This window comes from Tiliqua scincoides, chromosome 2 (genome assembly GCF_035046505.1).
Source record: "Tiliqua scincoides isolate rTilSci1 chromosome 2, rTilSci1.hap2, whole genome shotgun sequence".
NCBI classification, from domain to species: Eukaryota; Metazoa; Chordata; class Lepidosauria; order Squamata; family Scincidae; genus Tiliqua; species Tiliqua scincoides.
In genome coordinates, this window is record NC_089822.1 from 194557073 (window position 1) to 194701251 (window position 144179).

Consider the following 144179-nt stretch of genomic DNA (forward strand, 5'->3'; position numbering starts at 1 on the left):
CCTGACTTTCATATTACCTGTACATCCAAATACTGACCTTGCAGCTTCAGCCATTACTGCTGTACCTCAGCTATTGGAACCAGATGCCCAGAGTCCATATTGTATTTGGAACACATGAGACTGAGAGGATAGAAAATTTTACCAAGAACCTGGGAACAGATATTGAACAACTGGATCATTTTTGCTTCCACTAATATGGTAATGAAGATAAAATGTTCTTCAAGGATGACTGGTATTATCCAACCATCTTTTCATGCTTCCTCCTGTCCATCTCACAGAACTCCATCTTCTGTGACCTCTGTCCCACAATGATCCATGCTGTAAGTATCAGTTTGTTCCTGCAGTTCTCTACAGATGAGTGCCATGGCAATTTGAGGCTCCTTTTCAAACTGCAACTTCAACTCTGTCTTTAGTGCTTAGTGTTTCTGGACCTATGTAGACGGGAGAAAGAATTGGCTGGCATAAAGAAAAATAAGACTATCTTGACCTACTGACCTTCAGGTCAAGATAATACAGCTATGTTTGGTATTGCAGCAGCCACTTACCTTCAGAGTCTAATTGCAGTGCTTATCTAAACTACAGCAACTCAAACCTGGGTGTACCTGCTGACAGTGTTACCAGGTTACCCTAGGGAGTGAGCTGGATAGTTCTCACAGGAAGGTGCCTTATGAGTCAGACCATTGATTGACCAATCTAACGGTGTATTGTCTTGACTGGTGGTGGCTCTCCAGGATTTCATATGGGGCGAGGGGTATCTTCCACCTCTTCAACCTCTTCATAAATGCTCTTCACCCTCTTCATAAATGATCTGGAGACAGGGTTGAGCAGTGAGATGGCTAAGTTTGCAGATGACACCAAATTTTTCCGAGTGGTGAAGACCAGACGTGATTGTGAGGATCTCCAGAAAGATCTCTCCGGACTGGCTGAATGGGCAGCAAAATGGCAGATGCGTATCAATTTAAGTAAGTGTAAAGTCATACACTGGGGCAAAAAATCAAAACTTTAGATATAGGCTAATGGGTTCTGAGCAGTGTGTGACAGATCAGGAGAGAGATCTTGGGGTGGTGGTGGACAGGTCGATGAAAGTGTCGACTGCAGCGGCAGTAAAGAAGGCCATTTTTATGCTTGGGATCTGTAGAAAAGGTATTGAGAACAAAGCGGCTGATGTTATAATGCTGTTGTACAAATCGAAGGTAAGGCCACACCTTACCACACCGTATTGTGTCAAGTTCTGGTCACCACATCTCAAAAGGACATAGTGGAAATGGAAAAGGTGCAAAAGAGAGCGACTAAGATGATTACTGGGCTGGGGCACCTTCCTTATGAGGAAAGGCTATGGCGTTTGGGCCTCTTCAGCCTAGAAAAGAGACACCTGAGGGGGGAACCTGATTGAGACGTACAAAATTATGCATGGGAAGGATAAAGTGGATAGAGAGATGCTCTTTACACTCTCACATAACACCAGAACCAGGGGACATCCACTAAAATTGAGTGTTGGGAGACTTAGGACAGACAAAAGAAAATATTTATTTACTCAGCATGTGGTTGGTCTGGAACTCTTTGCCACAGGGTGTGGTGATGTCATCTGGCCTGGACACCTTTAAAAGGGGATTGGACAAGTTTCTGCAGGAAAAATCCATTATGGGTTGCAAGCCATAATGTGTATGTGCCAGCTCCTCATTTTAGAAATGGGCTATGTCAGAATGCCAATGCAAGGGAGGGCACCAGGATGAGGTCTCTTGTTATCTGGTGTGCTCCCTGGGGCATTTGGTGGGCTGCTGTGAGATACAGGAAGCTGGACTAGATGGGCCTATGGCCTGATCCAGTGGGGCTGTTCATATGTTCTTCCCCAAGCCCTACCTAGAGATGCTACAGACTGAATCAAAAACCTTCTGGATACAGCATGGGAGCTGTACTGTTCGACTTCAATCCCATTCTCAGCTGGGTTTTAAGTACTGCCTCCCCAGCGACAGTTCTCTTTGAAATTGAACAAAGCAACCACAGGCTCACATCAATTGTGAGGAATAAATTTTCAAGGGGGTGCAGAGAAAAGGAGAGATGGATAAAAATATTTGTTCCTCTTGTACTAAATGGAGCTGCTTCTGTGAAGGGAGAACAACTTAAAATACAACTCAGTCTTTCTGCATCACTGTACTTCCAGCTTTGGAATAAAGCCCAAAGACTCTTGGTATATGAACCAAAATTACCCTCTCAAATTGTAGATTAAGAGCACAATTGTTTACTCTTGTTCAAGCACTTGACACTAGATTCTGTGAAGGTAGCACACTCCTGGCCTGAAATCAACTCAGTACCAGCCAATAGGAGGAGTTAAAAGCTGAATGGAAAGTGGCTTTGAAATTCTAGATAGGCCAATCAACTTTGCATATATATCTTCAATTTTTCTGAGGGAAACCTTGCTCTATTTCTGGACACTTCATCACCTTGCCAAGAAGGAATTTGCTGTCTCGGATGGAAGCATGAAGTTTGGCCAAGGACAAGATACACACCTTGTACTATGTTGTGGGTCTAATCACCATGTCCATTTCTCTCCTTGGGCACCCCACCTTAGTGCACCTACATGAGGAAATGCTAGGACTGGGGATTTTCCCTCACTCTTCAGAGGGTTATTCAATTCTTTGTCTGCAGCAGTGGCCTGTATCTCACTTGTTGGGAGTTAACTGAAAGTGTAATTGGACTTCCTATGAATGTCTCATTCCTTTATGGTGCATGGCATGCCCCAAAAGATTCCTTTGTGTCTTGACAGAAATATCAAAATCTCACTTCTACTCTGAAGGGTTCAGGGATGTCTGACTTTCCAATGGAGTCTATCACTAGAGTTTCAACCAGAACATTAGCCACCTTATCCACCCAGCTCCTAAGAATGACATGAAACAGGTTCTGCACATCTTAAATATGAGTAGGGCCATAGTTTTGTGATGCTTTTTTGAAGAATAACAAAACTGCTTGTGATAAGCAGTTAACATGCTTGTTATGCTCCTCCAGGTAAGGGCAAAAGAATTTCTTGTAGGGTAAACTACCATACTTAGGTGGCTAAGCAGATTTTGGTTACTACTGTTAAACAATATTCTACCAGAGGTGTGACAATGGTCTCTGCTTTTCTTGGAATAGCTCATTCAGTGTTCTGCAAGTCAGTCACATGGATCACAACCTGCGTTCATCAAAAGTGCTTTGACTGAGAGAGCCCAAGTAGAGGAGCTAATCTGGAGTTGATTACATTGCCGCCTGCTCCCAGCTTTATCTTATGCTTGGAACTTTCATTATTATCCTAAAGGGGCTCACAGTCTAAGAGATGCAGAACACCACCAGAAAACAGCCACTAGAACAGATATTGCTGGGGTGAAAAGGGACAGTTACTATCTCTCTGCTGAATGTAAACCACTGAAAAAGTGCCTCTTTGCCTGGTTAGCAGAGTGTTAATATTTTTTTAATATCTAAAAATTTCAACATTTTGTGTTTTTAGGCAAAGTTTAATAGATTTTTGTGGGCCATAAGTTTCATTTTTTCTGATGCAAGAAATTTTTTCTTTGACCCTAAAAGTTCATTTTTCTTCTGATTTTTAACAGAAATGATAACGTTTTTGTGGGCCTCTAAGTATATTGTGGTCCAATGGCACTGTCAAATGGATGTCGGTCCTGAGTGTTGCCCACACACTATATGTTTGCAGTAACCAGAAGCCAGAAACTTTAAGAAGATGAAATATGCTCTCAGGATTTGGAGTCCTGTTTTCACACTTGTATGATCTGGTTTATGTACAGCCCTGACTATTCTGTTTGTGTACATGAATATTTGCTTTTAGTTACTGTTGGTTGGTTAGTTACTAAGCGATCTGTGCTTAATTTTTATACTGCAGCTGAACTTGTTAGCAAATGGTTCTTGTAAAACAGTACATGCTGTTGTACTTTGCTGATCTTTTCCCCCTGCTACTCCACCTACGTAGTCATATAGCTGCTGTCTCACAATGAAAATGGCAGTTCCAGCTCAATTTTTTTGCTATTTATTTGAAAGGTGACCCTCCTTGAGGAGCAATGTAGAATTCACTTTTAATTTTCCATTTGAATGTGTCTGGCTTCCTTCTTCTAGGATGACTGACTTGCTTTTAGGGTGAGCAGGTTACCAACGCATGGTGTGAGCAGCTCTATGGTGCATAAGTGAGAGCTATTCCCCCAAATAACATGGTATCCCATTATCACATAGTGGACAGTGCAGTAGCATTCCTCTCTCAGAAGCTGGTGGATGAAGCTGTGACGAGAAGCATATGCTTCCACCATGGGGGGGGGGAAACTAAAACAATTGCAAAATTGGGGCTGAGGAAATAGCAGAGGTTGTTTTCCAACTACTTCCTCGAACAAAACTCAAAAATGACTGGGAGGATGTAGAGAAGGGAACAGTTATGTTTAAGTTACAATACTGGCTCTGGTTTCCAGACTTTCAACTGACAGCTTCCGTGATGTGCTGGTCCATTGGCTGTGGCTCCTCATTAGGGCTGCAATCCTATACTGTATATTGTGTAGGGCCGTGGGTTTTTCACAAGGATACTGTGGCTGCCCAAGAAACCATGGCTCACACTTTGGGACTTACTGGGCTAGATAAGAACATAAGAACAGCCCCACTGGATCAGGCCATAGGCCCATCTAGTCCAGCTTCCTGTATCTCACAGTGGCCCACCAAATGCCCCAGGGAGCACACCACATAAGAGACCTGCATGCTGGTGCCCTCCCTTGCATTGGCATTCTGACATAGCCCATTTCTAAAATCAGGAGGTTGCACATACACATCATGGCTTGTAACCCGTAATGGATTTTTCCTGCAGAAACTTGTCCAATCCCCTTTTAAAGGCATCCAGGCCAGACGCCATCACCTCATCCTGTGGTAAGGAGTTCCACAGACCAACCACATGCTGAGTAAAGAAATATTTTCTTTTGTCCTAACTCTCCCAACACACTCAATTTTAGTGGATGTCACCTGGTTCTGGTGTTATGTGAGAGTGTAAAGAGCTTCTCTCTATCCACTTTATCCTTCCCATGCATAATTTTGTATGTCTCAATCATGTCCCCCCTCAGGTCTCTTTTCTAGGCTGAAGAGGCCCAAATGCCGTAGCCTTTCCTCATAAGGAAGGTGCCCCAGCCCAGTAATCATCTTAGTTGCTCTCTTTTGCACCTTTTCCATTTCCACTATGTCCTTTTTGAGATGTGGCGACCAGATCTGGACACAATACTCCAGGTGTGGCCTTACCATCGATTTGTACAATGGCATTATAATATTAGCTGTTTTGTTCTCAATACCTTTTCTAACAATCCCAAGCATAGAATTGGCCTTTTTTACTGCTGCCGCACATTGGGTCGACACTTTCATCAACCTGTCCACAACCACCCCAAGATCTCTCTCCTGTCACAGACAGCTCAGAACCCATTAGCCTAGATGTGAAGTTTTGATTTTTTTTGCCCCAATGTGCATGATTTTACACTTACTTACATTGAAACGCATCTGCCATTTTGCTGCCCATTCAGCCAGTCTGGAGAGATCCTTCTGGAGCTCCTCACAATCACATCTGGTCTTCTCCACTCGGAAAAGTTTGGTGTCATCTGCAAACTTAGCCACCTCACAGCTCAACCCTGTCTCCAGGTCATTTATGAAGAGGTTGAAAAGCACCGGTCCCAGGACAGATCCTTGGGGCACACCGCTTTTCACCTCTCTCCATTGTGAAAATTGCCCATTGACACCCACTCTCTGTTTCCTGGTCTTCAACCAGGTCTCAATCCAGGAGATAGGAATCTACTTCACTCTAGGGTTAAGATTTTCTGGTCATGGGTACCTGCATCCAATGTTGGGGAAACTTGGAGAATTGCTTTCAAGGAAGGGAAGACCTGTTAAATCACTAATGTCGCCTCCAGGGAACAAAGTAATATGCTCTGTTTAGAAGCCTCAAGTTGTGCATCCTTTCCAAGGGCTCAGGGTGCTTAGCAGAATGGTAAGAAATCTGCAATCTGTATTCAAATATTGCTTCTAGAAACTTTCTGGAAGATGTGAAGGGAGAGCATTCCACTACAAATAACTCTCCCTGTCCTTTCAAGATGCATTATGGGAATGACAGCATCCAAAGGACATTCTCATGAGCTTTTCTCTGTTCAAGGAAGCAACCTGGGCTTTTGTATGTAATTGTTTTTCTGCTGAAGGGGTGCTTTTCCACTGGTGTTTAACACTGCGTTGGCTGGTTTGTTTTGTAGGAGTTCTGCACAATTTGCATTCTGATACAGTGGTTGTGAGTTGCTAGAGACTGGGCACTTTAGTTATGACTATTAGAAATGTGGGTGATGGGGTGGGGTCGGGAGTAAGATTGCCAGTAGAATGGGGAGGAGTTAAATCTTGGCTAGTCTTTTCTTTTTGGACCAGTTGTGAGAAGCCCTTGTGGTAAAAGTAGCTGTCAGATGGGGGGTTGTCAGTATGCTATGAAATGAGAGAGGCTGGAAATCACTGCCTTAGGTGATTAGACAGCTTTTACGTAAAGCTCCAGCTATACTCAGAACCTACTAGACCAGTGGTTCTCAAACGTTTAGCGCCAGGGCCCAATTTAGAATGAGAATCTGTCAGGACCCACTGGAAGTGATGTCATGACAGGATGTGACATCAAGCAGGAACATTTTTAACAATCCTACCCACACTTACCCAGGAGTAAGCACCATTTACTATCATTGCTGAAAGCATATACATAGGAGCCTGTTAAAAGTACAGATGTGTAATATTTTCCCAGATGCAGTCACAGACCATGGTAACACCAAGTCTAATACATTAAAAATAAAATATTGACATGAATGGGGACCTACCTGAAATTTGCTCATGATCCAACTAGTGGGTCCCCACCCACAGTTTGAGAAACACTATATTGGACTGTAACTGTGCCCTGATCTCTGCCACCTGATTTAAAGGGCTCTATTCCAGCCCTTTCCCAAGTACTTCTTTCCTTCAAGTTGGTTGACCACCTCTACAGGGCAAGGATAGAGCAAGATGTAAGCCCTAGAAGCAAGATCAAGATGCATGAAATCGCTTTTTCTTTTTGAGTTTGTTTTGGAAAAGGTGGAGCAATTTGCATGTCTCTGAGCTCCTGAGCAAATGAAGGCCAAGCATGACCGGAGCCCATCATAGCTCAGGTTCACTCTTCATAGGAACCTACTTCACACTTTAGGGTTAACAGAATAGCCTTGCCAGACCTGCAGTTTGGATGGAGAGTCTGGAACACCTCTTCTTGAGTTGTGCCCCCAGTATTGTGGAAGACGCTTGTGGAGGAGATTTGCTTATATCCAAACCTGAAGAAGCAATACAAGTCAATCTGCTTAAGACAATGCTCAGTGTTTTTAAATAGAATGCTAATTTTTTTAAGTGATTATTTGGTTTTTATATACTGTAATATGGCCTTTTGGCTAAGATCAAGTGAAAGACCTCTATTAAATGCAATATGAACCATTTATTGATTTTACTATGTAAACCGCTTTGTGAACTCCTGTTGAGAAGAAGTATATAAATATTAAGACAATTTTGATTCTAATAGACTGAATTAATGTACTGTAAGCCACCATGGGTGATTTTTTTAAAAAATTAGGTTTCAGGTGTGTTCTGTCTGAAGCAGCCTGGAGATCCTAGGCCACTCATGAAGAACTGATTAGTACTGGCCTGATCATAGAAGTATTTTGCTCATGTTTCTCATACTAGATTCCTGCTTTGTCACTAGCTCACAGTGTAACTTGAGTGATGATGCCTGAATTTCTCTAGGTTCTCCTTGCTTGTATTCTACAGTGTGGAGTAGAAGGCTCTATGAAGGCTATTCTAAGAGTGGCTTAATCACTTCCTGCTCAAGTCTTTTAAAGCATTTGTATCTAATAAGCTTTCCAGTATAGCGCATGTAATCCAGGTCGACTGTTCTATATTTGGCTAGTTAATGGAAATATTTGGAGGCAGAAACCTTTCTTCTTGTGAAGATGCTCCACTCATGGCAAAGAGTAGTTATGATCATGGTTAATGGAAATGCCATCAACATTAGTGATAAGAAACATTTGAAATATTTCAGTGCTAATCCATTAACAAAAAAATATGCTGGAGTAACATGAAAAATCTATAAATCCCACAAATGGTGGGTTAGTATTTATGTCCCCAAATCTTTAGCCTGAAGAGGTGACTTTGTGTTTGAGATGGCTGAGTGTGAGCTTTCTACAAATGCTAAGTTCCTATTCCTCCTAATGTATGAGATAAAACTCACGAACATCATATTGGCTTTCCAATGGAGCCCTTGCGAAAAGTCAGATGACCTTCACATGCATCAAACAATTGTGATTGGGCATTGGTAAATTGCTTGGTAGTGGTTGTATTCAGAAGTTTTAGGAGACCAACCTTACAATAAGGAATTGTGTAACCAGAGTCCAGTGGAGCAGCATAGTAGCAAAATCTGTGCTATGCAGGGGCCTTGACAACAATAGGATCAAATTACATGTCTCAAGAAAATGCACATGCACATTATAGTGTCAAACTTTTATAATGATCCCAAGCATGGAATTAACCTTCATTGCTGCCGCATGCTGGGTCAACACTTACACTGAGCTGTCCACCAGCATCCCAAGATCTCTCTCCTGATCTGTCACAGTCAACTCAGAACCCATTAGCCTAATTGTAAAGTTCTTGTTTTTTGCCCCAATGTGCACTACTTTACACTTATGTTGAAACACATTGGCAGCAGTATGCTGCCAATTCTCCCAGTTAGGAGAGATCTTTCCCGAGCGCTTCACAATCCTTTCTAGTCTTTACTACTTGGAAAAGTTTAGTGTCAACTGCAAACTTGGGCACCTCACGGCTTAACCCTGTCTCCAAGTCATTTATAAACAGGTTGAAAAGCACCAGTTCCAGGCACACTGCTTTTCACCTCTCTCCACTGCGAAAATTGTCCATTGACACCCATTCTTGGTTTCCTGGTCTTCAACCAGTTCCTAATTCATGAGTGGACCTGCCACATATTCCCTAACTGTGAAGCTTTCTCCACAGAAAACTGCAGAATCTGCAAAACATTAAAACAATTTTCAAACAACCCTATCTATAATTTATACATGCTACATATGGTGTACACAGAAACAAGTGCTTGACTTGTTAATTGGACAAAGTGCTCAAAATGGACCCCATAAGCATCTATACACTGTTGATATCATTGACTAAGGGATCTGCACCAACATGTGTACTTCTGGAGTAGTTCCACACCTCTCTTCAGTTACTTTCCTTAGATGTTTGAGTGTTGCAGGTTTTCTACAATGAAGTGTGTGTGAATTAGAGTTCATTAAAATGTGTATGCATTTTAAAAATACAACCTGTGTATCACACTGGGTCCTAAGCATTGGTTGCGAGGCCTAGGATAGGAACAATTCTTGTAGCACAGAATTGGTCTTCCACAAGTCAGCCAGAGGAACTCACTTTTTCCAGTTCTGCTTGGAAAGTGGAACCAGTTCAGAACATTAGAAAGGCAGAGACACCCAGAGAACCTGACTTAGAGTAAGGTACAATCAAAGATATACACTCTCCAGTTGTTTACCAATATTCTTCATAACTACCTGCTACCTTTTAAGCAAATCACACAAATTTTATTCCTAGTCTGTGTGCAGAAAGTCAGGCATTAGTTATTGAATTTGAACACTGCTGCGGTATTAGAGGCCTTTAAACGTACGACATAACGGAGAACGGTTATAACAGCACCACGGTCCCCCCTCAGTAACACACGGAAAACCAAAAATGTCAGAAAATGTTTATTTTTGTTTTTAATTGTAATTGGCATGAATGTATGGTTGAATAAATATACTTTTTATATACACTTAACAGAAATTTACATTCCATCTGCTGAAATAGATTTTTTTTCTCTTAAAATTTATTTTTACAAGCCAAAAAAATAATCTGCCATTGACATCTGAATGTTCTTTTTTTGTGTGTTCTCATGCAAGCTGTACTTTGTATAAGTTACGGATTTATCATGATGTAAAAATGCTTACTCTTAAGGAAGCGGTTGCTTTGCACTCTGGGTTCGATGTAGCAAAACACATCCTTAATGGAGCATTAAGGCCATACCAAGGGGACACGTACCTACAAATTTCACAGAGAAAAGGCAGGGCAGTCCCTCTCTTCCTTGGAAAAATGATGAGCACCATCGTTGACTCAAATATTGTGTCTCCCTTTAGATTTGATTACATTTTTGGAAGATCCTTCAGTTGAGGAAATACCTCCTAAAGTGCATGTTTTTAATATTCACACAAGTTTAACTTGATTGAAAATATTGGCATTTTTAAAATACAAAAACATTTTTCCCTACTGCTTTTAGTCCCACCTGAGTCATATTTTTGGGTGTAATAGATTGATGGTCCAGTGTTGGATCACCATAAGCAGGGGTAGCGTATTGGAATTGTTGGTTCTGTTACTCTTTCATTAAGGGCCCCCTGTGTACAAACACACACACACAGAGTTTTGCACAGTGGCATGGAAGCAGATTCCTATGGTGCAATCTCATGTATCCATAGGAGTCATGTGAACACCACAGCCAAGTGGGTGAAAGCATTGCATGGGTCTTTTTGTTGCAGCCAGAAGAAAATGGGATGGCAACATTTGGGTGGGAAGGGACCACATGATTTGCCTGCCCCTTGCTTCATTTGGACACACTCCTATGGCCTAGGATTGCATCATAAGGTGAAATGGATTACTACCATGCTACTGTGTGAGAGTATGAAGGGGGCCCAATGAGATTGTTCAACCAGAGATTTGGACTTTGATATCGTAGCAGCTGGTTGCCTTTGTTCTTGACAATAAAGATATTTTGTAATACTTATCTGGCCTTTTGGATGCATACAGTGACGTAGCTGAGGCATGCATTTCTCTAACCTATTTTCTATGAATTACAAATGAAGTACTATGTATTCCTGTTGGCTAAATTGGATATATTCTCTTGTGGGCAGCATGGGTCAAGTATTATGGAAGCATCAGTATAGAAAAATGGCACTTCATTTGGGGAGAAAAAAACTTGCTGAAAGGAGATAGCTTCTAAGTTAAATTAGAAAGGTGGCTCTCCAGTCATTTTGAATATAATATGCTTAACAGATATCATTCCTCCCCTGTCCAAGTTACCTCTAAACACTTCCTCCCTAATAATACTGGCTCAGTTCTGAAGCATCTTGGCTTGACCTGACCTCAACTATTAGAAGCCGCTTGCACGGTATTGGTGTGAGTACCAGCTGATGAAACCAGTTTCCTTCCCTGCACTGGTGCAGTTCACCAAGGATACAAATAACACTTGGGAAGAGCCCTAATTGGGGTTCATGCACCTGTAAAATGCATAGTGTCTCTTGGCTAATTGGTATAATGGGATGTTTCAGGTGACTTCCATTTCAAGGTAACTGACCTGAGCATGCTGCTGCTGATAAAGTCAGAACTTGAAAAGTATGAGGTAGGGTTCGAAGGGCTTGCTTTTGTTTGTCATTTTCTGTTGTCTTTCATTAAAAGCAGCATATGAATAACATAATTAAAACCCAATTATGCTCTTGGTTCTTAAGTTCCAACCCATATTCCCTACCCTCATGTGGTGTATCAGCTTCTACACTTGCAACAAGGCAGGCATTTGACTTGTTAACCATGGAAAAGAGAACCAGCTCACGGCACATGCGAAACTTCTTGGATGGGATCTTCTTGCCATACAATTTTTTTTTAATATGGAGAAGCCTTCAAATATACCTGTAGTCAGATATAGGAGTCTCTAGTGAGCTCTCTTAAGCAGCTTCATATAAGGGCCACTGTTAGCCTGGCCAGACAGGGTGATGTTGAGAGAGCTGAATGGTACTTCTGTAGGCCTCTTTGGTGTCCTCCCATCCTGGCACCAATGCAGTCAACCCCTGCCAAGGCTCATCAGTGCTACATCATGAGATGCTTCAGAACTTCCACTGGGCCCTTTAAGTAGCCCCATTAAGCTAAATGAAGCTGGTCTGAGTATTGAAATAGAATTCTGATGTTGTGCATCAGATGAAGGTTGAGAACAGGAAGTTCTAAAAGGATGAAGTGAACCTGCAGAGTGAATAATTCTTTGCCCCTTTGTCCCTTTGACTGCCCACTTCTCTGCTATAATGAGAGCATTAGAACAGAGAAATACTATTAATTAGATGACCTGTTTACAAATATGAGGTAGGTAGAAGCCAGTGATCAGCTATAAATGAATGGGGGGAGAGGGGAAGAGAGCAAAAGGTTGGTCCCCTGCCCTGCCTTCCACAGAGATCCATGGGATACATATCCCAAGAAACATAGTTGAGAATTTAATCTGTTAATGATTAAATATAACAAAAGTCTTGGCAAACAAGCACATTTTGTTTTCACATTTTCTTGCGTACCTTTAAGCAGATTTCATACTACAGCTAGTAACTGGTCTGTTTTGGAGTGTTCATTTTACAGCTGCTGAAAACTAGCACTCTTGACAAAGTTCTTGGTCAGCTCTCTGGCCAGATATTCACATTCTTAAATCTACTCTTCAAAGTTTTGAAGCAGCATCTTCCAGTTTGATGTCCCAGCAGAGCTTATGACTTCTGAAAGAACTGCAACAGCCTTTCTATACCCAAACTATACCCCACCCCCTTTACCTGGATTTCAGTTTGGGGGGGGGGGGAGGCTACCCAAGGCCTACTGCTTTGACATGCTGCACCTGCAAAATGCCAGCATGCATGGTCAATGTATGCCTGGACTGCTCTTTGAACATATACCCAGTCTGACTTCCTCAGACACAAGCTTTATATTGAGCCCCTGATTTGGTTGGAAACTGACTTGTGAAGCCTTTATTGGATGAGAACAGCTGGTGATGGTGCCTGAAATGACGTGTGACACTCTTAAATAAAATACTGTATTTCTAAGACATTTATAATAAAGGACAGTGCTGTACCTTCCAGATTTGCAATTGGCACTACTTATTCCAGTCCTTTTAAGCAAGAGAAGGGTGCCTCTCAGCTTCTGTGTGATGCTCTGTCCCCTGCAAGGATTCATAGCACCATTGCATCACTGACTTTTTAGTTCACAACTGCCTGTGTCCAGATGACTTCCAGATAGATAGCAGTCTTCTAGTATGCAGTTTATTGTGAGCCAACTGCAACAAGGCATATACACCAATGGATTGTACTAAATGGTTATACAGTTTTCTTTAACCAAGATTACTTATACTTTTGTATAAGTACTTTTGACTTATACTTTTGCCAGACATGGTTTGGATTCTTATCTGGAACTGAAAATGAACCAGGTATTTCAGTAGTTGCAGAAATTAAATTCTTGGACTTAGGTGCAAAAAGCAGTAGTCCTACCACATGCACATCAACTTGAATGTGTAAATTGTTCTATGTGTATTTTCCTGTACATCCTGGGAGCAAAAAGTATAGCTCTGAATCTACAGGGCATTGGTCTGTTCTAAACAGGGCTCTGTCCATTATGAGGGAAATAGTGTGAATGTGAGCACACTGCACATCCCTTTCTAGAGCCTTCTTGCAGAAGTATTTGAATCGCCACTGACTGTGCCATCATGTGCAACTTCCTCTGCAATATACTGCTGCAATTCCTGCATGACCCCACTTGGGTGCGCGAAATAGGAGCAAAATGATTTTGAGATTGTTGTACTGAGGACTAATAAGAATGGGAGGGGGGGGGAACACATCAGCCTAATGCTCAGATCATCATGTTGGCAACCCTAATTATACTGCGTATGAAATGGGTGAACCAGTCAGTCTGTTGACCAGAAATGTGCTACATTGGGCTATCACGAGACTTCAGAATGCACCATGAGGCTGGAATGGTATGGCTTGTGATCCTTCACGAATGAAAGTGCATCTCTGGTCAGACCTGTCTTGCCTTAGCAAAAACATAGGCCTCACACAGGACATAGCCATACTTGCAGTATAGGCTGATGGGTTCTGAGCTGTCTGTGACAGATCAGGAGAGAGATCTTGGGGTGGTGGTGGACAGGTCGATGAAAGTGTCGACCCAATGTGCGGCGGCAGTGAAAAAGGCCAATTCTATGCTTGGGATCATTAGAAAAGGTATTGAGAACAAAACAGCTAATATTGTAATGCCGTTGTATGAATCGATGGTAAGGCCACACCTGGAGTAATGTGTCCAGTTCTGGTCACCACATCTCAAAAAGAACATAGTAGAAATGGAAGAGGTGCAAAAGAGAGTGACTAAGATGATTACTGGGCTGGGGCACCTTCCCTATGAGCAAAGGCTATGACGTTTGGGCCACTTCAGCCTAGAAAAGAGACGCCTGAGCGGGGACATGATTGAGACATACAAAATTATGCATGGGAAGGATAAAGTGGATAGAGAGATGCTCTTTACACTCTCACATAACACCAGAACCAGGGGACATCCACTAAAATTGAGTGTTGGGAGAGTTAGAACAGACAAAAGAAATTATTTCTTGACTCAGCGTGTGGTTGGTCTGTGGAACTCCTTGCCACAGGATGTGGTGAAGGTGTCTGGCCTGGACACCTTTAAAAGGGGATTGGACAAGTTTCTGGAGGAAAAATTCATTATGGGTTACATGAAGTGTATGTGCAAGCTCCTGAAATGGGCTATGACAGAATGCCAGATGCAAGGGAGGGCAACCAGGATGCAGGTCTCCTGTTATCTGGTGTGCTCCCTGGGGCATTTGGTGGGCCGCTGTGAGATACAAGAAGCTGGACTAGATTGGCCTGATCCAGTGGGGCTGTTATTCTTATTACTAACTATAACCAAGGTACTCTGGAACCCAGGTGAAGGGAACATTCAGTGAAGGGAATGGGAGCAGGGGTTTAATAACCAAATTCATAACACCTTAACGAAATGACAATTCTAATTTATCTTTGGAAGAATCTAGGACTATGAAAGCAGCACAATCTGTTGTGTTGTAAGGGTGGGATTGGCCATGATTAAAGGAATGGCTTGCCTACCATGCCTGTACCAATACAACACTTGGGCATGTGGTCGTGCTCCCTTTATTTTCACAATTACATCCAGCTAAATTATCAATATTCCTGACTCTAGAAGTTCTCTGTATGCTAGCATTTCTGAGTGCATGTGAATGTGCCACAAAAGGAGGAGATAGAAAATTGATACAGTGGAGCATTTACAGTTAAATAGAACCTGCAGCTTTTTGTCTCTACACAAACTGGGACAATGTGATAACAGGGGAGACTGAAGCCCTTGCACTGAGAACAGATGCAATGACACTCATCCCTATAGGCTTCTTTCCCCAGTTCATTTCCTCACAGCCTTTTGCACTTTATCTGAGCTATTTTTTTTTACTGTGAGAGGTAAAATTACTCTCCCTTTTAAATTCCTCAGGAGGTTGCCTAGAATCCTTGCTTTTGTTTAACAAAAGGCCAGAAAGGACTACAAAGGAGGAAAAAATCAATCCACTGATGTCAAGTGATTATTTTCAAATGGTTCTGAATCTGTGCTGGTGGCCACAGAGTCAGTGAACTGACAGTTTAGCTTGAGGGGGAAAATGCCTTGAGCAAAGGTGGATTCCAGTTGGAGTGCAGTCATACCTAATAGGCCAGGGCAATGGGGAGAACTTACCTAAATGAGGAGTGCTGGGCATTGCCAATTATCATGTAAATTTAAGCACAAAGTATAGCATTCTCATAAAAATGGATGTGTTTATGTTGCAGTGATTAGTTGTGACCTGCTGGGTTGTGCTCTGGATGCAGGTGCACCTGTGTGTTTGCAGCTTTTACTTAAGAAAGACTAGCTATGGAAATAAAGGATTTTGGCCTCATCCTTGAACTGTTCTTGCAGCTTGAATACTTGGAAGTGGTAATTAAAGTGAATTTATGGTCCTTTACACACACTCTCGCCCCTCCTTTCAAATTCTTACTGAAACTTTGCTCTGTGAAGTCTCTGGCTTTAACCTGTAAAATCCAAACTACATGATATAGGAAATGAGTCATTGTAACTCTGTCTAAAAAAAATAAAAATTCAACTCTTGCTGCAGAGAAGGTGGAAGACTCAAACCAGGACTGCAGTGCACTAGGAAGGGACTCACTCTTTGCCCCCCTCCCCAGGTTGTGATCCGGATTGACCCATATGCAGGTGCTGTTTGCCCATGAAGAAAATCCTGTCATTGGCACCTTCCTTTCTAGGGCAAATAACAGCCATTCAGAGCTTGACTTGGATCAGGATTGTGGTGGAGCCAAAAGCTAACCTTCCTGCTTGTCATGATCAGAATCAACTGCAGTCGGTATTTAAAACATAGAAAATAAAAGGTGAAACTACTCTACATGTAATACATGTGGTTTGGTCCTTACTCCTCACACTGTTGAAACAAAGTTTATGTGCCCTTCAGGGAGAAAGGCAGATTACAAATCCAATCAATCAATGTACATTTAACTGCATCTGTGCATATCCTTTCCTGTGTCATTCCTTTCCTCTCCTTGTTGCATCCTGTTGAACTTTAGATTATGAGCTCCTTGGGCACGGAGCTTCTCAACTCTGTAAATGACCATGGATATTGATTATGCTAAATAATCTGTTGATTTGGCTCTCTCCCTTCACTGAAAGTCACATGAACAATTCTAGAATCTTCAGATCTGAAACTGAGATCATAGCATTGCCTTAAACTCCAAAAATTAGCCCAGGCAGCATAGACTTTATTTCTGAATGGTAATCTACTTTGAAATTATGCTGGATGACTCTCTACCATTGCTTTGGATAAAGTGCAAGTAGAATTTGGAAAGTCTTTGCCAAAGTAAAATTTCCATGAAGGTCTGAAGAATCCTGAAGTCATCAGGATCATAGGAGAAGGTTATGAAACATGGTTACCTTCCCAAGTATTTTACAAATTATTCTTTCAGATTGTAATCGGATTGGCAGACTATACAATGCACTGTAGTTTCATGTATGACTTTGCCAATTTACTTTGTTAGAATTCCTGATAATGCTGTTGTACCAATTTCTTGCGTAGTCACTTCTTGGGTTACATGAGTAGTCTATAGCGCCAACTATGAATCCTGTGATGTATTTGCTAACCTGTAGGACTGACATAATGGGGTGGGGTGGGGTCATGTGACGTCAAATCATCATGTGAAATGTATATAATAGGATATATAGATGGATTCCCTTGTTAAATTCAAGGTGTGTCCATGTGGCTGATGCTCAGAAAGATCTATCAAAGTATGCCCATTTGTGCAGTTTATCTTATAACCAGCTAGGATGTTCTATTGGAACTACTTTGTACAAACTAGAAGTCGAGTTACTTTGCAAATGTTTGAAGTCAAGAAGGGATTGAATGGATGATTGATTTCTTGCCTTTAGTGTTGGCAGAAATCTCTTTGGTACATAGCAGTATGAGGTCTGGTTTTTCAGTTTCTATCTAGTTTTCCTCCTAAAATTAAGATTATTTATAAATATCTCCATTTTTAGTTAGGTATCATATCAATTGGTAATTCTGAGGGACTCCATAGATATACCTTGACAGAAATTGCTTGTGTTTTAATATGAGCTATGTATCTTAGGGCGCAATCCTAATATTGACTTGGGCAGTAAAAGCATATTTGTGCCTCCTGACAAGGAAGCTGCATCGGCGCATCTAGATGTGCTGACATGTGGAGGTTGACATAAGCCTCTGTGCCGGCTTCCAAGCAGCTGCTTGTGTCAGTGTGCCTGTGCCAACACAACCGGCAAAGGTAGGTGTGGGGGTGCGGCGAGGAGGAGGGAGAGGGGTGTTCCTGGGTGGGGGGAGTGAGAGCAAAGGGCGGCCCCAGGAGCGGGCGGGCAGGCGGGGAGCCATGGGCGGGGCTGTCCCCATCCCCGCATAGAATGGAGCGGCTACAAGCTGCTCCACACTCCTCGGACTTGCGCTACCTCTAGAGGTGGTGCAGGTCCGAGGCGACCCATTGGGACCAGCAGCCCTTACCCAGGGGTAAGGGGAAGAGTTTCCCCTTGCCTCTGGTTGAGCCGCTGCTGCCCACAAACCCACATTGGATGCAGTGCAAGCCTCCTTGGCATGCCTGCTCCAGCGCAGGTTTGGATTGCGCCCTTCGCGAAATATAAGAGCACATCTATTACATTGAAAATAAAACATCATGGTTTAGATTTTTTTTAAAAATATAACCTGTCATTAAATAAGACTGTTATGGTGGAAGCTTCCACCATGGGACCATTTTATAGTGAAAGCTGGCCTCAGATTCTGCTGTCGGTTTTTTTCCTGAATGTACTAGTTTCCAGATATGTGATAACTAAATACTGTAATTCATACAACAATCCTATAAGGTACGTTAGTGTATTTATGTTGCAGATGGAGAACGAAGGCTTCAAAGAAATGGGCTTGTCTCCGGTAACCGAGTGCATCTGTGACAGAGGCATGAACTAACTGGAGCTATTGGCTGATTTGTGGCTCAGTCTCTTTGCCACTATGCTACACATTAGCCCTGCATTAATATTATGTAGGCATATTAATTTGCTTTATCAAGGAAATCTTTGCTGAAGCATAGTTGCAGACTCTCTCATAATGTTACATGTTTACAGTCCTGTTCCCTTCCTTTAAGATACTGTGAGAATTTCTGCAATGAACAGATGGTTGGAATAAATGATTTTGGCAATACTGATACTATGTTGAGATGGAAGGTGTGCCTGGATTTGGTCTGTCCACTCAAACAGTCTCTCTCTCTCTCTCTCTTTCCCCCCTCCCCCCCCATGGGTTTCCTTGGCTGTGTATAGCACTCTTTTGTTCATGCAGAAGCCATCTAGCAAAGAGAACTGAATGTTAGAACTGGACCAAATGTTGGGGCTTGTAATGAATATCTACAGTCTCAAATATCCTTAAACTGTGAAATCAGTACTTCAAAAATATTTAGATGAAAAGGTAAAAAGTCAGTTTCCGGACTGCAAATCTTCTCTGCCTTCTGCAGCTTGTAAGGGCCTTAAGCAACATCCTGCCTCTTCAGTCGCAACCTCCAGTATCTTAGCTGTTACTGCTGCTGCTTTTCCTGTTTGGTTTTTTTAAATTGTGATCTGATAAGGAAAGGTGGGAAAAGAGCCCGGATCGTGTAGTGGTTCGGAAGTTGGACTCAGACTTGCAACATCCACATTCCAATCCCTGCTCAGCCAAGAAGCTTCCTGGATGATCTTGGGCTAGTCACTTTCTCTCAGCCTCACCTAACTCACGGGGTTGTTGTAAGGACAGGAAGAACTATGTAGTAAGGATGGGAAGAAATACGTATGCCACTCTTAGCTCCTTGGAGGAAGGGCAGTACAAAAGTGTGAAAAAAATATAGCAGTGAAGCACAAAGATTGACTAAAAACCATAATTTAAATTAATCAATTTTAATGGATGGGATATCCATCCATCATGCTGAAAGCCCAGCAACTTCATTTGTCTTAAGCCTATAATGCACAAAAGAGTCTCAGGCTCTCCTGCTTTTCAGTCTGTGGTCAGCACTGGGTCACATTTGGGTCCCTGCCTTAAACTCTCTCTGATAAAAGCACTGATCCTGCAGTGAATGCTGATCTCCCAAATTGTCTCACTCCACACCTGCCCATTCCCACTATCTGGTCAGACACAGGACTGGGCCAATTTCTGCTGTTTCAATATGTAAACATTCCTGATGGGCATGCCTTCTCACACAGGTTGTGTCTATTGTTTGAAATGGTTATTTATGGGGGTGTATTGAGGGAGGACTCCTCCTTACAGCTTTTAAACAGAAGTTGCAGACAGCAAGCCTATTGTTATGTCAGTGCTGTGATTAGCAGGCAGAAGCTACTTTCTTCCTGTCTGTTTGCCAACATTCTCCATTTGTATTATGGTCTTTTTATCTAATTGTTCCCTACAATTTCCAGATACAATAAAACAGTTTAGTGGGAAGAGGAAGGTCAATAAAAACTAATGCAAGGGGAAACACACACACACTCCCCCACCCCCTCCTTCAATATACTCTGCCTCTCTGTGTTCTCTGCAAGGCCTTTGGATCCTTGTTATTAGCTGCTGTATTTTGAAGCGGGTTCTGACATGAATATAACAGGGTTCCACCACTATCATTCCCAGCAAATGGGTGAGGGTGGGCCTTGGGCACTGACAAATTGCTAACTTTGGGGAACTGGTGGCATGGGGCAATGGTGTTTTTGTGGAAAGGGGAACGCATGGCACACTAGAACAAGGAGAGATGTATGATAACGGATAGATAAGCAAAGCAGCAAAGAATGTTTTGGATAGGATCTTGCAACAGCTTAGTTCCTAAAATGACTGAGCCTCAGAAAGGTAAACACCACTGATACGAGTATGAGCATAATGGGCCTAGCCTAGGCTTGCTTCCCAGGACAACTTCATGATTCTGAAATTGACTGCACAGCCATTTCTGTGCCTAATCATCATGGTCTGAAGGATGACAGATGGCTATAATCATCTTTCGAAACAATGAAGTGGCTTGATAAATACAGTGGGAATGTACGGGGAGACCTTGGTTCCACCCTCACCCCCTTTTAGCCAGGCACAGCTGTAAGGGCACAGTTGCCAAAATAAAGGCAATTTGGGCATCGAGGGACACTGAATCCTGCTGCTGTGGAACAAAGGATGACTGCTGCTTTTGGCTACAATGGCAAAGCAGCAGCATGCTGTCCAAAAGAAAAGAAAAAGGGGATTTCTAATGGCAAACAAGCTTCAGCATCCAAGGTAAGTGGAAATATTATCCGCCTAGAGATCCCACATAGGCATTCCTCAGGAGAGGCTAATCCTGCTTTAGCGTAGTTCTGCTATAGTAAAGCTACAATCCTATGCATGGGAGTGGAACCTGGGGGTAGGCTCCACTGAACACAATGGGACTGCCTTCTCTGAAAATGTGCATTGGATTGTGCTGATAGAGAAATTAGGAATGACAATATCTGGACCCTAAAACTGCCTTTAGCTGCCGAAGTGCAAATAGTGTGCCTGGCAGCTAAAGCCCCATCACCTCTGGCTTGGTGCTTGCTAGATGTATGGGGTACAAGCCATGATGTGTATGCGCAACCTCCTGATTTTAGAACTGGGTTATGTCAGAATGCCAGATGCAAGGGAGGGCACCAGGATGCAGGTCTCTTGTTATCTGCTGTACTCCCTGGGGCATTTGGTGGGCCGCTGTGAGATACAAGAAGCCGGACTAGATGGGCCTATGGCCTGATCCAGTGGGGCTGTTCTTATGTTCTTATGTAGTACACTTCAGTGCAATGCTGCATTGATAACTGGGCCAATAGATTCTTGGAAGTTGTGCATGGGTATATTGCAGTGATTCCTTCATGTTACCCCTGCCAGTATTGCTGCAAATACCCTTATCCAGCTCTACTGTATGTCTTCATAAGGGGTTGCAGCATGAAGGCAAGCATGGATTTTAGTCCGGAATGTTTCACTTGTGAAGGTTCTTCCTGCAGACTTGAAAGTAAATGGGAGCTGTTTTAAAAGACAGTGTACATCCTAATCAATGCAGTGATTGTATGCAAATAACAGATGCAGAAAATCCACCAACCAATTTGGGGGGACAAGGGAATTGAGTCACTACCCAGGATTCTGTAGCTGATGAGGATGGTAGAACACCCTGCCCCCAACCCTCTCCCAAACAAGCAGGCAGAGGAAAAAGCTCTACACTACAGAAACTGATGCCTGTTCAAAGAAGAGCATCCAGCCGTATGTTGACCTCCCCTCAACCTAGCTGAGTTACACCTGAGAAAACTTGGCTCAGTGAACGGAAACCCAGTCAGGCAAGTCTGAATTTAGAGAGGGCTGGCAGCCGTGTGAGCCATTACTTAATGCGTCTTGGTCTGTAGCATCTGTGCCAAGGTGAATCTCGATTCTGTTCCATGCAAGGGTAGAAAGGAGAGGCAGCCAGGGGTTTTCTCTGGGATTTTGGGGCAGGGAGAGGGAGACACCAAAGCTATACAGTCTGCTGCTCTTTTGTCAGGCAGGGCAGGTAAGGGAATTCCTCCATCTGCTCGCTAGCTTCAGACAAGAAGGAGACAGAGGAAGTGCTCACCAACTACACAGTTGGCACAACAGGCAATTTGTGCTGTAGCCCATCCAGCAGGCAAACTCAACCCAGTGGCAGCTGTGAGCTCCAGACAAGAGCCAGGGTGCCATCCTTGAATTATAACAGCCAGTCTGCTGTATTGCCTAAGATTTCTAAGAGGTGTGTACCCAGATGCCTTTTTTGGGGGGCGGGGGGGAAGAAAGACTTTCCAATGAATCAAAGGGGAAGAAAAGATCAGCTGTCTGCCAAGATTTAACTCATCTGATAGTGGGAAGTTAAATGAAATAGGAAAATCTCATAGTCCTGGATTTTCTTTATATCATACCTGCTCCCATGTAGTGCCAGCCTACATCGCCATTTCTGACCAGACAATTCAATGGCATTGTTTGCCAAGATTTTAGCAAGTACATTGGAGTCTCAAGAGCCAAACTACATTCTGTACCAAACTTTTACATTCTGTAAAAAGGTGATTTTGACTGGTGTGACTGACGAAAGCAGCTGCAATGGGGTGATCTGGATTGGGACGGCATTGAGCAGGGATGGAGATCAAATCATTTCCCCCCCCCAACAGTTTCCTGATTAAACTCACCCCCCAGACACTGCTAGTTGCCCTAAAAGCAAGGGATTGTCACTCCCGAATTGGCCTTTTCAGCCACACTAGACGCTGTTCCAGAACCACCATTCAGAGCGCGATACCAGAGTCTTTTGAGACTGAAGGTTGCCAACAAGCAAGCAGAGCAAGCGGGGGGAGGGTTGGTGGCGAAAATGCTATAAGGAAAAAAGGATTAAATCTACCCTTCCTGCGTGCCACCATCTCAATCTGGCTTCACCCCCCCCCCCATGTCTTCTTTGTTAATAAAGAGGCACAGGTAGAATTAAGCATGCTAATTAAAAACACTTCTAATGCAATCTATAATTTGGACCTCAGTTATCCATAGTTTCTGCTTATATATGGTATAAGCTCCATGATTTTGTGGTTCTTCAGAGTTGCATTCTGCTCCTCATTAAATGTGAAAAAGAAGACAGCAGCCTCTAGAATTTACAAAGTGTCACCCAATCTCTTTACACACTGTGGGATATTGGATTTTGGGAAAATCTGCCTGATCAGGATAACCCCATCTACAGCAGGGGTGGGCAAACGTTCAACTTTAGGGCTCCTGGACCTTTAACAATTGTGTAGGAGAGAATCCCCTGGGGGCTGGGGATAAGAATAGGCCCTCAGTTTGGCTGTACTTGTCCTAAGAGGCGACTAAACAGCCAATGGGTAGATGGGACTCGTTAGCCTAGGAAGGCAGCTCATCTGAGAGAAGGAAAACTCTGATCCCAAACCTCCACTGCCTTGTGGCTACATCCAGTTATGGAAAAGGCTTCAGGAGTCAACCTCGAGGCAAAATCCGGAGCCGGAGTCCCTGAGGCAGTTCATGGCTGAACACAGTCACGTTCTGGCAACTCCTGCAACGCCGCTGGAACCAACCATATTGGCCTCTGCCTTTCCATTGGACCATTTCAGCGACGTGGAGAGGGGGGATTTGCTGCATGGGTGCTGCATGGGCCTATCCTCCATACCTACTTTACCCAGGCTTCGCGCACTGGAGAGGACACTCTGTTCCAGAGCACTATTCAGAGCGCGTTACCATAGTCTTCCGAGACTGAAGGATGCCAACAACAGGAGAGAATTTCAGAAGGTGTAGCTTGTCGTCTGTGAGATGACAAGCTGTACCTGCTGAAATTCCAGCTTCTATACAATTGTTAAAGGTCCAGAATCCCTAAAGTTGAAAGTTTGCCTACCTCTGACCTACAATATTGAACTTCATTATTTGCAGTGGCAATGTTCAAAAACATGTGCGTTGTAATGTACTTCTCTGTGCTGGAGATCTAAGCCTGTTTGTAATGTAGTTCTGTTTTTCTCTTCCTTGATTTTATCTTGTTTTATCAGCCACAAGAATGGATGCAGTGCATTTATTTTGATTTGCTCTGTTTTATGATGGCCTATAGCTTTAAGCAAATTTGAAATGAAGAAAGTGCTTTTTCTAAATATTGCACAACAGCAGCCAACCTCAACACATCTGAGACTAGGGGAAGGAACTTCCAGGGAAAAGACAGCATTTCATATATTTAAGCAATCTGTACCTGAGGCTAGTGCAAATGGAAGATTATGGCCCATACTAACAAATAGGGACTGATGAGCACAATGGCAAGTTCCCCACCAATCTCCGAGCCTCAGCAATACTGGACTCTCTCATTGCTATCATTTCATGGCAACATTAGTCAGATTTAGATGCAATTGTTATGCCAAAACAGGGATTTTAAATGTGGTGTAATTAGACTTTAGAACAGGGGTGCCCAAACCCTGGCCTGGGGGCCACTTACGGCCTTCAGGGACTCCCAATCTGGCCCGCAGAGAGTCCCCAGTCTCCAATGAGTCTCTGGCCTGCTGGACACTTGCTGGAGCCTGTGCTGGCCCAATGCAACTGCTCTTAGCGTGAGGATGACTGTTCAACCTCTCACCTGCGCTGTGGGATGAGGGCTCCCTCCACTACTTGCTGTTTCACATCTGCGATGCAGTGGTGGCAGTGAAGAAAGGCTGACCTTGCTTTGTGCAAGGCCTTTTATAGGCCTTGAGCTATTGCAAGACCTTCATTCATTCATATAAGTTCCATTACTAATAAACTCATTTATGTAAATTTATTCAAATTTTAAATGTAAATTAATTCTTTTTTCCCCCAACACAGTGTCAGAGAGATGATGTGGCCCTCCTGCCGAAATGTTTGGACACCTCTGCTTTAGAAGGTTCAAGTCTCTAGCATTTCTCAGTGTTTCATTGCTCCTACCACAATAAGAAGCCATATCTTCAGACCAGGTATAAGGAGGGCCCCAGGTTTTGACCCAGTTTTTTTTTTCTTAATCCTACAGAAACAGCATTCTACTTTATCAAAATATTTGGTCATCTGAATACTTTGTACATTAGACAATTAGGGTAACTGTACTGCATTGTGCCTTTTAATGGGTAATGGAAATATTCTCTGGACCAAAATGTGTCGTTTTGTCTGAAATGCCACAGGCATTTTGGAGTCTATTCTAGTGAGTTCCCCAACAAATGGTCACACTTTCTGACTCACCCTCCATCCCACTTATTTTAATCCTGGCTCGGCAAACTCAGGATTAAATTCTCAGGTTTCCATTCTCTTGGATCTCCAGTGCCAACTTCAGATTTAGATGGCTGTATTGAAAGTTAAATTGAGGCTGTCACATCCTGCATAAGTGGACCACCTTATCCCAACTGGAGGTCCTACTATAAAAGATATGGAATCAATGTTGTAATTTTTGTGCCCTGAGCCCAGGGGACACCTAGCTAGGCAAGGAATTACGGAATCTAGATGTGAACCCATTTACTTTACATTGGTCACCAGACTCTGGTAAGAAAAGTTAATCCTTTCCCCACTGCCACATTCAGAATTTGAGATCAGCTTTGAACCCTTGTGCTGCACACTGGAGGGCAGCTCCACACACTAGAACTGCTGTGGAAAACACTGGCATTACATTGGTGTTTTCCATAGCAAAACATGTAAAGTGTGGGCATCATACATGCACATACATGTAACTGGGAATTTGGTTGCGTAAAGATGCTCATATATGAATGTATAATACCCATGCAAGTTTGCTGCTAGAAACACTGGTGCTGTTCACAGCTTTTGTAATGTATGGAATTGCCTTAACTTGAGGTGCAATGATTGCCAATCCAGTTATTATAGGTCAATGTTTCAGTGTGGACTGATTGTCTTTCTACTTGCTGAAACTCTTTTCATCTTGATTATCCAAAGTGCAAAAAAAAAGGAAAGTAATCCAAAAGCAGCAACTTCAGTGCTTGGGAGATTGCACCAAAGGACATTGTGAACAGTGGCACAAGTCCATATACATACATATCTATATATACTTACACACACACCCTTCCATCCTTCCTTCCTCTTCTCTCTCAGCCATCCCCACATCAAACACCAAGAATACTATTACCATAAAAGGATTCCCCCAATACAAGTTTTAATTTCCCCTGTGGAGCTGGTCAGATCCCCAGTCCATGTAAACCTTGACGACTGTTTTACTTCCTCCCCCTCCTATAATGTAGCATTTATCAAATCTATGTAGGGGAGAAGATAGCCACAAATGCCAAAGTGCGGAAGAGCTCAGAAAATCTCATTTGTGTCTTGCTAGACATGAAAGCTAAATGCAGCACCAAAGAGAATTACAAAAATATAGTTGGGCTAGCAGTCCCACTTGAATATTACTAATGCTATGAAATGTCAGAAAATAATGGTTATCTTTTCAGTATATATATATATCATCTTTTCCCATAACCCACCCATAATTTTACCAATTAAAATTAATTTTCTCTTCTATTTACACATACACAGACCTCTAATTTTGTGTTCTTTCCTTGAGAGTGGACTACTTGCTACACCGAATTGCACTTCTCATGGTAGCTATTTGCTTGTGTTCTTGTGACTCTTACAGAATATGGCATGTCATAAGAGCAATGACATTTTGCAAAACATTTCATCATGACTCTGTGTTCATACTGGGGGAATCCCAAAGAAGTTAATAGGTCTGAGTTGTGATTGAGCAGCATGGTTCAGAAGACACAACTCCTGGGAGTGAATAACCAAAGATATCTCAGTGGAATTGAAATGGGTGGAAAAATTGGCTGTCTGATGAAGGCCGCAGGTTGCACCCAATGTTGCAATTTTGGATTAATACTACAGAGACATTTTAGTATTCCCATTTGGAACACTCTCTGAAAAGGATGGAGAATTCTTATTGATTGATCTATTTATAGAGTATATAGGTTTTTTCTTTCTTTCTTGTATCATAAAATGATTGCTTTCTAAAATCCAAATTAGGTGCCCCTCAACTTTCTCCCTGCAGACCCTGACCCAGGGTCTCTTTTAAAATCCCCCCCAGCCCAGCCCATTCCATCTTCAAAACATATGCAAACATCTTGGGGCAGAATACAGTTAAGACTGTCTCTTCTGCTTGCATTTTTCTTTCTTTGCGTGCTTGCTTAGAAACTGGTATGGCCTTATAGAGCAAGAGTCTGGTTTAAGCATCCTTGCAATCCTCTTTCCACATGGAATTATGATTCATTCCATTGGCTTTAGAATCTAAGCTGTTAATAGGCTAAAAAGGATTTCTTTTTGCATTATAATTAAGCATGAATATATATTTAATATATTACACTGCTTGGACTGCTGCCACAGCAATCCTAAACTTCCCTATGCTGTAAAACAACTTGCCCCTCCCACAATCTTCCCAACTCAGGTTTTTTTTTTTTTTGAAAGCTTTCTTCCCATGGCCCACCCACCCCCATTATTCCTCAGTCTATATTTTTAAAAGTCACCCCACTTTTTAAAATAGATATTGCCACATTCTTAAATTCATGCATCACTGCATTGCTATTGCACATGGTGTGTATAGAGGAACCCTCGCTCTTGCCTTCTCAGTCATCCATCCTTTGAATTCTGCCCGCGAACTCCCTCAGGGCTTGTGCACATCTTCTCTTCGGACAATCTTGTAGATGATCCAGTAGAAAATGTTGAAGATGAGGAAAGCCATGGGGAAGCCGATCCGTGAGATCTTGTCGATCTTTTTGGCCCGCTGGATGAAAAGCTTGCGCATCTCTTCGGGAGACCTGGAAGGAGGCGACGCTGGGTTTGCTGTGTTGTTGTTGGTGGCTCCTTTGACTGAGATGCCATCCTTGGCTTGCAGGCAGGCAGGACCCATCCCATAGGCAGAAAAGTTGAACCTGCCTTCCCCAGTATCGTCCTCCTGAAATATATTGAACATAGGGCTCTACTTAAAAATAAGATATAGACAGTGCACCCTTGCTATAAGGCTCTCCTGTCATGGCTCCCATCGCCTCGGGGGACATGGATTTCCTGTGATGCCTTGCTCAAGAGGGAAAATGGTTTCTTGGGGAGATTAGCCTTATAGATGGGTGCCGCGTAACACACAGATGCAAAGCAGGGGATCTATTTACCACTGAAATGTGAATTTACCCTTGTTTCTTTCAGGAAGCCTTGTTTTCTTTTCTTTTACTTTAAGCAAATATCCCCTGTTTTGCTTCTGCCCCTCCTCCCCATCCATACCTTCTTATTCTTGGTTTGCCCAGAAGGAATGGGCTCCATGTAACTCTTATAGGAAAAGTCATTTCATGAGAGTCTCTATGGAGTTACATGGACTTTTACAATAAAGGATCATCCGTTAAAAGATACCTGCATGCATTGTGGCTTAGTGGTGAATGTCTTTTTTTTCCCCACTGGTCCTTTGGAATTTCTTTTGCCTCCTCCTTTTCTAGCAATCCTAAAGTTACTTGCTAGGGAGGAAATCCCCACTGAGATCAGTGGGACTATTTCCAAGTAAATTTCATTTCTGAAATAAGTCTATCAAACAGTGGATGCAGGTTTACACTACAGAGTTAAAAAACTGGTTTAAGAGCATCCCCACTTCTCAGGGAATTCTGGGAAAAGGTCTACATGTGTATTGTGGGTAATCGGGACTGCTTGGATCAAGCGGCACCCCAGGCAGCCCTCTCCATTTGTTCAACTCATTTGTTCAGTTTGTAATAACTTGTTTCTAATTTCATTTGGAGCCCCTTTCATGATTTTAACGCATAGTCTTTATGTATGATTTATCTCTATTATATTGGATGACAGATTCTGCCAGTAATGTGTAGTACTATAAATCTGTATTTACACCGTATAGAAAATGTTTCCTCTAATGTTGTGGAAATTCTTCATTCTTTTAATTGAAGCACCTGTCTCCCGCCACCCCCAGGAGGAGGAGGAGGAGGAGGTGGTGGTGATATGAATCTTTAACAAAATTTATGTTTAGCACCTTTGCCAAATGACGTCCCAGGATTCTTTAAGAGAAATGAATGGATGTTACTTTGTGTAAAGCTTTCATTCTTGTGTAGAACTTATACTTTAAATATGTCCCCCCAAATAGTATTGCCAAGTGCTTCACTTTGAATGCAGGCATGCCCTAAGATATGCAGCAGCTAGATGTAAATAATGGGGATTAAGGTTGTTCTTCTGCAACCTGAAAGAGGCTATGTGCAACTGAATTCTTCTGCCTTAACAGAAAAATAAAAAAGCAGATGGTTTTTTAGTTCAGAATTTAAACTAGTTGTTAAGATGCTCTAAATGCAAAGGGCCTTTAGCAATTCCACTGATCTCAGTCCTAGTTATAAGTATATAGACCTTTCCAAGTTAAGTGTTGGGGATCCGTTGGAGGAAAAAAGTGTTCCTAAAATTACAATGAGGGTCTCTATCAGTTAACCCTTCCTGATAGTTTTACTTAAAGACTGGTTACTTTAAGTAAATGCATTAAACATATTGTTGGGCTTTGTGTGTTTTAAAAGCTAAACAGCAGCCATTGTTTGGAGGGTGGGTGGGTGACAAATCAGAACCAAGGTGCATGCGGAGGGAGGCGTTAATTTTTTCCTCACAAACTGAAGCCCTGGCAAAAATTGTGCTCCCCAAAGCTGATCTTAAGTCCCAGGAGTGAAACTTCTATTGGTCGTTCTACCTCTGACACAACTTCAGTCTTTTTGGTAGAATATCTTTTAAGAATGACCCTGTTTTTCATACTGCGTGGTATGGATGAATTACACTGTCACAAGTTCACAGTCAGGAACTATGAATGGAGCTGAGAGCGCTTTGGTAAATCTGAGCAAAATCATACTGCATGAAGCTTTGGTTAATCTGGAATTTACTGCAAAGCATGTGACTTACCTACAAACCCCTTTCATTTTGGTAGTGGGAGAGGTTTGCAAACCCATACGCGTGGTCCTCACTGGTGGCAGCACCCTTCATAGTTGAAACCCCAATTATGAGGCCCCCTTTTTAAAAATCTGCTAATGATCGACTCCTCCATTAATCTTGTTCCCTTTTAAGCCCTGCACTAGCACAGTACAAGATGCTGGTTTCCAAATTTATGTTACACTTTCAGCAGCAAAAAATGGTTGGCAACCTTCAGTCTTGAAAGACTATGGTATAAGCCTACAGCACCCTGTATTCCCAAGCGGTCTCCCATCTAAGTATTAACCAGGTCTGACCCTGCTTAGCTTCCAAGATCAGATGAGCTTGGGCATGTGCAGGGTAACAATGGGATCTACAGACATGCTTTAAGTATGCTATAGGTCTTGAGTAGGATTTTTGACTTTTGTTCTTCGAACAGCAAACTCCCCCCCCCCACTCCACACCAAATCATAAACTACTTTGGAAAATCCCCTGGGTTTAAAAAGTGGGCTCTTATGTGGTATGAAGGGGGGGGGGCTGCTATTCCATAAACAGAAACCCAAAGCTCCATGGGTATCCAGCATGAGGCAGGTTGCAAAGAACTGGGTAAAAAATGGTTCCTTTCAGTCTTTGTCGTGGTTAACTGTGGTGCCTTGCAAAACTGGATAAAACTGGCAGGGTGGGGCTTCCGCATGTTTAGCCTGGCAATGATGCCATTGTCAGGCAGCAAGATTTTGTAAGATCTGGCCAGCAACGCAGCCAGATGTAAGCTTGCTAATTGGGGCAATGATGGAGGTCCAGGAGTCTCAAAAATGAAGGTGAATATCTATTGGGGGGGGGGGGAGAGGAGGAAGTCAAAACAGGAAAAGAAAAGATGGAGAGCAATCTGGAGGCTGGGATGGAGGATGGAAAACAGAGGTACAACCAGGGGAAAAGTGATGAAGAGAGCCTTGAGGCAACAAGAAGAAGGCTAGGAGAATGGGGGGGAAGGAAGAGGAGATTACGGAGAAGGTGGAACATGCTGGTTTAGTTCACAGGACTGAATACACCAGCTGGTGTGATATTTTGCGGGGGGGGGGGGAGGGGAGATAAAAAGAGCAAGTGGGGACAGGAAGGATCACAGCATAGCCCACTAAGAATGGCTGGTCTTGGTAATAGGTAATGTTCTCCACCTTGTGCAGTTGCAGGAGCTTTCAAGCTCTTGAATAAATCTGTATGCTATTTCCCCTGGGGGATTTCCATGCATGCATAATATTTGTCCTCAATTAGAACCAAGATAAAAGGAAGTCAGGAGTTCATAGAACTATTATTTCTATGAATTTGGCACTAAACTATAAAAAGATTCCAATTTTGTTTAACAGGCAGATTTAGATTATGGGGACAGGAGAAAATGTGGGTTATCAGGTTATTAAGTGGATTTCACTATTTTAATTTATGTGATAGATGAAGCATTGAAAATACCATCAAGTTAAAAGTGAAGTGGGTGAATTAAAAAGTGGGCCGGGAGATGACCTTTTTAACCTCAGGAGGACTTGGAGCTTTTGAGAAATCTACTATATTTTGCTTCTATCCAACACCTCAGAAACCCTGCTCAAGCCAGCAGGTGGCAGCAAAACAAAGCAAAAAGTATCTTGATGACTAGAAATCTGCATTCAAGCTGGATCTGCATGGCAGATGAGATGATTTATCAAACTCTATGAAACAGAAGCTTAGTTCTGGAGAGCTCAAAATTTATATGGAGAGTTTTTTGGATATTTTCATATTGGTGAAATTTATATAGGGGCATTAAAAGAAATGGCGCATTTCAGTCCTGTGAATTTGGGTGGTGGTTTTTAGACTTGCCTGGCTTCAATGGCCACTGGTTTGCCTACTGCAGGATTCTATGCAGAGAGGGAGAGCGAGGAGGAGGAGAAGTGGTGTGGGACAGCCACATTTTCATGGACAAAATCTGAAGAACTGGGCTAAGCAGAATGACAAAATATGAAGTTCTAAGGCTTGCTGACAAATTAAAAACTTATAGGAATCACCAGGTCTTAATAGCGCTCATCTGAGGGCTCTTAAAGAACCGAAATGTGACATGGCTGATCTAATAAATATACAACAGGTCCCCAAAAATGGCTTCTGTACCATAGAAGTGGAAAATAGTTAATGAAACACAGCTTTTTAAAAAGGGATCTGGGGTACCAAAGTAATTGCACGCTAGCTAGCTAAACATCTTTTTCTGGGAGAAATTGATGGAAGATAAAATAGAAGAATGAGTCTTGATGAAGAAAAATCTGTAAGGCTCTGCATAGGGATGTCTCTCGCCAAAGGCTCTTGAGTGAGCTTAGTAGTCATAGGTTAAGAGGATAGGTTCTCATATGGATCAGCAACTGGTAAAAGCAGGAAGTAGGAATAAATGGTCACTTCTCATAATTGAGGGAAGTAAGAGAAGTGGGATCCTCACAAGAATCTCTGTGGAGACCTATGCTTTTTAACTTATTCATTAATGATATGTTAGGTGTGAGCGGTGTCACAGCAAACTCAGAGGTGTTGCAGGATGTGCCTGGCAGCCTCTTCTTCTGGCTTGCTTGAGTGCCACCATCTTGGCTGGTCCATGGTTGTGTGAGGACACATGTGATTCTTGTGTGATTTTTGAGGGTGTGCTGGTTGCCAGTACTGCTGCGAATGGGTACCATGGAAGAAAGGTACTACGACCCCAGTAAGTTAGGGAACCAGTGCTGTAAGGCCTAAGAATAGCATTCTGGGTAACCAAACAGCATGCATTACCTGAGAACGGAGAGAACACCTTGTCCCCTTACCACTGACTAGCCTTATTGCCTTCTGCAGGTACAGGTGCGATGATACAGCATTGTTGCGTATTCCAACATCCTTTCTCAGCAATGTGATGTTGAGCTCATCTTGTCACAGAAAACCTGAATATGAACTCTGGATAATGGCTTGGTGAGCATTCCCACTTCCATGCCTTCTGTAGGACCACTGAGCAACTCAACAAGCCCTTCATTTTCTGCATCTCTCACGTAGTGATAACTTATGTGAATATGCTTGATGTGCTGGGTCCCTTTCTCTGACCGTGATAGCTTGATACAACTTTTGGTTGTCTTCCAAGACTTGGATGGGCTCTTCTTCCTTTATTCCCAAATCTTGCAGCAGTTGCTTGTGCCACTCAATTTCTCTGCAACTTTGTTCTGTTGCTACATATTCCGCTTCTATGGATGACTGGGTGAAACTAGAGACTGCTTGCAACCTGCTGAGCTGACAGCTCCACCTCCAAAAATAGCAAGTGTCCACTACGCTAGTAGACTTGTTATCTGTTTCATCACCTGCTGAATCTGCAACTGTGAAACCCACTAGTTTGGGATTCTTGATAATGAGTAGTTTTAACTTTAGATATGCAGTCTAGCTATCCTTTTCACTGCAACCCAGTCCCTTTTGATTGGTGAATTGGTCTTTCTGCACAGTATTCCTACTGCCTCACCTATACCTGGTCCAATTTCTTCGCTTTTTCTAGGCCTAAACTGTTGAACTTTTAAACCATCTTCTGCTTTTGGTTAAGAAGAAAATTGCTATATTCTCCTCTTTCTATTTGTATTCCAAGATAGTAACTAATGTTTCCCAATTGTGATTTCTGTCTCCTTGTTAAGATGACGCATGATCTCCTTGCTGCCATTTTCACTTTCATGCCAAAGAATCGGATCATCCACATAGGTCAGGATAAAAGTTCACCTGTTGTGTCAGTATCTTGTGTAGACACAGGGATGTGTTTTACCTTCTATAACCTTGTTTGAGAGGTAGTTGGTTCAGCTTCTTATTCCAGCTTGTGGCTGCTTGTTTCAGACCATAAATCCCTTTCTGAAGCTTGCTCACGAGATGCTTGATTTTTGCATCTTCAAATTCAGAAGGCAAATCCATGTAAATGCCTTCATTAATTTCTCCATATAAAAAGGCAGCATCTAGATGCTGAACCTTTTTCTGAATGCTGCCACACTAAGGAGTGTCCTTAAATAGTATGCTTGGCCATAGGGCAGAAGTCTCTTTGTAGTCTTGCCCTAGTTTCTGTGAGTATCTTTTGGACACCAGCCTTTCTTTGTATCACTGGATCTCTCCTTTTTCATTGTATTTGATTTTAAAGACCCATCTACATTCCATGGTTTTTTTTCCTGCCAGATGGTTATGTTGTAAGTATCCAGATTTGGTTCTTTGCAGAGACTCAAATTCTTCTTTGGGAAGAAGTCTCGGGACTGGAGGACGTCATCCTGGAGAGGAGGGAAACAATCCCCTAGGGGGGACCCCTCCTCCAGGGGATGGGCCCATATCCGAACGCACTCAGGATACTCCTTGGCGGGAGGGGGGAGGGGGCTTCTTGTAGTGGGGGATTCGATTATTAGAAACATAGAGAGGGGGGTTTGCAACGGATGTGAGGACCGCATGGTGACTTGCCTGCCTGGTGCGAAGGTTGCGGATATCACTTCTCGTCTAGACAGGCTAGTAGACAATGCTGGGGGAGAGGTAGCGGCTGTGGTGCATGTTGGCACCAACGACGTGGGCAAGTGTAGCTGGGAGGTCCTGGAGGCCAAATTTAGGCTTTTAGGCAGGAAGCTGAAAGCCAGGACCTCAAAGGTAGCGTTCTCTGAAGTGCTACCTGTTCAACGCGCAGGGCCAGCTAGGCAGGCGGAGATCAGGGGTCTCAATGCGTGGATGAGACGGTGGTGTAGGGAGGAGGGGTTTAGATTCGTTAGGCACTGGGGAATGTTTTGGGACAAGCGGGGCCTGTACAAGAGGGACGGGCTCCATTTGAACCAGAATGGAACCAGACTGCTGGCGCATAACATTAAAAAGGTGGCAGAGCAGCTTTTAAACTGATCCCTGGGGGAAGGCCGACAGGAGCTGAGGGGCATCTGGTTCGGGACTCCTCATCCCTATGGGATGAGGATGGGGAGGTTAGAGAACAACAAGACAAAGGCAGAGTAGGAGAAGATTTTGGGAAAGGTAGCGTGATGGGATGTGATAGACGGTTTGGCACAAAGAGAGGATGTGGGGACAAAGGAGCGAATAAGCAGCCCATCCTGGGGCATTCCGTGTACAAATGCTTTTATGCGAATGCCCGAAGTCTACGAGCAAAGGTGGGAGAACTGGAATGTGTGGTGACAAGGGAAAACATTGACATAGTGGGCATAACGGAAACCTGGTGGAATGCGGAGAATCAGTGGGATACCGCAATCCCAGGCTATAAACTCTACAGGAGGGACAGGCAGGGGCGTGTTGGGGGTGGGGTGGCTGTTTATGTTAAGGAAGGGATAGAATCCAGCAAAGTAGAGATTGAAGGTGGGTCTGACTCCACCGTAGAATCTCTGTGGGTTAAATTACCAGGCTTGTGCAGCGATGTAATACTGGGGGCGTGCTATCGTCCTCCAGAAGCGGTTGGCCCTCTGGATGGTGAGGGAGGGAAAGGGGAGATAAAAGGAGACTTAGAGATGGCAGAGAAATTAAATGAGTTCTTTGCATCTGTCTTCACGGCAGAAGACCTTGGGCAGATACCGCTGCCTGAACGGCCCCTCCTGACCGAGGAGTTAAGTCAGATAGAGGTTAAAAGAGAAGATGTTTCAGACCTCATTGATAAATTAAAGATCAATAAGTCACCGGGCCCTGATGGCATCCACCCAAGGGTTATTAAGGAATTGAAGAATGAAGTTGCAGATCTCTTGACTAAGGTATGCAACTTGTCCCTCAAAATGGCCACGGTGCCAGAAGATTGGAGGATAGCAAATGTCACGCCTATTTTTTAAAAGGGAAAGAGGGGGGACCCGGGAAACTATAGGCCGGTCAGCCTAACATCCATACCGGGTAAGATGATGGAATGCCTCATCAAAGATAGGATCTCAAAACACATAGACGAACAGGCCTTGCTGAGGGAGCGTCAGCATGGCTTCTGTAAGGGTAAGTCTTGCCTCACAAACCTTATAGAATTCTTTGAAAAGGTCAACAGGCATGTGGATGTGGGAGAACCCGTGGACATTATAGATCTGGACTTTCAAAAGGCGTTCGACACGGTCCCTCACCAAAGGCTACTGAAAAAACTCCACAGTCAGGGAATTAGAGGACAGGTCATCTCGTGGATTGAGAACTGGTTGGAGGCCAGGAAGCAGAGAGTGGGTGTCAATGGGCAATTTTCACAATGGAGAGAGGTGAAAAGCGGTGTGCCCCAAGGATCTGTCCTGGGACCGGTGCTTTTCAACCTCTTCATAAATGACCTGGAGACAGGGTTGAGCAGTGAAGTGGCTAAGTTTGCAGACGACACCAAACTTTTCCGAGTGGTGAAGACCAGAAGTGATTGTGAGGAGCTCCAGAAGGATCTCTCCAGACTGGCAGAATGGGCAGCAAAATGGCAGATGCGCTTCAATGTCAGTAAGTGTAAAGTCATGCACATTGGGGCAAAAAATCAAAACTTTAGATATAGGCTAATGGGTTCTGAGCTGTGTGTGACAGATCAGGAGAGAGATCTTGGGGTGGTGGTGGACAGGTCGATGAAAGTGTCGACCCAATGTGCGGCGGCAGTGAAGAATGCCAATTATATGCTTGGGATCATTAGGAAGGGTATTGAGAACAAAACGGCTAGTATTATAATGCCGTTGTACAAATCTATGGTAAGGCCACACCTGGAGTATTGTGTCCAGTTCTGGTCACCGCATCTCTAAAAGGACATAGTGGAAATGGAAAAGGTGCAAAAGAGAGCGACTAAGATGATTACGGGGCTGGGGCACCTTCCTTATGAGCAAAGGCTACGGCGTTTGGGCCTCTTCAGCCTAGAAAAGAGACGCCTGAGGGGGGACATGATTGAGACATACAAAATTATGCAGGGGATGGACAGAGTGAATAGGGAGATGCTCTTTACACTCTCACATAATACCAGAACCAGGGGACAGCCACTAAAATTGAGTGCTGGGCAGGTTAGGACAGACAAAAGAAAATATTTCTTTACTCAGCGTGTGGTCGGTCTGTGGAACTCCTTGCCACAGGATGTGGTGTTGGCGTCTAGCCTAGATGCCTTTAAAAGGGGATTGGACAAGTTTCTGGAGGAAAAATCCATTATGGGGTACAAGCCATGATGTGTATGCGCAACCTCCTGATTTTAGAAATGGGTTATGTCAGAAGGCCAGATGCAAGGGAGGACACCAGGATGAGGTCTCTTGTTATCTGGTGTGCTTCCTGGGGCATTTGGTGGGCCGCTGTGAGATACAGGAAGCTGAACTAGATGGGCCTATGGCCTGATCCAGTGGGGCTGTTCTTATGTTCTTGTGCTGCCTTTCTCCACTTTTCTCCCTTAGAGGTCGGCAGCTTCTCTACTACCTCCCATGATATAGGCTTATACTGTTGTACAAGGCAGGGCAGTCATGATGCTGGAATTGGAACAGGATGATAATCTGTCTCTGATTCTGGGCCTTGTTCTGGGTCACCATCAGTCTGCTCCAAATTTCCTTTGGCAGTTGTACCATCCTCTTGTCTGGTCAGAGACTTCCATCCTCACATTTTTATCAGGCGATGTATGGGTATGGACCACGTCTCTCCTCATTGGCAGGTGTTCTTGGCTTGATTCTACATTGTTCTGTCCATTTATTTCCATGTCTGCCCCTTCTGGTGCATGTGAAGACGCATCTTCATGAAAGTAGTCTGCCCCTAGGAAATGTTGCATGAGGCTAGTATTTAAAAATTAAATATTTTATTTAAGCAAATAAACCTTTGTGGGAAAGGATGGAAGTGGAACTTCTGGCAAGTATGTCTAGCTACTTATCATCAAGAGAAAGGGAATGACAGCAGGAGGAAGTAAGAATAGTACTCTGGGTAACCAAAGACCATAAATTACCCAAGAATAGAAAGAGAGGACACCTTGTCCCCTTACCACTATCTAGCTAGCCTAATTGCCCCTACCGGTACAGATGCAACAATACAGCATTGCTGCAAATTTGAACAAATGGCATGAGAAGATCTATCCCATTCACTTAGCTCTGGGCGATGTGAATCATTGGCAAAATGCATTTATTGCGATTAATATACTGAAAATCCTAGCAGGAAGTTGGACTGGTGAGATAGTAAGTTCCACTTACCTTTGTGGTATATGAAACCGGATTCTTGAGTATTGTAATCCCAGTCACCCATCCCACTAAAAAGCATGAATGATACTGCAGCATGTGAAGCCACACGGACAACCACAACAGGAAGCACTTCTTTTCTAGACAAAAGCCCTTGAACGGACACAGTTAACATATTTTGCTATATAGAAAGAGCAAGCTGAATGTCACCAGAGCAGCAACTGGATTGGCCTCTCTATTTCCACACTTTCCAATCAGCTCCCATCATCCCCCCCCCCCCGCACATATACCCTTATGCAGTGAGCTTTTACCCATTTTGCAGTGGACAAATGGTGATGTGTCCATTGTGGGAATGCAAAGAGCAGCATAATGTTGGAAAGGGAGATGGGTGTCTGTCACACATGGGCATATTCAGTGAAGATGTGTCAGGGATATTCCTTGGTTGTGGCTCCCTGGCACTTGCCAATGACATCATATCATATATACTTATCCCTTTCAAATGTTACAGTGCTCCCCTTATGGACACATGATGGATGTGACAAAATGTGCCTGCCAAATAAAGTAACCCCAGTATCACTTTTTCATCAGGCTGGCTTTGTACCACAGTCCTGGAATGCAGCCAGTTCAGCTGTGCTGTACAGGGTTGCGTTGACTTGTGTATTGCATACCTTGTGGTGCCGCCTCTTCCTTCTGAACCTGAGCAGCTCTTTGTGCTGCCGGGACACAAAGTTGACAGCAGCATATTCCAGCAGAGCTGAGAACACAAACAGCAAGCACACGGCCATCCAGATGTCAATGGCCTTGACGTAGGACACCTAAGGGAGAAGAGGGAATGAGGTCCTTAATTGGCTGAAGGTGCTCTTGCCTCATACGACCAGGCTAACCATGTTAGTTCCAGTTATCTGGCTGGCAAGATTCAGGTGCATCACTGCTCTTTTGAAGAAGAGACAACGCTAGCACAATATCTCATCATGTTTGATTTTCTCAGCATTCATTATATTAATTTATGTGTATTTTACAGACATTAACCTACAGCTGAGTGAGCTAGAGCCAGCTCTCACCATTACTGCAGGCTCAATACACACTAGTCTCCTATTAGTTACTAGTGTGTATTGAGCCTGCAGTAATGGTGAGAGCCCATTCCATATAATAATAACTCCTGCTAACAAGAGTGGGAAGTGAACCTAAGCTCTGAGATGCAGTTTCTAGTGGATTCCAAGATTCCCACCGGCCTGATCTTCATCCATTAGAATCAGGCATGCTCTTATAGCTTCTGTATTGCATTTGAACTTCTTCCAAGAAGCTCAGAGGAACATATATGGAGATTTATAGATGGTCTCTGGGAAGGGACTGGCCAAACTCAGACTTACTTAGTTTTGATTATTTTGTGTGTGCATTCTAGAAGAAATTTGAATTAAAGTGCCATGCAGAATGTTACTTTTCTGACAAATACTCATTTGACCTTGATTTGTGACTTTAAACAAGGACTTCACTATCAGCCCAATCCTATTCAATTCTCTGTGTGGTGACGCAGTTGCGCCAATGTGGTAGATGCCATATCCTTCAGGGGTGTCTCAGCCTCTGGAGGCCTCCTCAGGATAAAGGAACATTAGTTCCCTTGCCTTGGAGTAAGCCTGAGCTGGTCTACTGAGTCTACTTGAACCTGTGCAAGCTACATCGCTGGTGCAGTCTGCGTGGACCTGGGTCAGGGGATTGAGGCTGGGAAGGAGGATAGAATATTAACATGCGCAGCTTCTGCTGATATCACCTCCTTCCTGGTCCTGATCCACCCTCTTCCCTGCCCTGTTCTTAGTCCTCTCTGGCATGTATGGCCCCGCCTTCCTCCTATCCCCTGCACTGACTTACTCGTACTGGCAGATATCCCCCATCTGCTGCTGTGTGGACAAGGTAGCTTCTCACTTGCTGCCAGGCTGCACAAAATGGCATGTCGCATTTTGTAACAGCTGTAAAGGGCCTTACCTGTCTGGAACAAGTGCTCCGGGGGCTTAAGGCCCAAGCAGGATTGGGCCAGAATTATTTTTTTTTTCACATTTTTATACCGCCCTTCCTCCAAAGAGGTCAGGGCGCTTTGCACAGCTGCTCCTTCCCTCTTTCTTGTCCTCACAACAACCCTGTGAGGTAGGTGAGGCTGAGAGAAAGTGACTGGCCCAAAGTCACCCAGGAAGCTTTGTGGCTGAGGGGGGATTTGAACCTGGATCATCCAGGTCTAAGTCCACCTCCCAAACCACTACACCACCCTGGCTCTCAATTTTCTCTATTCTCAAATAGAATTCTATTTGTTTAGACTCCACCTTTTCTGAATCAAATTAATGTGCCATTTTAACCAAACATGTTGTGTTCTTTTCAGCTAGTCCTCTGTAAGAGGATCTTTTCCATAGGCTATCAATTGTTGATTATCAAATTATTAAACAGTTCTTGGTGGTCTCTTGGGACCATATCCTCAATGGGCCACATAGGTAATATTGTAAATTATCTTGCTAACAACCTCTGCTTTATCTTTCCAGTACTCCTGAATTTTTCCACAATTCCACCATAAATGGAGACTATTCTGGAAGATGTGTAATTCTAGCACTTATTGCCTGTTTCCCTCTTGTTTGTTTTGTTTAACTGGGGTTAAATACCAATTATAAAGGACTTTGAGATGATTCAACTCTGATTTAACATCTAGTAAAATAATCATACAGAAGCATTAAAAAAATAAAAGAAAAAAAAGGGAAATCCACAGATTAGAGATGCCAGATGAGGTTTAGGAACAACTGAGGAATGTGCCTAGTAGGTGTCCTGAAAGGTGTTAGCTGAATGTCTTCATTTCATGAGTTCAGTACTGCCTTTATTTTTAAAAAAGGATACTTTACCTTGGGCAATGATGCTCGGGAACCAGAGCTTTGTGTGGTCATAGTGAGCACAGTAGTGATACCTAGACCAACTCTGGCAGGTGCAGCATCCATATTGATCCAGAAGGAGATCCAGGAGAGAATTACAATCAGCAGGCTGGGAATGTACATCTGGATCAGGTAGTAGCCCATCTGTCGCTCCAGATGGAAACGGGCTTCTATGCAGGTGAACTTGCCTAGTAATGATATTAAATTCCATGAAAAAAACTTAGCCTCAAGCAGATCTCCTGGGGGCAAGGTAGGCTCTAGGCATGAAGTATTTGTAAGCAATGAGTTCCCAATGTGATTTATATTTCCTGCCTAGGAATAGACAAGTGTCTAATTGTCTAGGAACAGACAAACTCAGAGCTGCTTTACACATAATGCATTCTCGACACGGATATAAAGGGCTAAGAGCACAATCCTATGCTTGTCTACTCAGAAGTAAGTCCCATTGCATTCAATAGGGCTTACTCTCAGGAAAGTGTGGATAGGATTGGGCTCTAAGGCTGCAATCCTAACCACACTTTCCTGAGAGTAAGCCCCATTGAACAAAATAGGACTTACTTCTGAGTAGACCTGGTTAGGATTGTGCCCTAAGATGTCTATCATCCATGGGCTAAGGTCTCAATGTGCTTATTATAGCATATGCATGAGTATGTTTGATATGTCATTCTCTTTATAAGAACTGCTTTATAAAATATGTGGAGTCAGAATTCTGATCTCGTGCTTATTTCTACAGATACAGGATTAACCAATACCCCCCATTACTGACCTGTATTGTAATGCTTAGTACAGTAGCGCAAGTCTTTTTCTTCCTTTAGGATGAACTGAGGCAGGGTTAACCCATCAGCAACTTGCACGGCTCCTTTTTCTTGCCACTCAAATATCAGATCGTTCATTGTGTAGCCAACTGTGGACAACAGGGGAATAGACAAAACCCTTGAGGCCTGATCGTCATGTACACTAAATGCAAATGCTGGCGGGTCTCTCTAGTCCAATGCCAAGAACAGTCCTGAGCTGCCTGATGGGAGTTTCTGGTTTACGCATCATATGTTCACATGGAGTGGAAAAGGATGTTGAGGCGAGAGCATTACCAATTGAAATGATGGGAATGGTCAAAACAATGTCATTTTAAATGGCCCCTCACACAGTGCCTAGTTTCAAATGCTGCTATCCGGATTTTGATGATTTACTTTCTTTTTCCCTTCTGGCAGGATTGCAATTGCGATCTCGCTCTCAATTCCCCCTCCACAATGTCTGGTAGAACTCAGCCTTGTGTTGTGTTATAATAACATTCTGTAATTCCTGGATGCCACCACTAGTAGTTAATGATGCAAAACAGGAGTGGGGAAATGTGCAATGTCATGACATGAGATATGTTCAACTGGATGTTCAGTTGAGGCGAAACGAGGCACATGGCAGCAATTTTTGCACATGGCCATGTATTTATTGTAATGTCTACTTTCACAGAATCCTGGAATTCATAGTTTGGCTCTCAGGTGGACTACCTCCTGATTTTAGAAATGGGCTATGTCAGAATGCCAGATGTAAGGGAGGGCACCAGAATGAGGTCCCTTGTTATCTGGTGTGCTCCCTGGGGCATTTGGTGGGCCGCTGTGAGATACAGGAAGCTGGACTAGATGGGCCTATGGCCTGATCCAGTGGGGCTGTTCTTATGTTCTTATATTCTTAGATTAGGGTGTCAAACATAAAGCCCACAGGCTGAATTTGGCTTCCAGAAGCTCTTTATCCAACCCCCCCCCCCACGATAATTGGGCTGTCCCAGCACTGCCCTTTCAGCAGTGCTTCGTCTGCTGAAGCTCTGGGAGGGAGAAATGGAAGGAGGCCTTAGAAGGCAAGGAAAAGGTAAAGGGCGCTGAGAGAGGGAGATGCTGCTGAGCTCCTGGGAGAGCCCAATTATCACAAGGGCTGCCTTTTCAGCAGTGCCACTTCTGCCGAGGTGTCAGTTTGCAGAGCACCTCTCAACTGCTGAACTGCGAAGTGACACCTTGGCAGAAGCAGCTGTGCTCAAAGAGCGGCCCCTGTGTTGATTGGGCTCTCCTATATCTAGAAAATATGATCAAGATCTGCACATTTTCTCTTCTGTCATTTGCAGCCAATGAGTTTCTATGTGAGAACCAAGTTCTTATTTCTGACCATCATCTGCTTGATGACATCATTTCCTGCTTAATGACGGCACTTCTGGTCCTCAGCAGGCTCCATGAAAGCTATTGGGTCCACAATATGAAACAAGTTTGACATTCCTGGACTAGATTGCGGAGAAAGAGAGAGGTCAAGGACTGATAGTGAGTAATTGCATCCCACAGTCGTCTTCAGACAAGGGATTTTTCAAGTCCCAGAATATTCTCCAAGGAGAATCTGTTGAAGGAAGCTAAATTTAAGCTGCCCTGTTTGAACACTGGCAGAGAGTGTGATCAGAGAAGCATGAAAACTTGCACATGACACACAGTCTGTTCTGATGCTTCATCTCTTCCTCCTTCCCTCAGGATTCTCTTTCATAATTGGAGGACTGAGCTGAACAAGATGATGCAGCAGGGTGCTTGTATGAGTGTGTGTGTGAGAGAGAGTGAAGGACAGCGGCTATTTTTAGAGGGGAACCCTTCAAGACTCACAGCTTTCTAACTGCATGATGCATGTCTGGACGTCCATGGGGAAGTTCTTCAGATCCATGGGGCAAGCCAGTGTCAAGGTGATTCTGCAAAGTGAATAGAGACAGGATGGTTTGAGACATTTCTGACTGATGCCACAAACAACTTATTTTCAAGCAGGATATTGCCAGCCTGAGGCATGTATAGGTTCAGCTTCAAGCCTTTGGATGAAGGACAGCACCACTCTCTGGTAGAAATACTGGGCATTTACTCCCTCTCTACCATGACTGCTTAATATGTTGGTTCCCCTATAAACATATCTATGTGTGCAAAACTAGCACATCCATGAGAAGGCTCAGTTAGAACCCTCACCTTGACATGTTAGTTTTGTATGCTGTCCTCATAGCATTCAAACATTTGCCTACCCCTCTGCTAGACGTTTGGTGAGCTAAAGTTAGGAGAAAATACATCACAGAGAGCATGTAAGCTTGCCTCTCAGCTATAAGGCAAAGAAAAAATAGCCACTATGCTCCATATTAAGAGAAACTGTCTAGAGCAAACTATGGCAATCCATCTAGACCTGTTTTCCAGAAAAAGAGGATTTCTGGGCAATTACAGCTCAGACAGAGGCCCAATCTAAATGTGCCTTGCTTTGGACTGAAGCTCTCGGCAAACAAAATGGCTAATACAATTCACTAAGGGATGCTGGATGAGGAAACTGGGCAAAGTCCCTTTAGACCAGTGATTTTCAACCTTTTTCATCTCACGGCACACGGACAAGGCATGAAAATTGTCAAGGCACATCATCAGTTTTTTTTACCATTGGCAAGGCATGTCGCACTGACAGCAGGGACTCTCATCCCCTAGTGGCCTTACTAACAAATGATCCTCCCCCAAATTCCCATGGCACACCAGTGTGCCATGGCACAGTGGTTGAAAATGGCTGCTTTAGACAATACACTACACCCACAACCCTGGAATCATCCTTATTAAAAAAAACACACACACACAAATAATGAAGAGAAGAATAGATACTCTAGCAAGAACTGTTATTTTTCCTTGCTAAATTATTCCACCGTTCCCCTCCCCAACCTACATGAGTGTTGCCTCTTTGTATGCACCGCCAACAGCAGAAGTATGAACACATGTCTCTCACCTTTCAGAGCAGAACAATAAATGGTAGGTCACCTTTGGTGGCAGTTGTTTTATTACCTACCTATTGTTAGCTGGAAAGCATTTCAAACAGCTGTGTGAATTAAAGCCTTAGGTTCCCAAAGACCTGGTCTACGTGCTTTGATTACTGCTGTGCTGTCTGGTGTCTGCTGTGTGAACTGAAACCACCTCCTGTTTTTTGTCTGCATCACAACACTGGCTGTTTATTTTCTGTTCCTCTGCACCAGCATGACACCTGCGACATGAACTGGGTGTCCCAGTGGGATGTGCCCCTTTGCATTTTGGGATTGCACTGCCCGGCTTCAGTGAGCTGGAGTTTGCAAACATAGCACAGAGTTCACAGAAAGATGTCTTTAGAATCTATTGTTAGTTGTTAGTGCTTTTCTCTCTCGCATTAGCCTGCATTTAACAAGAAAATAGCATGTTCTTAATTGCATTCTTGAGGGAGAAAGGGAGGTTTGGAGGTGGCTGGAATAATTTCTTTCCAAATTAAAATGGGTGCAGTTATTTCAGTTCACATAACATTAATCTATACTCAAATGACCCAGAAATTACCATGTTGAGAAATGGTGGGGGAAAGGCCAGATAAAACTGGTTCTACTATGTGATTTATCCTTGCAAAATAATTTTCTTTCTCCTAACAGCAAAGCGAGTTAGAACACCCTACAAACTATAATATCCCAGTGTGCAGTAAACCCCCTTACCCATTAAACTGTGCCAGATTTTCAAAGAATGGTTGTAGTTTTGGGTAGATGTAGGCAGACGTCAGTATTGTATAGTCATCCTCCTGGTCTAGGGTTGACAATTCTGACAGAAGTTATTCCTGGGGATTTCTTTTTCCAGCATGACGTAATGCAATTAAACCAAGAACACCCTGTTAAAATCTCCTGGATTGCTTTTTGTAGTCACATGGGGGCTGATGCTAATTCCTGGAGATTACAGGTCAATCCTGGAGAGGATTGACAACCCTATTGTAGTCCATTAAAGTGTTTTAAATTCCAAAGCAAGAGCACATACTCATGACTTCTCAACAGTTTGCAGATAACTAATCTATGCTGAATCCTGAATATGTGCTTTTGCTTAAGAACTTAAGAACAAAAAGTGCCTTGCTGGTTGAGACTTGGTTCCACCTAGTTCAGTGTTGAGGTTCAGGTTCAGGTTACACCTAGTTCAGTGTAGTTTAGGAGAATCGTAGCAGGCACTAGATCAGGGGTCTCTAAACTTTTCAGTACAAGGGCCACATCGTATATTGTACGATGTGTTGTCATGGGCTGAAAAAAAAATCAGTTGAATGAATGAATGAAATTTAAATGAATGAATAAGTTCTACTTTGATCTCTTTTTAAAATAATCAGCATGATATGATTCAGAACAAAAGAGAAATGTAACAATTACCAAGAAACAATGCTGTGCTTAAACTGTGAAATGATATAGAATGAGTAAAAATGTCAAAAATTAGCAAGTACTCTGACCAAAAAAAAAAAAGTTGCTGCAGGCCAGATAAAATCTTGTGGTGGGCTGGATGTGGCCCCTGGGCCATAGTTTGGAGACCCCTGTGCTAGATGATCCAACAACAGACCTCACTCTTCTTCCCACTTTTAGTTTTGGTTTATTATGGGTGTGAGTCTTAAAGAAACCTTGGGCAATTGGAAAGTTCAGTGCAGCACACCCTAGCACACTGGCTGCTCTATATGCCTTTATCAATAAAGGTCTTGGAATTTGCTGAACTGCCTGTTGATACCAGTGATAGCAGAGCTGAAAGATGGTGAACAGTATGAGCTGAAGCTGAAATTCACAAGACTGTCAATATACAACCAGCCATCTCCAACAAAAATATGTTTCTTCATGTTGAGAAATACTAGAAGTAAATATGATTTAACTCTGATTTATTGTTGTCCAGTGGCTCACATAAGATCAACTAACCCAGGGGTGCTCAATAGGTGGATCGCGATCTACCGGTAGATCGCGAGGCAAAATGAGTAGATCGCGGAGCCCTGTCTCTCCAAACTGTTAATATGTCAGTTTCCTCTAGTGACTAGACGAAACTGACATATTTAGCTGACACTAAACTGACACTGAAACTGACACTTTAGCTGCTCTTCAGGCATGCAGCAACAAAACTGACGAAACTGACTAGACTCCAGCAGGGGCTCCATACATTAAAGGGGGTGTCTGTCAGACGCTTCCTTCCCCCCTGGTAGATCTCCGGGCCTTGCTGGGTTTCAAAGTAGCTCTCGAGCCAAAAAAAGTGTGAACACCCCTGAACTAACCTTTCATGTCCTTCAGTCTGTTTCATTGATGCCAATGAAATTCAGGCATGTTATTGTATGTTTTATGAGGAATTTTCTACAAAATGTATGTATGTGTTCATCTTTTTTTTTTTTAATTCAAGAAAGAAAATATTGATTAATTCATGACTCACACAGTACTACAAAGGTCCTCCATGTGTGCATGGCTTTACAGCCACTTCACATATGACCCCTATGCACATATCCTACATGTGGCGGGAGTGAGCCTTAGGTTGATATATCAATGTGACAGTAATGTGCTTATGTGTGTACATATGAATGCAAGTAGGCCTTATTTATGTAATCTATTTGCTGCTTTTTTGGCTGGCAGATGGATTACCTGGGTGAGGTCTTTCTATATAGGCATGCACAAGCTTAGACCTTGATCCACATGAAAAATCTTATATACATAGGTGATATATATGAGCCTAAGATCTGCTTCAGTGTCAGGGATAGTCCAGACACCCCCTAGGCATGTGTGAACTATTATTTACCATGCTGCATTTCCCCATCTTTTCATGCCATCATTTCTCCCTCACCTGATGCTGTAGAGGACATTGCCACTTTTGGAGATGCGCAGGAGTTTGTTATCTGTGGTGATCTCATGAAAATGAGCCCCTTTCTCATTGGCAAAGAACAAATCTGGCTTCCAGATTTGTTCCAGCATGGAAGGGTCCAAATCCAGGGCATCATCTGGATACTCGTTGTAGGCCAGCCGGGGGTCATTCCACTGCTGGCGCAAGAAAATATTCACTCTGTAATCCTGTGTTGAAGAGAGAAGAGCAAAGTCAATGGGTGCCCAAAGGAAGATATCACGAATGGATAGAAGCTGCAGTGCTAGGTGCAGAAGGAAGGACCCTGAAAAGAAGCTGAGGCTAAATGAGCAAAAACAAATGTTAGGTCTTCCTTATCTCCAGGATCATGCCCTTAATCTGTGAGTTTTCCCCGCTGGTGCTATTTCAGAGGGAACTGTCTCTATTTTTAGTTCTCTAGCCAAGGGGCATATTGCAGGCCAAACAGCTGCTGTCCACAACACCTGCTCCATGCTGCAATTTTCGGTATTTGGTACATCTGACTGAGAAAGAATTTAAAAAAACCTTCTCCAGGCTCATCGACAGGCAAGCATGATCCTCTTCTAGAATGGGTTTATAACAAGAGAAACCTGGTATGTATGTGGATAAGTGTGAAGAATGCAAAATTGTGCATAGCAAGAATTCCCGTGCACTTCTTCATAATTAGTCCTTCTTTTTCAGTTAGTTCCATAACTTTTTACATGTGCACAGTACTTCATAGCTTTTCATGTCCTCTGAACAGCCCAATAAAATAGGCTCCATCATAAGTTTCAAAATATGACTGAGTGGCAGGAGGAAAAAAAAACAACGAAAAAAAAAAAAGTTAACCCATTTCTGCCCAGCCCTGAGGTGTACACATTTTATCCCTGTTGCTTATATGCAACATCAGGCAGAAATGGCTTCATTATTTTTGGTATATTTTTAATGGGGCTATGGAGAGGTAGATGGGACCGTGTAGATGGGACTCAGCCTGGGAAGGCAGCTCATCTGAGAGAAGGAAAACTCTGATCCCAAACCTCCACTGCCTTGTGGCTACATCCAGTTATGGAAAAGGCTTCAGGAGTCAACCTCGAGGCAAAATCCGGAGCCGGAGTCCCTGAGGCAGTTCATGGCTGAACACAGTCACGTTCTGGCAACTCCTGCGATGCCGCTGGAACCAACCGTATTGGCCTCTGCCTTTCCATTGGACCATTTCAGCGACGTGGAGAGGGGGGATTTGCTGCATGGGTAACAGCCTATCCTCCATACCTACTTTACCCAGGCTTCGCGCACTGGAGAGGACACTGTTCCAGAACCACCATTCAGAGCGTGACACCATAGTCTTCCGAGACTGAAGGATGCCAACATATGGAGAGGTATCTTAATGAGCTCCTGCACTTTTCAAACATTTTCCATGCACTACTATTTCACCATTTTTTCTACCCCTTGTCTTTCCAGGGAGCTGAAAATAATAGTTATTAGAAGAAATCTAATAACAGTGTGCATGGCAGTTCTCCCATATCCAGTAGTAGCAAGGATTAGTAAAATCATGTATGCAGACTGCTTTCAGTAATCAAATAAGCTACAGAAATGAGTACTATTGTTATAACCCAGTGTATTCTTCCCTGAGTGCCTTGGAGAAGGAGCAAGAAACAAATATAATGAGTATGCTCTTCATGCATTGATAAATGCTCAAATTCGGTCATGCCTATGGAAATTGATTATCTACCAACTGAAGATGGGTCAATTGGGGATGGTGGTAAGTTGAGGGGTAAATGCTCTCCAACTGCTAAGTAATGTTACCAGTTTGGTTTCCATTGACTCTTTATCTAGTGTATCGGTTGAAATGAATCTCTAGGTTTCTAGTGACTGGTGGTCTAGTGGTATAGTGACTACCACTGCTTTTTTTTACTTCTGTCCTCTACCTGACAAGGGTCCTATGTGCTTCAGTGAGCTTTGGGAATGAAGCAAAGTAACTGCTGGATTTTATGCTTTTGAAAACATAAAATGCCTCTCATTTGCTTAATATCCACCCTGACAAAGAGTTAGGAAAAACCTGAAAGCTTGCTTATGATTTTGTGAGCGCAATCCTAACTTTTGGTTAGGCTGGCTCAGGCTCCCTGCACCGGCCCAGGATGCAAATGTGCTGTAAAGTCTGGTCATGACTACTCTTGAGCCGGCTGAGTGCAGGCTTGCTGACACCAGATCCAGCCCCAGTGCTGGGGTAAGTTTGCGCAGGCCTTGACAGGCCAGCAGAGAGGGTGGGTAGTGGGAGGGCAGAATGGAGGCAGGAAGGGGGTGTTTCTGGGCAGGGGGAGGTTGGGATCGGAGGCACATTGGGCCCAGGAGGGGGTGGGATCAATGGTGGCAGCCCATGCCATATCCTAACCCCATTCCTGGGCCATGCAGCCTTACATGGGGTGCTCGGATTTGCAACAGTGATTTCGCTGGCGCAGATCCAAGTAGCCCCAGAGCTGGGGCTTGACAAGGGGTAAGGGGAAAAATATCTCCTTACCCCGAGTAGCCCTCCAGCCGCCTCATAACTTGCACTGGATACAGTGCAGACTAGAGCAGGTTAGGATTGGATTGTGAGTCTTTTTTGGGTTGGTCCTAATAAAGGTTTTATTAGATTATGGAGTTAGGATTATGCCTGTTGAAGTTCATACCACCACAGTATTTTACCCTTTTTAATAGGTCATTCAAAAAGAGAGTAGGATCTGGTGGGGATGGGGGAGGAAGAAAAATGAAACATGGAGTCCTCAAGTTCATCAGGTTTCTCCCATCCAGCTGCAAAAACAGACAGCGCTATGTATTTTATGGGCCTACACTGTAATTGCATTGAAACTTGTCTCACAGGCTCTATGGGGAATGGCATTTGTTTCAGAAACGCATGTTATACAGCTCCCCTGAGCATCTTCAAGCCAGACCAGGCCAGACCATTGATATTCTTGGGTCCTTTTCCTGGACAATAGGTGGCAGCTTTGGCTTTCTTTATCTGACCAATGGCTTCTCTCTGCCATCTGTCCCCTTCCCTGTGGCTTCACAGGAGAAAAAGGCAAGCAGTCTGATAAACAAAAGGGGTGATAAATGCTCAGGATCCTTTCCTTCATGTGCATGTTCAATGTGCTTGATAAGTGGTAGGTCATAAACCAATTTCACTGCCCTTGACCAAATTAATTACTAGGATTAGGATTTATGGTTTTATTCAGTGCTTCTCTTACTAGAGATGACCTGGAGCAGTGAGTCTGAAGCTGGTAATAAAGTGAAGGTGTGCACAAAAGCCATTATATGTGTGCTCATTGGTAACTAATGTAGAACCCCAGATAGAAGCTGCAGATTCTTTTTCTTAATGCAAGTCAATGATGCCTAGAATTACTGATTATTTTTGGATATTTAACCTCAGCTTGAGGAGTATTAAAACCCATTATGAAAGGGGTCTTGAATCAGCTCAATGGGGTGGGGGGGGGGTTGCCTAAATCTGTTCTTGGAATGTGTGCACTAACTGAAATCATGGAGCAAACTGTCAGTCTGATTATGGGCGCAAGTCAAGATAACTTAAGGATACCACCCTCTTTTCACATGCTTTACAGTGCTCTGAGGTGCTCGCAGTGCACCATTCTGAAATGGGGGAGTGATGAGAAATAGGGTCTAGTTGGTCATTAGTAGTCTTACTTGGCTGACTTTGTTTTATTAGCTGTTGTGGATTTGTTGTTTTGTAAAGAATTGGTAGCTGAACCGGTAGCATAGTTAAGGAATCTGGCACCTGGGGGCACAACAAATTTTTTATACACCCCATAATACCCCCCTCCTAAATTTTTAATACCCCCATATGTCATCTTAGAGGCTTCCAAAGGGCACTTCCTTCTGAGGCCTTGGGGGGGGGGGATTTCTTGAAGGGCTTCTAAAAAGGCACTTTTTGTTTTCAGCAAGACTAGAAGTGCCTTTTGGAGGCCTCTAAAACACCCCCTTTAGATGTGGTAGCCAGGGCAATGTATCTCTCCCCTTAGCTACACCACTGAGATGAACCGATCCCAAATGTGATGTTGTGTTGTGGCCGAAATGACTTTGACCCAGAGCACCAAAATGGCTGCTTCCCTCCCCCCCTAGACAACATCTCTAACATCTTCTGCATGTCCTGGCACCATCAGATGTGACGGGCAGGCACATGAGAGAGGGTGTTTGCCATGGCAGTACCAAAGCTGGAGAACTCTGTGTCCTGGGAAAAGCTGTCCTGCCCCTTGGTGTTCTTTTTCTGCTGCAGTAGGAAGGTGTTTTTGCTTTGGGTGGGCTTTGACATTGGCTGAGGCAGATTTTTGCTTTTCCATTGCTGGCAGTTTTTGTATCCTCTGTTGATTTTATAGTGTTTTTATTGGCTTTCATATTGTTTTATATTTTGATTATTGGTTCCTATTTGAGAATAGAAGGAAGTGGTATATAAATATGTGTTATTAGAACATAGGAAGCTGCCATATAATGAGTCGGATCTTTGGTCCCTCTCGCTCAGTATTGACAAAACTGCCTGGCAGCAGCTCCCAGACAGGAATTTTTATCTTCCCTAGCTGGGTATTGAACCTGGGACCTTATCTAATGCAAAGCATGTATTCTACCAGCAACAGCCCCTTCCTATGATTGTGAGCCCCTTTGGACAGAGTCCACCAGGGGAAAATAGCACAAACAAATTGAGTTGACTCCTCATTCTGAAATTCATGATGCGCTCCAGGTTAGCTCTCTTCTGTTATTCAGGATTCTGGTAAAGTTGGGACTATTTAGACAGGCACTACTGAGGCTGCAATCCCATACACACCTAAAAGTAAGTCCCACTGAACACATGAAGACACTGGTAGGGATGGATTCTAGCCTATGTTTTTGAACTGGCTGTGGTTGCTTTTATTGTAATGTTATTGCTTGAGGGCTCTTGGGCTATATGGCAGAACACTAAGTTTTAAAATAAATACATTTGATTTTCACACAGGTGCATGTATATACTGTACTTCAGTAACCCCCCCTCCTCCAAAGGAACCTAAATTATATACACATCATTATTTAGCATACATTTACTTATTTGGCATAGTTTATTCTTCTTTTGCAAGTCATAGGAAGTGGTATAAAGGCCACAGTCCCCACCCTCAATTCCTGATTGTTGGCAATCCTGTACAGTTCCGCCTGCCACCTGAGAATTCAACATCATGTGGTGTTACTATGCTTCTGTAGCTACACTCATAGCTATAAGGCCTTGACAGTTAAGAAAAATTGAAATTCTGAGGACGCAATCCTAAACCACTTCCCAGCTTTATATACCGCCTTTCTTGGTCGTCAGATTTCTCCTCAGACTTTAATTCAAGGCGGTTTACATAGGCAGGCTATACTAAATCCCAATAGGGATTTTTACAATTGAAGAAGGTTCTGTCTTTCAAGAACCACAACATTTCAGATGGATCTTTTTATGATCTGGTATCACATTCTGGCCTCCATTTTCCTCCCACACAGGCTGACAGCGGCCAAAGAGCAGGTGGGATAACTCCGCTCGGCTTGTCAGCTGCTTCAAGGTCTCGCTGTTCACGGTGCCGGTGGCCTTGAGCTGGCGACCTTCGGATGTTATCTTCAGGCAAACGGAGGCTCTACCCTCTAGACCAGACCTCCTGCCCCAACATAAGGGCAATGCAGCCTGACATAAGGGCAATGACATTTGGGCAATGCCTGACATAAGGGCAATGCAGCTCCGAGGTAAGGGAACAAACATTCCCTTACTTTGAGGAGGGCTCTGTGAGTGCCCCCCAACTGCAGGATGCAGCACAGGTCCCATTGGCACCACTATGCCAGTCCCAGAAAGTGGGTTAGGATTTAGGCCTGAGAAGACTAATGTCTGTGCCCAGGATCCAATGTTGACCTTGTGCAGGATAATCACAAATGGTTGTACTGCACTGGAAAGCAGTTGCTTTGCATACAGAAAGTCTCGGGCCCGCTTTCTGGCATCTCCAGTCAGGGCTAGGAAAACCCCCTTGCCTGAAAGAGCCTCTTTCAGTAAATGTTGACCACCCTGAACAAGATGGACCAATGGTCTTGATAGATTCAGAAGCACAGCTCAATTTATAGACATTTTGTGATATTGGCTACAGTCGTCCCCCCCCCCCCCCCAAGTTGAACAAATACACAGGACAACAGTGCAGTCAGATTCAGGGATGGGCAAATCCAGCATAACTTGACTCAAGTTGAGTCACGAGTCTCTACCCCCCTACGACTCAACTCAAAAATGAGTCATAATTGGGGCACTTTCTGAGTTGCCAAGTTGCCCTTTTGCAACTCTAAAGGACTCAAGTTGAGTTTCCTCCTTTAAAAAGCCCACCATGGAAGAAAATGGGGCTGCTGCTGGAATGTATGTGAGTGCTGGGGTTCTTTGAAGCACTCCCCTGATGTCCCCACCCATCTGTAAATAAGGCAGGGGTGGTGGTGGAAGGGACTGTGAGAGAGTGGGACAGAAGCGGCAAGAGGGAGGAGGGGCATGCACAGCAGCTGCGAGGCTTTCCAGGACAACTCAATCTTTGGCAGCTCTACCCAGAAGTAGTCCCATTGTGGCTGGTCATTCAATGAACCTGCTGGAGTCGTGCCATGAATTTTTCCGGGATGGCTGGGAATCGCCTCCCCCCACCTTCTCTCCTCATTTGTCAGGGGGGAAAAAACCTACCTCCACCTCCCTTGGCTTCTGCTGCCAACTGTAAGGCAAGAACACCTTTTGCTCCTCCTCCTGCCCTCCCTCAGCCAAAGAAAATATCAAACACCCATCCTTTGTTCAGTGATCATCGGTTCTTTCAGAGATGGGCAAGATAGCCTACTCCTGCCTCCTCATCTTCCCTGAGCTTCTGCAGCCAATCGTAAGGCAAGAACCCTCTTGGGATCCTCCTTCTGCCCTACCTCAGCCAAAGAAAATATCAGAATGCCCATCCTCGATCCAATTATCATCAGCTCCTGCCTTCCTGTCAGAGATGGGCAAAAGAACCCACTCCTGCTTCCTGCTCTCCCACTCAGATGCAAACACAAACATAAACTCTTCCCTGCCTCATGGCTGGAACCTCCCTGCCACTTGCCTGGTCTGAATGATGGCCCCACAATGGCCCTGGTATCAATGGCTGTTATCTGTAGCTGACGCATTGTTCTTGTCACATTGCTTTGTGTGTAGCAGCTTTTAGTTATAGCAGGAGCATATTCCCAAGGGGAAAGTGCAGCTCTTTTGCAAGTTTTCTTCGTTTGGAGTAAGAGATTTTTCGAGCCCCTGCCTGAGTCCACCATCTGGCTAGTGCTGGAGAATGCTACTGATGTGGGTCCTGTTAGCAGTTGCACCAGAGCGGGCTCTGTCGCAGCAGTAGTTTTCAAGAGAAGTGGAAATACCTGGCCACTTAAGATCCGATAATTGTAATCATTAGGTGCCACCCAGGCCTCTTGTGTATCAGGCACATGCATAAGATTCAAAGATATAATATTAATGAACAAAGAGTGTTGTAGGGCTGGGCAGAGAGTGCATTCCCCTATATCTGTAAGGCTTTGTTTGGAAATGCTGTTACTGGGATGTTAAATGCTGAAACTCATGCAAATATCTTAATAGTTATCATCTTGGCCTACAGTCAGCCTTTGCAGAGGACTTGTCCACCTTAAAAATGTCCACCATCACAGTCTCTGTCATACTACTAACTTTTTCCTGCTGGTTCCTCAAATTTATTTGAACTTAAAAGCCCATCTTGAAGAAGCATGAATAAAATCTTATTTTCTGCCTTTTGCAAGGAGGAGGGCTGGGCTTCAAGAAGTCACCTTCACATGTTCTGTTTAATTACCCATTTCTTTCTCCCTTAGGTAAGATATCTTTAGAAAGCTGTTGAATAGCCGAGGATAACCAATAATGGGATTGGCCTTATGCACAAGTAAACACGCACATCTGAAGCCAGGAAAGAGAAACAAAGGCAAAGAACACGGGAGAACTGGAGGAAGAAAAAGAGGTCTGAATCTGTGCAGACAGCAGCAACCTAAGCAAATCAGATGCATTGATTTCCTCCCCTTTCTGTTTGTGAAAATCAGTGAATGCTGCCGTCAGTGAAAATCAATGTAATTGGCCTAACAGGCAGAAGGCAAAAGGCTCTTTTGCTTATTCAGCTGCAAATAGTCAAATGCTGGCAGGTCAACCCTATTCCTGCACCTCTTGTGTGTAAGGCATGAAATAAATGCATATCAGGGAGAAATTTCAGCAGGAGCTGTGAAGTGCCCAGTTTTGCATGATAAAATGGTGCAGGAGAAGTTTTCCGCCTCCCCACCTGTAGGGTCCTGATGGCAGCTTATGTGCTTCGAAATGCTGGAGGGGAGTGGCTTTCCAGCTGCTGGGCCAGCGGCTGTGCAGCAGCTGCTGGAGGAGGGGCTGACGCCAGAGCCCTTGTTGCACTGGGGTACCCGGTGTTATACTGCCAGTATGAGAGGATAAGATCGGGCCATTACCATTTTCCTTTTTGTTTTGTTACTTTTTCTTTATTCAGTAATAAATGAAAAGGGGGGGGAGAGATGCGACTTTGGCCAGAAAAAGGTGACACAAAAGGTTTTGGACATTTTACATATGAGAGTGAAATCAGTTTGTTCTTCTGCTGTTCCATTATGCTAATGTAAAACCCACATTGCTTACCCTGTACCTCTGATTTCTCTTCTGTGTTCTGATCAATACTAAAAACGTTCATGCATGGCATAAGCAGAGTGAAAAAAGGCTCAGCTGCGCTTTTTAGTATCATGGGCAGGAGGTCTGGTCTAGAGGGTAGAGCCTCCATCTGCCTGAAGATAACATCCACAAGGTTGCCAGTTCGAGGCCACCGGCACCGTGCGACCTTGGAGCAGCTGACAAGCTGAAGCCGAGCAATTCCATCTGCTCTGAGCGTGGGAGGATGGAGGCCAGAATGTGAAGCCAGATCGGAATGAAACACCTTGAATGTAGTCGTTCTTGAAAGAAAGAACTTTCTTTGAAACTGTAAAAATCCCTATTTAATAAGGGATTTAATAAAGCCTGCCTATGTAAACCGCCTTGAATAAAGTCTTGAATAAAGACCAAGAAAGGCAGTATATAAATACCTGTTGTTATTGTTATTATTATTATTATTATTATTATTATTATTATTATTTGTCAGAAACCATCTAGGAACTATCATCTTCCCAGTGCTGACATTGCCATTGGGCAGGGGTGAGGTGGCTCTCCTTAGGTAGCAGGTTTTGGGATATTATTTAAAGCATAGCAAATTGGCAACAATTTCATTTATTATTATATTTTTACGACCATGGGAGGCCACCATATGGATTTTCTGCTGCAGGTACCAAAGTGTCTTGACTAGCTATTGATTTTCTTCTGAGCCCATGTCATGGTACCTGAGTAATCAATTGATCATTCATGGATAAGCAGGTCTGAAGACCATTCTACCCCTCATACAGTGGCAAGCATGGATTTGCTACCAAGTGCATAAGCCACAGGAAGCAACAGCCAATTACAGATCTCTAAAAAGTATATCAGTACGGAATATACAGGTCATCCCTCGTTATCTGCTGGGGTTTCCACTAGAACTAGAACTCCACTAGAGATAAAAACTCCTAGTGGATAAAGCTAGAACTAGAACTCCTAGTGGATAAAAAAAATCCATGGTTAGAAAAGGTGGAAAAATAGATTTAAAGACCCACTTCCAGGTTTCTTTGCCCACCATTGTTCCTAATGGAATAAGGTCTTGCCTCAACACCTGCAGGGGCTTGATTCTGGAACTCCTTGCTGATACCACAAAATGTGTTAAATAAAAGCAGTTTAAAAAAATTAAAAAGTGTGTCCCTTTACAATTGTGGTTGAAAAACACCTTTCTTTTTTTTAACTGTTGCAGAGGCAGCCAGCAATTAGAAATGCAAAGGACCCCCTGCCTTTGCCTGGCTCAGCTGAAGAATGGAACAATCGCTTGCTTGACTGTCTCTCTACACCAGTAAGAAAAGCAGTTTTTAAACTGTGATTTTAAAGACATGCATTTTTCCTCTTCTCCAGGGATCAGCACATTCCTTCTCATTTGCAGTTGTCATTCGCGTTGAATCAAATTCGTATATAAAACATCAGTGTATAACAAGGTTAGACCTGTCTTTACATGTCTGAAAACATGTATTGCTAGATTATCTTGAATCCATCCATCCTATTGATCTAGGGACAAAAACAAAAATCATCTTGACAAGCTTGTGTGCTCAAGCCTGCTATAATGGGAGTATAGGAAGTGGGGTGTGGGACTTGCAGGGGAAGATTGGAAGGTCTGCCAACTTATCATGGACCTGCTAACTTTCCCCTGTCACATACTTCAACCAGGTCATTTTCCCCTTAGTCAGGCCAGCTTCTGGTTTGGGATCCTGATTGATAGGCAGAAGCAAAAGAAAAAAAAAGTTGTTTTCGTTTCTTTGTTTACTTTCATTAATTTCTTTAGCAATTCCTTTTGTTGTTTTTACTTGTTTTCCATTGATTACAATGGAATCAATGGAGAAATACAAGAATTTTATGCATTTTCTGGTTGTTATAATATTGCAATTCTAACCAAATTGCATGGCATTTCAGGGCCTGTAGTACTCCCTCAGGGGTGGTCATTGTGCAGAATACTAGACAGATTGGAGAAAAGGAACTCATTTTATAAGCAGTTTTAAAAATGCACTCATTTCTCATTCATTTTATGCTGAGTTCAGTGGTGACCTGCCTTATCCTTCTGTGTTTGCAACTTAGGTATTTTTTTGCCCAATTTTTTTTTTTTTCAAGATTGTCTTGTTTCATTCAGGTATGATTTCTGAACAATTTCACAGGCACTGGATATAAGGGATCAGGCAATTAAAAAAGGCACACATTAGCTAAGATTTGTTGCTATATCAATGACAGAAGTCCTGCTCCTCTACTGCTTCCAACTTCTGTGTTTTCCATCCAATTGGTATAACATTTTCAGGTATTCTGCTGCTCTCTTAAGGCACTGTATATCGAAAAAATTCAGATACATAGGGCAAAGGTTTCTCATGTTATAAGTAATCAAAATGGGCATGAAACTAATACAAGCTTTGCATTGCTTTCAATAGAAAAGACCCAATTTTCCATTAAACCCAATTTTGAAGAACAATAAAGTTAATACTGCATATGAAGTTATAAACCGATAAGTGCCACAGTGCCACTTATATAGTAAGAGGAAAAGTCAATTTATTGAGTAACCAAGTGTAGGCTTAGTCTTCAGTTCAGGTTAGGTTGAAAGTGGTTGCAGTTAGTCAAAACTGTAGGTTTAGATTTCAGTTCAGTTTAATAGACCGACTTAAAAATCAAAATGTAGCTTTAGAAAAAAAGTGATCATTTCAGGCAGGCTGAAAGTAAGATCAGGTCCTTGTTTCCCCCTGGAGCCACTGCCCATTGATATCCTTTGTCCACTCTTCCTTTCATCCACTTCCATTGGCCATTCCCCACCATTCCCAGGCACTGAAACTCCCCTAATCTTAATTACCACACTTGTTTCCAGTGCAGCCCAGTGAAACCTCCTTTCTCTCCTGCTTGTGTGGTCATCAGAGGCACCTGGTAGGCTGACCTGAGTAACAGGTTGCTGGACTAGATGGGCTGTGGCTTGATCCAGAAAGCTGTGGCTTCCTTTATGTTCCTTATGTACTTATGTAAAGAACAGATCTCCATCAGTCGCCATTCATTGTCAATTTCACTTTCTTCTTTGTTTTGAAAATGAATGCACGTGCCTACTGATGGAGGAAATTAAAAATGGCGAGTAGGGAATATAGTAAGCACTCCCTTCTGCCTGACCACTCTCAGCTGTTAAGTGCCCCTTGCTTTAGCATTACAAGAGAGATACAGGGTTGGGAACCATGTATTTCCTTATAATACAGTATCTGTTTCTGTCCTCAAATCAAGGGCTACTCCGATTGCTGTTTGTTCTGTTGAGGCTGAGAAGTTATTCGATGCTGCTTCTTCCCATTTTTTACTTCATCAGCAAGCATGTGGTTAGCAAGATCCTAGTTAATAACCATTTACCAAAACCAGTTTGTTATTGTTCCTAACAATTATTTTCAGGGAGACATTTGCAACCTCTGGTTTCTTGTGCCCTTTATATTAATCTCCATAGCTGCTGTGGCTGTACTGCTGTTGCCTATAAGGTTACATTTCGTTTAACCTTTTGAAGTGAGATGGGTAGTGCATGAAACTTCTTTAAATAGATTAAATATATAGAGAGAGAGATACAAAAGGGCACTGCAGAATGAGGACGCCAAATGTCAGCTCCTGATCTTTAATTAAAACATACATTTGTAACTTTGCTTCCAACTCTAAAATAGATATTGTAACCTTCTTGGAAGGGATGCCCACTTTGATGTCCATTTATATTTTGATGAGTGAGAGAAAAAGGGAAGGGGAGACCCATATTTAAGTGGGAGAGCATATGTATTGCATGCATACAGTTCAAGCCTTGTTGTCTCCAATGAGGCTGGGAAAAATTTCTGTCTGAAGCCCTGGAGATCCATTGCCAGTCACTATAGGCAACACTGATCTAGATCAGGGGTGTCCAAACTTTTTGGCCAGAGGGCCGCATCAAATATCTGGTGTGCTGTGGAGGGCCGGAAAAACAATTTAAATATAAAATTTAAATAAATAAATTAGAGATAGAACTTAGATGAGTGAATAAATTAATCAATGGGCTCATTCATTCAACCTCTTTGGCCCTCAGAACACCCTCCAGACACAATCAGAGCACAGTTCTGGTCATGTTCAATTGAGTGGGCCAGAGGCTTTCAGGGGACAAGAGGTTGGCCGCAGGCCGGAAAGAGACTTGCTGTGGGCCACATCTGGCCCCTGGGCCGGGGTTTGGAGACCCCGATCTAGATGGACCAGTAGTCTCATTCAGTAAAAGGTACTTTCATATATACTATCCTTATATATGCAAACATTATAACTTGCTTATGCAGAAGTTTATACAAACTTTTTTTTTTATATGAAGAGTGGTAGTGGAGATATTTAATCATTGTTGAAAGCAGGGGAGAGATGGCAATGGAGGCAGTTTGAATTGCAGATCTGAGAACTTTGGCCTATGATGTTGATCTTCACTTTCAATTTGGATGGAGATGGAAGTCATATTTCTGTGATTGAAGCTACTCTAGGCAGCAGCATGCTTCCTTCATGGACCAAGGAGGAATTGAGAGCCATTATTGAAATTTAGCAGGCAGCAGGGGAGGCATGTGAATTGAGCAGCTGGGGTAATGCTGTGGGAGGGGAGATCTTCCACCCATTGACACAGCAGTCACTGGGGAGAACTTCACTCATCTGGGTGATCAGATTAGTCCAAATAGAGATTTTTGGAAGTTTTATTTATGTAATAAAAGTTTGGAGTGACTGTAGAGGAAAGGGCAGACCTGGGAGAGTGCCGTTTTTTCCAATGCTAAAATGACTGAAGATTTACTAGAAGCAAAGTTTCACAGATTGAAACAAGTCACTTTAGATGCACATAACTGTGAATGTGCAATGGTTCTGACATTAGGATTTTTCAGGATTATGCTTTTCTGTTTTTGTCTTAGACTACCTATTCCAAAATGAATTAACCTCCTTGATCTATTTTCTGAAATAACGTGCTCAATGCTACTCTGCTTGCCTCTCTTTTTTTGTGAGTACCATGGGCCCAATCCTATCCAACTTTCCAGCACCAGTGCAGCTGCAATACAGTCCCAAGGTAAGGGAACAAATGTTCCCATATCTTGAGAAGGCCTCAAGACTGCCTCTCCATCACAGGATACAGTGCATACCCCATTGGTACAGCAGCACCGGCACCAGAAAATTGGATAGGATTGGGCCCTAAGCGTGTTTTGCTAAGTGGTTTACGAACTCTCCATTTTTGTACATCTTTCTAATTTCCCCTCTTACTCCCACTCATGTTTTGATAAATGTAGACCTGCTACCCAGAATGCTTACCCATATCTCCTGATAATATCTTCCTTTTATTGATGGTTTTTGTGCTTCTTCTGCTCCCATTATTCTCCTTGGGATGGACCCCTAAACTGTGTTTGTGAACGCATTAGACATTTGCATGTTGACATGATGATCGTTACTAATTTGTGTGCTGTGAAGACTGCCTCGAGTGTCTTTAAATATCAATTTTCATGTCATATGATATGTGAACAGAAAGAACCAACACTGGCAATGATTTTTCTAGAAAAGCTGCAATTGTGATAATAATTGTAATGTGGAAATTTCCTCATGAGAAGCAGTATTCTCATAGTGATTGCATAAGTAAGTAAGTAAGTTAAGTAAGTAAGTAAGTAAAAAATTGAGTGTGACAATCATCAAGCTTTGTTGCTGATATCTGTCCACAGAAACAAACCCTGAGATTCCCCACCCCATTCAAGGATTTAGTTTTATCTCATGAAACCCTAAAATGACATGAAAATGCAATTTTATTTCAATTTTGAAGTAACCGGTTAGGACTTCAGTATGTTAAAAGGCTGATACACAGCAAACATTTTTCTATTGATTGCTATGTGTAAGAACATAAGAACAACCCCACTGGATCAGGACATAGGCCCATCTAGTCCAGCTTCCTGTATCTCACAGTGGCCCACCAAATGTCCCAGGGAGCACACCAGATAACAAGAGACCTCATCCTGGTGCCCTCCCTTGCATCTGGCATTCTGACATAGCCCATTTCTAAAATCAGGAGGTTGCACATACACATCGTGGCTTGTAACCCGTAATGGATTTTTCCTCCAGAAATTTGTCCAAACCCCTTTTAAAGACGTCCAGATCAGATGCCATCACCACATCCTGTGACAAGGAGTTCCACAGACCAACCACACGCTGAGTAAAGGAATATTTTCTTTTGTCTGTCCTAACTCTCTCAACACTCAATTTTAGTGGATGTCCCCTGGTTCTGGTTTTATGTGAGAGTTTAAAGAGCATCTTGTTACATGAAAATCCCCTTTTTCCTTTTAAGTTGTGATTTTTATATCTGGTTATGTATTATGGACTAAAATATCATACAGGCCAAGCAAACAGGCCCAGTTTCCAAAAACCCTGGTAAAAGTCACAAGTTTACACAACCTCTACCTCTCCATGCACATAGCAACAAAGACTTTAGCAGCAAAGTCTAAAGAGTAAATTGTTGTCTCAATCACTGTAAATCATTGTTTAAATGTTTCCTATTGTTGTAGCTTAATCACTCTTAAGTACCATATGCAAACTGCCTTCCCCCCTCCCAGGAGGTCAGCCATGGCTGATAGCTGACTTCCTGATTATCCTGTTTTTCTTGCATGCTCCACGTGTCCCACTGTGTGTACTGAGCATGCGCATCCAGGACAGCTCTAGGCCACATCCGGGTCATTCAGGTCAGCATCCAGGTCAGCAAAAACCCTTTTAAGAGAAGGCTGGCACATGCTAGCTCTCTCTCTGACTGTCCCTTCAAAGCAGAGGTCCTCCTCCATAGGACTCTTCCCCCCTCCCATCCAACTGCTCCTCAGGACAGGTAACTATATCTTGTGTCTGGAACCTTTTCCCTGCTTCCCCCCCTTTTTCTCCCCTTCTCCCCCCATCTTTAGTCAGCAACTGGGTTGGCAGATCAGGGACCCCTAAAATCCTTCCCTACAACCTATCCTTTTCTGATTTCCTCGGATGCACCAAATACTTTTCACATGCAATCACCATAAAGCTAGGTACACTAGATGCAAGTACTAGAAACCAAGAAACATATACTTACCATTTTCCATGTGCATTATGTTTACCTGTGTGTTATTGCAATAAAAATATAATCCTATTGAAAGTTATCTTTCTCCCAGTCTCTTTTCAAGCTAAAAAGGAATTTCTTTGCATTATGCTGTCTTGTTATCTAGCCTGCGATCCTGAAGTTTCCAAAACATAACAGCCCTTTTTGGTAACAATCTCTATATCCACTTTATCCTTCCCATGCATAATTGACATCCCCAATTCCCCCCCCCCCAAAATGCGAATTCAATTAAACAACAGTATTGAAGAGGAAAAAAACTGTTTTTCTAAAAATAACAGCTAGTCAATTGATCATATTGATGCTTTATCCATATCCTCTCTCTGACATGACAGAGAGAAGGCGCACAATGTCATTCCAATTCTAACTCACCCCCCTCCTGCTCATGCAGCCAGGTAATCATGTAGGTTTCCTTGAGGTAAGGAAACAAATGTTTCCTTTTCCTGAGCCAAGACTCCACTGTCCCAATGGGACTCCTTGGATCCATGCCAACCATTTTGCTGGTGCAGAACCAAAGAGAGTAAGGAAGAGGGAATGGGGTAAGGGATAGGGATAGGATCCTGGTGCACACTGGTTCTGCCAGGATCCATTCCTCACCCACCTCCAGCCCACCCCCCTCCCTACCCAGGCACTACGCTCCCCCCACTGTGCCCCTGTGCCCATCAGCGCTGGCAGTGGATGGCAAGCACATGACCACCAACTATCATAGAGATGTCATACGAATGCTGTTAATGTATAAGCAACTGAGGACATGGGACAGGTATAAGTTAGCGCATGCTGTGTGTACATTGGTACACAAGCAATACAAAACCAAGTCATATACTTGCACTGTTCTGAATACATCCTACATCAGTGCTCTTCAACCTTTTTCATGCCACAACCCCTATAAATAAATAAAGTATGAGACTGGGGACCCCACTGTTGATCATGCCCCCTCCCAGGACCCTATCTGCCCAGCCCCACCCCCATAATGCCCTCCTAGCACTGTTCAATATAACCATATATTCTTATTAGAGAGAGCAGAAAAGGTTACAATGAAGCCTGGCACTAGTGAACACTATTTTCACAGAATTGCTAAGAACCTGAGCAGGACTGGGACACAGTCTTCTCTTACCTGAAGGGGTACACCAGATGGGGGAGCCCTTTACCTTGTGGTGCTCTAGTTCAGTGCTCTTCAACCTTTATCATTGCCATAAGCTGCTGTGATCTCCAGGTGAGGCTTCGCGACCCCGTTGGGGTCCTGACCCCAGTGTTGAAGAACACTGTCCTATATGGTAGAATTCTTTGAAATGTTTTGTATAATTAATGAATCACATTACTGGGACCAGGGCTAGCCCATCCATAAAGCAAATGATGACATTCATATTGGTGGAATGTGGAAGTTTTTTTTTTTTTGGGGGGGGGGTGCCAAACAGCTACCCGCTGCCTCTCTCCAGTCCACTGCAGATTGAGCCAGCATCTTTATTGGCCCCTTACTCTGTGCAGGCTCTTTAATCAAAGCAGGAAAAGTGGAGCATCCTGGGATTGCTACAGTGCACTCTGCAATACCTGCTTTGCCTAAAGAAGGGTTGCATAGCTTTCAGAGCAGTAAGGGTATCTATTCATGCTCCTGGGCTTGGATGTAGCGATCCATTTTCTTCTCCTTCCAACAGAAAGCCATGACCCATTGCGTCAGCAGTAACAGAGTGAGCTTGTTACTCTGTTGAAAAATGTTGAAGTGTGGAATCTTGTTGCTATGCTATTTATGGGAACAGAGATGTTTCTAGCACAGGAAAAGCAAAGAATATGTACTGTTTTGATTAGGACCCAGATGAAGTATGCAAAATATTTCCTTTTTACTCACCATAGTAGTTTCTGCAATTGACCCAAAGCTGTTGATGAAAATATTGCAGGTGACGTTCACTGGTGGACCTGTAAAACAAATGGAGATTGTTTAGGAACTCACTGTGTTTAGTTAAGAAAATCCACTTTTTGTTCCATAAGGCAGTTGTGTTTTCATTTTCTGGTTAATTGGCCATAACTTTTGATAGGATACAGATATTCCAATGCAGTTTATTTCATTGTATTCTGCATTAAATTATCTTTCCAATGATATATAACATGATGGTATTATTCGTGCATACCAAGATTTTCACAGTTTTGATCACTAGTGTCAAGCTCAGCTTGCTGCCCCCCTGAAGCTTGATGCCTGTTTCAACTGATACCCCCTGCACTCCCTTAGCTACATCACTGGCAGGCGGGGAACGGGAGGTGGAGCTCTTATGCCGGATCCCAACCCCCGTTCCTGAGGAGGTGGCACAAGTCCGAAGAAACCCTTAGGGGCTGCAGTGGCTTACCTGGGGGTAAGGGGAAGAGTTTCCTCTTACCTCCAGTTGAGCCACTTTGGTGCCCTATCTCGCGCTGGATATAGTGCAACCCTCTTGGCCTGCCTGTTCCAGTGCAAGATAGGATCGTGCTGTTACTTGCTTAATTCAAGTTTTGACATATGGTGTGTTAAAATTTTTTCCGCTTAATGATGTCACTTCAGGCTATGACATCACTTCCAGGTTAATGACATTACTTATGGTGGGTCCAGACAGAGTGTCTTTCTAAAAAGTGGGTTCTGGTGCTAAAACGTTTGAGAACCCCTGCCTTATATTATTGCATTTGTAGCCTCTTTCATGACCTGAATGCATGATCTACATGCTTGATTTGTCCACATAATGCAAGACGTTAAATCTGCATACATGAACCTGTGAATCTGCATTTATTCATGCCATATATACACAAATAAAAATTGTTTCCTTTAATCTTACAGAAACGTTTTAATTTTATAATCAAGTGACAACCCAATTCTGAGCTGCCCGGCGTGCGGGGCTGCCGTAGCACCAAAATGGCTGCTTCCAGCCACACAATTTCCAGCGCACAACCAGGCAGCTGCTGGCAACTTCTTGGGGGAAAGGAACTTTCGTCCCCTTCCCCTGGGTAAGGAAAGCAGCCCCACAATGGGCTACTTGATTCAACGGCAACTCTGGAGAGTCCCATGTCAGACTGCGTGGTCCGACACGGGGCTCAGGATCCAGTGGAGCCAAACTCCACTGGTCCTGCCCTCCTCCCTCCCTCTGTCATACCTCCTCCCTGCCTTCGCCTGCCTTTCTCCACCTCCACCGTGGAACACCTCTCCCCACACCCCAACTCACCTCTCCGCCACCAGGCAATCTGGGTGACTACTGGGTGGAGGAACATGGGCCCAGCATGGGGTTGTGCTGGGCTAGCTGGGTGCTGGGACCGCATTAAGGGCTTGCAAGCATGCCTTATGGCACATTTGCGACAGTGCGCGACAGTGGTGAGCCAGCATGCAGGGCTCTGGATCGGGTCCTGAAATGCTGAGATTCCCCCCCCCCACAAATCTTGTGCCCCAACCTAGGCAACATGGGTTGCTTGCACCTGAATTCCATAAGGAGTCACTTGTCCTTGCTGTAATGCTGACATCTGTCTTGAAAACATCTATGTGGGGCAAGTTGCTTGGTGAATCTCAAGGCAAGGCCAACAGTTCAGTGCTCAGGAAGACCCTGGGCTGCTTTGCGCCATGTCTCCTTTGCCATTCACTAACATCTGTTGTCTTTCAGATTAAACCTTATTAGATACAGTACTAGGAAGGAACAAGATGGAAGTTGCAGCATTCAAAGATCTTCAGTTCATTGACTCTAGATTTCAAAGGTCTAGAAATCATTTTGAACAGAAGGGAGAGAAAGCTTAGTACATGCCCTATCCAATAAACGAATGACCAAGGGCAGCCAGGCACAGGAACAGCAGGAGAGAATTCCAGCAGGAGGATTAAAGCAGGAGACCTGAATATCTAATGCATGCCCTGAAATGATCGGAACTGTGTCTCTCAGGGCTTTGCTCGGTTTCACCTCTGTTTAATGCCTGTTATTACTTACAGTTCTACCTTGGAGAGATTACGGGATTAAACAAGCCAGCAAACCTATTTCATATATAAACAAGTCTCTGTGAATGGCAACCAGCAGACTGCAACATTCAGAAAGGGATAATGTACCAATCTATATTCAGGACTGGAACCTGGTTGACTGAACATGAAGGGGAAAAGGGTGAGAAGAGCTGCATCCAGCTTCAAAGGTCTTGCCAGGAAATAGCTGTAACTAGCTGCCTAGATTCACTCAACCTAAGATTTCCTTTGTAGAATCAGAGATCTGGTTCACATATGCATGTCCATTCTCTACACTTGATTGCTTTGTGCTTGGGCCTTGTTAATATGTTACATTAATTATAACATACATATGATAATTTCTCTGGTCAGGACCTGTAGTCTTGGGTGAAATTCCAAGGACACTAATTTAGGATATGCTCCATTGAAATACATGGGTTTACTTTCAGACAGAGACTGTTCTTTCTTCTTCACTTTTTTGAGCAGCAAGAAAGCAACTGGCAGTTCTATCGAGTTTAGTTTCATTTAGAGAAGAGAGATTAAGGCTGCAATCCTAACCTCACTTTCTTGGGAGTAAGTCCAATTGAACACAATAGGACTTACTTCTGAGTAGACCTGGTTAGACTTGTGCCCTAAATTGCAGATTTATAGCCCAATCCTAAAGGCGGTGCTGCAATGGCAGCTGCTGGAGGTCTCATTGGGAGAAAGGGACTTTCATCCCCTTCCCCCAGGGAAAACCCCAAACCCAGGGAGCTTCTCAAGCCTGTGCTGACTATTTTGCCAGTGCAGAACTGAGAAACTCTGTGTCGGCCTAAGGCTCAACATAGAGTTCAGGATCTGGCAGAGCAGAGCCCCATCAATCTTACCCCCCTCCCTCCCCACTTCCTCACAAGCTGTGGTTCCTCCCCCTCCCCCCACACTGCCACCTAGAGCTCTTACTTGCTCTGGGTGGTGTCTGACCGGCGCTTGCGTGACTCGGTGCAGGGTAATTGCAGGCATGTCTTACTGTGCTGGAGGTCAGCGCCAGTGCTGGCCCAGCTCAGGATTGGGCCCTTGGTGTCTTTGTCATATCTGCTTATAGACAAGCAGAGGATGTTGGGAACATGCAGACTGCAAAAGAAGGTAGTGCAACTGCTAGTTCTGCATGGATCCCAAATAAGCAACCGCATCCCAAGGATGCTGCAATTTTAGCAAAGTCCAGCTAAACACTCTCAGCTCTCTATCTCTTGTTGTGGCTAAATTCACTTAGCTATTCCTTGCATGTCCTACCCTTCTTGAAGAGCCCAGGTTTCAAGTCTCTCCCCTCCATAAGTAAATTGTCCGTTACAAAAATCATTAGCTTGCACTGTGGAAGTATTAATTGATCATGTATGACAATTAGCAAGCAGTCAGCTATAGGACTCTTGTCAGAGGGCTACAGTCTTAGCAGCTGCTATTTCCCATGGGAAACAAGTTTTCCATTGGTGCTAATGGGAGCTTTGATTCCTTAGCATAGAGCAGTTGTGGGAAGAAAGGGGAAGCAATCCAGATCAGAACTGTGGTGAGTTAGGGTTAACTCCTAGTTCCCTATAGGAGACTGTCAGGCACAGGGATCAGATTATAGCTATTGGTACCACCCTGCAACTTCCATCTCACTCTCTCCGAAATGGAATGGTAGTTGCTGCCACCACCTGAGACTAGATTGATCTAGGCAGACAGAAAAATTCTCCCTTGGGAAAACCTCCCTTCCAGCATGGCAGAGAATCACAACATCTAGCAGGCCCCTTAAAACCAAACAGCAGTGTAAAATGGGCAGGCAGGGGCAACCAGCCTGCTCTCAAATGAATCTAGTCTAGTCTAGACTAGAAATGAGACTAGGCAGGTAAACAGTAAAACAAAAGGAGTTTATTAAAATGAGTTTAAAATAGCATAACAATGGAAAGGGAAATGAATTGGTAAAAAATAAAGCATGGGTAGGAATGGATGGCTGAGGCAATAAGGTGGAAAGGATTTGCAAGGAAGTTAAAAACAAGTTTAAAACAAACAAAGCTAAGATATTTTTCTGTGAACGTTCTCTGCCCTTCTTGCTCATGCTAGTCCAGATTTTTGCTGTTGTACACACACCTAGCTTGGTGATCCTTGTTGATGCTCTGGAGCACTGGATGAGAGCAGGACATTGTGCAAAAGGAGGTGTGTGGCATTAAAAAAAAATAACTTCTCAATGTTACTTTAGATTTACCTGTAGGATTGAATACAGGGAACCATCTGAGCCCCTTAATTTTCCTGCTCTTGGGAACCAGGTGGCCTTTACAGGCCAAAGTGGTGGCTCAAAGCTAACTAGTCAATTTGAGAAGGAGCAACAATATAGCAGAAATAGCTACTGCCTTTTAGTGGCAGAACTCATAAAATATGTCTTCACTACAAGGTCCTCCATAGGTGATGGGAAGGTGAAAAAGTAGGAGGAAAGTAGGGCCTTCCACATTGCATGTCCATCATGTGGTTGGCTGATCTTTAACAAAATTTTAAAAGAACATTAAAACATTAAATAACTTTAAAACGTTAAAGAACTCACAACATTAAAAAAAAATAATATTTTTTCCTCTTAAATTTTTGACCAGTGTTTAACTGCTTGTCTTTCCTTTATCAAACCTGTGCCAGTATGAGAGCATGTCAATTTAAAACTTCAGTACTCACATACATTAACATAAGCTCAGGAGCTGTTGTCACTTTTTCCTTCGGGGAGGGCTGGCAATATTATAGGATTCATTTTAGCTGCAGGGTAGAAGTCCTCGAGATTTAGTGTGTCTGACATCTTTCTTTAAAAGTGGTTGACGTTCTTCAGATGTGAACAGAGAACTAATGCCTTTCACAGCTTTTGTCTGGCAGTTCGTATGCTGCAAATAAACTTCCCTATGCTCCAATGCTTTCACTCGGGGTGGCTATATTGAAAGCTATGGCCCCTGGCCACCCAGAGGCGACATCAATTATGATAAAGAATGTTTTCTTGTCTTTTTCCACAATGCTGATATAAATTCTATGCCATGGATTCTGAGTTTACAGCTGGAGCTTACTGGTGCAAACTGACCATCTTTGGACTCCTAAACATTACAGAACCAAAATGCCTTCAAGGTTCCATTGCCTCAGGGAACCCTGGGAACTGTTGGTCTATGAGTCAGGCCACTGATCTCTAACAAAGAGTTTTCTGTACTCTCACCAACTTATAATTCCCAGAATTCTTTCCTGGAAGCCATGGCACTTCAATTGCTATAAAATCAATACAATGTTGCCTTTTGTAAAGGTACTTTCTCTTTTCTGTCAAAAGCAACTTCAGTCAAAAATTTATACCTTCATATTATCTCCTTCATTTTGGCATCTGAACATCTTGGAGTACAAAAGCTTTAAAAATCACTTAATGGAAGCACCAGGTGTATTAGTTGGGACTGCTACTTTTTCTTTCTCTGACAGAGCTCAGTGCCTTTAACAGCTGCATAGCCAGTGGAAATCAATCAGTCATAGTTTTTCCCGCCCCAGATCCTGTGCAATGAAAAAAAAATGGCAACCCTAAAACACTAAACGGATTATGCTCATCAGTCTGCTACCCTGAGTCATCAATGTTCCAATCATTTCAATTGGACTCAAGTGCAATTAAGTTCATTTGAACTAGATCTATTCCAGTGGAAAATGTTAAACGTGATTTACATTGCAGATACCAACAGTCTGGATCAGAAATAACTTTTGCATTCCAGAGAAAGTGCCACCTTGAAATTAAAGAACTATGATGAAAATGACCTATTGTAATCAAATTAACCTGACCATTTTTTCTAGGACCCCAGAAACTCATTCTCAAGCTGCCTGTTTGCTGAAATGTATGTATTTAACTTTGCAGTTCATGGTTCATTGAATCCTGGCCATTTCCCCTTAATTCTTCTACATAAGAACACAAGAAAAGCCCACCTGCATCAGGCCAAAGGTGTAACTATTCCAGTCTTGTTTTTTCTGCCATGGCCCGCCTCTTGGAAGCCCACAAGTAGGAGAAAAAGTGTACTTGTCTCCCACCATTGCTTCCCTATAACTGGTATTCAGAAGCATACTGTTGCTGAAAGGTTGGGCATAGCCATTGTAATTAGTAGCTACTCATAGACCTGCTCTCTATGAATTTGTCCAATCCCACTTTAAGACTATGCAAGCTAGTGGCTATCAACACATTTTGGGGCAATGAATTCTATTGTGAGCTGTGTGAAGAAGTATCTCCTTTTGTCTGTTCTAAATCTCCTGTCAATCAGTGACAATGAGTGAACCCTGGTTCTAGTATTATGAGAGAAGGAGAAAAGCTTCTCTATCTACGCTCTCCATACAATGCATTATTTCATTAGTCTCAGACATGGACTTAATTGCATTAATTTGCAAGCTAAAAATCCCCAAACACTGTAGCTTTATCTTGGAAGGAAGGTGCACCAGCTCTCTAATCTGGTTATTTTGGTTGCCCTCTTTTGCACTTTTTCCAGCTCTGTAATATCCTTTTTGAGGTGTGGTGACCAGAACTGCTCACAATATTCCAAATGTGACTGCACCATAAATGGGGCAATATTAGCAGTGTTAGGGCCCAATCCTGTCCAACTTTCCAGTACCGATGAAGCCCCAAGGTAAGCAAACAAATGTCCCCTTACCTTGATGAGGCCTCCGTGACTCCCCCCCCCCCCCGCTACTGCAGAATGCAGAGCATGCCCCATTGGCACAGCTGCATCAGTGCTGGAACGTTGGATAGGATTTGGCCCTTAATCTTGATAATAATGACAACTAGGTATTTATATACCACCTTTCTGGTCATCCGATTACTCCTCTGACTTTATTCAAGGTGGTTTACATAGGCAGGTGTTTCTAAATCCCTCAAGGGGATTTTTACAGTCATAAATGGTTCTCTTTTTCAAGAACCACACAACATTTCAGATGGATCTTCTGGGTCTGATCTCACTTCTGGCCTCCAGTGCCTCCCACGCAGGCTGGCAGCAGCTCCCACATGGAGGGCAGCCAAGACGCTTCTTCGCTCAGAGTAGATGGAATTACTTGGCTCAGCTTGTCAGCTGCTTCAAGGTCTCGCCGTTCAGGGAGCTTCTCGAACTGGCGACCTTCTGATATTATCTTCAGTCTAATGGAAGCTCTACTCTCTAAACCAGACCTCCTGCCTCTAGACCTTGATCCTGCTCAGCTTATCCTTGTCACATAGGAAACATGTATTCTGTACAAGTCTACCTAAAAACCATGCTCAGTGTTTATCCTTGCCAATGAGGAGACAAAAGAATTTTCCATATTCAAGGTCCATTTTAGGCAAACGCTGAGCAGGTTAGCAATTGCAATTGCATCTGTTCACATGCATTGGCTCCCCTTGCAGACTGGATTGCTTTGGTTCCTGGTGTGTTTCTATGATTAACATGCACTAGCTTGGAGAAAACTGCATGGTGGGACTCAGTCTGAGTGCAAGTGCACTGCACATGGAGACTCTGCTGCATAGAAATGGTCCCACATGATGCAGCTTTAAATGGCCTCTGTGCCACATGTTCTCCATATGATGTAAGTGGACCTTAGCTTGAATATCTTGCTTGGAATACCTGTCATGGGATAAAGTGGGATATAAATTTGTAAATAGAATAGAATAAAATATCACTATTGACATAAACTCAGTCCATAGTAAGCAGAATGCTCATATGATATAGGAGATAACAGGGCCTCTGTGAGGAATTTTATCAGGGGGTACAAAGTTTCTATTGGGCCCCTTTGCAAAGAGGGAGGGGTGAAACAGAGCAGGGGAGGGTGGGGACCAGCAAGCAGAATAGGGGCAGGGAGGGGCAAAACAGGGTAGGGGGAGGGTAGAGACAGGTGGAAAAGTCTTTGGAGCCCAGGTCTACCCACCCATGTGGCATCAGTAGTGTCCCCAGCATCCTGTGCAGGCAACAAGTCTGAGTAGATAGGAAAACATAAGATCCCAGGAAATTTCTGGGCTTCCTCCTTTGGCTCCAGGGCCCCCCCTTTGGACCCTGGGCCTGGGTACAAATTACCCCCTTTACCCCCCTCTCCTAGGCCCTGGGAGATAATCTTTGGTCATGAACAGGAAAGATGAGTTCAAATCCTCTCTGCCCTATCAGCTGGCTTTAGATCTCACTATCACTTCTCTTACTTGCCTAACAGAGTTGCTGTGCAGTTAGGGAGCAGGTCCAATGTACGCTGCTCAAAATGTTTTAGAGGCGGGGTGGGACATAAAAGTAATAGATAAAAATTGTATAAATTTACAATTGCAAATTCAATAGATATGAAAGCTGTTTTGATTTTGAGTGAAAAGCAGATAGAAATTGACTAAACTAAAAACATGTTTTCTTTGCATTTCACATAATATCAGGAAGAAAATGACCAAGTGGGTATTGTGTGGCTTATTTCAGAAAAGTCTCTTCCTTTCTCTTCCTTTTCATTTTAACTCTCAGAAATAAAGAAACTGACCCTGTGCAGCCACGGTATTATTTTCATTTAGATTTAAACCATTAAAATGCCTCTGTGACTTATTGCCGGTTCATTTAAATGATGTGCTGGAAGAGCTACAGCCCCAAGCTCTGCAAAACTGCCGCTGTGACTTTCATATAAATTGGATACTGATTTATGTGTGACAGACTAAGCCAGCAAACTGCCCCTGTGGGGGGAGGTGTAGTTCATTGAAATAAATCTGAAATTAAATTATCTTGAATAAAATTACAATACAACTGCCTTCAGCAGAAGGGTAATGTATATATTTCATTAAATATTAAAGTTTAATTTCTTTTGTGGATACATGCATGCTGTGGTGGGAAGAAGCTCCTGTGGTGCATTCTTTTAACCCTGTATTGATTTCCTCCCAGTCAAGGGCCTGTCTTTTCTTGGGCATCTGGAAGAGGTGGCAACATAAGGTCTGTGGTTTGTAATCATCAGTGACAAAGCCAGTGTAGTTCAGCTTGAGTTTGGGAGATGTGAGCTTTTACTCCATTGCAACCATGGGCTAACAGAGCAGGTCTTGAGCCAAACAATGTCACATCATAGCCTCAGTCCTCCATCTGTAAAATGGAAATAGATGATTGTCCACTTCACAGGAAGAACAAGATTCTAAAATAGTTTGCATATAAAAACGTTAAATAAATGCTAACTGCTGCTACAACTACTACTGGTATGTTACCTCTTCCTCATGTATGTTACCTCTTCCTCATGTACTGGTATGTTACTTATCTCATGATGATCGCTACAATTTACTGTACTGAGAGTTCTTAATAGCAGTACTATCTGTCTGACACAGTGGCGTAGCTAGGTCATTTGACACTCGGGGCCCATAAATTTTGTAATCCCCATACAAAATAATTAATTAATTGTTAATTGTTAATTTTTTTTTTTTTTACATTTTTATACCACCTTCTTCTAAGGATCTCAGGGTGGTGTACATGGTTCCTCCCCTTATTTTGTCCTCACAACAACCCTGTGAGGTAGGTGAGACTGAGCGATGGTAATAGTCATGACATGAAATGACATGAAAATAAATGCAGTGAATATTTCCCCACAAGCAATGGATGAAATTCTGCATCAAATGGTATATAACATGATGGGATTATTCCTAAAAGCCACAATTTCCACAGTTTTGGTCACTAGGGTGTCACCCCCCCACACCGAGGATGTCTCATTGGCCTGTTTTGAATTAAGGGAGTGGTTCTCAAACTTTTAGCACCAGGACCCACTGTTTAGAATGATAATTTGTCTGGGACCCACCGGAAGTGATGTCATGGTCAGAAGTGACATCATCAAGCAAATTAAAATAAATAACTATAAATAATTAAATAAAGAAAAACAAGGGGAAGCTAGTCCTGTTGCACCAGGTGAATTTTCTCTGTAACCTGCCTGCGATAACAACCCCTCCACAAACAAAAAATATCAGTGAGATTTTAATTCCTACCCAGTGCCTAGTTCGATTTAAGTTCTTATATTTCAAGTATATCTCTGTCAGGACCCACCTAGCTTTACAAGTCTAAAGAAGAAAAAAAATTCATCTTACCAGCTGAAGCCTCTGTTTTATCCTTTTTAGTGTGTGTGTGTGTGGGGGGGGGGGCTGCCTGAGCTCCACATTCATTGGATCAGGACTATTCTTGTGGCCTAACATTCCCCTTTGCCTGAACCACGAGCCAAGGCACGTCTGCTTACTCGTGCATAAACGCGACTGCGTGGCTTCGTTTTGCTTTCTATAGGACGCAATACATTCGTCAGCTTGGAGGGGAACTTCCTTCTTGGGTGTTTTTTTTGGTTGCTTTCATCGGATCAGGACCACTCTAGTGTCGTTGGATTCCTCTCAGCTCGCCCTTTCTTATGGACTAAGGCACGTTCACCTACTCTCGAGTAAATGCATGAAATGGCTCAGTTTCACTTTCCATAGGGCTCAATGCATTTTTGGTTTCTGGTTTTTTGGCCATAACTTTTGATAGGATGGAGATATTTCACTCTGGTTTCCTTTGTTGCATTCCGCTGTATAGTCCACATCAAATGGTATATGACGTGATGGTATTATTCCTAAAAACCATGATTTTAGTGATTTTGGTCACTTGTGGTGTCCTTCCCCCCAAGACTGGCACCTAGCGCAGACTGCCCCCGCCCCTTTCTAGCAACGCCACAGATCTGACATGTGTGTTGTTTAGACCTTAGTGGTGTTTTCCCACAATGATGGAGACTTTTCCCCTTATCACTGCTTTTATATCATAGAAGTACTTGTAATTCACAAGTACTTGATATACTTTTTTCTTCCAACAACCCTATGAGGAAAGGGGCTATTATTCCTATTTTATGGAAGGGAAACTGTGTGTGTGTGTGTGTGTGTGTGTGTGTGTGTGTGTGTGTGTGTGTGTGTGAGAGAGAGAGAGAGAGAGAGAGAGAATTAAGATAACTGGAAGCCACATATTAGATGCTGCCTATATCTACACCTTGTGAATTGTTTTTCTTTGTTGAAAAGCTGTATAAAAATCTTCATCCTCATCTTTCTTGGAGTTTACCTTGGAAAGTTTCAAAAATCTACAGTTAATTTTCTTTGCTGGTTTTTTTATATGTATGTGAGTAGGTTGTACCTGGCAGTTGTGGAATTTAGAATCTTTTATATTTAATCACTGAATTGGATTTTTGATTTTATTTTGATAGTTGCTGGCTTGTTATTTGCTGACTCTTTGGGATGAAGTGAGCTATACATTTAACAAACTGAATACTAACCTAAGTATCTGCAGCCGAACTGTAAGACCAATTGCATTAGTTCAGCGGTTTTCAACCACTGTGCTGTGGCTGGGTGAGAGGAGGCAGGCAGCAGGTAGGAGCCGTGGTGACTCTCAGGCGGCAGCCAGTGAAAAAGGAGCAGCTGTTGCTGAGCAAGAGGAAGGCTGCAACCTGATCCCCATTTACCTGGGAGTAAGCCCAGTTGACTATTATGGGGCTTACTTCTGAGCAGACATGCCTAGGATTGGGTATCAAGTCCACCCCGCAAGTTGATTGGGCAGCCAGAGACGTCCGTCCACAGAGTGAGTGAGAAGCAGAGAGGCAGGGGGCAGGGCCAGAGGCTCTTGAAAGCTCTTGGGAAAGCATGCTATTTCCTCCCAAAAACCATGGGTCAGAGGAGATCCAAGGATCTGTGATTGGGAGAGATTCGATCCTACAGATGGTGTACGGTTTCGGAGAGAAAGGGCCCAGCCAGGGGCTGTTTCTTCTCCAAGGGAACCCAGCCATCAGTGTCGGTGTTGGTGAGGATTCATCTTGAAACTAAGCTGAAGGTCCCAAGCAGGGAAGGATGTTGGAAGAACTAAGTGAGTGTTGTTCTGCTGTGTGTGTCTAGCATTTATTGATTAATTGACTGCCTGATTAAGCTTTTGCCTGAGGGAAGAAGAAGGAGGGGCAGGTTTTCCCCCTCTGGGAAGAGGGGGGAGACTTTCTCTGCTCATTTATTTGCTTGTGTGAGAAGAAGCTTTGGAGGAGAACTGCAGAGCTTGTTATGGAAATATGAGAGCATAACTCTAACTTTATAAATCTAAAACTCATTGGATTACAAATTAATCATTTTGGAATATAAACATTGCTTTGAAACACTCAGTTTCGTTTTCCTGTGGAGATCTTGGAGTGCCTGTGGAGAGGGCTGGAGATCTGCATTTTTTTGTTTTGCAAAAGTGGTTTCATTGTTTTGAATTCCTCCTGTTTTGTTTTGACTATCTCCTGGAACTGAATGAGGTTGATACAGCAACAAAAGTAAGCAATAGAATCAAAACAATAGAATAAGAAGAATAGAACATCGGGGACATCTAGTGGATTTAAAAAGACATTGCAAGGGTAAGAAAAGGACTTGACCAAGAAGAGATTCAAAATTATAGACCAATTTCCAATTAATGTGGATTATAAAATTTTTGCAACAATATTAGCTTCAAGATTAAAAAGAGTTTTGATAAACATTATTCATCAAGACCAGGGGTGTCCAAAGTTTTTGGCTAGAGGGCCACATCATCTCTCTGACACTGTGTTGGGGGCCAGGGAAAAAAAATTAATTTATATTTAAAATTTGAATAAATTTGCATAAGTTTACATAAATGAATTTATTAAAGATGAACTTATATGAATGAATGAAGGTCTGGCAATAGCTCAAGGCCTATAAAAGGCCTTGCACAAAGCAAGGCCAGCCTTTCCTTTGCTGCCTTTGCTGCATCACAGACATGAAACAGCAAGCAATGGAGGGAGCCCTCATCCCACAGCTCATGCAAGAGGTCATACAGTTGCCCTCACGCTGAGGGTAGTTGTGTTGGGCCAGTGCAGGCTCCAACAAATCTCTGGAGGGCTAGAGGCTCATTGGAGACTGGGGGCTCCCTGAGGGCTGCATTGGGAATCCTCGAGGGCCGCATGTGGCCCCAGGGCTGGGGTTTGGGCACCCCTGATCAAGACCAAGCAGGGTTCTTACCAAGAAGAAAAATTAGAAATAATATGAGAAAGATATTGAACTTTTTAGAATATTATGAAATGCACCCTGATAAGCAAATGGCGATGTTTTTTATAGATTTTCAAAAAGCATTTGATAATGTGAACTGGAATTTGATGTTTTTACAATTTGAAATGATGGATGTAGGAATTCCGTTTATTGCTATGATTAAAGCTATATATAAAAATCAAATTGCTAGAATTAGAATAAATGAGCTTTCAGAGGAGATAAAAATTGAAAAAGGAACGAGACAGGGATGTCCACTTTCTCCATTATTATTTATAGTGATTATGGAAATACTTTTGAATCAAGTGAGAAAGACAGAGGAGATTAAAGGATTAAGAGGTGAAGAATTTAAAATCCAAGCATTTGCAGATGACCTTATGGTGATTATAGAAGAACCATTAGAATCTGCCAAAAATTTGTTAGATGTGTTGCAAGAATATACTGAAGTGACAGGACTGAAAATAAATGTCAAGAAAATGAAAATTTTAACAAAGAATATGCAAATAAAGAATATACAGGAATTGGTGGAATTAACAAATTTCAAAGAAGAAGAAAAAATTAAATATTTAGGGATTCAATTAACGAAGAAAACAAGCACATTAGTGAAAGATAATTATTTGAGATTTAATGAAGAAATAAAAAGAGATTTAACACAATGGAAAGAATTACAACTTTCATTGATGGGAAGAGTTGCTGCAGTGAAAATGAATGTTTTGCCTAAAATAAACTTTCTTTTCCAAACAATCCCTGTAATTTTGAAGCAAGATATATTTAAAGAAACTAATCAAATTATCTCGAAATTCATCTGGCAGGGAAAGAAACCAAGAATTAAAATGAAGGCCTTGCAAGATGTGAAACTAAGAGGAGGCATGGGGCTTCCTGATTGGTTTTTATATTATAAGGCCGCAGCGCTACTATGGATTAAAGAGTGGATTATATTAGAAGATCAAAGAATACTTAAACTGGAGGGACATGATCTTGAATGGGGATGGCATGCATTTGTTTGGTATGGAAAAGCAAACGAATATAAGCGATTCAATAATCATATATTAAGGAAATCTTTATTATGGATCTGGGCTAAAATACAAAGACAGATGTATACCAAAATCCCCGGATGGGTGGCACCACTAGGGGCATGTACCTGGCCGAATTTACTAGAGACAACAAAAATGCTTAGATATGAAAGTTTATTGAGGAAAGATGGCCAATTAAAGACAAAAGAACTGTTAAGACAGGGTATGGAGATGGACTGGTGAACTCGCTTGCAACTTGATTCAAAATTTGGGAAAGATAAACAGGAAAGATTCTATTCAGAACAGACACCATTTGATAGAATACTCTTAGAAACAAAAGAAAACTATATCAAAAGAATGTATATGTTCCTATTGGATTTTGAGATACATGAAGAAACAATAAAAGAATGTATGATAAAATGGGCGCAAAATATAGGCCATAACATTACATTAGAACAATGGGAACAGACTTGGAAATATAATATAAAATTTACTAGAGCAACAAATTTTAAAGAAAATGTATATAAAATGTTTTATAGATGGTACATGACACCAGTAAAACTGGTAAAAATGAATCAGAACATATCAAAAAATTATTGGAAGTGTAAATGTGAAGAAGGGACGTTTTATCATATGTGGTGGACATGTAAAAAATTCAAGCATTTTGGAAAATGGTAAGGAATCTAATACAAGAGATTGTTGGATTTACGATACTGCTGAAACCTGAGTTATTTTTGCTTAATATCACCTTAGATATTTTAGATAAAGAAAATGATGTGTATTTAGTTATGATATTAACTGCTGCAAGGATTTTATATGCTAGATACTGGAAAGATATTAAAATTCCAACGAAGGATGAGTTAATAGAGAAAATAATGAATGTGGCGGAAATGGATAGGCTTACAGAGATTTTGGATCAACAGCATAAACCGACAGAGACAGAGCAACGGAGACCATTTTATGCTTGGTTGAAAATGAAGTTGTAGAAGTATAAGATAGGGCATTTAGATGAATATATTGCATACATGATATATTATACAGGATATGATATGATAGATAAATGATATTAAGAGGTTAAACTAGAAGAGGAACAAGATTAGAAGATATGTATTGATTGATTAGATATATTGATATATGATTGCCTGCACCCTTCAACGGTATGTTTTTGTGTTTTTGTGTGTGTGTGTGTTGTGTATTGAGTTTGGGTTTGTTATGTGTTTGTTTATATTTGTTGTTTGTTTTTATTTTGGAAAATAATTAAAAAATTAATTAATAAAAAAGGAGAGAGGCAGGAGCAGGTAAGCAGGTCTGAAGTGATCAAGTCTTCTGAGGCCACCAGCCCTAGAACTGGCTGGCCTGGCGAAGGGTCCTCTAAAGTCCCTTTTCCTGCCACAGTTGCCTGCAACTGCCCAAAGCGACCCTCCCTGCCTTGCCTTTTGCCTTTCAGAGGAAGGGCTTTGGGCCACAATCCTATCCACACTTACCTGGGAGTAAGTCCCATGGACTATAGTGGGGCTTACTTCTGAGTACATGCCTAGGATTGGGCTTTTGGTTGCACTCTTTTTTCTTAAATACAGGAGCAGTCAATTGGCACTTCTCCCCACCCCACTCCCTCCCACAGGCTCATCCCCCCCAAATCTCATAATTGAAGTTAGCACCTCTCTTACTGCCCCTCTCTTCACTCCTCCCTATCTTTCAAAGGTCCAGAATCACTTTCCTCACATTCTCCCCCCCCCACTCCAGCTGAATCCTGCACTTCTTTCAATCATGTCATGGGCAGGAGGTCTGGTCTAGAGGGCAGAGCCTCCATTTGCTTGAAGATAACATCCACAAGGTCGCCAGTTCGAGGCCACTGGCACCGTGCGACCTTGAAGCAGCTGACAAGCTGAAGCCGAGCTATTCCATCTGCTCTGAGCGTGGGAGGATGGAGGCCAGAATATGAAACCAGATCAGAGAAAAACACCTGAATGTTGTGGTTCTTGAAAGAAAGAACCTTCTTTCATTTGTAAAAATACCTGCAGGGATTTAAATAAGCCTGCCTATGTAAACCGCCTTGAATAAAGTCTTGAATAAAGACCAAGAAAGGCGGTATATAAATACCTGTATTATTATTATTATTATTTATGTGTCTTCATTGCCCCTCACCCCACTGTGTGCTCAGTATGACCTCTCTTTGTCAGCACTTTCTGGCTTTACACTTTAATAACAACATTTTTCCTCCTTTCCAGAATCACATAAACTCCAAACTTCATACTCTCCAAACTTCTTGTGAGTCTTTGGCTGCAATCTTAACCACACTTTCCTGAGAGTAAGCCCCATTGAACAAAATAGGACTTACTTCTGAGTAGACCTGGTTAGGATTGTGCCCTTTGTCATGGAATGATTTAATTGTATTAATTATATTAATTAAAAATTAATTGTAATGTAGTAATTTAATGTAAGTAAAAAACTGGTAGTGTGCCTTGACAATTTTAGTGCCTTGTCAGTGTGCTGTGAGCTGAAAAAGGTTGAAAATGGCTGCATTAATTAATAGTCCCTCCAAATGATGCATTTAGCAAAGGCTACTTACTTGTTCCGCGCAGCACCAAGACTACACATTACAGAAATAATCAACAAGTGCAAGTGCTCAGCTTGTTGATACATAACATCCTTAATTCCATGAGAACCATTAAGGATTTTGGAAAGTAATGTTCAGAAATTGAAGAATGCACCCAGGTTACAGAGGAGTCCAACAAAGGAAAGAGTGTCTCATTGGTCCCCAGCCTGTATAGGGAAAGCCTAGGAAAGGGGTGTCTAACTCATTTCAAACCAAAGGCCGAACAGCATTCATGGTGCTTGCTGAGGGCCAGAAGTGATGTCATTAGGCAGGAAATGATGTCATTAAACAGGTCATAACCAAAAATAAGCACTTTTCACAGGAACTCATTAGCTGCAAAAGAGAAAATACACAAATCTTGATCAAATTTCAAGATATGGGAGAGTCCAATTTTCATGTGGACTGTCCTTACAGCAGTAACACCTCAGCACTACTCAGCAGCTGAGAGCCTGAGGGCCGGGTAAAAAGCTTTCACGGGCCGCATCCGGCCCCCGGGCCTTATGTTTGACATTCCTGGCCTAGGAGGTCAGTCTATGCTGAGACGGTGGTGTCCATATACACTTCTACAGTCTGTGGGTATGTCATGCAAATTTGTGGTGCAAACCTGGTCTGAATTCAGCCTGTGGCAGTGCAGGATAGGTTTGATAGTTGCAGAATTAGCCACGACAGCATGAATTGCTTTCCTACAGGCTGCCAAATATGGCATTGATTGTATGAATCAGCCTTAATATATGAAGCTGCTTTTAATGAAACCCTTGATCCATCTAGCTCAGAATCTTTGACATCAACTGGCAGTGGCTCTCCAGGGTCTCAGCAAGGGAAACTGAGCTGCACAAGCTGGTGACATCAGGGATTGCCTCTGGGCTATTCAGCACACAAATGCATGCTAAGACCAAAAATTATCTGTATCTTTTTATTTTATAATGGGCATGTGGAAATGCTCATGATTGTCATTTGCTGATCATTAGAAGGATACAGGGGGTTGTGAACACTAAAGAGAAGACACACTTTTTGCTCTGAAGGAGCTGGGTACAGCTGGAAGCAAACATTCCACCATACATAATAAGATCAGGCTGTCGCTATAGAAAGTTCTTTGCAAAGGAAGCTAGAACAAATGAGCAAATGAGCAGCAGGTCAGTGAGTCGATGTGGCCATGCCACTTGCCTAACCACATGTAGTTTCTATGACATCAAGCAGGGAAGGACTCATTCTCAGTCACAGCGATGTCTGCTCTGCTCATAAGCTGCCTGGTGGCTTCAGGGAAGTGGCAGCTGTGAGAGTCCAACTCTACTTTTATCTGGGGCACCCAAGTTTGTGTGTCTTTATGGGTAACTGGATGTTCAAAAGCCTGATGGCTCAAGGCTCATTACTGCTGATCTGCTAAATTTGGAAGTGAGGAGCAGTTGTGGAAAAAATAGAAATTTTTCCTTCTGCTCAGACTTCTGGAGCAGCTAAAAAAAATCAAGTCCTCAGTCTGTTTCTGCTAATTATTTTCGACCGGATTGCGCTGTGGTACTTCCATGTGGCATGATTGATCTCCACAACTAAGAGTGTACTGTACATTCAGATGGCATAAAACCCACCCACGTCCACTTCCCCTATCAAGTACATTGCTTAATTTGAATGGATCTCATGCAGTGTTGCAACAGATCACACAAAAAGCACCCTGCTCAGGTTATTGCTCTGGCAAGATGTAGAGAGTGCTCAGGGATGATGGAGCAGCTGCTGCATGGCTATGAAAGGCAATTATTTTCATGGCATATGAAGCTCTAGATAAGCTGTGGGTTTGTTGCATGGATACCTGACATGGATCAAATTTATGCCATGCAACATTTGCATGTTTATCCAAAAGCATTTTAACTGACTCTTTAGCCTGTATGCCTCACTGAAATAAAGGGCAATGCTGTGCAGTTATTACTGCTGAAAGAAACACTGGAGTTACACTGGTATTTTTCACTGGAAATGCATAAAGCATGGAAGTAATACATGTAAATAAGTACACATCAAGTTTCCCTTATGCATGTGTACAAAGGTTTTTAAAAATGCCTGTACCTGCATGTATGGCTTTCACTGTTGATGTATGTACTGCAGAAAACACTGGTGTAACATGAACGTGTCATGCAGTAATTGTAACATGTGCTGCCACCCTTATGAATGTCAGTAGCCCTAAACACTTTTAAAAGAGAATAAGGCTGCAATCCTAACCACACTTTCCTGAGAGTAGGCCCCATTGAACAAAATAGGACTTACTTCTGAGTAGACCTGGTTAGGCTTGTGCTGTAAGTTACATTGAACTTAATGAGACTTGTCCTAAGTAAAGATACTTAGGTTTGAATTGCACATATATATCAATTCCATGTTACTTTGCCTCTTCTTTTCTCTCTTGGTCAAAAATCATACTCACTATACTCTTAATAATCTTTGTAAGCTCCAAATGATGGGCCTTAGGCAACCTGATTTTCCAAGTTTGTGTCTATGTGACATGGGGCAGGAAAGATAAAGCACTGGAGTTTAAATGCATGTTTGTGGCTTTTGAACTTTTTTTGTGACTTTTGAGCAGCGCAAACAATTCCACTGAAAAATGTGTCAAGGTTCCCCTCCTCCCCAGAGTCCCCAGCTTACCCAGGGAGGAGGCTTCTGGACCGGACCGGACCAGACCGGACCGGACCAGACCAGAGGCAGCAGCCTTCCCAGCCCTCTCAGGAACAACCCTGGCAACTCCAGGTGGGAGGGAAACAGAGAGAGGAAGGGAAGGAGTTGTGGTAAGCCCAGGGAAGGGCCCTTTTTGTACCATCCCTGTGAGGGAAGGGGAGGGTCTGCCCTACATAAACCTGGAGGCCAGGGATAACAAGGTAGTTGGGAGTTAGAAGAGCAGGTAGGAGGATCTGCTGGTAGCAGCCCCTGCTCCTGACTAACTAATGCTGCTAACCCAAAGAAGGGGAACCAGGTGATGCAACCCCTCCTTCTTGTGGGGAACGAGTCTGAGGCCTCCACAAAGGGGTCCCCCTTGGAAAGGCCGGGCAGGCCCTCCCCTCCCCCACAGGGAGGCCTCACAAAATGTATACATTTTCAGTTACCTGATTGCTAGTGAGCTACTACTAAAGAAGTATATATAGAGAGAGATACAATGTTAAATCAAATGCAGAAGTTCTAAGGAAAATGATTGAAATGTATAGCATTTTGCACAGATTGGAAACCAAGCTTTGTAAATAATTGATTCTTTGACACATTGCTGGAGCTAAACAGCATCCAGAAAAAGAAATCAACATGGGGTAAATTTGTTAATAAAGCAGCAATCCTATAATATTTTACCTGGGAGTAAGCCCCATTGAAATCAACAGGGGTTACTTCTGAGTAGTCACGCATAGGCTTGCGCTGTAAGTCATTGATATATGTTTTAAATATAATTATTTGATCTGTGGTACCTTTTCCAATTAGAAGCTTTGTAACTAATTTTTGAATAAAGGATAAGATCAATTCAAGGGCAATAGTTAATACCAACAGCTGCAGTTAGTAGAATACTTGTTGCACTCATCTGTATGCTCAGTGAATTCTTAATCCGTTAAACTGCTGGAAAATGACATGGAACAGAATACTAAGAGCTCTGAGTTATTAAGACTTTGTGAAGCATCTGCTCTGCAGCTTCTGCTGGAGACAGAACACTGTGCTGGATAGATTTTTAAGTGGCTTTCAGTGCTCTTTTACAAAGCAAAACAATTATGTATAGGCCGTCATTAAATCCAAGGTATCATGGCAATTTGTTAGAACTAAGGGTATATCCTTTCTTGGAAGGAAAGCTCACTTTCGTTTTGCTACAGTACCTGTTAGTGCTTAGACTGGATCTGCACATATATCAGAAGGGGGTGATAAAATTCCGGAGGTAGATTGGACTGTAGCAATGGATACTTTATTTTTCAATGCTCCCCCAAGTTTAAAAAAGCAATAAAACATTTTCCTGCAGGTGGAAAACTAGCATGATTGGTAGAAGGATGACATCGGGTCAATGGTGTCACTAGGGTTTGTATCACCTGGTGCGAGATGCCAGCGCGTCACCCCCCCCGTGCAGTGGGGGGGGCAACACCCCAGGTGGTGGGCATGGTGATGTACCATCACTCCACCCACACTGGTTTTTTGGCTGTACCTTTTGATAGAACACATTTCTGCATGAAATTGCGCATTGATTGATATATAACATGCTGGTATTATTCCTCCAAACTGTGATTTTAGTGATTTTGGTCACTAGTGGTGTCACACACATCCCAGGGTGTCAATTTACTAACACCTTATTGCAGCAGTTCTGAAACTTGTAGCACTGGGATCCACTTTTTAGAATGACAATCTGTCCAAGACCCACCAGAAGTGATGTCATGGTGGAAGTGAAATCATCAGGCAAATTAAAATAAATAAGTATAAATAATTAAAGTAAAACAAATAATTAAATAAGCAGAAGCCAGCCCTGGTCCACCAAGTGAATTTCCTCTGTAGCCTGCCTGCAATAATACCCTCCCTCCAAAATCAGTAAGGTTTTCAGCCCTACCCAGTGCTCAGTTCAATTTAAGAACTTCTGTTTAAACCAGATCACTGTCAGGATTCACCTGGCTTTGCAAGTCTCAAAAAGGTTCATCTTATCAGCTGAAGCCTCTGTTTTGATCCTTTTTAGTGGGGGGGGGGGAGGCTGCCTTCTGGAGCACTTGTTTAGCTCCAGGTGCATAGGATCAGGACCATTCTGGTGTCCTCACACTCTCCTTCACCTGATCGTTCACACCAGCCAAGGCACGTTTGCTTTCTTGCAAGTAAATGTGACCGTGAGGCTTAGTTTTGCTTTCCATAGGGCTCAATACATTCGTCTGCATGGAGGTAGGAACTTCCTTCACAGGTGTTTTTTGGGGCTGCATTCATTGGATCAGGACCATTCTGGTATCTTTGGATTCCTCTCAGCCTGCCCTTTCCGAAGGACTAAGGCAGGTTTGCCTACTCATGAGTAAACGTGCAATATGGCTCACTTTCACGTTCCATAGCGATCCATGCATTTTTTGTTCTCCAGTCTTTTGGCCATAACATTTGATAGAGAGGAGATATTTCATTCTGGTGTTCTGCATTGCCTTCTGCTCAAAATTCCGCATCCAACGGTATATAATATGATGGGGTTACTCCTAACCACCGCGATTTTAGCGTGTCACCCCCAGTGCGCATCACCCCCCCGTGCATGTCACCCGGTGCGAACCACACCCCCTGCATCTCCTAGCGACGCCACTGCATAGGGTTACTCTCTTCCATATGCTAATTTTCTACTTTCTCCAATGTGAAGGAATAGAAAAAAATGCTACTCCTCCTCTGCAGACTGAACTGCTACAGTCTCTTCACTGCCTCAGGACTACCACTTCATTCTACTGCATGAGTAGGTTTGGCCTGCAGTGTGAGATTATTCTTTTGTACATTTATTCACCATCGTTCCCTACAAGGAGCTCAGGGAAACATACATCACTCTTCCCTTCCACACAAGAATTCTATGTGGTAGCCTGAAATAGCCCTAAGGTCACCCAGTGACCTTCATGGCTGATTAAGGTTGTGAACCCAGAGCTTTTTGGGCCAAGCCCAACAACTACATTACACTGAAGAAGTGTCCATTGGAAACAATTACAGGAGAAACTGGACCAAAAAATAAGGCAGCTATTAATTCTCATGGGACAGTAGTCTAATTTTGTAGCCCTGCAAGCAGAAAAGTGATGGATATGAAGTCCAGAGATCACATTCTGGTCTAAAACAGAATTGCAAGAGATGGTTGCATACCTTTGAAATTGGGCCTGATCCTGGCATCATATCCTGACGTCCTTCCCATCAGTTTATCCAGGAAATCTGAAGGAGACATAAGTTTAGGAGCGGAGCGGGCTGCTGCACTAGTTTCTTTGGAAGCGGCGATGCTGAGGCAAAAAGAAGAGAGCAAGCAGAGATTTAATTAGTAGCCTTTCTTCTCTTGTTGAAATTGTATCTTTTGCCCCATGTTGTGAAGGGTCTGGGATCAGAATTCATTGCAGCTAGCACACTGTTCCCATTATTAGCCATGACAAATATCTCTGTGGATTCTTAATGAAGCTGGTCGCTGTTAATTTGTTTGCTCAGCCCAAACATTCCTGAACACAGAATCCCAACCACTATCCAAGATCAAGCAAGATGACAGATGAAGAAAATCCCTGTGCTAATTTCGGTGCCGATCGGAAGGCTGACTTAAATCAAAAATGTGAACTTTAGCATTGTACCCTAGTGGGAAAACACATCTTGGGATTAGCCTTGTTTTATTACGGACCATCAATTACCATGTAATTACATGGCAAATAATCGAGGAGAGTGTGCAGTATATTGACATTTTCATTTACAAAAAGTGGGAAGAGTATGCAAGCACCATCAGCTTACATTTGCTTCAGTAGGTAGCATAAACCTAGTTTCCTGCCCAGCACAGTGAGGCTTCAGAGGGGTACGAGTCTTTCCACATTTTGGGCATTAATGATTACAGAAATTTGGTTTCTGCAGCAACTGTTACCCTGCACATGCCCAATCTTGTCTGATCTTGGAAGCTAAGCAAGGTCAGGCCTGGTTAGTACTTGGATGGGAGACCGTCTGGGAATACCGGGTGCTGTAGGTTTATACCATAGTCTTTCGAGACTGAAGGTTGCCAACCATTTTTTTTGTTTCCATGCTGGACTCTCAACTCAAAACAGCAAGAGGGTCCAAGTTGTCCGTTTCGATACGTTCTAAAAACAACATCAACCCTATTTAATTTTGGCTTTCATCCTTTTAATTTCTAGGGCAGCATTTCTCAACGTTTGTCCCCTGCCTTACCACTTTGCAGGGTCCACCTAATGGAAGTACCACCGGAAGTAACTAATGATGATGACACTGCTGGTTATTTCCAGATTGGAGGCCACGTACAATGCGACAAACGCTGGTAGGAAGCTCAGGATGAATGGAAGGGCTTTTCTGAACACACGAAAAGTGCACACTGGATCTGTGCCTGTCGAGCCAAGCCTCCTACTGCTGCTTGTATTGCATTGCTGGTCTCATGTCCAAGGGACAGTGGGGGCTTGGGGGTTCCTCATGTACCACCAGACACCAACTCAAGTACCACTGGTTGAGAAACACTATTATAGGGTAATGAGGAATTAACTGGAGAGTTAAAGATAGGCATACCGAAGTCCTGTTGAAATCAGTAGACTTGTTATTTGTGATTAAAACTCATTTCTGCCCAACCCACAGGTGTACACATTGATCCCTGTTGCGTATATGCAACGTTGGGCAGAATGGCTTAATTTCTACATGATGGAGATGAGACTTGCTTTCTCTGAATCAGAGCCATGTTGGTCTAGTCCAGGAGCATTTGAATCATATGAATATGAATTATAGCTTCCTAAAAGATACAGTAGTCTAACCAACGAAACATGTCAGTGATCATAGGACACATGACTCTTGGGGATATTTTGAAATCAACAGCTAACTCTAATGGCTAAGGATCTCAGCTAGCATTCGGACTTCATACTCTCATCAACTTTGCTGAAACTTGCTACTTAGATAACGAGGACTGCTTTCTTTTCTTACCAGGAGAGAATAAGGGTGTGCATTCAATTTTGCTAGACATGAATACAGGGTCCATGAATACAGGATCCGTGGTATACAGAATACATGGTTCAGGTACAATTTGTTCTGAACCGAACCGGTCAGGAAATGAATGGGAACAAAATGGGGGTGGGTGGGGGTGTTTTCCCCCATTTCCCCCATCTCATTCACTGTCAACTTTAGAAAAATAAATTGTAATTAGTTTTTGCTGCTGCCTGTGTCATTGTCAAGAGCTCCAGTGGCCATTTTTCTTTCTTTTTTTAACCAATACTGCCCTGGGACAGTGCTGTATCCAGAGTAAGAAAGGGCACTCCAGGTGGTGCCTGCGAGGAGATGGCCCCTGCATTGGAGTTCCTGTTGCTGCCGACAAACAGCAGCAAAACTTCGGTTAAATGTTTTGACATTTCAAAATAAAAGAAAAACAAAAGCAACCTAGAAAATGAATAGGATTATGAAAATGAATTGACACCCTGAAAATGAGTCCTGAAATGACCAAGATATGTCCCAAATGAAAAACAATACAGCCATGAAAAGGAACGTGGCTCCAAGACCCAAACCAAAATTTCTTGCCTGGGTTCTCCTATTAAAGAACACCTTTGAGATGAGTCTTGTCATCCTGACTCAGAATTGAAGAGGGCATGCTCACTCAATATACAACCGTATATCTCCTCTGTGTTTTGAAGGCTGCAATCCTAAGCACATTTTCTTGGAAGTGAGCCCCACTGAATTCAATGGAACTTACTTCTGAGTAGACAGGCCTAGGATTGTGCTGCAAGTCCTAGTCAGGGAGAGCCGATTCAGGTGTCAGTGCCGGATCCAGCCCCCCCCTCGAGACATGATGCCTTTAGCCTCCTCAGTATTGTCATCCTTTACTTCTAAGCCTAGTCCCCACCATAACCTTGAGGAAGAGGCAGGATGAGTGGCAGCTGCTCTTCTTCCTCACCACCATCACTGCTCACAGGTGAGTGAGCGGCAATAGTATTGAGGAGGAATAAGAGGAGCAGCTGCCATTGCTTGTTGAGTTCCTCACCCATTAACTGGCAACCGAAAGTGGCAGGGCCAGGGGGCTCCAGCTTTCAGTAAGTGCAGGATCAGCAGATACAAGAAGGCCCCTTATCCGCAGATCCCGTATCTGCAGTATCCACAATTGGGCCCATGAGCCCCCCCCATGCATGCCCCCTTTGGAGACGAAGGGAGCTGTGCTCCCCTTGCCTCCAGAGAGTCTTCTGCGCCCAGCAGAGGCCGCATGTGTCTGCCTGTGATCTCTGCCGGACTCAGAATGCCTCCTAGAGGCTGAAAAATTCAACTTCCAGTTTATTATTTATTATAGTATACGGTCTCTAACTATACAGGGAGCCCGGTATATTCTTTATTAATATAATATTAATAAACTGTTATGTTTATTAATATTATTACAGCACTTGCAAGTGCTCTCTGGCAGAGCTGGGGGTGAGGGAGGCCAGAGCCTTCCTCTGCACCAGTGGATTCATGAGGATCTGCTGGCATAGGTAGAATTGTGGGGGAGGTGAGATGAGGCAGGGGAAAGGCTGAAAGGAGTGGCGGGGGGGGGAGGATGGAATCAAATGAAATGGTTGATTGGGTCTGGCGAGGGGGTAAGTTTGGAGCCAACCACTGCTGCCAAATCCAAACTTCCTTTCCTCACCCAATCCTGTGGCATGAGTCCACGTGGACCTGCAATTTCACTGGCACAGATTCAAATAGAAACATCTGCATTGTGGAGACTTACCCGGGGAGACCTCCATGACTGCCTTTCTGAATGATGCAGCAGAAGCCATTTTGGCATTGCTGCATCAGCTGGGTGGGAGTGGATAGGATTGGGTTGTCTATCCCTTAAAATATAAATATATTCCTCTTCTTGTTCAGGTACTCAGTGAGGGCCCAATCCTATCCAACGTTCCAGCACCAATGCAACCACAATGCAGTCCCAAGGTAAGGGAACAAGTGTTTCCTTGCCTTGAGGGGGCCTCCGTGACTGCCCTCTCACTGCAGAATCCTGTGAGTAACCCATTGGCTCAGCTGCACCAGAGCTGAAAAGTTGGATAGAATTGGGTCCTGAATCCACTACTTAACGAATCCTGTGTTTCCTGGTTGTGCTTGTTAAAAAGTACTAAATCTATCAATAATAGGCACAGGGCGCAATCCTAACCCCTCCTATCAGTGGTTTCCAGCACTGACATAAGGGCAATGCAGCTCTGAGGTAAGGGAACAAACATTCCCTTACTTTGAGGAGGCCTCCGTGAGTGACACCATGAGTGACAACTGCAGGATGCAGCAGCACATGTTGCATTGGCACCACTATACCAGTGCTGGGAAGCACTGACATAAGGGGTTAGGATTGTGCCTACAGTATTGCTTTTTAAATACAGTACAACTTTCAAAGGTTCACTGCTGGTGCTGTGTTGTTGTCGGAGATCCTGGGGCAAACCCTTGCACTGGGCTGCCTGTGGTGCCCCCTGACAGTATTTATTTATTTATTTTATTAATTTATACCCTGCCTTTTTGCCCAACGGGCACACAAGGAGGCTTACAACACTTTAAAAATACAACATTAAAAACAATCATTAAAAACAATTTACAATAATTAAAAATCTAAAAACAAACAAACCCCGTGGATTCTCATATAAAAAGCAAGAACGCCAGCCAGCCTGTCAGCAATTAAAAACTTTTTGAAATAAAAAGGTCTTCAGTCCACGCTGAAATGTTAGCAACGAGGGAGCAGTTCTCAGTTCTAAGGGGAGGGTATTCCACAGTTCGGGAGCCACCACCAAGAAGGCCCTCTTCCTGGCCGCCGCCCCTCTCACATCTCTTAGTGGCGGCACAGTCAAAAGGGCCCCCCCAGATGATCTAAGAGCACGGGCAGGATTGTAGGGAAGGAGGCAGTCCCTCAAATACCCCGGACCCGAGCCATAAAGGGCTTTAAAAGTCAAAACTAGCACCTTGAATTGGGCCCGGAACAGAACCGGCAGCCAGTGTAGCCGCCGGAGCAACAGCTCGACACAGTCAAACCGACGTGCCCCAGCAACCACACGAGCAGCTGCGTTCTGTACTAGTTGTAATTTCTGGACTGTCTTCAAAGGCAGCCCCATGTAGAGCGCATTGCAATAATCTAATCTAGATGTCACTAGGGCATGGGTTACTGTGGCCAGGTCTGCACAGCTTAGGTATGTTACTTTGGTACTTTGGGTACTACCTGTTTTAGCAGTACAGGGAGTTCAGGGCTGGCCTGAACAGGTGATGAACATGGGCAATTGGCAGTGCCCAGTGTGGTCCACCTCTGCTGCTATCTCTGGTAACTGACTGTATATACCTCTTCCATCTCATTGCCTCTGATGCTGCCTTTAATAAGTGTTTTCTGATTCTTATCCATGTGTGCAAACACCCCCAGCAGCTGAGAATGACACTTCATTATGCTGAAAAAAATGGCTAAGGTACCACAAGACTCTTTGTGGGTTTTACGAACAGAATTTGTTTCTTTGTGCCAAGGAATAATGCAATCTATTTTAATTCCTTTGTCATGTACTTGCTGATTCCCATCTAATCAAATGTTTGTGCATCAAAGACGTGTATGAAAACTTTTTTCCACTGTCATAAAGCTAACAATTTACCAGTAGGTTTTTACAATAAGAACAGAATTTAACAAACTGGTAGTTTTCTATAGCTATAAAACAACTGCCTGTATGTTCAAAGTTCACAGGATGTACATAATTGTGGATAAGCAAACACTTTACTAAACACAGTCAGCAATGGCTAGCAAATGACTTTATGTAAGACATCACATTCCAATCCTTTAACCTTCATAAGTGCTGTTTTTGACATCCAGGAAATTATTAATGGAATAATTTCCCACAAATTATGTTGACTGTACTGAGTTTATTCTCCATCTCCTTTAAATTTGTTTTTGTTTTGTTTTCAGTGGTATTCTGTCTCTGGATGACAGAATTTATGATTAAAAATGATTTGGTACATAAAATTGGGAGTATTGTTTGCTTGCATTACCCCAGCTCTGGAATGTATTGTTCATATGTTACATATGTTACAAGTGTCCGGTGATACTTATGGGTCTCCCAGACCCCTGCCACCTGGCAGCAAGACCAGCAATGCAACATGACAAGTGGCCGTAGGAGGCTCAGCTCAGCAGGTAGAGCTCCAGTGTGTACTTTTTGTGTGCTCCTAAAAGCCCTCCAGTCTCACCTGAGCCTCTTACTAGTGTTTGTCATGTTGCATCTGGCCTCTCTGTCTGGAAGTAACCGGTGATGACAACATCGCCAGTTACTTCTGGTGGTACTTCCGATAGGTGGACCATGTGAAGTGGTACAGTAGGGGAAAAACATTGAGAAATGCTGACCTAGGATGCATTCTACCCAAGGTCAGAGCTGTATGCGATACATACAAAGTATAATAGTATGCTATACAACTCCCATGGAAATAAATGCTATTCTCTCTTCTTTCCATGGGAATCACTGGCATTCTGGGGGGGGGGAGGCCAAAATGTTAAGTTTCTTCAGGCCCGGGATGCTTGTGTGAAGCAGCCCCTCATCCTTGGCTTTCAAGCCATTTGAGAAGGCAAGAGCAAAGCAAAGGAGAAGCCTTCGCTTTGCTTTCTCAGCCACGACTTGACTTGGGTGCCGACACCTAAAGAAACTTAGTGTTTTGCCCCCCCCCCTCCAGAATGACGATGATGAGAATAGTATTTGATTCATGCACACACATGCAATTCTCTTTCTGGCAATGGAAAGTTCTGTCCTCTTGCCCCATCCCTTTGCCATTAGGCACATAAAACAAAGCACATAAGACTCTGTATTTTTCCTGGATAATCTTTCATATGAAAATTCACTCAGGCGTATAGGAACTCCATGTGCACACTGCAGTAGCTCTGCACCGAGGAACTAATAATTAGAATAATATATTTATTTGAAATGTACCCTAGATACGAATGTTCATGAAAATCAGAACAACTCTGGCAGGTTTCATGATATCCAAGAAGTGCTACGAATAAAATGTAAACATATTTTAAGTGTGTGTGCTTGTGAGTACATGCAAGGGAATAAGGAAGCGCTTGTATCGGAGATGTCTCCAGGATTATGCCTTTAAAGTGGATATTTTCCCCCAAAGCAAACTGGGGGAATAGTCTATGGTTGCTTTAAAACTTGGTATCTTTGCTTTGCAAGCTCAGGAGAAAATGGGGGGAGAGGGAATCAATACTGGGTTATAAATCTGCATTCCAAAAGAGGTTTTACATGGAAATGAGCCTGGAGAAAAAAATTTCAATTAAACAGCAAATGAGTTGGTGCCCAAAGAATCCTGCCAGTTCAGCAGAGAAGTGCCAGAAAATGCAATATACTGATTTCTTCTCATTAACCACGGGCTACAGGAAGACTATGGGGATAGATGCAATAAAATATCTAAGAGGTTTTGAAGGAATGCCAGGAAGATACATACATGTATGTAAATAGATTATATTCATAAAGCCCCTACAGTTTTCTTAAAAATGAGATGAGACAAGAGGCCAGGCAAAACCAGGAGGCCTTCTTCTCATATGTATTGCATTTTATTCTGGCATGTAAGGAAAGGGAAATGACACTGACAGGCAGAATCCAACCATACTAGAGTTCGTACTGCTTCTGAGTATGCGCTGGCATCTATCCCATGCTTGTTCCTATCTGGCATCTATCCCATGCTTGTTCCTATCTAGAACAAGCAGAGAGATTTATAAAAAAGGGAGCTCAGGTAACCAAGGCAGTGTCATGCAAGGTGAACATTATTAAGCCTGAAATCCAGAACATGTTTGCTGGGCAGTAAATCATTATTTTGGAGTAGACAGGATTACACTGCATGCTATTCTTATCTTATTTAGACCACAGTCCTAACCCACTTTCCAGCACTGGCATAGTAGTGCCAGTGGGCATGTGCTGCATCCTGCAGTTAGAAAGTGCCTTGTACTGAAGCCATTGGTCTATCTAGCCACTATTGTGTCACACTGACTGGTAATAGATGTCTAAGGTGCAGCCAGGTCTTTCCTAGCCCTACTTGGAAATACTAGGGATTGAACCAGAGATCTTAAGTATGCAGCACATGTGCTCTTCTTCTTCTAAGCCAAATTAACTGTGCTATTGCATTGCATCTCCTGAGGATAGTGGACTCTTATAAATTTTAGAACCAGAAATTAGCACAGCATGCTCCGACTGCCAAGAAAAAAAAAAATCTAATCCAGCTACAAATTAAAAAATTTCCCTATAAAATAAATGATGAAGAGAAATCAGCCTGCATTCATTAATTTTGAGGCTTGAATTTCACATAACCTGAGAATATGGTTATCATAATCAACAAACTTTCTTTTCCATTGACATGTACTGCTTGTGAAGATCTATTGGCAGTGGTGGATATATAAATAGTGATTCATCCAATCAAGCATTTAAATGAGAATCTACTATGGTAATTATGTAGAAAAACCTGGGGCAAGGTTCAGCCAAATGAATCACTTTAACGTCCCACTGATTTAACTGGAAGGAATTTAAGCACATGTTTCCCTAATAACATTGACTGGATCACAACCATGATCATGTAATTTGAACCTTAAATAGTGGTATATATTTCTTGCACTGATGCAGCTGTGCCAAGTGGCATGCACTGCATCCTGCTTTGGGGAGGCAGTCATGGAGGCCTCCTCAAGGGCTGGTTGTTCACTCACCTTGAGGCTGCATTAGAGCTGGACTGATGGATAGGATGGGGCCCTTAATCTGTTTTAGAATGCTGTTCCATGTATATATATCTCATGAGCCAAGTACTTTTACAACAACCTGAAATACATCTTTATGTAGCTTTAGAAGCCTACCAGTCAATTAACTCCAGGCATGCAAATGAGTAAAGGAAAGGGTCATTGGTTCATCTGATGGTCCAGTAGGTATTGCACAATTCCTAGTATTACCAGAGAGTGTAATGGAAACAACAGAGATATCATGATAGGAGTATGATCCGCTTACCACCAATATTTTTCTATCTGTGATGCCTGGGCATTACTAATAGGTTTTAACATAATACTTGTAAGTTAGGTGTTAATTAGGTAAACCTGATGGACCTGATGCAGTGAAAAGATTAGGTCACAATATGGTACATGAGCAACCTGTTCCCTTTCACAGTTGTGTCTTGCATTTTAGTAAATGTGGATAAACTCCTCTCTCTATTGGTAGATAACTGTAGTTTCCAAGGTTATTTGGAAAACTACTTTGCCTGGCTTTTGTTCTTTGCTGGGCTTTGGCATATCTCAAAATAGTCACATCTCTCTTTGGTCTGAAATGTATACATTGACTTGTGATTTTTCTTCCCATGCAACTCCAGTAATGTTTGGATCTGTTACCACATGGGTAGGATCAATGACTTGTTCTCTGTCATCTGTCCCAATCTCTCTATGATTTATCATAGGTACAAAGTCAAACTGAGATAAAGCAAAATTCCTCTGAGATCCCAGATAAAACAATTAAGGTTTGAGGTTGGAACAAGATCTGCCAAACAAACATTTAAGCTGCTGTCCACATCAGCATTCAGCTAGCAGGTTTTGCCTTTTAATCTGTAACTGTAATGGGTGCCTTCCATGCCCAAACTTCATGACACAGTTGTAAGCAAAAGCTTTTTAATGTAGATTAGCATGTGTGGTGTATCTAGAGGAAAGAATGTGTTTCGGTCCCAGTTAAAGACTAACTTTTTAAAAAATGTCCATTGAACACCATTTAAACTTTACCCAGAGTGGACAGTCATTCAACAATTTTGTTCTTCCTTGTAAAGTTTAAATAATCTGAGACTGAACAGGATCCAGGCAAGGTTCAGCACTTTTAACCTTTACTACTCTGCATCCTGCAGGAGAATTTTGGCTGCTGGAGGTCTCCTTAGGGTAAGCCCCAGCAGACTCAGGTCTGCACCACTGATATTGTTGGCACAAGTCCAAGCTGATCTGTATCGATGGATGAGACCTAGGAAGGGGGATAGGATATAGCATGTGCCAATGCCGCTGATCCCCCCCTGGGCCTGATCCCCTGCCTCATACAGAATGGGACTGGCCAAAGGATGCCCCCATCCACATCTGTCAGTGGGGGGCAGGGGCAGCATTTTTGTTAAAAAGGCAGTTTACCTTGTCTTAATATGGAACATGCAACCAGCACTGTTGTTTTAAGTGTGGGTCTTGTTGGAATTCCTTAACCACCATGGATGTGTGGTCATAAAACAGTCCAAACTAAACTTTCATACAATGTTAAGACATCGGGAGTACCTCAGGAATACCATTCTATATGTTTACTATCTGTTGTGTTTCTGAAGTTCTGTGGTGTTCACAGGCAATTTAAATGTAACATTTACTTAGTCAGTGTTCCTTGGTGTTGAAGAGATGAGTTTTTGGAAGTAACATGGAAAAATGCTAGAATGATGACTAAGGTCATCCCATACTGACCTAGAGGCAGCTATGGAAAGTGTTTTAGCATCCTTCCACAGAGGATTTTAATTGCTCTACTGGGTATGCAAATCTTTTAAAACATTTTGTCTGTCAGTCTTGCATTGCTCTAAAATGTAGTTCTGGACAGAACCTTTATATCAAGGAATATAGCCTGGCCCTTTTCCTAGTTCAGGAATCTGTATTTCTGGCAGGACTGAATGTCTCCATGAGAAGCAAAACTTCCACAGGTACAATTTTTTCCTAACAAAAAGAGGTGATGATGGAATCATTGTTACTGGCTGCATTTCTATTTGTCTTACAACACAGGTGACATGCGATACAGGTTTCCCGACAGAATAAAGGTGACAAGCTTGAATGGGATTGTGACTGTACCTTTGCAGTTTGTATAGGTTATTCCTCAAAACTGTTTTACACTTTGAAAATGTTGGTTGTTTGCATAGATACCTATGGTGATAGCCTGCCCCCTATGAGAAACATATGTGCTCTATCCTACAATGGATTTTAGAGGTAGAATTAGAGAGTGGGGGGGGGGGGAGGATGATGATGATGATGACAGTTACCTGCTCTGTTGGTAGCACTATCTCTGTATTTAGGTTATCACTAGAGGTGTTTGCCTCTGGTAAGATAGGCTTACAGACTTACTGAACATAATGGGATTACTTCTGAGCAAAATAACACCATTTTCAAACACCTCTAGTTATCACTTTTCTCATAGACAGAGGCCCTGTGTCTTTTGTGGTGATGTTCCTTCAAGAAGATTTGGAGGGAAAACCACATAAGCTGTGGAAACAGCGGCAAGTCTAGTCAGGGTGAAAGAGCAAGGTGGGGAATATAAGCATTGATATTTGTGAGACCTATAGTTAGTGTTAGCATTGCTATACATTTCTGTTATATTAATGGCTCTGGCATTTGTTTTCACTGGTAAATATTATGAACAACACACCCTTCATGGTTGCATCATAGCAGAAATCAGGAGGTGAAGCATGATTGCATCTGCGTGTGAGGAACACACTTTCCTTTTGGGTTTCTGCATGTTATGTAGCTGTTAAAGGTACAGATGCTCTGTTTCTAAAAAAAGTGCTAGTCTTCTTCCATAAACCCATGTGTGTGAATGAATGAATGGGCAGAAGAGAGTGCAGCATAAGGACCAGAGGGACATAATGCAGGGTATACCGTCATAAATTTTTTTTTGCAAAGGGACATTTGAAGATCCCTTATGCTAAGTAAGACCACTAGTCCACATTACCTAGGCTGACAGGCAGGAGTCCTCCACGGTTTTTGGAGGAGTCTTTTTCCAGGTTCATAGGTTCCAGGAATATCTGGGGCCTTCTGAATGCAAAGTGAATGCTCTACTACTCTACTACTAAGCCCAGTAGTTGTCTCAGGCTGGGCAGTCTTCTTAGTGAAGAGTTGCTTCTGTGTGAAGATTCTGCCTACTGGATATCTCCAGCAATTAACTGTCAAAACAAACTTTCTTTTTTGTAGAGCGGTTTGCGGTCTTGTAGTTTCACTCAGTAGTGCTGTTGTTGTTCTACACAGCCTTTCAATGACTTAGGGCGCAATCCTAACCCCTATGTCCATGCTTTCCAGCATGGACATAAGCGTAATGCAGCTCTGAGGTAAGGGAACAAACATGTGCTTGAAAACAAATTCCTTCATCTACACAGTCTATAAAGTTATAGGAGCCCTGTCTTCCTTTGCTCCTTAGTGGAAGTCCTTCAAGAAAAGCAGTGACAATCCTACTTGAACACTTTCAAAGCTCCTCAGTCCATTCATACATCACATGCCTCCCCCCCCCCTAACTAGATTCCTGAACTAGGAAAAGGGCCAGGCTATATTCCTTGATATAAAGGCTCTGTCCAGAACTACATTTTAGAGCAATGCAAGACTGACAGACAAAATGCTGGAAAACACTGACATAAGGGGTTAGGATTGTGACCTTAGGGTGCAATCCTAAGCACACTTTCCAGGGAGTAAGACCCATTGACAAGAGTAGACATGCATAGCAGTGGGCTGTTAGTAAGGTTCCAAGACAACATTTTTTGTCACGTAAAATTCAGGCAGCCTAGGTTGCTTGCTCCTGGAGAGCAGTTGTTTGAATGTGGCAGGTTGAATTATATCTCTGTCAGCTGAACCGGGTACTGAGCAGTCACCCAGGTAAATGTTTTTTTATGTGTCCTACTGGCAGATTAATCAGACACACTCCTTTTTTGTAAACATCACCGCCTTTTCCATGTAAGTACATGCAAACTTTAGCTGTCTTGAACATCTCTATTATTGTAGCTGCAAACATTTTAACACATTCTCTGTAAAGGTCAGCAGCTCCCCCTTTTCCAGCACTGCTGGTAGTCATAATATTTGGGCTGCTACATAATCATTATTTTTCTCCCTCTCCCCCCACCTCCGTAAACTAGGGTGTCTAAGGCTATGTTCTGTGAGCAGGCTGAGGGGAAGCTCACACAATAGCAATTTCCCCATTTGAACACTTGGTAGAATGCAAGACTTGTGACCAGGAGGCATTTATGTGGAGTTACTGCTTGTGGGCACAATCCTAACCTACTTTCCAGCACCAATATAAGGGCAGTGCAGCTCTGAGTTAAGGGAACAAACATTCCCTTACTTTGAGGAGGCCTCCATGAGTGCCACCCAACTGCAGAATGCAGCACAGGTCCCACTGGCACAGCTATGCCAGTGCTGGGAAGTTGGTTAGGATCTGGGCCTCAGTGTCTCCACATGGAAGTGGAGACTCCACATGGAAGTGTCACATGTATGTGACAGCTGCAGTGTATGCAGTCATAGTGGCCATTCCAGTCAAGTAGCAGAGCTTCTGTATGAGATCTCTGGATGCAAATGTAGTGATAGGCTGATTGCTTCTCTATGCGGAATGGCCAGGACAAGCTTTATTAGGAGGTCTGGTCTAGAGGGTTGAGCCTCCATTTGCCTGAAGTTAACATCCGAAGGTCGCCAGTTCGAGGCCACCGGCACCATGCGACCTTGAAGCAGCTGACAATCTGAGCTGAGTTATTCCATCTGCTCTGAGCATGGGAGGATGGAGGCCAGAACGTGCAACCAGATCAAGAAAGAAACATCTGAATGTTGTGGTTTCTTGAAAGATAGAAACCTTCATTCAAATTATAAAAATCCCTGCAGGGATTTAAATTGCCTGCCTATGTAAACCGCCTTGAATAATGTCTAAGGTGAAATCTGAGGACCAAGCAAGGCGGTATAGAAATACCTGTATTATTATTATTTATTAATTAATGTAGCTGAGCTAACGTAGCCCAAGACCTTTTGTAAGCCTAATACAGTCTTTGCATCAGTTGCCATTTCTGTGCCTATCTCACCTACTCCATTTTTCTTCAGCAATTGGCATTTTGAATGTTTTCAGGCATTATCTCAGCATGCCTCCTAGTACTTTAATAGAAGTAATAGATTAGGACCTGTTCTCCAGGTAGCATCTTGGACACTGAACCTGCTAACATAATCTTCCATGACTTTTTTGTAGCTTCTTCAAACACGTTCAGTAATTCCTTTCTAATCTGAATATGTTTTGTTCCCCTCCCTTTTAATCTTTACTGGGGTTTTTTTCTCTTCTTGCACCTATCAATTTTAGGTTTTGTCTAGTAACTCAGGGCCCAATCCTATCCAACTTTTCAGCTCTGGTGTAGCCACAATGCAGCCCCGTGGTGAGGGAACACATGTTCCCATACCTAAAGAAGGCCTGTAATGGAAGATCAGAAGATCATCAGATGGATGAAGTGGTGTTGACAGCGATTCCATGTTTTGACAGCTGTTTGACCGCTCTGGGAAGGGCAGGGCTGGCTCCACAGTTGTAATCAATCAAGGCCAATGGAGACCTGGTTGGACACCTGAGCTTCATTTGACCTTGATGGGACTTTGAGTGAGCTAACAAGGTAGCTCACAGCTGAGCTGCATTTTGGATTATGGAACATCCAAGGATAAAATGCAGCTTCAGAAGGAGCCCAGAGCTACCTGACCAAGAGCGACCCAGACCCAGACCTATGGGATACCCTCAACCTATGGGATGGACTCACTGGGAGAAGGGGACTGCCAGGACCCTGCTGGAGGACTCTAACACAGAGGAAGGGACTCTGCTGCAGTGGACTGCTAAGGGAAGGATTGGACTGCAGAAGACTAGACTGGACTGTGCTCTGTGGACTTGGACTGGAGGCTTTGGACCTTTACCCACTGAGTTAAGTGAAGTTTTGGGGAGGAAAAAGCCTCTGGACAAGAGGAATTGCTGGGAGTGCGTTTGTAGCAATAAATTTGGTTAATTGCTATAGATAAGGAGTTCTGTGTTCATTCCTTTGTACATCACAGCTGTTGTTTCTAGAGGGGGTGTTAATTAGCCAAAAAGTGGGCATTAAGAAGGGAGTTGGAATAATTGGACGGGACAAATTGGTGTAGTCCACAGGATTCGACAAATTTGGATGGGACAGCCCCAGTAACTGCTCCTCCACCACATGATACAGCGCACACCCCACGGGCTCAGCTGCACCAGCACTGGAAAATTGGATAGGATTGGGCCCTCAGTCTTCTTTGACCCTTTGGTTATTACTATTAAAATAGGTATGCTGCTTTTCAACAAAAATTCACAGTGCAGTTTATATAATAAAGGAATGAAAAGTTGATCCTCTGTCCTGAAGGGCTCACAATTAAAAAACAAAGCAAAAATACAAAAGCAACATCAGAGAAGGACCACCTTAAAAGACATTATTTTGGGGTTGTAGGAGCTGTTGCATCCCCTTCCCTAATTTTAAAAGAACTACCATGTAAAAGGTGCCTCTTTAGTCCCATGTGCACGTATGTGTCAACTGTTTCTTTTCATTCCATAATTTTGTTCCCTTAGGGCGCCTGCCTGTGTACCTGGAGCCAGCACATGCCCTCAAACTTCTTCTAGGGAGTAGTCCTAAATTCTGAATTAGCTCTTCTTCAAGGCTATTCTGGCTCCTGCTACATAAAAACAATTAGACAGTAGTTTAAAATGTCTGGAAGAAATCCTCAGAAGGCACAGTTTAAAAAATATTAAAATGGATAGCACAATCAATATTTGTACGTAATTCAATTAAAAACCAGCCAAACTCATCTTCCGATTGCTTTTCTGTGTGACGTGTGCTGCCTCTGAATTGGTAGCTTCTGCAAGATTTGTAGGAGCTTTCTGATACAGGATTTGAGATATGTTGTAGATAAGTTACCCTTTTAAATTTCTTTCCCTCCTAACAAACACACATCAGAGCAGACCAAACCAGTTAAAGGGATTACAGTTCTTTGTAGTCCAAGCAGTTTATCATTTCATCCCATTTCACCCATTTCATGGGGTGAAACGATACAATATAATGCAGAAGTAGCAATTGAAGATGGGTCGTGCAAGCTATTTTGAAATTTGACTAGCTGTCGCACATTTTAAGAAATCTTGGGTACAAAACTAGATACTTCTGAACAAGAGGCTGAAAGAGAAACATGATGAAATATCAAGAGGACGTGAAGATGGTACAAATGGTGGAGGGTGATGAGGATAAGCAACATGGTTGCAGAGGTCGAGGGAGTTATATATGAATGAGTTGGCTGCAGATAATGCTCAGTCACTCATGGTTGGTCGTAGCTTTGCTAGACATGAAAGAAAAAAATAAATCCGCTTGAGCTGCGTTCACAAATAGAATGTTTTCACTATGTGTTCAGCTATTATGCAGTAGCAGTTTGAGCTCCTTGTTTGAACAGTTTGTTTGCTTAACTACTCAAATGACTGAATTACGCCTGTGGGCAGACTGATGTCAGTGTAGTTCAATCAAGGTGTACATTTTGGATCTATTCAAACTGCACTCGATATCCATTAGATTTTAGGAGACTGTAAAGAAAAAGACAATAGTCTTTTTCTTTACAGTCTGGCTGTTTAATTCTAGGTCACAAAACTTGGGACTTGGGTTCAAGAGCTCCTGGTTTTGCCTGTGGTGTGCCAGCTGAGATGAGAGCCATGATACGTGTACATTGGCTTAAACCTGTAAAGCTTCTGGGGATCCTGGAGGGTGCTATACCTACATGCTCGCATGTGTCACTACATGCACACAATATGCGAAATGGATGGGCAAGACATTCAAACAAGTACGAAAGTGCCCCATGTGGGATGTTAACCGCTGCTACAGAAAAATAATTTCTGAGCACCTCTTGAAAAAAGAGTAGAATGGAAATTTGCTTCACACTGCAGCAAACTGGTTGTGCCAGTGGCACATTCTGTCACCTGCATCTCCTTACTGCAAAAGCTTCATCCAAACTTATAAAAACTGCCCAATTAGACTGATTAAACTAAGGAGAGCCAGTATAAACTGAAATTGCAGCTGGGCCTGGATAGCCAAAAGGTGCTCAGGGTTGCAGAGCAATAGCAAACCCAGCCCCCTGATAAAAGCAAGCCTTATGCTACAAATGGTTTGAGCCAAAGCCTGACACTGTTTCTCAAGGAAGAAGTGCTATTCTATACAATTAATGACCTTCTTTCTACCATATCACCTTAATGTACTGCTGTCTCATGGTCAGTATTTCTCCCTAATTATCAGAGCAATACTGGAAGGGAACCATTGTAATCATCCTGATGGCATCCAAGTGACAACAAAACGAATTTGAAATTTATTTCCCATTCTTGATTATACGTATTATGTAGAAGTTTCTTTTCAAATGGTTGATATTTTAATTCAGTCTGGCATTCGTTCCTTCTGCTATGGTATGAAATTAAATTTGCTTTATGTTTTACTCTTGCTAAACAACTGCAAAGCAAAAAGTCTCATTATAATTTGTTTACAAGCTTAATGAGTGCTCTTTTTTTATTACATGCCCAGAAGACCCAAAATCCAAAGTCATAAATGCAACTGGGAATGCCTATGTCTGATGTAACATAGCACATATCTTCTTTAATATCAGATGAATTGGTGCACATTGATTTTATCTGCTGTAGGAGAAAGAGCATACAGTGTCATGCATGGAAACTACAGTTCCTGCAACTTCCTAGACTGAGATGTCAAATGCGGGCCCCAGAAGCTTTTTATGTGGCCCTCAGGCTTTCAGCTGCTGAGTAGTGCTGAGGTGTTACTGCTGAAAGGGCAGCCCACATGAAAATGGGGCACTCCCATATCTTGAAATATGATCAAGATTCGTATGTTTTCTCTTCTGTCATTTGCAGCTAATGAGTACCTAAGTGAGAAAAAAGTGTTTATTTTTGGTTATGACCAGTTTAATGACATCACTTCTTGCCTAATGACCTCACTTCCAGCCCTCAGCAGGCATCATGAATGCTATGTGATCCTCCAAATGAAATGAGTTTGACACCCCTGTCCTAGACTATTAATTGCATTTATGATCGTATAACATGAACGGGATCATGTCTGAACCACATTTGTATACATTTATCATGGAGGTAATACAGTTTAGCAGTTAAAAGACTGAGGGCCTAATCCTATCCAATTTTGCACTGCTGGTGCAATTGTGACAATGGGGTTTGTGCTGCATCCTGCAGTGGAGGGGCAGTCACTTGGGCCTCCAAGTTACGGGAATATGTCTTCCCTTAACATGGGGCTGCATTGTGGCTACACTGGAGCTGGAAACTTGAATGGGATTGGGCCCTGAGTCAAGAGCATGGTCAAACCTGGGTCAGATTTCAACTCTATTGTCCATATTTAGAAAAACTTGTCCTCAGCTGGCTATTTGAAATATGGGAATTAATAATCCTAGCCTATCTTGCAATGTTATTGCAAGGATTGCTGTGATAATACTTGTGAAGCACTCTGAGCACTGAAGAAAATGTTATGTATATAACTTAGCATTTCTTGACAGCAGAAGATGGACATACATGGACATGGTCTTATACAGTCCGTAAGTCTTGTACAAGTCAATATTCCTACATTTATTGTTCTGATACTAATGCCGCACTGAAATCAGTGGGTTTTCTGCATGTCCATACATAGGGTTTAAAGTTATATATTTTTATATCGTTGCATATATTTATTTGCTAGACCAGCATCCAGGGATCAAAGGAATGTATACCTAAAAGTGCAATCCTAGCTGGCACTTAAACTGGCTCAAAGGACTTGAATTGACTTCCTGGTGTCTTGGGAGTCGGGGGGGGGGGGGCTGACACAAGGAAGTGTGCTGGCCTCTCCATGCCAGACCTATCTCCAGACTTGGTGAGTTTGTGCTGGCTGAGGGAGGTGGGTTGGGGATGGTGGCAGGAGGTGGGTTGGGGGCATTTTTGGGCATGGGGTAAGTGGCAGGCAGGCAAGTGGATGGTGTGGTTCCGGGGTGGGGGTGTGGGAATCACCTCTGGCACTGAGGCTGAATCCTAATCCCCCTCTTGAGCTCCCAGCGTTACACCTGGCTACTCAGATTTGCGCCAGGGATTTTGCTGGCACAGATCCGAGTAGCCCAATTGGGGTGGCTTTTGTATGACACAGGGTAAGGGGAATTAAATTCCCTTACTCTAAGTTGTGTAACAGCTACCTCCTACCCTGCGCTGGATACAGTGCAGGCCAGCTGGCCTGACTGTTCCAGTGCCATGTCAGGATTGGGCTGTTAGTGTGTGTATCAAGTAGGAGATCTGGAAACCAGAAGTGCAACCACCCCAAATCGGTGAGAGTGTTTGCACTGACTAAAATGCATTTGGATACATCCCTTGGTTTTCCCATGACTTATCTGATATCATTCTGTATCTGTTCCTTCATTTTAATAACATTTGTATTTGCATGGATGTGGCATACAGAGGAACAGTTTACGATAAATATTTTTTGAAAGAAGGCAGTCTCTGTGCAAGAGCTGTTATCATTTGTTAAAGCTGGATAAGAGATTGCAGCTATGGCTTTCCATAATCAGTGGATTTTATCAACTTCTCCCTATACATTTCTTGAACAGTAATGTAAGATCTAGCACCCAGAATCTTTTATTTTCTTTGATTTCACAAAGTTGCACAGCAGCTTTCTTTTTAGTAAATATAACAACTTTCTGATAACCAATTAACAGCCCAATCCTGCCTGGTGCATGGGGTTGTGGCAGCACTGAAAATGGCTGCCACCACATCCTGCATGCTCCAGGCAGCTGCCGGTGGCTCCTTGGGAGAAGGGGTCTCCAAAGTCCCCTTGCCCTGGGTAAAGCGAGTAGCCCCACAATGGGGCAACTCGATTCTATGGCGACCCAAAGGTTGGCGTGGAATCAAGAGCCTTTGTGTTGGCTGGCCAACCCAACACGGAGTTTCTGGATCTTGTGGAGCTTTGCTCCACCGGTTCTACCCTGCTCCCTCCCTGGCACACCTCCTCCCCGCCCTCCCTCTGCCTCCCCCCTCCCCGGAACATCTCCCCCCTATGCCTCCACCTACCTCTCTGCTGCTTGGTGGTCCGCACGACCGCTGAAAAACAGAGCTCCGGCACTTGCCCAGCGCTGCCCCACTGCTGGCCAGAGCTTGGGTAGCACTGGTGGAGCACCAGTGCTAGGGCCCACAAAAGTGACTTACGGCATGTTTGTGACAGCGCACACCAGCAGTGAGCCAGTGCACAAAGTTTAGGATTGGGCCCTTAGAACCCAGTCCTGAGCTTGGTGCTTCGGCTTTCCGCTGGAGCGCACTGTCACAAACGTGCCTTAAGGCATGTCTGCGAGCCTTACCACCAGGCTTGCACCCGTGCTAGCCCAGCACTGGCCAGTGCTGGGCTAGCGCCGGGCCAGCACCCATCCTCTGCTGCTCAGCGGTCTCATGGACCACTGAGCCGTGGCATGGTAAGCAGGGGTGGGGCGGGGGGCAGGGAGGAGCTGTTCTTGGAAGGGGGGAGGCGGATGGAGAGAGGGCGGGGAGGAGGTGTGACGTGGGAAGCAGAGAAAGAGCAGGCGGGAGGTGTGCCAGGGGGAGGGAAGCAGGCAGGTCCTGTGGAGCTCTGCTCCACCGGACCCAAGGCCTTTGTGTGGGGCTCGACGTGCAGGTTGAGGTGTGCAGGATGCAGTGGGAGCCATTCTTTGTGCCGCTGCAGCAGCATGAACCGGGCAGCTTAGGATAGGACTGCCCGTCCTTTACTTATCTATAGAGATGTTTGAAAACGTATTATTTACTTTACTCAAAAGTAAGCCCATTGTGTTATGTAAGACTCAGGCTGTAATCCTATCTTGTTCACTGTAAACAAACACCTCTACTTATCTATAAAGTCATACATATTGTGATACTCCTGCAATAGCTATGCTTTGTTGGAAAATAAATGCAAAATACACAGGGTGATAAAATATACTGAAAGAACTTCAATTGATATTCAAATGTGCAAACTGTCATTTCACACAGAATTCTTTATCAGGCAGCAGCAGTTTTGTGTAACTTGAGAACTACCACCAGAAACTTGTCAAGTAAATGACAGGTTGAGTTTCATCCCCTGTGGATGCCAAAAATTGTGTTAAAGGAAATTCATTTAAAAAACAATGCCCCCTTGTTCAGCCATTTAAAAACGGCCTTGCTTATCTTTGTAGTGCACAGGAGTGGCAGCAGGCAGACAATCTCTCTCTCTCTCTCTCTCTCTCTCTCCAGGTACTTGGAAAGGTTTCACTAGTGGCAAGTGACCCCTTTCTTCACTTTGCCAAAAGAATGCAAAGTGGAGGTGATAACCACTTCCTTGAAAAGTTTTCATGTGCTCCAGGGAGAAGGGAGGGGTTACTTGCCTAGAAGTGAAGCCTTTAAGTGCCTGAAGAGAGAGAGAGAGAGAGAGAGAGAGAGAGAGAGAGAGATTGTATGACTGCTGCCAACTCTCATTACAATGGTATGCAAGGCTGTTCTTAAAAGAGACTTTTTCTTTTAATTTCTTATTGCATTGAGATAAAACCACGGGTGAAAAATCTGTGGATAATTAGATTAATCCTGTAACTTTTGTCTACTTTGCATTTCTTATTTTCAAGTTGAAAATGATTATTTGTTGTAGTCTGTATATGTGTGATTTGGTAGATAGCTTTAATTCATCAACCATAGATATAAGTTCACACATGCATGTTTGTTGCTTGATCACTGAAAAACTGAGTGGTGACTTCCATATATGCCATATTTGATACAGATCAAAACACAGCAAGTAGATTTCATATCACTTCAAATGACATGGCAGTGTACACATTCCTCTGAAGGTCAAAAAGGGATGTACATTTATAAGGTGATGCCTTCTTGTTATTATCAAGAGCATTTATATATTGTTTTTCAACAACAGTGATAAAAAGTTCTCAATCTATTTTACATAGCAAAGGAAGCAGAAAATGGTTACTTGTCCCAAAATGTCTTGCATTGGGAGGATGCTATATTGGAATTCTTAGAGACAGTTGCACTCCCTCTTCCACTCCTGTAAGAGGCACAAAATGCCTCTTTGTGCAATTAGCAGGGGAAAGATGAATATATTTGTGCAAATCATCACTAATATGCCTATATTAAAATACGTAGTAAGTGCTAGTCAGAGGATTTAATCTTGCCATTTATTTCAGTAGGATGGGAACTGCCCAAGTATGAACTGAAATCATGTTAACTGAAACCAGTGAGACTTCTTTTCAAGGAAGTCTTCAATTTTAAGCATAGTTACTTGCAAGAGAGTCCCATGGAAAGTAATGAAATTTACTATGTGTTTAAATATTGCTTAGAAGTTCTAAGACTCAAGACAAAGTTATGGCATTTATGCTGCTTACCGCCTGTCATGGAAGATCAGAAGATCATCAGGTGGATGATGTGGTGTTGACAGCGATCCCATGTTTTGACAGCTGTTTGACAGCTCTGGGAAGGGCAGGGCTGGCTCCACAGCTGTAATCAATCAAGGCCAATGGAGACCTAGATGGACACCTGAGCTTCATTTGACCTTGATGGGACTTTGAATGAGCTAATGAAGTAGCTCACAGCTGAGTTGCATTTGGATAATCGGACATACAGGAATAAAAGGCAGCTTCAGAAGGAACAAAAACCTGACCAGAGGGACCCCAGACCAGTTGCTACCTGACCCAGACCTATGGGAGAAGGGGACTCCCAAGACTCTGCTGGAGGACACAGAAGAGAGGACTGCCAGGACTCTGCTGGAGAGGACACTACTGGAGAGGAGGGACTCTGCTGCAGAAGACTGAATTGGGAAGACTGGACTGTGCTTTGGAGATTAGACTTGGATGGGAGGCTTTGGACCTTTACCCACTGAGTTAAGTGGAGTTTTGGGGAGGGAAAGCCTCTAGACAAGAGGACTTGCAGGGAGTGTCTGTGTTTGTAGCAATAAATTTGGTTAATTGCTATAGATAAGGAGTTCTGTGTTCATTCCTTTGCACACCACAGCTGTTGTTTCTAGAGGTGTGTTAATTAGCAAAAAGTGGGCATTAGAAGGGACTTGGAATATTTCAACAGGACACTGCCCTGTCACCCTTGCCCGATATTGGAAATCTGACTTTTTTACTGAGAGTTTCCTCTACTGCTGTCAGCATCTGGGAGTCAACATGAAGTTGGAAGAGTGAGCTGCATTTGACTCAGTCTCATTCTTCATCAGCCCCACAAGCTGGTGCTATTTTTTAATCCCATTGACTATAAAGGTGACCATGACTGAACAAAGCAAAGAAGAGTGGAGAAGCTGATTCTCAAATGGCAGCAATGGCCTTATGGTAGCAGATAGAAAGGGGGCTAATTTTTTCTCCTAATCCAAATAGACTTTGTGTAGAAGAAATCTGTACCCCTCTTTTGTTAGAGAGAATTATGAGTACTGCTACAGATTGCTGATGCTTTTGTATTTTGCAGTACTGTCCCTTATAGAATCCCCAGGTTTCTTTAGGCTAGCACTGCAATCCTGTATATACAAACACCTGGGACTAATTTCCATTGAATGCAATGGGACTGGTGTCCCAGCAGACAGGCATAGGATTGTGCTGTTAGTGTCTATTCTAACCTTGAGGCTGCAATCCTATACACACTTCCCATGGGAGCAAATCCCTTGGAATTTAATGGGATTTGCATCTGACAGAGATGCATAGGAGTGCACTGTGGTTCCCCTTGCCAATACATGAAAGGAGCTTTGTTTTTACAAGAGGAATTGTGATATTGCATTTCTTTCCTATGGCAGGAGTCTGTGTGCTTTTTAAAGCTTGGAAACCCACTCAGCAGCTGTTTATTGAAATATCTATTTTGTAATGATAAATTTTGAAGCACCTGACCATGACAGTCAGTTTGGATCGGTGGACAAAATATGGTTACATTTGGAAAGGGGAATAGTCTCTTGATTGGATAGCTTGAATCCCGCCCTATTGGAGAACATACTCTGATCAGTGTAATATCCAATTTTAGGAGTCAAATTATTGTATATGTCAGAGTCAGAAGGGGACCAGATATCCCCAAATTTGAATTCAGGAATGTGATCCCACATTTTCTGTTTAGGATATCTGCTCTCAAAATATTCTAAATATCCTAGCAGTGTATGCTTAGATGGAACTATCTTTCTCCTGTGTTGTGTCGGTCCCTCCCCTTGCTTTTTCTTTGAGGCACAAAATGAGGTAAGAATGTTTATCCATACTGAAAAGATCTCCCCACACCATAATCAACTGGGACATTAATGAGAAAAAATTATAGAAGGCCCAAGTTGTGTGGGAGGCAACGGCAGGAATTTCTCCCTCCGTGCTGTTGAAATGGCCTTGAATTATACACTTTGAGACTCCATTGATGGGGGGAGCTAAGATTGCACGTTTTCTTCAGAATCTGTGTTAATGAAAACAAACATGGAGGAGAGTTTGTCTTGGGAGAAATCTATCTGATTTTAGTGTACCTTGGACAGCTGCCGCCAGCCTGAGTCTGAAGGCAATGTACAATGATTGATGGCACTGCAAGAACCGCTGTACCATATATGTGAAGCTCTTCAAACTGGCTAAATCTTTTTTCCTCTCCACAGAACAAAGGGGTGTGTACATTTCAGCTTTCTGAAGGTCTAGTTTTTCCCTTTTTGAAAAACAAATTGGGATCGGATATGAGATATTGTATGAAAACAGAGGGGAGTGTCTTATATTGTAACACAAGCCTTTTTGTTTGTCAGTTAGGATTTCTTATGGTTTATTTTGTACCGAGGCATATCTACTTGCTGCCAACATAACATATTTACATGATGAAATGTGTTAGCAAAATAAGTAGCTTTCATAGTGCAAGATACTAGATGAATAATTGTTATACATAATGCATTTTGTGCTGTGTAATTGAAGAGCTTTCCTTCCCTCCATATTGATATAACACACTATGTGGATGATATTGGTGTAGTAATTTTGGAGAGGCAACATCCAGTGTTCCTTGGACTTTTCTGGATATGTGGGCTTGATCATTAAAGAGTCTGACAACTATAGCACTGTGGTTTAATCAATAAACATCATGTATGTCCTTATTCATTCCTGGCCTTTAGTGGTGGGATATTAGAAATTGGGTAATGATGATTAATGTATGGGAAAGTATAGTTTTAAGTTTGGAAGAATCTGGATATGTTTGGATATCATCTATATAATATGTATCATTATATAGATCAGGGGTGCTCAAACCCCGGCCCTGGGGCCACTTGCAGCCCTCAACTGCTCCCAATTCAGCCCTTAGGAAGGCCCCAGTCTCCAATGAGCCTCTGGCTCAGTCTCCAATGAGCCTGATGCAACTGCTGTCAGTTGCATCAATGAGCCTGATGGCCAACTGTTTGACCTCTCGCGTGAGCTGTGGGATGAGGGCTCCCTCCACTGCTTGCTGTTTCACATCTGTGATGCAGCGGCAGCAAATGAAAGGCTGGCTTTGCTTTGTGCAAGGCCTTTTATAGGACTTGAACTATTGCAAGACCTTCATTCATTCATATAAGTTCCATCGCTAATATATTAATTTATGTAAATTTATTCAAATTTGAAATGTAATTTAATTCTTTTTTTCCTGGCCCCCAACACAGTGTCAGAGAGATGTGTCCCTCCTGCCAAAAAGTTTGGACAACCCTGATATAGATAACTACATATTGTATATGCCTGAGCCTATGATTCCCTGAAAATAAACTACTTAATACTATTAAGGTCTATAGAACCCAACCAATTGGTTGGTTAAGATGCCAACCAATAAAGTATTACCAATATAAGTAAAAGCATGCTGCTTTGCATCATTGGAAAAAGTAGGCTTATCAAATCACAGCCATCTGTTGGCACCAAGCTATACAAAATCTCCATTCCACCTTGTGAGAGCATTGACTTGAAAGGTGGGGTATAAATCCTTTAAATATATAGTTTCACACACTTCCAACCTGTCCACTGTTGATTTTAGAGAACCACATGTGCCATTTATGGTTTATGGGGAGGAAATAAACCAGTGAGCTCAGGAAAGAAACACTTTACTGTGCTTAATTTCTGATTTGTTGCTCTCTTCTCAATTGTATTTGTAAATGTAGGCTTGCTTGGTTTTAGGAAAATGACAAAAGTCATTCTTTAGCTAGCAATCTCATTTTTTTTTTTTGCAGTTTCCCTTGCTGCGATGTCCCCAAATTTTCCTTATCCATAAGTGATAAATGATTTCACCAGTTTTTTATACTGTTGATTTACTCAGATTGTTCAGAACTGTTCCCTTTCACCCAAATATAGCATCTTTTTGGTGAGCATTTGCTGGTGTCTCTTTTGTGCCGTTTTAGATTGTGAAACCTCTGTAAAAGATAACTATATTTTCTTTTATTTTGCGATGTAAACTACCTTGGGAACTTGTTTGTTGAAAGACATTATGATTTAAAAAATAATAAAAATAACTTATTTGAATCACAGGCAATATTTGGTGTAAGATTAATTACTTAGGGGTGGGGGGGGGGAGTGCAATCCTAAACACACTTCCTTGGAAAGTGAGTTGCATTGAGATCATTATCAATGTGACTTACGTCCAAGTAGGAATTTTTAGAATTCTGTTTGAAACTTTGTGATAACTTTGCAAAGATAATCTCTTGGCACTTAGAATTAAAGGTGCTTTGCGTGCTTTTAATCTGCTGCTAGGCATTGTATCTTGTTTTATTTGTTTTTAATTGTTTTGTATTTTTAATGTTTATTTGTATCTTAGTTTGTTTTAAACTGTTAGCCACCTTGGGTGCCCTTCAGGGAGAAAGGTGGAATACAAATCTAATAAATAAATAAATAAATAAAATAAAGGTGATAAATGGAAATAACTATTTCCCATGTGCTACACTGTCAGTAAAAGTCCTAAGGAATCCAACAGGAGGTAACAACAGAATAGCAAAGCGTAGAAAATAATCACAACATAACACCCAGGTGATGTAGAGCCCAAGCCTATGCATGTCTACTCAGAAGTAAGTCCCATTGTGTTAATGTGTATAGGAAAATGTATAGGAAAATTTTCTCCCAGGAAAATGTGTATAGGATTGCAGCTTTAGTAAATTTTCCCTTAGAGGCCCACTGATTTCAATGGGACTTAGAACCTTGTAAGTATATTTATGACTACAGCCTTAACTGCCCGACAGAAGCAGATGCAAAGAAATATTTCAAAATCGGAAATGCATGGACACTAGTGGTAATTTCATTCACTTGTATTTTAAATGTTCAAGCCTTTAGATTTGGGCAAATGAATGGCTCCATTTTGACGTATGGAGGTCTAATTCATAATTGGTATTCTTGATGAATATGAGTAATCTCTGTGGTTCCCAAATGACTTTGCCACCAGGCAGAGTAGAAAAACCATCCTTATGTTTCATTACTTCAATTAGTTTTTATAAGGGTGGTTTGTGAATTTGCTCAGAAATGCTAATGTTTGACATGGATTTTGAGCAGAAACGCAGAGATGCTTTTCTGTTGGTTTTCCATTCAAAATGAATTTTCTGACTGTACATTGACTAATAACTGTGTTCAGATGTTGGAAATGTTAATCTTTTGTTGACTTAAATGAGCAAACCTTGTGAGAATCTGATGATATGAATTCCATAAGGTGACATGCAAACCTTTTGCAGAGTCTTGTGGCAGCTGCAGTGCACTGCCTCTTCCAAGTGCTTTCATTACAGAGTTGAGTCATTTTGTAGAGAAAGCAATGAACCTCTCAGCCTCTAGGACTATTGTTCAGATCTAATACATGTCTGCAAATGAATGTGAAGGTTGCTTCATCTTATCCTTGACTCTATCTAGAACACAAGGCTATTGAGGGCATAGTCATAGGCCGTGGACAAAGAAAGGGGCAATCAAGGACTATTCTGAACATTTACCCTAAACTCTTAATCCTGAAGGCATTTACTTGAGCTAAAGCCTGACATCACAAAAAGCTACCATTCCCTGTAATAGAAAAATATCTTTTTTTCAATAATGAAACCCTAAGGAGCCATTCAAGGCTGGGAACATGTTGATGACCCCAGTGTTACTCAGAGAGTAGCACTCTAATAGGGACAAATATATAAACACCATTGTTCCTTATTACAGAGTAGATGGCGACCCTGTGTCATGCTTGTAAGCTTCCCAGAGGCATCTAAATGGCTGCAGGTGGAAACAAAGAATGCTAACTGCACGGATTTTTGCACTGATGTAGCAGGGTACTGCTTATAACTTACAGGAACCCAACAGGGGCGCGAACAGCAACAAACCACAAAATATGAGATTTTCCATGGTGTGCTTTGATCAATTAGGCCAAGTTTGAATGAGTAAGGCTGCAATCCTAACCACATGTTCCTGAGAGTAAACCCCATTGAACAAAATTGAACTTACTTCTGAGTAGACCTGATTAGGATTATGCCCTTAGTTCCTAAGTATGTCTATGCAGGACTTGATTAGAGTCTCTGATTTTGTGCCAGGTATCGAAAGAATTCTCAAAAGTTCTTATTGGCTAATTGTGGAAAAAATGAAGCAAATACAGAAAAGCATCTTGTAACCTGAGAGTAGCATCATTCCATTTGGCAAGTTAAATACATATTTTTTAATGGAAATTTATTTAATAAACTAATAGTTCAAGTATGGATTTTTTTAAAGAGATAAAATACAAAATACAAAAGTGGAACCTTAGCATGGAATACACTATTGTACTTCCAAACTGTGAATCACTACTTTAAAAGAGGTTTACTGTTTCTTTTAGGGATTCCATATAATAGGATAGAAGTTTCTGTTCCAAAAATTTACTTAACCTTTTAAAATAAAATTGAGGACAACACTAAGCACCTCAAAACACAAACACCAGGTATATATTTTCTCCTACTTTGTGCAAATAATTCCTTCTTGGGTGGGGGGGGGGGACTGAGCTTTAGGCACATGGTATTAGAAATCTCTTTTGCTGCCTCATTCGTAGGTTTCACTGCAATGTTATCCAGCATTGCAGAGGTACAAAGGAAGGACTGGAAATTTGGGAGCTCGGCTGCATTTTTGTGACCCCAGGGCAAGCCCATGGTGGCTGTTCTAAAATGAAAATCCATTCCAAGTTGGGGTAGGAAAAGTTGATCACTTTGATCTTGTGTTAGATAAATGGAGGAAGTTAAAATTTTAATATGGCCATCTCTCAGCCCTTACACTGAATTTGTCATAACAGAGTGTAGGAAAATATCAGCGAATGTATTTTCAACAGGTTCTCCAAAGAGTCAGCAAGTTGCAGCAAGCTTCACCACTGTTCTAAGGCCTGACACATATTGTTTAAAAAGGAATAGTGCCCTGAATTTTAGGGAGTGATTTGGTGCACCATAGCCTCAGATACAAGTTCTAGTAACTCCAAACAGAACAGTTGACCAACCTATTAACCTGAGGAAAGCTCATCATCATCCTTTATTTACGGTCACAGACCCAAAATACCTGAGGAAAGCTGCTAATCCATTCTTTCCATATAAGGGAGTTAGAAATTGGGCGTTATCAATTAAAAGTTCATTTAAATACTCATATCTTTATCAATGAACTTTCCAAGCTATGTCTGCAATACATGAGACATTTTAAAGTATGAATTTAGTGTTTCAGAGTTAAGGGCACCCCTGATGATCTTCATGCATTGCTAGAGTTGTTCTATGTAGTAAGAACACAACTGACACTATAACAGTGCAAGCAAAATGTGTGTATTGCTAGGCACATTGTGGACTTCTTAAATGGACAAAGTATGTGATTATGTCTATTGGGTGGGTGAAAGTTTTGATATATAAAAATTGCTGCATTTTAACTGATGGCAACACCTGGAATCCTGCATTTAAGGATGAAGCGAAACTCAGGTCTTATGTGGAAAGAGGTTTGCCCTGGTTTTGCAGAATTATGCATAAGCAGGTGCTAGTGGACTAGCCTAAGTATTTGTTAAATACAAATGCTATATTCTGTTTCTTTTTAGCCTCAGCAGTTTGTCTTGTCTTTGCTATATGAAGAAACTGCCACAGCCTGTGAAGGCACACATGTATCTATATGAACACCAGTAACTGAGCTTCTTTTGTTAAAAAAAAAGTGCTTGTGAATAAACTGCAAATTCTTTCAAAAACATTCAGTGTGTAATAGAACAAATATTATATTGGCAATATCATAAAGTTTGCAATCACGCAGCAGATGTTATTTTTCCCTACAGATTTGGTAGGTTTTAATGGCTTACAGAAGGCCTTATGTTTAAGCAGAAGCTTAGCTTTCATCTCTCATGTAATTGCTGTATAATGTTTTTTTCTCCTTTCTCCTTTATTTTCATTTTGCGAACTATATGTGTTGACGCAGTATTGACTCTTCCTCCAGTCCCAAACTACTTTGGTTTGACCGACTAGCAGGGAGGGTGGAATGCAACACTATCTAATGTACTGCATATTTCTGTTCTATTATGGATTATTGGATTACTAGGCTGTCACGTTTTTAGTATCGCATCTCAGTCTCCACAGGGATAATTGGCTTATATTAACTTCCCAAACGGTCCTTAATCCTTGACATTGCAATCTCAAAAAAATGATCTGTGAATGAAACTAATATTTAGGGCTTTGGATTGCAAGTCTGCCTCCAGGTTATGGAATGTACTAGAGAGAGATAGAAAGTATTATCGACAGGCACTGTTGCTTCTGGAAATATCTGCAGATGTCACCTCAAGTTTGCTTGAAGTTCCTTCTAACAAGAAGTATTGTGGCAAATACTTGAAAACACCCAAGATACCCCAAGCACAATGCCCTTCTTTCTATGCAACATAGAGACATTACAAAGTTTGTTTTTGTATGGTACATCTATGGGTTAGATTGAACATGTAATGCCCAGAACCTAAAACCCTCATAGATGGCAACAAGACTTTTAGTTCATCAGGTTCCTTCAGAATGGGTCTAAATACACATGTATCATATAAGCTGTGGCAAGCATAGAAGATGCACATGTTCTCATTGGGAACAAGATGGGGAAATGAGACTATAAATGTGTATATTTTTTACCTTTGGATTAGCTCTCTTTTTATTGGAGAAATGATTTTTCCCTCTTGTACTCAGACACTGGCAAACTTTACTTGCAATGCTTTCTAGTTTCTCTTCAGAAGTATTGCTAACATTCTGAACTGCTCAGGGAAGTTCTGTTAGGTGTAATTAACCTCTGTGTATTTTCTTAAATGTTACACATGATTTGCTAAGGTGGGAGGATTTCTTTTCTAATGTGACCTCTGGCAGGGGCAAATATGTATCTGACTGGAGGCCCTATATATTTGGATTCTGATTCAGTGAAAGATTGGAAAGGTGTCCAACAATGACCTTGACATTCTTATACCCATTTCTTCTCAAACTCTAAGAATTTAGAGTTCTATATCTGGGTGAGTAAATGAAAGAAAGTGTTGCAATAGTGTTGCCAATGGTGTGTGTGTGTCTGTGTGTGTGTGCGTGCACAGAGACCATGATGGTATAGCTTTATATCTATAGATGGTATAATTCTGGTATAATTCCATGAACTCAGGATTATGCTCTTGTAAAACACATAGAGGATGAAGCATTCCAGTCATGCAATTCAAATGAAGTGTAAGATTGATGAACCCTGCAGGATGTGAAATAAGTATAGGCTCCCAAATGCATGTCTATGACACCTCTCATTACTGCCCCAGAAGGTTGCATTATTCATTCATTCATTCCCATACAGCAGGACTGTTCACAGACAATTATTCCCCCCCCCCTTTTATAAGTTTACTAAAAGCAATTGAGGAAAAGGGATGTAGCAATGTTAAGTATATCATATAGCTGTAAGGTAAATCAGAAACACGAGAAAACACAACCTTGTCTTTTAAAAATGGGTGAAACAGAGGGGAAAAAAGCTTTACAAAAAGGGAAACTTTTATAGAAAGTTTCAAAATATGAATGATTTCATAGTAGAATAAATATTAAAAACTAAACCTGTTGAGCAGAATACGTATAATCCACCAGGCAAAAAGCAATTCTTTCTAAAAGTCACATTATAAATAGATGATGGGATCATAATCCACTTATTCCCCTTAACTTGTAATTCTTTAGGAAATGAAAATGAAATACAGCACAGTTATTTAGTTTTGTGGAGCAGATTTGCAATGCTCCCAGTCACCACTAGTTGTCGCATTCCTACCAGTTTGAGCACCTGGTGTTTTCAGCACTGCGGTTACAAACAGAGAATGCAGTGCTAATTACACCGAGTAACTCATAAAGCTGTCAGAAGTCTTTCTGCTCAGGATTAAACAATTAGAAACAGAAAATAATGAAAACTGTAAAAGGAATGTGGGGGGAAATCCCAAAGGCTGCCTTGAAAGAGTTCTCAGAAGCAGACTTGGATGAGACACACCAGATCTATCATTGCAATCTCAAACACATACATCCCTAGCTCAGTGGTTTAGAAAACAGCCTACCTGAAGAATACTATGGTCTCCCAAAGGTAGACTCCAAGTGCATTGAGGTTACACATTTTTTCAGATCAGGTGAATTTGTAGTCCACGCGTCGGAACAATAAATTGGCACTTAGAAAAACAAACAAACAAACAAAAAGACACCAGACTGAGTAAAATGGTGGAAATTTCCTCTTTGCTATTTTTGCATACAATCCTTGTAGTTGGAGACGGTGCGGGGGAGAGGAAGACTTGGAGCTTAGTCAGACGAGGCGCTGGGATTTCAGGACCCTGGACAGGAAACCACCCCCCACGTTTCAGCACCTTGGAAAGCAAAATGGGCATTGAAAACTCCAGCGCTGGTCTACGTGTAACAGCTTCGCTTGGGCTCTGCTGGGCGGCCAGGTCCCTGCAAAGAATTTTCCTTGCCTTTCAGTGGGATCCCAATGCCTGCATCGGGCTTCTGGACCATGCAGAATGCCACGAGAATGGATCGGCCATTTGGGGACACCGGGAAGGGGTGGGGGAGGCAGGAACCCAAGGGGCTGATCTCCTCGGGCAGCTGGGGTGCCTTCCTCAGTTATATCCAAGGGAATGTGTCCTCTTCCATAGGCATTTGCTGCATTGTTCCAGAGATGTTGCTTTCCTGATCGCTGGTGCTTAGCTGCTGCTGCTGCTGTGGATTCCCTCTCCTTGGGATCTTCCTTCCCAAGACTAAGTTATGATTGCTGCAGGGAAGGTGTCCCATTGCTCGGGGCGCAAGTGGAGAAGGCAGCTTCAGGGCAAGTTTCATGGGGCTGGGATTCCCATGGTGATCAGAAAGCAAGAGACAGGCAGAAAGTCCCTCAGTGGGCTCTTGAGCCAGTCCATTTTCCTCCTCGCCCCATCTTCACCTTAGTGGAACTCAGCAGGTCTTGAGACTTTCTTGCTGCATTAATTTACTAAACTAAAAAAAAAAAAAAACACGGGGGGGGGGAAAGACGGGGAGATGTTAAAAAAAAAAAAAAGAAAAAGAAAAACCCTAACTAAGCCGGCCTCTGTAGCATCCTCGCTCCTCCCATCCGTGCCTCTCATTGGCCAGGGAGACTGAAAAACTACTCTCTGTTGTGCTTGGATCAAGAGCCTGTTATTCGGCAGAAGAAATTAACCTTTACAGTGCTGGCGATTTTTCCCTTTTGAAATCACCAGTTTCGAGAAAGAAGTCTTGGGAATCCTCTCTTTGGCACGACATGTCTCCCTACCAATGTCATACAAACTCCTTGAGTTCTGAGCTGTGGAAGGATCTGCCGGCTTAACAGCCTTCCTTTGCTTTGCCTTCCCTCCCTCCCTTGATTTTATTTCAAAAAGAGTTGGGAAAACAGCAGAGAATAACCCAGCAAGGCCAGACAGGTAAGGAGAACTTGTCAGTTTCAGATCACAGAGTAAATAGCCCTCAGTTCTGCTCTGGTCAACATCACTAAATGGAAAGCATGTTGGGTTTCTTCAAGGGGTGAGGGAGATACCGACTTGTGTGCAGTATTTTTCCTTGAGCACTAGATATTAAGAAGCGCTTGTGATCCAGTCATTAGAATTGTTTCGGTTTTTCTTTAGCTGTTTGATCCGTTTTGATATATTTTGGGGAAAAAGTCATTACAATGACCCCCTTGGAGTGGTGTGTACCTCCTTTACTTTTCATCCATTCTAGTCAGTTGTGCAGTCTATGACAAGGAGGGACTTACTGGCAGTAGGTTTGGTCAGATTTGGGTTTAGGGAATTTGATTTCCCTTATTGGGAGACCCTTCCACCCTGTAGTAACATATTTTTAAAAAATATTTTTATTGAACATTTTCTCTTTTACATTAGAACAACATTTTCAGTGAGTGCTGCTTATCTACTTAAGAGCCTCTCTTCCTTCTCATGTCATTCTCTAAAGGTAGCTTTTGAAATCAAAACACATGACCTGCATGAAATCTTGCACCCTTTGGGGAAAAAAAAAAATTTCAAAAGCCGTTTAATCTGTGACCAATATATATCTTTTAGTTTGGTATGCTGAAGATGTGCTCCCTTGTACCACTGATTGATACTGTCAGCATGTACTTGTTCTGTTCAAGAATCATGAGAGTGCACTTACTGATACTCAGGTACTTTGGTGTGATATCAACACATTCCAATACAAGTCACAGGTGATTAGTTATTCTTCCATACAGTGACTGTTATGCACATCTAACTTTCTGATTTATATTAATGATGTAATTGGAGAGGGTGTGGGAGAATAGAAGGCAATATGTTTTTACAGCAGTGGGTCAATGTACTGACAAAAGAACAGTTTGAGTATTCCTTATCTGGACTGCTTGGGACAGGAAGGTCTTTGAATTTTGGATCTTTGAATAATTAAATATAATGAGAAATGCTTCCTTTAGCTCTTTTCACTGTTACCCAGACAGGTGTTTGCTGCCTCTCTGATATTTTTCAGCAGGGTCTGTACAGGTACACACCACAGAGCCGAGAACAGAACGTACAGCTTGTATCTGCACTGTACATGGGAATGAGTGCAAGACCTTCTAGGGCTCACGCTTCAGAAAGTTTTAAAAAAAAGTTTTGGACAAAAATGTCTGGAGTTTGGAATAGTCCAGATTCTGGATGTCTGGGTAGGGGTTAATCTTTGTGCAGTGGAAAAAAAAAAATCCACATGAAGAGCAGTAATTAAATCAGTGGGCCCTAATCGACCAGAGAGGTCCTTTACTATTGATTACTTATGAAAGTGATGTCTTATGCAGCTCGGTCCTCTCACTGAGCTCAGTGGGACTTGTTCCTAAATACATGTGCATGGGATTGCCTGAGGGCCCAATCCTATCCAATATTTTAGGAGCCAATGCAGCCGCAAGGCAGCCCCAAGGCAAGAGAGAAATTGTTCTTTTATCTTGAGGAAGCCTCAGTGACTGCCCCCCCCCGCACCTCAGCATGCAGCACATGCTCCATTGGCATGGCTACATCAGCGCTGGAATCGGGCCCTTACAGCCCAATCCTCACTTGCTCTGGAGCAGGCAGGCTGGAGAGCCTGTGCTGCATCTAGTGCACATTTGGAGCCAAAAGTGGCACAACCCAAGGCATAGGGAAATCCTTCCCCTTATCCTGTGTCACACTGCAGTGGCCCCAATGTGTCTACTCGGATCTGTGCCACCTGATGAGGCGGTGCGGATCCAGAGGCGTCGCTAGAGGGGGCGCAGTGCACTAAGTTTTGCAGAGAGCCTCCCTGCAGTGTGCAAGCAGCTCCTCCCCCTCTCCTATGGAGCCACTTGCCTCTGTTTCCCCCACCCACATGGCTCCAAAGGGAAGGGGAGGAGCTGCTTGCATGCTGTGGGAGGCGAATGGCTCCCGAGGGGAGGGGGAGTAGCCGCTTGCACGCTGCAGGGAGGCTCTCTGTAAAACATAGTGCACCGCCTCCCTCTAGCGATGCCATTGTGCAGATCCGTGCAGAATGGAATGGCCAGAAGCCATGCCGTACTGCCTGGGAATGGGGTCAGGATCCGGCATAACTACTGGATCCTGGACCCGCCTCCTGCTCCCCACCTGCCTGCCCCCAGGAATTCCCATTGCCCACCCTCCCTCACCCCAAAATGCCTCCTCCCCACCTCCTCCCCATGCCCCCCCAGACCCCTGTGTTGACCGAGCTCAGCAGATGCAAACTTACCCCGCCAGGCCTAGATTGGGTACGGGAGGCTTGCACTGGCCTAAAACGGGTTAGGATTGCACCCTTAGGGTCAAATCCTGTTCAGTTTTCCAGCACTGATGTAACCATGTTGCATTCTACAGTGAAGGAACTGTCATTGAGATCTCCTCAAGATACAAGAATGTTTGTTCACTTAGGTGGTGGCTGCATTGGCACTGGAAAGTTGGATAGGATTTGGCCCTTAGTCTGTTGCAATAATAGCCACATTTCTGTGATTTACAAAAAGTCCATTTTGCTCTATATTGTTTCCACAGGTTTACTTCCCAGCCTTGCCTGGAAATGCAGGAACTGAACCTGGGACCTTGTGCATGCACAGCAGGTGCTCTGAAGCAAATGCCTGTCTGCAGATTGCAAGGGGTGGGGTCATGTGTAGATCAATTTGATTCAGCATTCTTCTTCCAAAATCCAAGAGTGGTCAGCCAAGTGCTTCTGGAGGCAAGAAAATGATAGACCGCCCCTCTGTTTGTCCTCAGTATCTGACATTCATGCCTTTGGACACAGAGAATCTTCCTAATTGTTATAGGTAACTTTGCTTATTGTATTCTGCATTTGGCTGTGAAGCCTTACTCTCAACAGGAAGTGTGTCAGGGAAGGAGAAGGAGAGAGAAAAGAGAGACATACAAGATGGCATATGTGGGAGTAAGAGAGGAAAGAGTGGAACTGGGGTTTAGGAATGGCAGAGGGAGTGGGATTTGGGGCAGAAGCAGACAAGGAAGATTTAAGTTGGGGATTAGGATCATGTGGTAAAGTGAGAAGGATGTACAGCAGAGACAACTTGGGGGGAGATTCTGCTGTTGTCTCTTGATTAGAGTGTGTGCTTGTTTGTTTGTGTAGATATTTATCAGCCAAAATCTTGGCAGCAAACCTCAAGTAGCTGTTGATAATAAGAACATAAGTATACTGGGGCCTCCCAGTCTAATTTTGGTCTTATTTGCATTGGCCTGAGTCCCAGAGGTTTTTTTTTCAGATTGTTACCTGCAATCCCCTGTTTTGTGTGTGTTTAAAAATAATTGATGTTTTTGATTTGTATTGCTGTAAGCTGTCTTGGGCAGTCCAGTATTGGGGCAGAAAGGCAGGCTATAAAATTCAGAGAGTTGAGAGAAAACCAAAGACAATCTAATTCAACCTTTCTGATCAACCAACCTGCTCCAGGTTGCTGAATGATGCCAGGAAACAGCAGGTCACTCAAAAACAGTGCCCATAGGGGAAATCACTCTATATGCCTCAAGCAAGTGGGAGATGTCTCATGCTACTGGGAAAGAGGGGGGGAAACCCACATAGACTTTAGCAAACCTGAGCTGTGAAAAAATTCCTTTTTGAATCCAAATAAGGGGATCTGTTCAGGAGTCTTTTGCTGCAGTTTTCAGCAGTATTTGCTAATATGGAGGCCAGAATACAAAGAACTATTCACCTGGTTCTGTATGGCCATGTGGAAGTTGGACTAGTGTTTTCTGAAGGAAAGTCTGTCCCCTGTCGGCAAGTGACTTCTGAATCTGTGATGGGCAGCTTTGAAGCAGTTTATGGTATACTATATTACAAAGAAGGAGTAAAGCAGTGGTTCACTCCTTTGACCTACTGGGCCATTGGCCATGGCTTCCAAGTAGGGCTACAGTCCTATGCATTGTACAGGGTAGGGGTTATTCACAAGGATTCTGCAGCTCTCCTGGATGGGTTCTGTGGCTCCCCCAGGAGCCATGGCTCATAGTTTTGGAACCACTGGAGTAAGGAGCTAAACACTGGGTTATCTGAAGCTATTGTGTATACTGAAAGTAGCTCTTTGAGTCTGGCTACAATGTTTACGGCGGATCATTATCTGGACAGCAGCCTCCATATTTGTTTGTTTTTCTCTTATGCCTAATCCCTGTCTTTTCCAAGATCCACCTATTCTGCAAATAGATCAAGGAAGATGATAATTGCATCTCAGCCTCTTTTATTTAAATTGGTTTTGGATGTGGTGGCATTTGTGTGTCTCTGTTGAAAATGACAGTGCTAGGACTGAGTTCCTTATTTAATACAATATAAGGAAACCAAGTTGGATACATATCTATTACTGACTCCAAGCTAGGTATTTTAACATAGGAGGAAGTAATAATAATAATAATAATAATAATAATAATAATAATAATAATAATAATAATACAGGTATTTCTATACCACCTTTCTTAGTCCTCAGATTTCTCCTTAGACTTTATTCAAGGCGGTTTACATAGGCAGTCTATTTAAATCCCCGTAGGGATTTTTACAATTTGAAAGAAGGTTTCTATCTTTCAAGAAACCACAACATTCAGATGTTTCTTTCTTGATCTGGTCGCACATTCTGGCCTCCATCCTCCCACGCTCAGAGCAGATGGAATAGCTCGGCTCAGCTTGTCAGCTGCTTCAAGGTCGCACAGTGCCAGTGGCCTCGAACTGGCGACCTTCGGATGTTATCTTCAGGCAAATGGAGGCTCAATCCTCTAGACCAGACCTCCTGCCTAAAAGTAGGCTTTTACCATCTCGAAAAGCTGGCAGGATTCCTCTTTTTTAATTTTGTTTTTTTAAACTAATTTTCAAAATATGTTTAGAATTGTGCTTCCTTTCTCTTTGTTGGATTAACCATTTGGGTCTATCTGGCAGCGATGTCTCCTTTTTTATTTTCCTGCTAAAGCCAATTACTTTGAATGATTTTGAAAATCACATTTTTCTCCTGATGGCATCTGCATAAAATTCAGACTTGTGATATACATAAACGAGGACAAGAATACACACATCAAAACAGAGACATTGACCTCGAAAGCAACTATCCTTTCCCTGCTGAGGTAGTAAACAAACAAAAAAAATAACAAGTTGTTATATTCAAAAATCAAATGGCTAGCACAAGCCTCATCTTCCCTAAACCATCATCAAAGGCTAGGATCTAGACTAGCGGTCTCCAAAGTGGAGTCTGCTGCACACTGTGAGTGCCTTCTCCAGCATGATTGGTGCTTACTGTTCTGGTAAACTGCAGCTCTTCATGTCCCCTGATCGGGATGATGCAATGCTCTGGACAGTTGCCTTTGTGTGCAGTGCCCCAGCAGGCACTGTACCTGATTTCCAGGTAGACGCAACTGCCCAGAGCACTGCATAGTCCTGATCAGGGGACATGGAGAGCCATAGTGCACCGGAACAGTAAGTTCCACTCATGGAGAAGATGGCTTCTCCTGAACCCCAGATCCAGCTCACAAGCTAGGGTTTGGAGGGATCTGATATAAACCTTTTATGGAACACCAACCTTGACTCTCTGGGAATGAAGACATTTTTGCAGGCCTTTTCTTTCTTACCCCGGCCGTGAATTGTGGGTGATGCTGGTTGGGGAGGAGCTCTTGTGATTTCACATAGATTTGGATATAACAGGAGTGCTGATGGCACTTTTAGAGAAGGTATTTTGACTCACCTGAGTGGTTGGGGAAAATCTACTTTGTCCCATTAAGAAAAACAACTCTAGGAACTGAGTTTTTTTTTAAAAATGGTTATGTGGGAAGCAATAGGGGCTTAAGGATATCTAAAATAGAACAGGAGACACTGCTTTCCAATATATAGAGCACTGTATATTCAGCTGCAGTTTTTGCAGTGATGACTACCATCATGTCACTTTGCTTTACTTCATTCTGGCCATAATGAACAGGGTTTCTGTGTTAACATGAGCCAGTCAAGCTGCCATTTTTGTGTCATCACTGTTCAAAAGTTATCGCATTTGACATCTATCGTCACAAGTTTCTGATGGGTCCTGCACAAGGTGGAAGCTGAAGGTCAGATCAGCATGTGGGATGTTCATCTGAAACGGAAAGATAGATGATGAGTACAGGTACTCTGTTTTACCATTGCACGCCTAGATAACCACTGTTGGGGCACAAATATAAAGATGCACAAATAATCTGCTATCCTTTCAACTTGCTTACTATTTTGCAGGAAGGAGAGGACACTGAACATTTTTTCTGTGCAGCAGTGAAAAAGTGTGTTACTTTATTTTTAAAAAGTAAAGTCAGAAACTACTCTCAAGCATTTCCCAGTGAAATCCATTTATCTATAAATGTTTATCCATTGATAACTTCGAAACCAATACCCTGATTTTGAAATAAAATGGCTGCACCTTGGAATGTTTGGGACTGACTCTTCTTAACCTCCTTCAGTAGATTACTTGTCAGACTGATGTCAGACAGATAGGCAAAAAGAGATACTTTAGGAAGCTGGTGGTTAACAGACCACAAATTGACTTACGAAAAAGGTTGAGGCGATTGCTAAAAGTGTCATTTCATTTTTACAAAGTGCCGTTTCACAGACAGCATAATATTGTTCTTCATGTAAAAAGATATCCAAGAGCAGAAAGATTATAGGAGCATTTACATATGCTCAGAAGCATCTCCTCTTGCAGTAAATCTAGCCATGTGCAGACATTCCACAGATTTCCAAGCTAGGATGCTCTCAGCATAGATGCTTTAATTGTGCCTTGCAACTTCAATAAAGATTCTACCCACAGACCAAACTGTATGCCTCATTAGTGTCATGTTTTCCCTAAATGCAAGAAGTCTTAATTGTGCCTAGTAGGCAGAGTTTTGAATATGGGACAAGGTGTTGGAATTAGAAAACGTGGAGACATTCTGCATTGTTAATTGTAATGTGATGAACCCCAGAAGTATCAGGTGAGATCACTGAATAATAGACTATACCATCTAACACTGAAACAATGTGGGAAAGCAAAGCACTGAGCAGGTGGGGATTCACTATTGTATGATGCTGAGAGTTGAATTCTGCACCAAAACTCCTAAATTATGTTATGGGTGTAGGTGGGTGGGTGAGTGGGGGGTTGGAACCTGGAGTTTGGACATATTTGAATCAATTTGATTTATTTAAAAAGGTAGTTGTCAGTCAGTGTTTTCAAGAGTTGGTATTTGTTTGGCAATCCTAACTGTACATAAGCAACCAAGGAAAGGAGAAAATAAGGTTCCCTATGTCAAAGATAATGTTTAGAGCAGTGGTCCCCAAACTGTGAGTCATGGCTCCCCAGGAAGCTACAGTAACCAGCCAGCGGAGTAGCGAAATTCTCATGAAAACCCTGCCACTCTATACAATGTATGGGATTGTAGCCTTCATGAGGAGCCATGACTAATGGCCCAGTAGGTCAAGGTAGCCACCAGCTGAAAATGTTTGGGAACCACTGGTTTAGAGGATTCTGTTTTGGAGTTGACATTCTGGTCTTTTCTATACTCATGATTCTATAATCTCTGCTTGTGGAAGCTGTCAATTGAATAACATACTTGTCATCAGGTGACATAGGTCAAATCAATACATGACTTTCAGACGTTCAAAAAATGCTTCTGATCTCTTTTGTAGGCATGAAAACAACTGAACCTGTAGTGCAGTCATTGAAACTTGGACAATTTTGATCTGAACAAGGATTTTCTTTGAATCTAAGCAGTCACATTCCCTGAGTCTGACACTTTAGAATGTTTCTTAACCTGTTTTCCTAGCCTCTTGATTGGGTGACAAAAACTTGCTATATTGCATGAACACGCACAGGCAATTTAGGAAGAGGAAATGTAGCCCTAGGTGTGTGTGTGTTTGCGCATGTAAAAATCACAGTAAGAAAGCGCTAGTCCTGGAAAAAGGTTATCAAGTGCACAGAGAAGTTATATTGATAATTGTAATTGGGGGGATAGAGAATATAGGTTTTAGGAAAGAGTTCTATTTCATGTCATTGTCACTGCTATCTTCCTTTTCCATAAGTCAGACGCGTGATTGGTAATGTATAAGGTCACCTAGGGTCTGTCTCTAGCTTTTCCAACTGAAAGGTAGAAGCTAGAAGGACTAGGGGCTCAAGCCTTAAGTGGCCCAGCGCCAGCGCTGAGCCCTAGAGCTGGCACTGGGTGCCATAAACATAAAGCACATTTACAGCACCCTCAGAGTAGGGAGCGCAAGCGCTGGGTCCATGTCAGGCACTGGGCCCAGAGCCAGTAGATGCACTGGCAGAAGGAGGATGTGCCACCACTAGGGGCAAGCAATCTAGGTAAGTGAAGTACCATAGAAGTGGTTCATTTTGAAGTCAATGGCTTTCATCTTGTAACTATTATCCCAAGTTATTTCCACCTTGGTTTGTGTGGAGGAGGAGAGGAATCTTTATGTGTTTCAGAGTTTCTGCAAGTTAAAGGAATCAGTCAACTGGAGAAGAAAGATCTTTAGATATGCTCTCATCTGCTCTGAGTCTTTGGGATAAGGAAGGATAGAAATAAAACTAAAAGTACAATATAAGTAAGAGAAGCACTGGAGCAGCAGTTGCGATGCTGGCGCTAGCCACCATAGAAGTGCGCTAAAAAGAGTTTTTTGATGGCTTGTGGGGAGGTAGCACCATGGGATGGCACAAATCCAAACTCTTGGCTACTGGCAGAGATTGGTTTCATGCTGAGTGGCACAGTGCTTGAGAGAGGGTGGCAGGTGGGAATTTTGGAGGTGGGGACGGGGTATTTCAGGGTAAGGGAAGGAAGAAACAGGGGTGGATTGGTCCTAGGAGGGCAGTGAGATTGGCAGAGGCCTCCTCTCCCATAACCTAACCCCCTTCCTGGGCCAGGCAGCCTTACATGAGCTGCTTGGACTTCAGCCAGCTTGATAGTTGGCAAAGATTCGAGTAGCTGCATAGGGCTGGTTGGGGCATTACTCGAGGTAAAGGGAAAATATCCCTTTACTATGAGGAGACCTCCCACTGGCTCCCAACTAATGCTGGATACAGCACAGGCCATGCAGCCTGCATGTGCCAGAGCTAGTTAGGATTGGGCTGTAAATAAGATTATACTGTAAAATAATGGTCTGCCGTCCACCTTGTGATCTGATTTGGAGGAACAGGTTTTAGGTACTGTCTATGGGGAAATTCTTCATTTGCCCTGTGCAGTTCCCATTCTTTTCTTTTGGGAGGGGGGGATATGTCTCCTTGGTTTACATCCTTTTCGTGGTTTAAATTAAATGATTATGATGAAATTGCATTCATTTTTTAAAAAAATGATTGATTTAATCAGCTCATTAATGCTCACTGGCTTTTCCCCTTGCTTTAAAAATATCCTCCAGGCATTTACAAGAATAAGTGAATCCTTATGTTCCCCATTTATTCTTTCTTTAAGTGGCTGAATCACTAGAGTTTTGCTAAAACGCGGGATGTCATTGCTGTAAGTGGTGTCTGTACAGGTTGTCTTCAAAGGCCCCTCCTGAGCCTGTGAACAGACATACTCCAAGACCTGCTAAATGAGCAGAAATGGCATTCAACTTTGAACACTATGAAACAAATCAGACCTGATTAGTTTCGTTGAAAGCCAGACACAAAATGGAGAAGAAATGTTTAATGTGACCTTTATACACTACCCGAACTGTACGTATAATTGCAGCTCCATTTTGGAATGAGGTTTTGGAGTCAATTAACTGACTGCTGCCAACATCTATTCCCTTTAAAAGTATGCATATGCATGTGCTTCTGGGAGGTATACCAACCATATGTAGTCTCTCATAAGGGCATGATAAGTGAATTCTCTGAAACTTGGCTACAGCCTTGCTTGACAGAGTCTTGTTAAGAAGACATTGTAGTGAGGAAACATCAGGGCGACCTTCAGGCCTAGTGGGGCATGCGCGTCAAACCCAGACAGTAGGCTTCCACTGCTGCCGCTGCTCCTTTGGCATCACTAGTAAGCACAACAGGAACATTTACCAGTCAATGCTGAAGGGACAACAGCAACAGTACACCACCCTCTTTTTTGTCCAGTGCCATTTAAGAGTTTCCACTTCCTAACATAGCTTTGAGAGCCAGTGCATCCAGGAGAGCGTTAAAAGCATAGAGTGAAAAGGACTGAACTGCTACTGCCATGCTCTTTCTCACCACCTTCTAGTAAGCCTTCCAAAGGACCCCAACATACTTCTCTTTGTTTTGTACTGTTGTTGTATAAGATTATCTTAACCATGTGGGAGCAACTTTTCCGTGATTCTGCTGGCCCCTTCCATGTTTGTAGCCATGGGTTTGGCTGCGTGAATGGGGCTAACGTGTGAAAATGTTTATATGCAACTTCCTGGGTATCATTGTAGATCTTCCCATCTTAGCAACAGCAAACAGCTGGATAAAGCATTGCCATGCTTCTTGAAATGGCTGCTGGGTGACTCTCTGTGCTGCCCAGCACACACTGTCACTTTCTAATGTGGTGGTTTTGCTGCAGCTGGTCATCTGTTAGAGGATCTAACTACATGAACCAGCCTTCAGTTGACCGTTGTGGCATAGGCAATAGTTCGTTGCATGTATTAAGAGATTTGAGCAAGTTGTGGTGCCCTCTTGGACAGACCAAATTGAAAAAATGTGGACTGAAGAGATTAGTAATATAGCACCATCTCTTTAATGCAGTGCTGAACACCTGTGGCTCAGAGTGTGGCATACAAACAGAATCAGACACAAGATGGTGTACTTTTTGCATAAGAACCATTCACAATCATTTGAAGTTCCCAGACAATCAAATTTGTTAATGAATTCCAGTTCAATAGCTTCATGTTGTCATAGCCCTTGGAAACAAGTCTAAGTATCTAGGGAGATTGAATTGCTCCCCTAATCATTTTTTATTCATACAGTTGGAATTCCCAGTATATAGTACCAAAAGGAAACTGTCTCTTAATTTTCGTATTTTGCTTAGTACTCTTTCGTTCACGTTCCCGTCTCTGTCATTTAGTGTGACAATTTTAAATCTGCCGAGTTGTAGAGACAGTGTAATTGTTTCTAGCCCAGTATCCAAAGTGCATTTTTGTACGGTGCCAGGAGAACCTGGCTCAAAAATATTCTTGTAGTAAGTGTCAGTCTTCAGTCTATATTGGATGTAGGCTCCCTGTTGCAAATATGTACAGCAAAAAGAGAGCGGTTTTGTGTTTCGTTCCCTAGGCCCCTGTTGCTTAAGATCCTAAGTCAATGTTCTTCTCACATTACCATGCTCCTCAGAGGGAACCTGTTTTGTTCTCCCAAATAAATGCAACCTTGTAAGAAAGCAAGATCATGTCTTGTGCTGCTTATAAACTGAGACACAGAGAAAGATTATGGCAAAAATGCTCCATAGAAGCAAAACTTATAGAGAAAAATGGAGCTGGACTTTTTCCGTTTGGGCACTAACCATACTGAATGACTTCTCCAGGGATGTCCACCTGGTCCCATCGGTGAGGGCTTTCTGATCCCTAGCAAAGGCCTTGCTCTTTTGGAAGTCTTTTGGGGTTGGTTTCATATTAGTCTGTCACAGCCCGATCCAATGCCGAGGCAGTGCCAATGGCCTGTGCCGTTGAACTGGAGGATTCAAAGGCTGCTATTAAATCCTATCCTCCCCCAAGCCTTGGAACCCAACATGGATTTCCTTGGTTCTGCACCAGCTAAATAGCTGGAGTAGATCCAAGTAGACCTATCAGGACCACTGGAGCTATATTTGGGGTAAGGAAACTGGTTCCCTTACCTGAGGAGACTTTCAGCTGCTGCTCTGGCCTTGCAGGATACAACGGCAGCAATTTGGACACCACTTTACCACACAGTGCCAGGCTAGCATAGGATTAGGTCCTCAGTGTCCTGTTACAGTTGCTGGGGACGCATTCCATTCCATGTCAGAGCAGGCATCCAAAGCAGAGATGAGTCCAGGCAAGAGTTAGGAGTTCAGGCAGGAGTGCAAGTCCAGTTAGTAGCTTAGAGCCTCAGGCAGTTCCAAAGGGAAACAGGAAAGATTTGGCTGGTTGCTAAATGTGCAGTCCTAACCAACTTTCCAGCACTGGGGTAAGGGCAATGCAGGTTCGAGGTAAGGGGACAAACATTCCCTTACCTTGAGGAGGCCTCCATGACTGCCATTCAACTGCAGGATGCTGCACAAGGCCATGGGCACAGCTATGTCAGTGCAGGGAAGTTGGTTAGGATTTGGGCCTAAATCTTTTTGCAAGCTCAGATGTTCTTATTACAAGGATCTAGAGCTCACTGTGTGTGTGTATGTGTGTAGAAATGCTAGTTGGCTTCACCTTGCGCCTTCTGCCCCTTCTTGTTGGCATCCTTCAGTCTCGGAAGACTATGGTGTTCACGCTCTGAATGGTGGTTCTGGAAAAGAGTGTCCTCTCCAGTGCGTGAAGCCTGGGTAAAGTAGGTATGGAGGATAGGCTGTTACCCTTAAGGGGCTCTTTCCTGATTTTGCAGATGTTGGTTCTGGTTGTAGTGCGGGAAACCACTCTGAGCTCTTTGGAGGAAGGGCGGTATAAAAATGTGAATGAATGAATGAATGAATGAATTTGGTTCCATTGTAGTGTCATCAGTGCACCTGGAGAAAAGTGACAGAACTGTGTCCCCTGCTCAGAGAAAGGGCATTTGGTCTGGCTCCTGGCTTCTCCTTGTGCAGGGGTTCAGACAAAGTGCGAGGACCTGGGGTCTATGCTGAGGAAATTCCCCTTCCCCAATCTACCTCCTGCTTAGAGGTGTCTACCCCATGGAAGAGGTTCTTCCTTTCCAGATGGAAAGGGTTCCTTTCCAGGAGACATCACAACTATTTCTTCTTTTTCTTTCCTATTTTATTTTTTTATTATAGTTTTTGATTAAAAAATAAGTAGCATTTTTCATTTTGGGATTATTTCATTTCCTCTAGAACTATATATCCTCTAGAATTATATTTTCCATTAGGGAAAAGGTTCAGTTGGCAATATTGTAAGCAATCATTAGACAATAAGCTCATCAAGTGGCAATTATTTGGGGTAGTTGCAGCACAAGAACACTTTTTTGGTACAGGAATTCATGAGTGGGAAATCAAACCCAGATTATCCATTCCTAAAACCTAGACTTAAGCATCTATAAATGTGGGGAAATACAACAATCATTGAATGAAGAGGACATTTCCTGAATGTTCATAGGAAGCCCACTGGTGTGTGCTTGCGTGCCAGCGATTTTACCTTGCCCCTGGCCTTGTGCAGCCAGGCACCCCATTGGTTAACGGGGTTATGGGGGCCAGCTTAGCTGGGCCAGTCAGTTTGCATGTGACCTGGCTGGCTCAGTTGGGCTCCAGGCTGCATCCCCCACTCGCTGGCCCTTCTTTAGTCCAAGATTAGCTGGCCGCTCTTCGAGGACCAAGTAGGAATTTTTTGTTTTCACACAAATTGGCCTGGTGTGGGAGGTTTTTTTTTTGCCTACCCTGGACTGAAATTGAGTGATGCAGAGCAATGTTAGGTTTTGGTCACTTTTGCAGGTGTTGTGCAGGGTTGGTAGGTATGCTGTAGACTTTGGTGTACAATCTGAGGTAAGCAAAGGCAAGGGGTGAGCCATTACCACTCCCAAGATGCTTGACCGGCTCTAGGAGGTTGACTGACAAGCCCCTGGCCTGGAATAGGCAAAGCCAAGTCAGGATACATCTCTGGGCGGAGCATCCTGCTGCCTCGACCCTCACGGGTTGATAAGGATAGGCAACCTCAGTCAATGAACTGAGCTATGCTAGGAGTCAGATTGTATGCCCAGTTACATCTTGGGGAGTTAGATGGCCAAGCTGTTTCTCCAAGCTAGCTCCCCGCACAGCCATTTATGTCAGGCAGTGCCCTGCTGTTTTGGGTTCCATTAATTGCTAATAAAGTGGCCCAGTTGAACTCCAAGCTTGTGTCTGGTGTGATTATTGATGGTGTGGGGCAAATATGAGGTACTGACTTAAAGCCCAGCCCACTGGGTTCGCCACTGGCATGCACTGTTGCAAGCATGCCCTAAGGCACATTTGTGGCCATTAGTACTGGCCCAGTACTGGACAGTGGAGGCTGACAATCGACTGCCTGGTGCTTACTCAGAGTGTGGGCAGTGGAGAGGTAAGTTGGAGTGGGGGGAAGGCAGGAAGGAGGTGTTCTGGAACAGGGCAGGGGGAAGGCATAGCGGGGGAGGGAATAGGTTGGTGGGACCAGCAGAGCCAAGCTCCACCGGATCCGGAGCCTGATGTTGGGCCTCGTGGTCTGACAAGGGGCGTCCTTACTCTGCACCAGCTAAATAGCTGACGCAGAGTTGAGTAGCCCCATTGCAGGGGTGCTTCCCTTACTTGGAGCAAGGGGATGAATGTCCCTTTTTCCCAAGGAGCCGCTGCCAGCTGCCCAGCTCACTCAGGATTGGGCTGTTAAACTCTTGCTTGCCTATCACCAAATAACCATTTTGAGTGTAGCAACATTACCTCTCACAAAGTCATCTTTAAGTGTGTTTGTTGGACTGATGCAAGACTATTTCTATAATCAGAAGCTGGAACAAATGATAGTGGCTAGGGTACTATAATGTGAAGCTCGTATGCTTTCTATACTTCCTGCTGAGTGGTTGGAAATAGGAAAATGCAAGACTGCACTGGAACTTTCTCTGTAGTCATTTTCAAAGATGTACACTGAAATCCACAGAGAAGCCCAAACAAAATAGTTGCTGCATCTTAAAAATTAGATCTTCACTCAACTGAAACTGAATTATATAGCATTTTCAAAGTACAAGTGATGTCATGTGGCTGCAAGCCTTACTCCATGTGTTCTGGGAATATTAAATCCATTATTGACATTTTGCTATTTAACAAAGAACTAATGAGGATATACTGCCCACAGAACTATGATTGTGTTTCCGAAGGCAGAAAATTTAAATCCGTACTACAGCAATTTTCTCCTTTTAGATAATATATAAAATAAACAAAGCTTTTCAAATTGCATTAAGTTGGGAACCTTTCAAAGGTTTCCATAAATTCCTATTAAAAGGATTTTCTCTCTAATAAAATATTGCAGCACCAGACAAATGTGGATTCAGCTAAATGAAATTCTCCTGGTAATACAATCATCCTGAACCTGCATTCCCATTTCATGTATGCTGATAGAATAGCTACAGTCAATGTTTATGTAACACTGACTGCACTTGAGAGTCACTTTCTAAGAATGATTGTGTTAATCATAAGCAGAATAGTTAAAGCAGCACCCATACTTTTATTAGAGTTATAGTCTATAGAAGAGGAAATGAAGGGCATGGCATAATATAAACATAAACTTTATGCATCTAAGGGTGCAATTCTAACATCTTATGTCAGTGCTTTCCAGCACTGACGTAAGGGCAATGCAGCTCCTATGTAATATTATAATGCCGTTGTACAAATCGATGGTGAGACCACACCTGGAGTATTGTGTTCGGTTCTTGCCTTGTGGTTGACACTTCTCTTTCTTGCAGAGTACAGTTGTATCGTTACCTCTTGTGTTTTGCATGTGATGCTTCTGTTATTGAAACCGAATCTGACAGTTCCCATCTCTTGCAAAGAGATTGAGACTGTTGATTTAGATATCACTGTTCTCTAATACCATTGTCCCAATTTTGAAGGAACATCAACATGAAATTGAAATGAAAGCATTTACATGTGTGACACGTGTAGGAAGCACTTCGGTTTTTCACAGTTACCTTGTTTTAGGAAGGTGTTTCATATGACCTGTTCAAGATGTTCAATAAGTCCTGTGAATGAGTTGCAGGGTGATATGTATACTACTCTGTACAAGCCCCTTTCTGTACATAGAAAATCTTTCTCCCTTAAGTGCAGCTAGAAATTTTCGTTTTACTATCAGGAAGGGTGTTTTTTACATGGAAGATCATTTAGAAATGACATCTCCTATAGTCCACTTTATCACCATAGGAAACTACTACCTCATTATGCTCTTTACATATATCAGATTTCACAAACATGTAATCGGGCTTCAAGAAAGCTGAATATTACCATCTTATGTGTTGGTTCTTGTCAATAAATGGTTGAATGTTGTCCCATGCAGCAAAATCTGAAGTGTCTTTCCCCCCCCTCTACTGAAAATTGAATTGGTTCCCCTGAGCAGATTGTTGAGTGGCTAAATGTATCCTCCAAAGCAAGCTGCCAGACGTAACCAGAAAGTGAGATTCTTTGCAGAGAATGTTTGACAGCTTGACAGAAAAGAGCAAGCTATTACCGTGAATTCAGAGGCCTGAGTAAGCAAAGCCGAAGTGACCTCCCCTACAATGAACATTTTCAGATGGCAAAATCTCTCACATGCCCCAGTTCACTCACAGAACAAACTAGCATAATTTATCTTCTGGAGTGAAAGAAGCAAAAAATGCTGCTTGCGTGGGCGTTTTGCAGGAATACCTGCGTGGCAGAGACCTGACGCAAAAGCTGTTCACCTAAAGACTCCTTTGTTTTAGCCATCAAAACATATCCCTGAACTCTCCCCACTTAGAAACACTGGAGAACTCCAAAAGATTACAAAATAAGGTCAGGGAACTCTTTCAGTCATAACTTTAAATGACTCTGGAGTAAAAGGGTTACCTGCAGACCAGGAATAAGGAGACCAGATGCAGGATCTCTTGGATTGAACAATTACAACTTCTTTCAACCTTTTAAGTGTCTACAAAGACAATTAATCCTTGGTGTTGTAGCTATCCAAGGCAGCAGTCCTGTACACATGTACATGCAAGGCGCAGCCCAATCCTACGCTGGCCACTGCTTTGTGACACAGTGGTGCTGAAATGGCTGCCACATCCTACAGGGCCACGGAAACAGCCAGATGTGTTCTCGTAGTAAGGGAGCATTGGGTGGAGAGTCTGCTCCTGACTTCCAACAACTTTTTGATGCCAGACTATAGGGAGGGCTGGACCATCAGACGTCAAACAGCTGGAATTTTACTGTATTCCATTTCCATGTTGTTGGCATCCTTCAGTCTTAGAAGACTATGATATCGAGCGCTGAATAGTCGTTCTGGAACAGTGTCCTCTCCAGTGCACGAAGCCTGGGTAAAGTAGATATGGAGGATAGACTGCTACCCATGCAGCAAATCCCCCCTCTCCACGTTGCTGAAATGGTCCAATGGAAAGGCAGAAGCCAATACGGTTGGTTCCAGCGGCATCGCAGGAGTTGCCAGAACGTGACTGTGTTCAGCCATGAACTGCCTCAGGGACTCCGGCTCTGGATTTTGCCTCGATGTTGACTCCTGAAGCCTTTTCCATAACTGGACGTAGCCACAAGGCAGTGGAGGTTTGGGATCAGAGTTTTCCTTCTCTGAGATGAGCTGCCTTCCCAGGCTATTGAGTCCCATCTACCCGGTGGCTGTTAGTCGCCTCTTACGACAGCCAAACTGAGGGCCTATTCTTATCCCCAGCCCCCAGGGGATTCCATTTCCATACAGAGCTCATATTTCACCTTTGTGCATGTCTGTGAGAAAGAAAGCTTTTTGAATGTGTTTATAGGACTTTTAACTGAGATAAGTTGTCTGCTTATTCTCTTAGTTGATTTTTATGGCATTGCTGATTTCCATTATTTTATATGAACAATATTTTATTGTATTGTACTGTACCTTTTTAATTTCTTGTATTTAGTGTTTTTGTAAGCTGCCTTAGGTGCCCTTTTGGGGGGGGGGATGGTGGGGTAAAATTAACTAAATAAAATAAATATCTTCATATATTCTTTTTTCTTTAGTTATCTCTGCTCAGATTGAATACATAAAACTGCCTTATACAGAGTAAGACTATTGTTATGTTTAGCCCTGGGCAGTTTCTATTCTAACTGAGGCTCATTGAGAACTGAGGCAGGGATCACTCACAGCATTGTCACTCGAAATCCTTTAACCAAGGATCCCAGAGACTGAAGCGGAATCTGCTGCATGAAGCCATATGCTCTACTGTTGAGTTAAGGCTTCTTCCCATTATATTTTATTGGACATAACAAACTTTCTGGATTTTTTTCCATAAGCAGTTTTTTAAAATACTTTCGAGGTTTATCTCATCTTGTTTATCAGTTGTGGAACTAGGTGCTACCTTCCTTCTTTTACTGTGGGATATGCTGGTCCGAAATCTTTTCTAACGCACAGGCTAGACAAGTCACAGTGGTCTTTAACCTTTGCAGTGGTCTAACCTTTAACCTAATGCAGTGGTCTTTAACCTTTTCCAAGGTTGAAGAACACTGTTCTAATGGTAGAAAGCCTGAAAGCAAATGCTATGTGAATTTACGGTGCAAGATCACACATTCCAAGAAGATCAGCTTAGTCTTCTGGACATCTGTCTGTGATTTTAAAACTCCATTTTCCAGTTGATTCTTATGTCCTGTAATTAGTAGGTACCAAGGATCAAGCAATTCAGGCACATTGAAATATATGTCTTCAAGCTTGTATGTTGGAAGTCATGCATGCCCTTTGATTCTAACATTATGCAGAACTGCGAGCAAAATATGCAGATAACTTTTAAAATTAACTGCAACAACTGCATACACTGTTTTGTATACCTTCATTGTAATTTCCCCTACTGTTTGGTTGGGTAGGAAGGGTTCTGTATCAGCTCGGTTAGCTTACAGCAGTGTGCTTGATTGTTACCTCTTCATGCTGTGCCCTTTTTCCATGCAAAAAAGCTGAAGTTGCAAAGACTGTAAATAGTTTTATTTAGCCTCAACATCTAGTGTTATCATGCAAAAGAAAGAGAGCAGAGAGAATGGACTTGAAATCTACCTTGTACTTGGTGCACTGAGTTGGTGGAAATGCACACGCTATGCTTTTTCCTCTACAGACTACAGAAGAAGATACTGCTGCAAGGCACTTTCTGTAGAGCAAGGACTCTACAGATCTTTGAGATTTCTCCCTCCATTCTGTTGTGAGCTCAAAGATCTACCAAGAAAAAGGCTGTGCATTTGTTTTTGGAATGAATTAGGCCCGTCCAGTTCAGGTTCCATTTCTTCCAAAATGGACTGGAAAATGAGTGTAGGTCTGTTTTCAGAACCCTCAGTTGTCAATTCATTTTGGTTGGCAACCTTCAGTCTTGAAAGACTATGGTATATAATTCCCAAGCAGTCTCCCATCCAAGTACTAACCAGGTCTGATCCTGCTTAGCTTCCGAGATAAGACGAGATCAGGCATGCGCAGGGTAACAGTTGCTGCTTATTTTAGGTTTTTTTTAACAGCAGATTAAAAATTACTACTGTACTTATAACTCTACTTCCTACCATGCCATCTGTGCTGGCAGTGACAGGAGCTTCAGTGCACAGTCACTTGCTGATGGTCTCAACTTGAATATCCATTCTTTCCTGGGATGCAACATCTACCTGGGGTACTGTGGGTAAAAAAAAGAGGTACTGTCATGAAAAAATAGAAAAAAATGTATGCATGCAGCAAACAAATTGACACTATGAACAGATTCTAAAATAAAAAGGAACGTGTCCAAAAAGAAAAAGAATGGAAATAGATAGGATTCTGAAAATGAAGAGAAAAACCACAACTTTGCATGCCGTCAAAGATACCATCTTTGCTATACCACCAAGCAAGAATGTGTTGGAGTTACTGTGCCAAGTTGTGAGATGAGTTGCAAGTCTCTGACCCTTGACTCAAGTTGACTCGCGAGATAATGGGTGGCCTTCATGACCTGAGCCACTGTAGAGTTTTCATTCACTGTAGAATTTTTCACTCATGCCCGAGTAATTATGAGAAATGAGTTGTGGCGTAAATCAGCCCCCCCTCCCGCAAAGTAAACCCCTGCTAATTGGGTAAGAGGCACTTTTTCAAGTGGGTGCTCCTTTTTTTAGCAGGGGGAGAGTAACTGGCCCACCTCACCCCAGCACTGTCTGTTCTAGTGGCTGTCTGCTGATATTCCTTTGCATCTTTTTAGATTGTGAGCCCTTTTGGGACAGGGAGCCATTTAGTTATTTGATTTTTCTCTGTAAACCGCTTTGTGAACTTTTAGTTGAAAAGCGGTATATAAATGCTGTTAATAATAATTAATAATAATAAGCAAGGGCAAACACAAAAAAGTCACAAGCACACATAAAACAGAGTTGGGACTTGGGTCTATTTGAATCATGTCTCTCTTTCGAGTCACTGGCCCCAAGTCATGTGACGTCCGTGATTTGAATTAACACGAGTCCAAAAATTGTGTTTTCATAACTCGAGTTAAGTCTTTACACGCTCCTCACTGCAGCGTTCTAGCTCAGCAATCACCTCCCCTCCACATTTCTTCTTTTCTATCTCCCTCTTCCTTTTCCAATCCAGGGAGTGAAAGAAGGAAGACCAGTGGAGGCATGTAGATGGACAGAAATGGGGAAGGGGGGAGTCCTACCACTCTGATGCTTGAGGTGACCACTTCATTTGGTCTCATGAATGGGCTGGCCTTTCTGGAGGGATAGTATTTTGTCCCACCCTAAAAATGTGGACATTTAAATCCTGTTCCCATAACACATTCAAGGTGAGTGAATGTACATTTTCAGGAAGGTAGAATCATGGTGAAGGCCCTGCCGCAATCTTCCATGATCAGCTGAACATTGGCATGATGGTGTACACAAAGAAGTCTTTACACAGTCTAGAATCTTAGAAAAGAAGGTGCCCCAATCTCAGGGAGAAAGCCCTATGTACATACTGTTGTATGCATATGCACTCCAGAATGATATTCAACAGTATGCACATACATTGCCTCTCTGTTTTCATTCACTCATCTGAGCTCCATTATGAGAACAGGGCATAGTGGTTCTCCTTTCTGGTTTCTAAAGTGCATGCTGACTCTTTTGCCACCTTTGGAACTATTTAGGTGACACATTTGTGGGAAAAATACTGCAATTCTCTGACTTACATTAAGCGGGTAAAGTTCGGAACTACTAAAACCTCTTTAAATATTGAGATTTATGATGAAATAATAACAGGTAGAATCCTACAGCTCCTATTACTCCAAAGACATTTGCAACAGAGACATGGGATACAAGGTTTCAGTCTCTCACCATTTAATAGGCAGTGGCATAAAAAGTTGGAGGGACCCATACTGGTTCCCCCATACTGGTTCTGTGTGGAACATCATTATGGTTCTGGTTACCACAAAAAATTTCACTTACTGTATTGGTTTCTAGAATTTGAACACAATTATGCTTCAAGGCTAACTCTACCCAAGGATTATGAGGGCATAATCCTAACCAGGTCTACTCACAAGTAAGTTCTATTTTGTTCAATGGGGCTTACTCTCAGGAAAATGTGGTTAGGATTGCAGCCTTAGGCTAGAAAAACACAGTTCACTCCAAAGGAGTTACTCCTACTTTATAGCTGCAGGTGGGAGGTGAGTTCCGAATCAGACCTCGAGATTCTTATCCTTTCCCTGACTTTAGCAGAGAAGCAATCATTTTGCAGTGTCAAGGTGAAAAATATGAGAGCAGGGTGGTATGAAGGGAGTGCAGATTAACTTCAGACAGCCAAGAGTAATAAGAACCTAGAGAGGTGTGGAGTTAATTTGGATAAGGAGAAGGTGTGGGGCAAAGATAACACTCAGGAGAAATATCATATCTGAACTAGCCTGTGTGCTTCCTCGAAAAGAAGCATAAAATGAAGCAAACCCCACTTTCCACTCATCTTTCCGTGGTCTGTTTCAAGTCATGCAATGCAAGAAGGCAGTTTGAATGACAATAGTCTGGTAATGCGGGGCAATTCTTTCTGGTCATTGTGGGTAAAGCAAGAGGAGATAAAGAGCTGGTGGTGCATGAATGGTTAGAGACCAAACTGCAGATGAAGACTCCCCTGCTTCAGATCTTGCCTCTCCATGAATTCATTAGTAGAAGATATCTGCTCTCTCCTTGCCAGCTCCTTGCTGGGCGGGTGGAAGAGAAACACTGTGCAACGCTATGGGACAGGAGGTAAAGAAAAGAGAGTAATAATGGCTGTACTCACCTGTCTCAGAGCCCAATGCTGAGCTTGCGCTGTCGGCGCTCTGCTGGCAGTGAGTGTCGCAAATGTGCCATAAAGCACATTGTGACCCTCAGCACCGGTCCAGCTCAGCACTAGCTCAGTCCAGTGGTGTAGCTAATATCGTGTAGCCCAGTGCCAAGCTCAAAATGTTGCCCCGGAAGTGATGTCACAACCGGAAGTAGTTCACACCCAAGGTTTTTAAAAAAGTGAAAATGAACCCACCTCCTCCCCCCAGCAGCTCACCACCCACTTGCTCTGCTGCCTCCCCTCAGTCAGTGGCATAGCTAAGGCATATATCTTCTATCTGGGATCAAAGAAGATTTTGTAGCCCCCTGCATGACAAAATTAAATTTAATTACATAAATAAAACGTTATTGGTTCCATGCAGTATCATAGAACATCTCATTGGCACTCAGAACAGTCAGTCTCATTGTTCAGTTTGGAATTAAGCAAACCACTTCTTGTTCCACAAGGCAGTTTTGTTTTCATTTTCTGGTTAATTGGCCATAACGTTTGCTAGAATACAGATATTCCAGTGCTGTTTGTTTCATTGCATTCTGCATTAAATTACCTTTCCAATGATATAGAACATGATGGTTTTATTCATACATACTCAGATTTTCACAATTTTGGTCGCTAGTGTCAAGCTCAGCCCTAAAGCTTGATACCCAGTGCAACTGCTACCCCCTGCACCCCCTTAGCATCTGCACATTGCACTTGCACATTGCACCATGCACCTGCCAGCTCAGCCTGCTGGCTGGCGCTGGGCTAGTGCTGGTAGATCACCAATGCTCTGCCGCTTGGCTGTCACACAGACTGTCAGGCGGTGGAGAGGTGATTGGAGGTGTGGGGGAAGGTGGGGAGGAGGCGTTCCAGGGCAGGGGGAGGTGGGGATGAGGCATGCTGGGGGGAGGGAGCAGAGTGGGAAGGAGGCAGGACCAGCGAAGCTGAGCTCCTCTGAATCCAGAGCCTCCATATTGGGCCGCAGGCCTAACACGTAGGCTTACTGGCGTAGCTAGGCGGGGGGCGGCGCACTAAGTTTTGCAGGGAGTCTCCCTGCAGTGTGCAAGCGGCTCCTCCCCCTCCTCTTGGGAGCCATTCACCTCTGTTTCCCCCCCCCAACATGGCTCCAAAGGGGAGGGGAGGTGCTGCTTGCACACTGCAGGGAGGCTCCCTACAAAACTTAATGTGCTGCTCCCCCTCTAGCTACGCTAGTGCGGAGGCTCTAGATTCTACAGCAGCCCAAGGGTTGCTGCAGAATTGAGTAGCCCCATTGCAGGGCTACTTGCTTTACCTGGG

At 42.9% G+C, this 144179-nt stretch overlaps 1 protein-coding gene and 1 pseudogene across 1 annotated transcript; one reads left to right on the forward strand and one right to left on the reverse strand.

Annotated features, from left to right (window-relative positions):
• Nucleotides 1-27551: 27551 nt before the first annotated feature.
• GLRA1 (glycine receptor alpha 1) lies at nucleotides 27552-119580 on the reverse strand. Its single transcript, XM_066615924.1, has 9 exons — nucleotides 119525-119580; nucleotides 87483-87613; nucleotides 65024-65091; nucleotides 47408-47631; nucleotides 43433-43515; nucleotides 41572-41709; nucleotides 40779-40993; nucleotides 38571-38717; nucleotides 27552-27866 (listed from the first exon to the last, which is right to left on the reverse strand). Exons 1-9 carry the CDS (start codon nucleotides 119578-119580, stop codon nucleotides 27552-27554), a joined length of 1377 nt encoding a protein of 458 aa, XP_066472021.1.
• Nucleotides 88213-88332, forward strand: LOC136642390 (5S ribosomal RNA; annotated as a pseudogene).
• Nucleotides 119581-144179: the final 24599 nt, after the last annotated feature.

Bases quoted from the DNA above. Each gene is read 5' to 3' on its own strand.
- GLRA1 (XM_066615924.1), bottom strand. From the start codon at position 119,580: ATGTGTAACCTCAATGCACTTGGAGTCTACCTTTGGGAGACCATAGTA. The intron at 43,516-47,407 runs GTGAGGGAGAAA...TTCACTTTGCAG, and splicing joins AATGTCCTCTACAGCATCAG to AATCACCTTGACACTGGCTT. The intron at 38,718-40,778 runs GTAAAGTATCCT...CTTCTCCCTTAG, and splicing joins CCCGAGCATCATTGCCCAAG to GTGTCCTACGTCAAGGCCAT.